Raw genomic sequence first — 144,179 nt, 5'->3', positions numbered from 1 at the left:
ATGGTGAGAGCGAATCAGGAAGGTAGTGGTTAAGATTACTTGGCGCGCACTACAAATCCTACGGCATCGCGAGAGTGTGACGACATACTTAATTGTATTGCTCAGAAGAAGTCATGTACAAAATGGGAGGCCGTCTAAGAGATAACTGTGGGATATCATTACACCATTAGAGTATGAACAGATAATCAAAAGATCTTCACGATGGATGCCTGTCCATCACTTATATGCATATACATTGTACAAACCATTTTTAAGGGCAAGTATTGCAACATGTAGATAAATAATCTAAATACATTGTATAAATAGTATATGAATATCAGGGCTAAATTTCTTCATGTTATCATATCATCGATATTATAGCCACCTTCTCTCTCCTTATCTATCTGTCTATCTATCTATCTATCTATCTATCTATCTATCTATCTATCTATCTACCTACCTATCTATCTATCTATCTCTCTATCTGTCTGTCTGTCTATCTATCTATCTATCTATCTATCTATCTACCTATCTATCTATCTTCCCATCCGGCGCTATCGCAATGGAATGATATTAATGTCATCCGTAAAGTTGATGTGGGGCCTAACCATGCTGTAAATTAACTTGTCGGCCTCTTCGACCGTCTCTCAAGACTACAGGTACTGTACGTCAGGGGCAGGATCGAGTCCTGGAATTCTGTGCCCCCCCTTTTTTTTTTTTTAGATGTGCTGTTTAATTCCGCCTTGCAAGAACTTTGTAGTGTGCCAAGTCAGCTTACCATAGGTAAGGTAGGGGTTTATTTAATGATATATTGTTTAAAAGGTATCCCAATAGCAATGCAAGTTCACACATGGGTGGTAACGCGCGTTTTGCTGCGCAGCGGTAATATCATAGATTGCACATACTGCAGATAACACGTTCTCTGTAGCGCCATTCCCTTTATCCTATTCTTAAAAACACAAACGTCTTATGATGGGAAATTAATACTAAATAGTGTAGAAAATGTCCAGCCATCCATCCAGTTTAACATGGTTTGTAAAGGACTGAGTCAAAAATAAGTGATAATATACCTGAAATTGAGATCGAGAAATCTTTTCTTTTGAGTCTGGGAGATGTCTCTAATAGGCCTTTGCCATGAAATACAATAATGTGACATTATAGGCCTATAGGCTTAAACGTACAATCGTGATGAAATGATAATTGTAACACACGACATCATATAGTACTATTGCATTCATGCTTTCTTTTAATTTTCAATTTCCAATAGAAGCATGAAGGGCCTATGGCCTATAAATGTCACATTTTATCGAAAATAAGTGCATAAATTACCAGTATATTGTATAATGAACGGAATTTATTAGTTCTCAAATCACTTTAAGAAAAAAACAATTATGAAAATGCTAAATATTTAGAATGGGGAGGAATGCTAACGCTGTATATAAATAAAAAAGAAACATGGAAGGAGCCTATGCATTTGCAAAATGGGGTCACTGTTTTCGTGTGATACAGGACGTACACCGAAGAGATTCTACACCACTATAAAACCACTTTGACGCAAACACAGCATTGAGTCAGGCAGGCCCTGTGGTGCAATCTCGGACTCTCCATCAAGCAACTCGCCCTCTCACTAACCACAGCCTGACAGAGGACCATGCACACTCGAAACTGAGATTCTGGCAATTCACGTCATGCAATGTTCAGACGCGCTTTCTTTCGAGCTCCTTTTCACCTGTCTGGCTGACAAGATAATATTTGTCCAGCTGAAGATAACTTGACGTCGTACAGACTCGATGAAATATCGAGGGAGGTGATGATTTTCCCCCGCTTTGTGGTGAATGTAAGAAGACTGTCGAGGTTATATAGACATCTTGACACTGATGGGTTAATGGGGGAGGGGCAGTGTTGATGGGAAGGGTGGTAGGACGTAGCGATAGAAGAGGATGTCACATGAAAGTATATATCGACTTGTGGATACATTAATCTTCGTGAAACCTTTTCTCACCTTAAGTTTAAACCTTGCTCCCAATTCCTTGTCACTCTTTCCTTCTTTTCTTCCTCTTCTCATTCCTTCAATCTCTCCCTCCCTCTCTAGCGCGCTCTCTCTTCCTCTCCATATCTTTATTCCCTCGTCTCTCTCTGTATGCACGACATACATTAATTTAGATAACAAAGTTAGCCATTTATGTCCAAGAGTGTACTAAACATTTCTAGAGCACTTATATGAAATGTAAATATTTATATATGGTACATGGAGATGTTGAAACATTCACTGCCAATACTATTAGAATGAACATAATGATGCGTGTAACCATCGTGAACATAAGATTATTATTTTCATACTTACATAATATCATCTATATGAATACATAGCCTTGTATGAAAATAACCCTTTTAATCGCCCACTTAATCGTCCACTTAATTCCCACCCACCCCCACCCCACCTCACCCCCGCCCCCTTTCTCGATCTTCCCGATTGCATCCCCGTCCATTTTGTCACCGCCCACTTGCTCACCAAGTTTGATAGGGACTGTCATCGCTCACTTTGGGTTGTGAGTCACTGGGGCGAGGATTTTCATATCTATGGCCTCTCTTTTAATCTAATAAATCTTACTGCCATCTTAACCCACTCGGGATTAGAATGTCACTTCTAATCTTTTCATTAATTCAGTAAAAAAAAAAAAAAAAAACTGTACCTGATTAAGAAAATCAGTAAACCAAGAGAGAACATGAGAGCGAAAAAAAAAAACACACACACACACACACTGTCTGTTTTATGTAAGGCAAATAGACATTTCTGACATGTAACAGAATCTGAGATAATATTTGAAACAAAGACATCGCTTCCAAGAAATCATATTAATTCATAGATGTATTCTTGTTACCAAGGGTTACCTCTTCATCGTAGGCAGACACTGTTCTCGCATGAAACGGCTTTTATTATTACCATTTTTCGAGAATTCCAGATACCTATATTCATACAAGTGCATTGACCAGAGAGCGCACAGATTGCAGGCGAACTACAGTTTACAATCGTTTATACCAAACCTTGTGTCTTTTCTTGATGGATTCGAAACTCTTATCCACTAAACTATACAACGCAGTATTTATCGCTTTCTCCATATAGTCAGATTTAGCCTTTTGCCACAAGATTATGTTGCCTGAAACCCTCTGCAGGTTCTGGATCCTACGCAAACAAAAACTAACAAAACTAACAAAGAGTGGCGACATTCTTAAGTGAGACAAATAAAAGTCAAGACTAGTTCAAAGTGAGAAAATACTTTGAATTCTTAAGTACGTCGTGGTCTATATTTTACTATCTAATAATAACAAAGGTAAGAACAATGTCATATTACCGGGAAGGTACACAAATATCACTTACAACCAAGCAGTGTGATAGGCTACATAAAAGAAGACGAAGAAAAAAAGAAGTCATTGGAGTTCATATCGCAGCTCTGTGTTGACGGCGAAGCCGTGTAAATGTCTTGGGATGCATCGTCTGCCCTTTTTGCACTTGACTTTCATCATGGCGGTAACATTCAATAGTACACGAGAGCAACGGACTTTTTTCTGTTATGCATTATGATCGATGTGGAAGTGGTTATGAAGAAGAGGTCATTTCACTTTGGTCATTTCACTTTGACTGCTGTACGTATTCACGGGAAGTGGGTCAAGGAGATGGTTCCATTGTCCAAAGTGTCGGCAGGCATTGTTTCCAGTTAAAGAGTCTGGCACGACGGAGATCACTTTTAGCGGTCATTTTTCATTATGATACATTATGCCATGCATATTTTGTGATGGTGTGTATACATTGTGTGCTATATGTACGTAGGGCCTACATACTTGCTTTTATTAACGTCAACGTACCGATTCATATTTTTTGGGGTGTTTTTTTTTTTTTTGGGGGGGGGAATAGGTCATTAACCTTGAGGTCTTTTTTTTAATTCTTTTTCATTTTTGTGTTAATACTTCGCACCACCTATAACTTCACCGTTTTGGTACTGACCAAGGTAAAGACCACGTGATCAATTCAGTGCGAGTGAATTTCTTCTGCTAACGCTCCTACACGTCAGGATCATAAAGTATTCACTGATTTACTTACAGTGCACCAGTATGTCTGCAATAAGCGCCTTGTTACCACCATAATAATTGTAGTTGTTTGGGCACTGGTAGTAGTCAGTGGGATGGTGCTGCCCATGTGACGTCACAATGCACATGCACAAAGACCAATTATACCACACCTTGTCATAGGCCCTCAGCACAGTCTCATCACACTCAGTGTCTTCTTCAATTGCATCTAGGAAAGTTCACCCTTGCCATGACCTTTTGGGACCGGTCCTTTGCAAAGGAGGGCTGCGATTTAGATGCAGCGCATCTTTATACAGCGTGACAGCCAATCAAATTGATACGTCACAGCTGCATTGCGGTTCGTTACGGTGGCGATTAGGACATCCAGGAGGCAATCGGTACATTGATTCCAAAATAATGAATGACTAAGGTCTCCCGACCCAGCGTCTGTACATTTGGCAACAACCGATATAGCTACAGGACGAAAATAATAGTACAGATGTAGAGAAAGTCCTATGTCACTGTTGATTTAAAGCAAAGCAGGGCTTAATATTAGAATAATGCGAAACATCAAGCGCTAAATTTTAGAACACATTTTCTCATACTAGAACTAGATGAAGTAATGCTGAACCAATCTCAACGAAAACAGATAATATGAAAAGAAATGATTTTACTGATTATATTTAGAGCCTTTTACTTAAAAACAAGTAATCAATATCATCTTCATGAGAAGATGTTGGCGACTGCCTGTCCTTTATACCAACAAGACTCTGATACGACAGCATGGTGAACGGCAGTCTCGCGCTCATAGCAATATGGAACGATCCATCATGGTCGTATTTAAACTCTAAGTGTATCGTGGACAGATGGAATGGACCATAAACACTCCTCACGCGCCTGGCGTTGAAGCCAACATCTTCAAATTTCCGGTGCGGAGAATCAGTCACTATAGAAAAACAAACAAAATAATAACAAAAACAATAGCAATCACCCGAGGGTTTCGGAATTTTCCATCGTATCCAATTTTTTCTTTATGTTGACAGCTAGAAGCTCACAATAAATTTTTATGAAGGGAGTGAACTACGCGAGATTTTGTTCTAACCGTAGGGCCCCATCTCCTCTGCGTAATCTTTCAGAGATGCCTTTATGTTTGCTTGGGACTGTTTAATCGCAGACGACTCCACGTCAGCATGATGGTATTTTTATAACCGATTTGCTGAACCAGATAGTGTTGCAGCCTCAACCTGGCCTGACAACACTCAGACACGATCTAAACAGACACGATGTCTCCGGAGAAGGTGTCCTCTGGTAGCTACGGTTCTAGCTGCCCTCCGATTCCTGGCATTCGCACAATTATTATCAAGAGTAGATATGAACTGTAAAGCCTCGTCTTAGGAACTGTAGTACCGTGATGACCAGATGCTGTCATTCAAATGACTCGAGTCCTTCATAGATTCTTCTCTTTCTATACCATCATCACTCCCTTTAAGGTAGCGGTTGGTGTGTCATGTAACCATAATATCAATGAAGGTAATTCCTGTACCCAAGGTACTCGAGTAACGTGGTGCTTCAATGCAATATTACAGTCAATGTTGCAAAAATCTCTTATCATTTGTTTTTGTGTGTTTAATTTTTTTTTCCATCGGAGAAGATGGCTGGATAGCCCATATTCAGCTGCCCTAACTGGTCTTTCACAGCATGGGGTCCAGTTGGATGTAAGGCGGGACCACTTCACCGGATTAAACACCCTGCTCTTTAATTGCGATGAATAAATGAAACGTGTCTTTTACGTGCATGAGTTGTGTGACTTGCACACGGGACCTCCATTTTATGTCTTATCCGAGGGACAGAGTTTTTGCCTCTTACTAAACAGGGCAGTATGATTACACATATCATTCCTTAGTTACTCTAGGGAATGCCTTCACTTCATGTTAGTTATGGCGAATAAAACTGATTCGCTTTCACCTGAACATCTGCCATCATCGGTGCTAAGTTACGCAGTAGGTCTGCCATAATGTCTGCGAAGTCTTATGTCGAGATAATCTAGCCTCTTCTCATCCATGGAATGAAGAAATAAGTTGCCACAACCTCTTCGTAAGGACGACAGGGGACTGAAACATACCTAAAAGAGTGCATCTATTATAGTATATCGGCATAGCTCTTGTAGACATGTTGGGGGGGGGGGGGGAAGGAATATTTCCGTGCCATAAAACAATGTGCCTCCCTCGTCCGAGAGTATTCCTTACAGGCTTCGTTGAGAGAGTCTGATACCATAGAAGATTTTTACTAAGTTTTCGCTTAGCCCCTATAAGTTAGTGTAATTCTGTTTCTTTGTTTTAAGTGCAGTGATACCGCTTGTCGCTCCATCCATCTTTCACGAAGAGGCGGACAACATTCCCCCTTACAGCGGCAGTCTTTTGAACGCACGCGGCATTGTCACTCATGATGTCTATACCACACCACGTGCCGACAAACAACGCATGTCGAAGGGCGTAATCAAAACCGATGACAGACTCGGAGATCGACGTCGTCGCTAATCACCTAATCACAGGCACGCACCAAAGTTAATGTCTACAAATGCGGTCGGTACGAGTCCTGTCGTGCGTGATAATTTCGCGCCATAAAATACACAGATGCCACCACTGGTATGCGATACCATGAAGTATGTTACTACGGGAGTTCGCCAGGGATTTGGGCTTCTTCCTTCATGGATTCACTGAGAGCAAGGTATGATAGGTAATAAAAGGGGTCTAACTACACCCGTGATCGACTAAAGGCAGGTGCATAGTTTTCCCATCTCTCTTAGAAAAATATCTTAAGCTCTCAAGCAAAAATTACTTACACTTGAACTAACGTGACATTACTTACTATCAACACGAGTACTTTGCCATCTATGAGTGGAATAAATCGGAGATCCAATGCAGAGTTCAGAAGAGTTCAGGTGTACTTCAAATCTTTCATATAAAAAAAAAAAAAATCCAAAGGCATATTTATGAATATAACACAGAAATGCCTTAGAACCTACGCCTAATTACATTTACAGGGGAAATTTTCAATTTGACAATGTCTTAGCCTGAAAGTGATGATACATTATGGTGTCATCCTTTCTGTGTGGCAGCTCATCACTGGCAACATTATAATATAGCTCTTTTCATCCGGAACCCTTGCGCAATCGGGAAGCAAGATTTCTCCATCTCCCTTAAAGACGACTGCGTTTAGCGCCATTGATTGTAAGTGAAACAAAATGAATTAATAAGGTAGAAAATTCTGCACTTGTGTTAAGCTCTGAATCATTCTTCAGAGCACTGAGAAAAAGCAATCGAGTACGCTGAAAGGAATCTCAGATTTTTCCAATTCATTGTTGAATGCGCAGCCTCTGGCACAGGACGTAAGAGCCGCCAGATCTTCTTGTGTGCAAGGTTCTGGTAGAAGTGGACAGACAACGAGATGTTGCGTCGTCTGCTCCTCTCCACACAGGCAGGTGTTGTCATCATTCTCAGTATACTCCCATTTTGCTAGGATGGATTTGCAGCCGCCGACAAGTACTTCTTAGGCGATTGAAATCGAGTACAATTAACAATTCCTTCCCTTTACCAGGAAAGTTGACAATGAATATAAACGTGCATGGTGAGGTACACTGACATTGAGATTAACTTGCAGTTAATGTTACTTGACAGTTGATGTACACTTGACAATAACTGCAATTAGGATGATACTTCAAATCATAAAGATAATATTTTTAAGTTCTTACTTATATCTCATAGTTAAACTCTTCAGACACTTCACCCCCCCCCCCCCATCTTCCCCTACCCCACCCCTCTCGCTGAGTTTGTCTCCTGGATAAGGAGAACCTACCTGCTGGGTCACATTTGCACCTCATATGAAATCATGGCAACAGCTGCTGTTTGACATACGCAAGAGCATGGATGTATCGCGCTTGTGATGTATCTCCATTCAAAATTGTACGTCTCGTCCATGTATCCAAGTCGTTCCCTCCTACTAAAGTGCATACATCTACAACTCTAGACTTCGTTTGTACAATCTCGATCTGTGTAGACTGATTAATTGATCAGCATAATAACAAACCTGCTTCTAGCGTGGAGAAGCACTGGAGTATTTTATTTCATTTTATTTATTCTCACTTAATAAAACATGCATATATAATACATAAAAATGTGACAATAGTATGACAAATATAACATGGCAATGTGACAAAACAAACAAGCAAGCAAACAAACAACCAAAGATATCAAGTGAAGGGGTTAATGAGAAGACAATGGACTTTCTTTAAAACTAATCCCGGGAAAGTAAATACAGCGATGTATTCAAGAGTATGTAAGAGATTGGTAGTCGCGATCGAAAGGGTTAATCTTAACTGAGTCGCAGACGAATAGTGCTTCCGATATTGAGCGAATGGAAGAAATCCGCAAGAAAACAACTTGCTGTCAGAAAGAAACGACCTGTTCACCGTATACAATACACGTAGGGGGTCCCGCGTTTACAGGTACACATTCATTTTTTGTACTGTACGTACGGGCACGATTTCTTCCAAACCAAACCCAAGCTCTGATGGCAATCACCAGTTTTAGTTTAAAGCCTTGCAGTCACTCTCAAAATATAGTACACGGTGGTCTCGGTAGTGGCTGATATCATCTTAATGCCAGTTGTCGATGTCGTTATCGTTGTTGTCATCATTCTGTGTCAAGTACAACTTTGTAGTTGTGGGGCTCTTCAGTGCGGATTAATATCCGACGGTAAGATAAGTATGCGGCTCAGCCAATCAGGCCTCCTCATTGACAAAGATCACAATACATGTCGCCATGGCAACTAAGAGGCAATGTTGTCTGCAGAATACTGAGATGAAAATGAGACGATAAATCATTCACGTTCTGTAAACACACCGGGCTGATAATTTGAGAGTTATTCAGACATGTCAGAAGATAAAACATTACCCTGCTGAGTAATATCCTGGTTGAGGTTGGGCCCTAGTTCTGCCACCGCCAAAATCTATAAAATTTTACACAGTCACGAAATGTTTTTCATCGTGGTTATGGTTCTTTGACTTGCAAAGTTTAACTCCCTTTACGCATTACAGCATATGGTCTGTATAACTGTACATGTATGCACAGTAATGTCTATATCATTTGTACAATGTACTACGTTTATGAAAGTACTCCTCTGTATGTGCGTTGCGTTTCCATGTCCGACTTTCCCGTTTTCTCGTTTTCCCATTTTTCTCTTTGCCATTGGATCTATACAAGCGTATTAGCTCGTCAGTATGTTCCTCCCACTAGAATCAGTAAGCTTTACCTAATCACATCTGGACTTTGTTTGTTTGTTTGTTTGTTTCTTTCTTTTTTTTTTTGTTCCCCCGCATTATAATTTCATATTGAATGTCATGTAACTAACGGTTGTGTACCACATGTAGTTATTGTAAAACTCGTATCCTCTGCTTGGAAATTCTCTTTAAATACCGATTTGCAACTGTATATTGTCATGTGTATTCATTAACAGGTTGTGGTTGTTGTCGTTGTTTTTGATCTTGTTATTGTTGTTGTATTCAATTTCCTACTCAGCATTAAATATACAAAATAAAAACAACTGCAAGTACAATGCAGACATAACAGAAGATCACCCATTCAACTGTTCTTCCCTGGGGTCCCATGTAAATATGTTTCAAACGTTAATATGTTCCAGTCAAGTGGCATAATCATTCATACACCAGGAAATAAGTGGAAATATATTTGAATTGAACTGAACCTAATATGCAGGCCTACTGTTGGTGTGCATGTGTGCTTCTACGATAACTAGGCCATCGAGGGAAATAAATCTTGGTCGGATTGGAGATGACGTTTAATCAAATTTAAAATCTTATTTTCTGATTTTGTTTTTCTTCAATACGTGTTTTGAAAAAGAGAGAAAAAGCAAATGATACAGATTTACTTTTTTGATGTGAGCTACTCCTCTCATCCCGTTGACAGGATGTCCTGTTCTGGTTTGCCCAAACATGAAAGTAGCTTGAAATGATCCCATGCAGTATCAGACTGTAGTCTGCACAAACTTAGCGGCACCTCACGAGACACCACTCCCAGCGGAAGCGGGACGTTGTACCGTTGAACAGCACGATTCGTCATGGGCGATGACATGCACAGTGGGGAGAAGAAGGAATCTACGCGAAAGGCCGCTGAACCTGATACCATGGCGAGGGTTGCAGGGTAGGGGTGGGGGGTGGGGTAAAAAGGGGTATTAAGGAGGGGCTAGACATCTTGGACTGCTTGAAAATGTATGTACACATTCAGTCAGGCCGTGACACACACACACACACACACACACACACACAGACACACGTGTCCACGATGCTAACAAAATTGTATAAGCACGCTTTGACAACACACACACACACACACACACACACACACACACACACACACACACACACCAGTAAATATATTGATGGTATCAATACCAAATCACGAGTGAATGTTATTTGGTTATCAATTTAATGATAATCCGGAATCAGTTTCACGAGTGAATGATACTGGTTGTAAAAATTAATGATAATCCGGAACCAATCTCACGTCATTGGTGTAAGGTCATAGTCATCGTGTTACACTACAAACGTCACAGCCAAACTAAAATAAAAGAAAAAAAATATTTCCAATAAGTGACTTAAATTAAAACGACTTTTACTTGTCATCTTCAGTCAAGCAGAAAGCTTAGGATCAAGTTTGAATGTCATATACATGTATTCCTATTCAGAAACAGGACGATATAACATCACTGTGCCTTCTTCTGCTTTAAAAAGTTTTGTATTCTTAGAGGAAGAGAGGAAAAAATGTTCTGAACATGCGTAAATTGTGAGCTTTTGAACGATTTAGAAAGAGAGAGACTTATACATTGAATTAGAAGAGCAAGGGAGTCACAGTTACAAGCGCGGCTTTTTTTTTTCACTCTTAAATGACATTTTCTCATCGGCAGTAATCATCTTGTTGCCATGACGACATAAATGAAAACTAAATGAACTTACAGTGTTAAGACTTTCGCCCACTGTTTCTAGGGCAACCTCGATACGCCTTAAAGGACAAGTCCACCTTCATATACATGTGGATTGAGTGAATGCAGCAATATTTTGTAGAGCACATCAGTGAAAGTTGGGGGAAAATCAGACAATCCGTTCAAAATTCATTATTTTTTTTTTTTAGATATCTGCACAGTCACTGCTGGAATAGAAGACTACTAAAGTGTATGATGTCACATGCGTACAACAATATAAGGAAAATATAAAGAGAATTTTTTTTCCACTCTCAAATGACATTTTCTCATCGGCAGTAATCATCTTGTTGCCATGGCGACATAAATGAAAACTAAATGAACTTACAGTGTTAAGACTTTCGCCCACTGTTTCTAGGGCAACCCCGAAAACGGGATACGCCTTAAAGGACAAGTCCACGTTCATATACATGTGGATTGAGTGAATGCAGCAATATTTGTAGAGCACATCAGTGAAAGTTGGGGGAAAATCAGACAATCCGTTCAAAATTTATGATTTTTTTTAAATATCTGCACAGTCACTGCTGGATGAGAAGACTACTAGAGTGTATGATGTCACATGCGTACAACAATATAAGGAAAATATAAAGAGAATTTCACAAAATTGTACTCTTTGAAAAAGGTGCACATTTCCTCGACTTGTCACCGACGTATGTTAAGGATGATATTATTCCCCCTGCCTTCTGAAAGAGGGAAGTCAAGCGTTCTTTTATTATGCGAGAAAAGTGAAAATATCTTGAATTTTCCTTATACTTTCTTTATATCGTTGTACACATGTGACATCACAAGGTGTAGAAGTCTTCTCATTCAGCAGTGACTAAGCAGAAACTTCAAAAATTCATAACTTTTGAATGGATGGTCCGATTTTCCTCAAACTATTGCTGATGTGTTCTATTAATATTGCTGCATTCACTCAGTCCACATGTCTCTGAAGGTGAACTTATCCTTTAAAGAGTCAAATAACTCGCCCACTCGTTGTCTCTAGAGGTTTATTTTCCTTACTTCACAAGCGGGGCGGATAAGGAAGTTTGCGTCGGAAATTGTTTTAAGAATGTCGTGCTCTGGATCTAATCTCGGTTGCCCAGAGTTAAAGACGCTACACCAGTGAATAGAATGGGTCAGCCCGAGTCCCATCACTTTAAAGAGATAATAAAACTAAGAATCCAAGTCATAAAAATAGGCGATATAAGTTTGATAAGCACGAATGAAGAGTGGCTAATGTAGGCAGAATTTTCTACATGATACATTTCATCTTCAGCTGTAGCCCACCACGCTTTCGTCCGAATTCAGAGAAACATTTATTCTTTTCGGCGTAGATTTAGAAAACATGTACAATTTTGATCAGGGAAATCATAGTCGGCACTTTAGGAAAGGCATTCTGAGTGGTGTTTGAGCAGAACCTCAATCCCCCCCCCCCCCCTTCCGAAATGTCTAGGACTGTAGTGAAACAAGTTGGGTAAGTTAGATAAAAGGAAGACATAGAATCGTTCGAGTATATACATTTTTGTATGTATTATCTAACACGTGTATACGATGAAATGATTACAGGAGTAAGATTTCAAAAACAATCTTTGTTTTTTCCTGTTATAGGGGTGTATTCTACAGAACTCACATACATCAGTTTCACGACATAGACACTTTCCAATTTATTCAGGATGTTATTAACGTCATTATCGATAACAATTCCAGTTCCGTGAAAAAGGATTTGGAATTCCCTTGATAACTCAGGTTTGGGAGTCTGTTTGCTTTTTTTTTTTCATAACTATTTTGCAGTCCTACATCTCTGTTCCTGCTTGTGAAATGTAAGTGCGTGTGTGTGGTTCTGTCCGTGCTTTTTATTTGTGATGCATGTGTGGGTACGTGTGTTCACACTTGAGGCCCTACGTAGGACAGAATGATTCACCAAGATATTAAATTTGAAACTGAATTTGAATTGGTTGATCATGTGAGTGTATCGCACTCTAAGATACCAGCCATACTTTCAGCAAAACACACATAACGTGAATTTGATCACCCTACCAGGTAATCCCTTCACCGCAGATGTAATAGTGGGTCGTAACTTCAGCGGATATAGTGCCAGCAAATTTAATGATTTAACATTCTTGTGTGGTGTATATGAGGGCACGTACGCAGCGATGAAGAACGATTTGAATTAAGCGACTGGGCTTCCTGCTTCTTTCCTTGTCCTCTGGTAGGATAATTGAGGATATTGACCTTCAAAAATTTCAAGAACGTGGTGAAACCGCCTTCACTCTGCCCTAGCAATATACTTCATGATCACAAGTTAGAGTGCTTGTTCAATAAATAGGAAAAATAGGTTATATCATAAATTCAAAATGAAAAAAACTGAGAAGTCAAAAAATAAATACACTTCGTATAAAAATATTTTAACGAAGATCATACGGTTGGAAAAGAGAAAATATATGATTCAGTTAGAAAAATATAAACGTGATATAAAAAATACATGGAAGGTGTTGAAGCAGGCTATGAATATATCAAAAAAGAAATCAGATATTACAAAAATAAGACATGATAATAAAGTTTTTGAAGATCCCAATGATATAGCCGATATTTTTAACTTTTATTTTTCAATGATTGGAGAGAATTTGGCAGAAAAAAAATACCGCAATCAAATATACATTTTTCTAAATTCTTAGGTCAATCTAATTCGATAATAGATATTGTTACTGCAATGAATAACAAACGAAGTGCCGGTTATGACGATATCAGTAATTCTATTTTAAAGGGAATTATATCTTCAATTGCTGACCCACTTTCATATATTTTCAATAAATCCATATCAAGTGGTGTTTTTCCTGATTTTATGAAAATAGCTAAGGTTTTCCCTTTATTCAAAAAAGGAGATGATTCTGATATAAGTAATTATAGACCTATTTCTTTGCTTTCATCTTTATCTAAAATATTGGAAAAATTGATATTTACATGAACAATTAATTTTCTGAATTTCATAATGCTTTTACAAATTCTCAATTTGGGTTTCGTCAGAAACATAGAACCATTCATGCCCTTTTAAAGTTTATTGACCACGCTGCGTATACTATTGATAATCATTCTCATCTTATTGGTATCTTCCTGGACTTCTCCAAGGCCTTCGATACAATCAATCATGAAATATTACTCATTAATATATCTCATTGTGGAATACGGGGGATGGCCTTGGAGTGGTTCAGGAGTTACCTACAAAACCGAAAACAATACGTATCTCTGAATGAGAACAGCTCGAGTTTAGAATTCATTAAATGTGGTGTCCCCCGGGGTAGTTTATTAGGACCTTTACTTTTTATCAGCTATATTAATGACTTTTGCAGATCATCTGACATACTCTCATTTATACTTTTTGCTGACGATTCAAATATTTTCTTTTCTCAACAAAATCCTGATACTTTTGTACGCATCGTTAATTCCGAATTGAAAAAAGTAACTCAATGGATAAGAGCTAATAAATTATCACTTAATCTCCAGAAAACTAAGTATATGCTTTTTAGTAATTCTATAGAAGATTTAGGCACAGGTATTATTTTTTATGACACTTTGTTAGAACGAGTATCTCATATAAAATTCCTTGGTATCACAGTGGACGATAAACTTTCGCGGAGGCCGCATATTACAAACATTTGTACAATTAATTCCACGCAATATTGGTATTATTAATAGACTCAAGTTTCATATTCCATTGTCCTCTTTGTTGACGTTGTATTTTTCTCTAATTTTACCTTATCTTAGTTACGGACTCCTAGTGTGGGGTAGTGCCCATCAAAATTTACTAGATAAACTATTGTTATTACTATAAAAAAAAAAAAGCTATTCGTATTATTTGTGGCGTCCCGCCAAGTTCCCATACGGAGCCATTATTTACTATCGCATGTCAACCCCTTTGGAACAATCCTAGAATACAAGTTAATAATAATGTAATTTATTTTAAGTCATGGTGTGCGAAGGGGGTACGTTTTGTTAACGATGTTCTGGAAACAGATGGAAAATTTCTTTCATATTTTGATTTTCAACGTAAATACAATGTACAAGTAAACTTTCTTCATATTATTATGGTTTGTGTAATGCTATTCGATTTGGTTATAATAAAAATGTCATACCTAAGATCATGGAACCTATACATGTATTATCCCTGAAACATTGTTTTTAATACTGAAAGTGAAAAAAAAAAGGTTGTCCACATATCTACCAGGCTTTTTTGAAACATAAGATAAAGGAATGTAAAAGTCTTATAAAATGGAAACAGGAGTTTGATTTTGACAATATCATTTGGAGTTTTTATTACCAAATTCCCTTTTATTCAACTGTTGATATAAACATGATATGGTTTCAGTTCAAGATGCTAAATAGAATTCTTTATATGACAGACGCTTTATTGAGATTTAAATTAGTAACAGATAACCTATTTACTTTTTGTAATAACAGCGAAGAAACAATTATGCATATATTATGTTCTCTTCAAACGAAATATGGTCAAAACTTGAGCTTTGGCTGTCCCGTAATGCTATTCATATTAAGCTTACAAATCAAAATAAATTATTTGGTTTTTATGGACGTAATAACAGTGCCCTCAATTGTATTATGATTATAGTAAGGAAAGAAATTTTTACTGCCAAATGCAAAAATTGTTTGAGAGTTTTTGAACAAATCATGTCAGCGATAAAAAGTTATTATGATATGGAAAGTATATATGTAAAACAAATCTGAAAGAAAAGAAATTTATGAAAAAGTGGTTACATTTTACTAAATTTTTCTGATTGTGTTTTCTTATGAAATGATTTGTCAGGTAATTTTCTGACACGTTGAAAAGAATTTGCAATTTATAATTGATTTTTGTAACTGTTTGCTGTTCTTATTGTATTTAGAATGGCCAAGAATATCATGTGTTAAATCTGCATGTACATACATATCTCTTTTTGTATATATTTGTGTGTATGATATTATTTAATAAAGGAACCCTGTGGAAGGGGGAAAATTATTTACTAAATATAAGATTTTGAAAATCAAAGATTTGTATTTTTTTCAACTTGGTCAGTTTATGTTTAATTACAATGTAAATGCACTTGCCAGTATTTTCAATTCAATGTTCACACGGAACAAGTCTTTTCATAATTATCCCACTAGACAATCAATGAGTTTCATTTACCCCTCCTGAGAACTTTATTGGCTCAGAATACATTTATTTACACCGGTCCTAGATTTTGGAACTCACTAAGCTGTGAAATAAAAAATTCCCCATCTTTGTATCTTTTAAGCGCAAGTTGATTTTTTTTTTCTTTTAAATCCTCTCTGATATGCTTTTTTTTTTCATTAGCGATATTTTTCGTCAACCTTGGGGTTCATCATCCATCCACCAATCATTCAGTCACTGAATTCATTATTACGTAATGAAGTAGCCATCACAATCCTTGCACAGCTGCATGCAGCGCCAACTCTATAAAGCACATTCTCTACCATCCCCTGTTCCATTTCCCTTGTTCAGCGTGTAGGCATTCTCTCATTCTCTCTTTTTCCTTTCTTTTCTTCCATACTTTTCATCTATTCTGGCAAGTTGTGTCATGTTGTTGTGTTTCTTCTGTTTTGTCCCGTCCTGTCGTATATCATATTTGTGACAAGTGTCTGTAAATAAGTAATTCATAAGTTTTATGAGTGGTTCACAATATACAAGCTTTGCTTTTTAGTGGACCTCTCTATTCTTTTTTTTTTTCAACTGAAGCATGACTTTGTATTATTATTTTTTTTTTTTGCCAGTATGCGCTCTATGTTTATCGATATCATTTATATATTGCAAAGGCAAATGTTTTTGTTTATGATGTAATACCTGATTTATCTTGTGTTATGTTTTGTTGGAAAAAGAAGAATGAAAATAAATGAATTGAATTGAATTGAATTGAATAGGTTAGGCAATGACCGAAAGGCCATTCCATGTGCAAATTCATAAGTCAGTGTTTGTCAACACAGTATAGTGGGAGTGGCATTCGATTCAATTAAATTCAAACTTCATTTTTATTCTTCCACAATACGTAATATACATTCCACTCTTGTCTGTTGCAAAAGAAAATAATGCAGACGATACAAAGTGGTAAAATGCTCCGATAGTATACTCCTTCCAGAAGTAGGTTGGAAGCTACGCGTAAATATTTGTGTTGTCCTGATATTTCCTTCATTTTTAATATTATATTTCCTTCATAACCCTGCATATGCATGATTATTTGTCCTTCATAGTTTTTCATGTTTTCTATTCGTCAATTATCTTTCACAAAGTTATGTTTGAAGTATGTCCACTAAAGTAATGCTCATTTCAATATTCTATTTATTCCTATGCTTATCTTATCATTTTTTGTTCCATACTTATTTTCCCATACACATCCATTATGCTTATTTCTTTGTTAGTCCACCTGTGTGTACAGGCAAAAGTGAAGAAGACATTACGCCGAAAGCTTATCAAAAAGGCTGGTCTCTTGCCTGATAATCTGTCATCACCTTTTACACCTATTTAGGGCCTACATATAGTAGTTTAACAGTTTCTTTCATTCAAGATGAGCTTTTCGGGAATAAAGGATATATTTTGACTTTATAGCAAACACGGGTATAAGATGTACCCCAACTGATGTTCATTTTGCACTACGTCACTGAAGGGAAAAAAATATAAAGATACAATGATTATTACAAATAGATTTAACACAAACCACAGCACTAAGCCAAGGACAGGCGTGTTGGAACGTAATGTCTTCCATACCGTCTGATTGTAAACATTTATGTGTCTATACTTTATAATAACGTGTATGGAGGGATAACTGTATGGAGGAAAACAAGCGTGGCTGTGGCGCCGGATGTTATGTGACAAAATGTATAATGTAGCATGAAGTAATAAGGGGCAGGTGTTGCGAAGATAATGAATTGCGGGTGTTGATGAGTCACTCTAATCGCACGCACAGTTCCTATGAAAGAAAATTGCAATATATGTATTATCAATGCAACAAAATTCAATGTGCTATTTATATATGACTGTATGTCTATGTATGTCTATGTATGTATTGTTGTAAATGCGCACGCGTGTATAAAGAGAGAGAGACAGACAGACAGACAGAGAGACAAACTGACAGATGGATAGATATAAATAGACAGCTATGAATAATAGATAATGTAGGTAGACATGTAGATCAGGGTAGATAGATGCCCTAAAGCGAAGTTAAACATGTTAAGTATGATGATTTTTTTTTTCAAACATAATGTCAAAGTATAATGTTAATTGAGCATGTCTTAGATGTTTTCGCCACTATGGAATTTTTTTTTTCGAACTCATCTGACTCGACGATCTGACGATCAGGGAACTGTATTTTACCGAACTACCACCTCAAACAGTTATGTTCGTCTACAACGCACGCTATCGCGTTTGATGGGCGTCTTGTCATCTTGGACTTGTTAAGTTCAGTTCTTTTTTATTGACCACTGTTTGTATGCATACACATTACATTGTACATAGAATGAATACATACCTAGAAATAGACATATAGATACATGTATATGGACATGGTAGACACACTATAGAAATATACAACACAACATCAACATCAAAATCAGAAGACACAAATATACAGCCTTAGAGGAAATGTAATCTATACATATATAAATCAACCTCTCACTGAGTGTAATATACAAACATACAAACAAGCAATTTTATCAAAATAATAACTGCAAAAAAACAATCTCCAAATAATAAATTAAACATACCTATCACACATGCGCTGAGCACTCACCTTCCCTAAACCAAAACTCATTTAAATTAACAAATAAATCATAAAAAAACCCCAGATAATTTAAGAGGGCAGATTGATTTTTAAAAAATAAAATTATGGTCACCACGGCAACGCCCTTTCTGGAAAAAAACACAAAAATCAGGTCTCCACATTTATACCTCAATACCATAATATCCACCAAATTTGATTTCAACTGCTTCACAATAATAATTGTGGAAGTGGTTCTCTCCATTACACAAGATTGGCAAGCCATGTCAAGTCTTGTCCCTGGCCACCCCTCCCCCCCCCCCCCCACACACACACACCAGCACAAAGGATTCAAATATCTCATCAACTGTACACAAGATACCATCAACGTTGATGAGATTATGATTTTTTTTTTCTCCCATCTATTCACAGAGAGATCCAATGGAATAAATTCATGACTTATAATAATTATGCACACATTCTGCGCGCAGTCGATACCAACGAAATACGGGCAAGTCTTATAAGTGTACCTATCGCTCACCTGTTATGACGTCACACATTAACCACATGACTACTACGTATCCAACACATTGAATTCATCATTCTCTCGGTCTTTTTACCACCATATATCTCGGATAGATCTGACTAAATATTGCAAATGAGATCGTTCAATTTGATTGCACGAGTACCCCCATATTGAATAATTTCACATCACCCCGGGAGTTTTAATCACTCTAATGAGTGTAAATCTGATACCTGTTTCCCCACTTTAAAGTGTCACTTGTATTGGTCAACAGCGAACCTTGTCATCAGTTTGATGCTAGGTTGATTATTGGTCATGGTTTCATAAGAAAGACTGCAAGCGAGACTACGGTGGTATACGTCATGAATATGACTCCGCCTTGATTGAATCTCGCCTTTCTAATAGCAATTTATAACGAGTTCCATTCAGACTATCTTTTGTGAATGGCTTCCAAAACGTGCTGCAGTCAGGAATTGATCATGTCTGAACATAAAAAGCACGACGACACTGTCATCGATCAAAATTGTCTGATACATTGAAGTGATCGAGTGCTAATGATTTACTCAGTACCTGTCCAGTAACAGTTCTACACCTACACGAATTTCCTCCGTCATGGCGTGTTGTAACTGCATCGCAATTTGGGATTGTATTGTATGTGTTGGGGGGGAAAAAGAAAACATTTTATATCTTTATCAGAAAAATATATATATATCTGTAACGTCGAAAAAAAGAGATGAGGTCCATTATTTCCGATACAGAAAATGAACAAAGGAGGAAGAAAAGGAGAAAGAGGGAGTGGAGAGAGAGTGAGAGAGAGGGGGGGGGGGGGGAGAGAAACAGACAGGTGGAAGCGGATGCGCCTTTTTCCCAGGTCTCGATGTTGAGTTGCTCGCTGCCTCAGCTTCTCCCGTCACACAGCGACCGACCGTCCATTACCATGACAACGACATGGCTTTGCGAAAGGAAATAATGGTTATTATAGCAGCAGAAGACAAAGCGCTGTATAGAAGTGAAAAGCTTAGTGATGCCTGTGTGCATCGATTCGCCACTAAATATTTACTATCTCCGCATTCGCATGCACTGGTGCATTTTCCTGGTTACTATGGCAACGTCGGGTGACAATGAAATCGACGCCTCTTGCCGATATCAAAGCGCAATGTGTTCTGTTAACGTAACAACACTGTGTCTACAGTATGTGGCTATAATCTCCATCCAACCCATCCCAAAATTCAAAGATTTGAAAGATGGGTAATATGATTGATAAAACCATTCATTGCTAGCTCATGACTAGATGCAGCAAGGCAGTTTAGGTGGGAGTTTACAACAGAGGGTGGTCTGAGTGACTTGCACATACGGCGTTCAACACGATAGATTAATACAAGTGCAGAACCAGCAAGTCAGAAGATAATAATAGTCAAAGGCAAAGGGAGTACGCGCGGTTATCATTTTTTTTTTTAAATGTAACTTACATCTTACTTGACTCTCAGCATATTGTCAATGTGGCTATTAAGGATAAATTGTTAATCAGACAGCATATACCATGGACTGAGTTTTTGTATGAATAGTCTGCAATCTGGAATTCAGTGTCGGGAGAACAGAAACTATCATAAACATGAGCAAAGCGACATTATACGAGAAGGACTTGTGTTTGTTCATGATATGCGACACACATAGAGAGGTTTACACATTGTTATAGGGAACGAGGTGACAATGTTATGAAGAGCATGTGCCCTCTGGGAGAGACCGAGTTAATGAAAAACAAATAGAGAGACTCGCCCTAACAAACCTGGAACAAACAGCTGCATACTGGTCTCTTATATGTTTTCTTTTTGCATCGTTGAACCGTGGAGCTACAACTGAATGAGTCCGCTTGGTGATATTATGCCTGATCACACTGTTCTTTTTTCAACTTTTGTTTTGTTTTGTTTTGTTTGAGTTGTGTGGGTTATTTATAATGAGAGATAGGCACGATCATCTGGTTATGCAAATATCTAAAATCTCGGTCATCGACTGTCCCTTCAGCTGAGTAAACTGAAGTGAAAACCCTCATTAAATAAATTATGTTAATGTGTAGAAATCTCTCAATGATAAGAGTCATTTTGACCTGTCACAGGTGTGTGTGTGTGTGTGTGTGTGTGTGTGTGCGTGTGCGGGTGTGTGTGTGTGTGTGTGTGTGTGTAGAATTTTATCGCATTGCCCTCGCGAGCACGTGGCAACATTAATTTAGAGTTGTCAATACATCCAAATACCATATCATCAAATGCAAACGTCTGAACGAAAAAAAAAAGAAGTCCTCGTTAAGTCCCAATCATCCAGACATAATGGAGGTAAATGTGACCACGTCGGTTTCCGTCGAGGCTTTTAATTACGCCCTCACCGTCACCCAAGGTCTTCCCAATTACACTCTCATTACCGGGGACGAATGATTACCGAACCAATATTGACGTTCATGCTATCATTCTATAAGCATTGTATATTTCGCGTCGCATTCCAGCGTTCTCCCACGGTCTGCAGCTAGGCGCAAATAGGCGAGAGTTCACCTGACCATCGCTTTCGGTGTTCGGTTTATCAGATAAAAACATATTATGTTTGTTTGTTTTTTAATACATATATTCCTACTTTGGGATACATGGTCTGTACTCTGCATTTATTGCGCCACGTTGATATCATGAGTCATCACTTTCAAACAGTAGAATGTAACGGATCATTATCATCCCATTACAAATATAAAAAACCAGGAGTATACGTCTGGTTGATGATGACATATCCATAATGGCTATGGCGCAATATATTTCTCGTCGATATACACTCAGCAAAAAAAAAAAAGAAAGTAAACAATTTTTCAAGTCTATATTTCTCATAGAATATTTAGCTAAAAGTTAATGTATTATATACCACATTGAAGGTAATTTAATTGGCTACCAGACTAGTAGGTCAATAAAAAGGGAAACTGTACGCATGAGTGAAGACCTTTGTTTTTCTCTTCCAAGGCACAAAATCAAAAATTGCAAAAATGAACAAGTTGCCATTCATGTGCAAGTGCTCCTCCATGTAACAATAAGAACAAAATACAAGTTTAACAAAATTAGATACCTTACTTAAGTTGCCAAAATAAACAAAATAAACCCAAAATATCAATGAAGGCCAAAAATAAGGGAGAAAAGTGAAGAATCTTTGGTCAAACCCAAATTCAAATAAAATAAGCGAAGAAGCAGTATTGATAAAAATGGTAGAAATTTCAATTTGTTTTCAAATTAGGAAACTTGTAGATATTTTTTGGTTCTTATGTCATGAATCCTTAAATTACTAAATAGAAAGAATAAAATAAAGAAATTCTGTTAATTTAATCATCTCTATGTCATTACTCCCTATGTCGTTTGAAGTCTAAGCTGACAGAAAATTTTTATTTTCCCCCTTTAGTTTCCCATTTTGTTTTTGTTTGATCTTACAAAGAGATTTACAAAGAGATTGCAATTTTTACTTTTGTGCCTTGGCGGGGAAAAATGAATGTGTTCACTCATGCGTAAAGTTTCCTTTTGAATTAACCTACTAACTTGATAGTCAATTAAATTACCTTTAATATGGTATATAATCCATTGATTTTCATCAAAATCTTCTATGAAAAATATGAACTCGAAAAAGTGTTTACTTTCTTTTTTTGCTGAGTGTATATACCAATGAAGCGTTTGGCGCCATGGTGGGAGATAGCAACATCGGTGGACTTCATAATCAGCTTTGAAAATTTGAAAAATGAATTTGACTCCACTTTTGTAAATCGTGTTGTGTATACATAGTATATAGATGTCGAAACTTTCGAGAGTTCACAACTTGACTCACAAACATGCTTACGCCTCCACGTGTGAATTTGTTACGCCGTTAAAGTTCATGGAGTTTGTTTGCTCGCCCGCTGTATGTTTATGGGCCTTATTGTTGCATTTCCTTTTTCGGGAACCACACTCTACAAGCAATGTTTTTCAAAGGGTAACCTTTCTCCCCCCCCCCCCCAGGGATTTTATTTGCCTATTTGACTAACCCTAGCATCAATGAAAATTCAATACAAATTTCGTTTTGCATTTTGCTGCCAAAATAAAGTTGGGTCAACCGCCAACGTTGAATATTCATTGTAGTTTGATGCTGGGATAAAATGCTCAAATGAAGTTAGGCTGACTTGAAATAGAGCGTGCTGAAAATCTACATTTTGAGAGTGTTAGTGACATGCCTGCTTATTGCTTTTGGCAGCAAAAGGACATGGAACTACCCGTAATAATGTCAAACTAAAAGTGGACAAAAAGAAAAGAAATATCTCTATCTACGTCAAATCTTATAACTCTTATAACTTGTCGTGAATGGGTCTTCCCCATGAATGCTGAAGGGACGTAGAAAAATAGGGATGGGGTGGGAAGGAGACTGAATGATCCATTTGCCCTTAATGAATGCATCTTTCCTTCAATATGTAAACGGTATAGTTACGTTCTGACGAAAATGACAATTTCGTGAAGAAATTGTTTTTTCCTTGACGAAATTTATTGCTATTTCTCTTGACAACATTGTCATTTCGTGATGAAATTGCTATTTCGTCCACGAAATTGTATTTTTTTTTTGACAAAGTTGTAATTTCTTTGACAAAATTGTCATTTCGTGACAAATATATATTCGTCGATGAAATTGTCTTTCTCACTTGTCAACGAAAAAAAAAAAATATAATTTCGTGACGAAAGAGACCGTGTGACACTTGGCGTCCCATACTTAAGTACGAGATTATCCTCAAAGTTTAAGGATATGAACGTAACTGACGTCATCTCTAGTTTTCGGAGGAATAGCTGAAGTTCTTATGCATTCTATCAAGGAATGTACGGCATTCAATCCTCACTTCAATCCATTCATCTACACAGGAGAAGTCATTCTTCTCCGTGAGTGAAGTGCAATCATCTTCTTGTGCCCCATGATGCGATTATCTATGCCACTGTACCCTGTACGCCAGAAGCGTAAGCGGCTTATCTCGCTTATGGTAATGGAATATAATCTTTCCTAGTCGCGTGTGAATGCTTTTCATTATTGATATTTTGTTGACATCTTGTTTATTTTCTTCCTTCAGGAATGGCAGAATTTCTTCTTTTTATGATTTAGTTTATGCATTGCACCGATTACTTTTACTTCTATCATTTCTTTCTCTCTTTTTTTTTTTACCTTCCAGAGTCAAAATATACGACCCCTAGTGAAGACATGCATTTGCAAGCAGCTTCTTGTCTGCTGGGCTACACAGTGTTGAGACAGAGCTAAGCGCCAACGATGTTACCATGGTTACAGTTTGATCAACCTCCTTGAAAATGAGACTCCTCCTTGTATCGACAATAAAACGTTGATGGATCCACAAGGCGCGCGAACTGAAAGACAGACATTCCGTTGTCCTCGGTGTGTTTGTGAATTTGTATGTGTGTGTGTGTGTGTGTGTGTGTGTGTGTGTGTGTGTGTGTGTGTGTGTGTGTGTGTGTGTTCTGTTTGTGCGTATTTCGGAGAGAGTGTCTAGACACGCGAATAATTATCATACCTACATTGAGCATCCTCGAGGGACTAAATACTAGTATCTCCTGCCATTTTTTCTTTGCTATTAATTACCACATACCTCCACACGCGGTGAATCTCTTATCGGGAGTAATGCACCCGATAGTAACAAACAGCCGTGGCCTGAAATGCATCCATAAATCTCTCACAGCTCATTTGAATTTAATAGCTCAAAAAGTTTCGGTCGTTTTGTTGTGCTTTTTCCAGCTCCTCTCGAATGCCCTTAGGAGTGTAGCTAATCCTCACTTTAATCTGATGAAGTATTACCAAACGGTTGAGCAAAATATATCGACAGAAAGACACACACAAAAAAAAAAAAAGAAGAAGAAGACAGAACTCTCGTGAAAGGAACCAGTCACGATGAATATGAGATACCGTTCGTCAGGATTGCTCCAATAAACTATATGTCAGTTTGCATAAAAGCGGCGCGTTTTCAATTTTCGAATCTTCTTAAAGACTCTTCGATTCAGTGGCCCGTATTCCGACAGTCCTAGCTTTTAGCGGACCAATCCGATCTTTCAGTGGCAGAAAGCGTAAAATAGGAAATCGTGCTTTACGGCCACACTGATAATTATTCAACTCGATGTTGTTGTTGCTGAAGTAGCTACTATATCTTTTGAGCGTGAAGAGTAGAACATTTTCTGGCCAGATGATGACCACTCACTGCATTAAATTGTCCATCGTCAAATCAAACGAGATCGCTAACAAATATAATGAAAATTATGATATTCCCTTTCTTCCCATTCCAATGATTTTAATAAACCTTTGTTGGTGAGCTTTGATGTAGTGATGATGCGTTCATATTGCTGCCAGAGGAATATCATGTATTTATTCTAAAGTAAATCATCTTCATCACATCAAAATAGTTACACAAGTTTCACAGATACAATAATTTGTGTGGACAACAAAATGCAGGAACAAGAATGAATAATATTCACTCTTCACAACAGTAGACTATTTTGATATCCATGCTCTGAATAAAAAATGATAGCCATTATGCAAAGTTAACAAGAGAGAAAGATTGCATTAAAAAAAAAATAAGAAGGATGAGAGATAATGGAAGGAAGGTGATATTAGATGAGTACAGATGATTTTCAAGTCGGAATGATGGGCGGGTGATTTTGTTGTAGATAATGACGATTTAGCTGTAGGTTGTGGGTTTGTTTGTTTGTTTGTTTGTTTGTTTGTTTGTTTGTTTGTTTTTCTTTCTTTCTTTCTTTTGGGGGAAACAAACCTTGATAGGTAGGTATGAGACGGAGACTGATGAAGCGATGGCAAAAGGCTTGCACAGTTTTGCTCTACAGACACACATATGCACACGCACAATATGTCTTTTACACTCGCTCAATCTCAATCTCTCAGTGTATCTAGACGTGCACGCTCCTTGTTTCGTTGTTTTGCTTTGCCCCCTCGATGAGTGCCTGTGTCTGTTCTTACACATCTTGTCCCCATTACGGCAGACTTAATTACGTCTCGTCTAGCAAGACACAGGTTGGGCTCCAAGGTCAACACACTCTCGCGTTAACACAGCTCACAAGACTGTTTGACATTTCTTCCATGTTACGTGCTCAATGTAATTCCGCTCCACATGCCATGAAATCAATACGTCAAACATTCTACTAATCTGTGCGTCACGCCTTTGTGAATAGAAGGGAAATCCTCATTTCAGTATACGATGGACGGCGGAGAGGTTTGATAAAATTTTATAGTCGTTTTTAGTGTGACTTACTTTCTCCAATATGCGTTTATATTGCTGGTACAGAGCATAATCTTATTATACAGTAAACAAGGTAAACAGAGATAATGACGTAACGCTACGAACTGAGGAACCTAACACGTACAAATACATACACACACACACACACACACACACACATATACACACACACGCAGTGAAGAGCTTAATGTAAATTAATCACTTGCGACAACAACAAAAAAAATACGAGAATAATTTTATGATTAGTATATAGCGCGTGTTTAGGAGTTGACAATACCAAAATCAAAATACTCAACACCAATAAAGTCATCGGACTCGTGCATTAGGTTTCCTCATGCAGTATGGGGTATAGTATGGGAACAGGCCGAGCTGATAAATTAATGCGTGAGATATATATCCATGTCATCGTCAAGTAATGAGCATGATTCATCTGGTATACACAATTAATGAGTACAAACAACCTTGTGATGTACCACGGTCGTGGCATATTTCACTACCCGTCATACCAACGCGTATCATAGAAATATGCGTTGCATTTATGAATAATTATGTAGAACGCACTTTCCCATTTTTCACTATGTGTATTAGGACCTATTATGAATATGATTACTTATACACACACACACACACACACACATAGTGACAGTTGATATAATATTCATAAAATATGCTGTTGTTGTTGTCTTTTGTGTAGGTCATACTTATCTCTGTAAAGGTTTAGTTGTCTTTTTTCTTCTATTATTCTTTCTTTCTTCGAGGTCATTGTATGCCGTACATTGCGGTAAAATGTTCCTGCGTTGACAAAAAATCCGCAATTATGTCATTGACTAGATCACAGTCAATAAACAGGAAGAAAAGAAGAGCTGCTGAGACAGACAGTAAAGGAATAATGATAATGAGCAGTAGCAGCAGCATTGCAATTACGAGATTGTTGTTGTTGTAAGTAATATATTTATGATTTACTCATTATAACTATTGTCATTACTATAATAGTTATGATGAAAATTATTACCACTGCTATTTTCTTAATTATTATTGTTGTTATTATCATTTCTATAATTTTACTGCCCTTTCCTTTTTTGTTTTCGTTATCATTACCATTATCAGTATAATATATAATAGCAGTAGTAGTTTACTGTATATTAGTATATCATGTACATGTATGTATGTATGTATGTATGTATGTATGTATAAAATATGTTTAGTGTAATAGCAGTATAAGTAAAAGTAGTAGTAGTAGTAGTAATAGGGCCTAGTAGTATAGTATAGTAATATAGTACAGAAGTGGTGGTGGTGGTGGTGGTGGTGGTGGTAGTACTAGTAGTAGTAGTAGTAGTAGTAGTAGTAGTAGTAGTAGTAGTAGTAGTAGTAGTAGTAGTAGTAATAGGGCCTAGTAGTAGTATAGCAATATAGTACAGAAGTGGTGGTGGTGGTGGTGGTGGTAGTAGTAGTAGTAGTAGTAGTAGTAGTAGTATAGTAAGTCGTATTATTACACAGCGGAGCCTCTTCAGTGTTAACGCTTCTCTTCCAGAGGGCACTGCCATTATTATCACATCAGCATTATCAAGATGTATTGTATAATTGATGAAAATGATGATAATTGTTGAAAGTATACTACTGTCACTCTGTTAATGAAATTGCAGAAAGTTGATGTATTTGAAAAAATGGCAATCAGAGAATAAATCAAATCAAATCAAATCAAATCAAATCAAATCAAATCAAATCAAATCAAATCAAGTGACCATTCTCACACCTGAGTCGAGTTAATAGACAGTATACTATGATTAAAAACATCTTGTCCAAAGACCTACTGTCCAGTCCCGAAGTCAGGAGTCTTATTTACAATACTACAGTACCCCTACAACCCTAGAAACATTCAGAACGCTTTTTTCTGTGTAAATGTTTTAGATATGGTTACAAAGTGTGTTGGTGTGTTATAGTTAATGCCATACAACAGGAAAAACCTGTCGATTGTAATTGATAAGGCTGTACGTTTTGCTATATACGGGGCTAATTATCACACCTCGTTATGGCACAATGCAATGCAGTTACTGATCGTGGTACTGCCTGCTATTAAAACGTTGCCTTCTACACTGTATACTATTATAGAGCCATTGTACAGTCTACTGTATGATAGTGCATCGGGGAGAGCTATCAATATAAAACATAAAATCGCAAGGTCATTTTATGACCTTGCGATTTAATAGGTAGATTGCTGACTATTAGTGCCACTTTTCGCAAAATATACCTTGATTGGAAGACTGCGTGGAAAAAAAAGGCAAATCACAAGTTTCAGCATTCTCCAATCCAATAGGAATATCAAGTTTGTTTGTTTTGTTTTTTGTTGTTTTCTGTATTTTTTTTCTTGGTAAGAATGCCCTGCATGTTGCAAACAGTGGTTGTCTATAGACTGTTTTATTCAGCTCTGATATGTCCTTTTATATAACCCCTGAAGAGATCCTTGCCATTTGATTGGTTGTTTGACATTGATCATTCGGCCCATTTCACTATGACGTCATCATCCGTGCGATTGTGGCTCCATTTACCGTGCAATTTTACCAATTTTGGGTCCATACGATTTGATCCATTGCAAGCTCGCTGCATTGAGAGCCGCGTGTAAAACGCTTGCGTTTGCTGTGTGACATGAATGCGACAGCGCGCTAGCGTAAAGCGCTCAGTGAGCACTCTCGCGATCTCAGATTTTCTCTTGTTTCTAAATTAATAAAACATCCAATGACATGGATCTATTTTAGGCGTTATATAAAACAAATAAGAAATATTTTTCATTCGTGCAATGGACCGAATATTTCATTCGGTGAAAGATGAAATGTTTGATCCATTCAACTCGGCTGCGCCTCGTTGAATGGATCATTTCATCTTTCACCATGAAATATTCTGTCCACTGCACTCATAAACATCCACTATTCGTATACTATACGGTTGAGATTCAGAAGCTTTTGGACTTTATAGCGATAAAAGAAATGTACCATTTTTTTTTCAACATTGTCATCCCATAGAAAAAGTGATTCCAGGAAACATAAATAAACTACTCGGTAAAACAAAGGCTACGTAGAAGGTCCGTTCTGTCGAAATACATCAAAAAACAGAAACAAGAAACAAGGACTGAGAACAGAGAACTGTTCTGTTGTGCGGTAATATTTTTATGCTGTTTTACGTTTCCTGTTTCCTGTTTCTCGATCATGTTAAGTGAAAAGAGTTTTTAGGTTGAGATGATATAATCTCTTTAATGGAGATATTTCTGTTTTCAGTTCTATACAATTGTGAACTTTGAGGAGAAAATATAGTTACATCAACATGGCGCATATTACGATTTGAAACTCTGGTTATAAGGCGACCACAGACCAATACGCTTTCCCTTTCTTCATCCCCCACCCCCACAAAAAAAGGCAACAAGAACAACACATTCTCCTCCTTGTTTTTTTCACTCACCTATTGTTGAAATGACCGTTGCGGAGAAGAACAAGGCGCCGTAGAAATTCCACTTGGGCTTGCCGTTGATGGCGATCCGTCTTTGGCATATCACTTCCTCCAGCACCTCCTCGTAGTTCTTCAGGAGTTTGCTCATGTTTTCTTTCATTTCGAGGACTTCGGAAAACATCATGTCTGCCGGGAATAAAGGGAAAAAAACTCGTCATCATCCTCACTGAGCAATTGCTGAGGGACGAGAAAAACTTTTAAAGGAGTTGTTACAGTCTACTTTCTGCTCTACATCCAAAGTAGCCTCTTCGGTGTTGCCACTGCTCTAACAGAGGGCCCCGCTATAGATTATCATCATCACCATAGCGATTCAGGTACCTATTCATACATCTCAAAGGTCGAGAGAAACATGGTGGGTGAAAACGCCTTGTAAAAGAACGCATTTAGGCACTTGACGGGATTCGAACTCGGGACGTCCAATTGAAAATCAAGAGTCTTATCCACTATGCCACAGTGTCTCAACAGAATGTATGTAATGATTGACGTAAAGCAGCGTGATAGAAAACATATTACTTATCTATGAGAGTCATGCAAATCTTTAATGGCTATTTGAAGATCTAAATTTGATTTTGTTGTATATCGCACCTCATATAATTATGACCATAACTCATGATTTCCAGTCGTGTCCAGTTTACGTCTGAATAAGAATGACTAATAGATAACCTTTCTATTACGAAGGACTATGCCAGAAATCTTGTCCATAATCACATTTTCAACACGTTTTTGGACTTGTAAAAAACCCTTGTTTTTACCGCTGTGACGTAAAGCATATGAAACTACCGAAGGTGGTATTGGTCTGGGCTTGAGCTACAGGCCCTAGTGTGTATAATAGCATTCACTGAATAAGATATACTAGTAGGTATTTTATACAATATTTCCAAACGATCTCAGCGGTTTGTATCTGCTAAAACGAGAGGAAAAAATGAACAGTCAATCAGTGCAGTGCCAGTAAGAGAAGTCGGTTCTTATCATAGTACATAATACGTGATGTGCAATCACCTATGATGAAAGTTTCACTCAAATTTTAAACTTTTAGAAAATCAAATAAAAATCTGCAATAATTGCCTGGACCAGAGTGCCACGCATACTAGAGTATATAGCTTGCTATCTCACGTTTGAGAAGGAATGTAGGACCTATTGTGTGTCGGCTTGGCTAAATAAGAGTCAGCCACTAGCACTATACAGACCACTGAAATTCACTATGTCCACAAGATCAGGTGTAAAACGAAATTTTCGCGCAACGCGCTAAACATCGGAAACACGTTTTGGTTGTCAGCAAGTTAGTCGGTGAAATGAAAAGGTAATGGTATCTTTCCGTCTTGTATCGTTTATCTATGCAGCCCATTTTTCAACGAAAAAGTCCTTAAAATGTCCTTAATAATACTTGTAATGAATACTTTTAAATGGTTTTGTAGGGTTTTAGTTTTATCATTAATGTTCAATGTTTAGTTGTCACTGTATACATACGTTTCTCTGCCCCTACGTGCTTACATTTTCTGTACCTTATCATGGCTTTGAGGAGATTACATATTACAAGCTCTAGCTTTCCCTCCATTTTCAACATTTCCAACATTATTAGTAAATATCATGCATATAGCCTTCTCAACTTGTTGTGTTTGGATTTCGATACAATTTATTCAGAATATGTATATTGTTCTTTTATATGTTTATACACTAATGTTCTTTGCTGAAAGTGAAAATAAATGAAATGGAGTGAGTTACTTGGCACACACACAGTGTAGTCAGTGATATTAGGTGTAGTTAGAAAGTGTTGTCCTTGACCTCCAATCTGAACCTGTCAGCTATTTTGGTCATGCAAAGGGTTCTCTTATAATTTCTGATTAATTGATTATGAGCATTTCCAAGATGTCCAGATCACAAAATATTTTCTTAAAACGCCCTCTACAGAGATGAGTCGTGTCGTTGCCTTTTGAGTCGTGGTGAATAGAGCGAAGTAGAGTACAATGATACACAACACTGTGCCGGTGTGTGAGAACACTTATGTGTATATGTGTCTGTGTGTGTGTGCTAGTATGCACCGATATCTCAACGAGTCTCTCTGTCTGTAATTATTTCTTTCTTATCGAGGGGGGGGGGGGCATTTCATCGAGTGTTTGTGAGTGATTTTCACTGAAAAATTTGCTCTCAACTAATCAGATGCAAGGATTTCAGTGGCTAATAGTGTTTTAGTTTCTGTAGTTTACAGCCGTCAGTGACTGACGAGCTGCATGAAACACTGTGAAACTACTGCCCTGAAGAACATGCACGATGTAAACTAACATCTTTTAGAAGGTTTCGAAAAAAAAGAAAGAATTCATGGATGTTGTTGATTGTTGTTTTTCGAACAGCAGAGGAACTGTCAATCTGTTTTTCTTAGCCATGTTAGCCCGCTTATTTTGCTTCGAAGATATTTCCACTAGTTCACTGTCATATTACGTTTGTTTTATGACAGGTATACCTTCCACTACCATAACCATTATTCCTTTTTTGAAACTACTTTTTCTTTAAACTGTGTAGCTCATTACCTGCATGTTATGCTCGCATCTTGCAGGTATACTTGGTTTTGCGTAATGTTTCACGTGAATTATGGAAATATATAGTATGGCACGACAAGGAAATAAGTATATCATGCACCGTTAGTTGTTATATATACCTTCTCATGGCAATGAAATAGATGCTAATAATTACAAGTGACCTTTATATGAATGCCAATGATTACACACTCTCGAATCAACGCATCTGACCTTCTCTACACTGTAATGCAGGGCTTAATGATTAAAAGAGCCTCTTTGTATAGGCTACCTGATTTACATCATGGTGATATTTTATTTAAATCTATCAGATGTTCTTGAATAAAGGAGGCTGCGTTGCAGTCTTGTCCTAGTTACGAATGATGCACCTCAATAAAATTGGTCGAGAGCAATCTAATTTGCAAATGCTCACATGCCCTGATCACCTACAAATTTGTATCAAGGTGCTACAACACACAGCCCAGTCATTAAGTATTGCTAATCAAAGCGATCGATCGCGATCCCTTGGTTCTCGCCTCTGATTGGCCAATGAGGATTAGCGATTGATTCGTGGCTTTTAGAGGCCAGGTGATTGCTAGATTCTTCGTTCCAGGCCCTGATTTGATTAAACAATCAGTCTAATAGGAAAAGTGCTGAGACAACACTAAATGTGATTAATGACAGTATGCATTTGGGTGTTCTTATGGCAGTTTCTATCATGATCAGATATTCTTCGGGATATGCTTTGCGTATAATACATAATATGATTATAATATATAAAATTATTATATATATATATATATATATATATATATATATATATATATGTATATATATTTAGTCCAAACATTGCGAATTCACGTATTGGCTCCAGTATAACGAAGAATCAAGAAATAAACTAGTAATGCATTATTTCGCCAATAAGAATGAGTTTATTCAATAAACTCATTCTTATTGGCGAAATAATGCATTACTATAGTTTATTTCTTGATTCTTCGTTATATACATATATGTATATATATATATATATATATACATACATATGATGTAAAAATATGAAAGGGTCCTTACAAATGTATCTGAAGGTCTTTATTTTGAATAAGTATTAGTGTTATGACTGTGTGTGAGTGTGCCGTACAGTGTTCAGGAACTCGTCCAGCCTATTGAAATCAGGGAGGGGGAAGCTCTTCCACCTCCCTGCTGAAACGTTAATATCAGTAAGTATCTCAACAGGACACAAATTGTTTTGGCTCTCACAACTTTCACTGCTACCATATATCGTCGGTTGACAAAAAAAAAAAAGAATAAATGAATAAGTGCTGTTTGAACAACGGTAAGAGTACTTCCTATAAGGTATTTCGTCTATTAAGGGCAATGGGAACATAGAGTGACATTTTTCTTAACAGAGTTTTAGATCAAAAGGCATACTCTCACCTTGTGACTCGTCTATGTACCCTAATGTGAGGTTCGTGAGGTTAGTCAGAAAATTCTCACGCTGCTGCTGGTAGATGTCCATATTGGCCTTCTCGTTACCGCTCTCCAGGGCGACGAACGCGGCGGCACCGATGAACGAGTAGCCGAGGAGACTGGCGCCGAGCGACAACAGGATCAGCGCTCTCTGCAGCTTCCGGAGCCACGGGTGCTGGTCGAACACACTCTCCCCTCGCTTCAGTTTCTTCGGGTCGGGCCGCGAAATATTTCTCGATTGGCGCCTTCTGCAACAGATGGAGTTACCCATGGCGAATACGAGTTTTTCAGCAGTGAGACAAGAAGAAAAGAAGTACAGCCAAAATGCAGAAAGGACGCGCGATGAGGTTCTTAACTGTCAGTCTATCTGTGTTTAACAATTGAGTCCTAAAATTATCAGTGATTCTTCCCGCAAACTATTGATTCATAGTGCTGGCTACGCGTTGAAATTATCCATGTTGACGATCTTTTATTGGGAAATCCGTCGCTGCAAACGCATAACTGCAATTGATGGCACAAAATGACACATAATATTTATTCCCCATAAAACATGTCAGGTAAAACGAAGCACAGTGACTCAGACTGCAATATGATAAATCCATAAAATCCTTAGAATCTCGAGGTAAAGTAAGAGCACTCAGTAAGTGCACACGAGAGTGCTCAAAATCCCCGCGAAGCCAAAGCATCAACGGCGGTTTGAAGAGAAGGGGCGTTAATTGCTATCGGCAGTGTGTTTGACCCAATCCGAGTTCGCTGCCGTCTTGCCTGCGCCGTGCGCGCGCGTCCACTTCAATCCACTTTCCACGTTAACACCTCAACGATCTGAATGACAGAAGAAGTCACATACGCCACGCAAACCCATTTGCACAATACACCGTGTTACAGCTACAAATTTATGTACATGTATCCTCGGTCATCAGCGTGCTGCTGGTGGTATGTACTTGAACGACACTTCGGCGAATATGCGCGTGCGTACTCGATTTTCCTTCAAGCAAGGACTAGTGTTGAGAGGGCGTGCGTGTGGTGTAATTTCGTCGCACTGTGATGCCGAACTCTATGACTATCACACCCTGTCATGAGGCGACGTATTTCCTCTTACTCACCATTTTATTCTGGTGGCTCGAGAAGACTACTGAGTATAGTACATGAATATCTCGAATAGGCATGTTCGGTTTGGGTGGCTGTTTTTGAATTATTATTTTGATATCTATTTGCGTCATGACCGGGGCGACCGCGAGGGGGGCTTCAGCATGCTTATAACAATCTGACAATAACAGTTGATTTATGCACAGACATAGCAATGTACCTGACTCATTGCATAACTCTTTGAATCAACTAACTGTCCACACTCTTGAAAAAGCACAGGTCTACGCCTGGGTCGTATTGTGGTAACGCATAATGGGGACACGGGGAGAGTCCAAAATCTACCAAGTGGTGGGGTCCAAAATGTAAAAATAATAATAATAATAATAATAATAATAATAATAATAATAATAATAATAATAATAATAATAAGGTCTTATTTACCCAGGGAAGCCTCTTCAGTGTTGCCACTGCTCTACCAGAGGGCCCTGCCATTATTATTACCCTAGCGTTGCCAGGTACCCATTATACACCTGGGTCGAGAGGGACATGGTGGGTAAAACATCTTGTCCAAGGACGTAAGCGCTGGGCGGGACTCGAACTCGGGTCCTCCGATTGGGAGTCGAGAGTCTTATCCACTATGCCACAGCGCCCCTGTGGAAATGAATGTGATATTTAAATTGGCATTTGGAACGAATTTGAACCTATGTCCAACTAGCGCGAAATTGAGTTACAGCTTCGCGTAGTTAGATCAAATTAATTTTCTTTCTAAATTGAATGAAATGGAATCTAAAAGGAGTGATATGGAAAGAAATAGCTTGAATGCTCAAAGAATGGAAATGAACCATAAGAGCAGAGTTTTGAAAATTCGAATGCAATTTTGGTGATATAAAATTGGAAGGAGGGAAAACCTGTACAGTTCGACCTCGATTATCCGGCCATGTCGGGACCGGCGCTCACCCGGATAAGCGAATTAGCCGGATGTGGGAGACACAATGTGAATGTATACAGCTGCCGTCCAAGCTGCCGTCCCAGTGCACTGGCAGCTAGGCAGGTAGCGTACCCCGCAACGGTGGTGTAATCTATGCTAGCCTGCGCAAAATTGTAGTCCCTTCTTCACAAAAATAAAGTAGGCCCTATATCTTTATGTGAAAATCATACATGTTTTACCTCATTAGATATTGAGAAACCTATCTTGCACATCTTATGAGATTAGTGAAATAGATCCATGAGAAGATTATTTGCATGGATGTCACTGTTGTTTCTCAATTTTTTCTCAATTTCATGGATGTCACTGGGTTTTTTTTTTTTCAATTTTTTTGATGAAAAAAAAAAAGTCCTTCACTGCGTGAACGCGTCCGGATAATAGAGATTTTTTCTGGATAAAAGGAGGCCGGATAATCGAGGTCCAACTGTATTACAAATCAATTACTTCATCATTTCATTCATCAATCATTCAATAAAGCAAACAAGCAACCAATCAATAAAAGAGTACACAACACACGAAAAATTCGCATGTGGGGCGCAGAACGAAAGGGAGATTGTCAATGATAAGCAGCACCCGCCTCTCCTTTCAATGGCACGCGGCCTGTATCCAACCAATCAATATTCGATGGCGCTATTTCTACAAACCACTGTTGCCATGGTAGGGCATCAGGCATGTCGACAGCAGCTTTTGCACTGTATGGATATGAATTATTATGCTTGCAATGCACAGTTTGGATAAGATAAGATCTGATATGGGCGGGTGTACCAGTCGGTGTAGTGTTCTTGGCATTGTGTTTTTACTTTTGCATATTGTTGATAATTATGATTGAATTAAACTGAAAGCGTGCTTTTATCATTGGGGAGGGGGAGCATAATGATATAGGCCTACAAAATGTGTGCGTGTGTGTGTGCGTGCGTGTGTGTGTGTGTGCGCTCGCGCGTGTGTGTATGTTTTAACACTGTTCAAAAGTTGGTGGCTCCATTTCGGGAATTGTCGAACTTTTCTTTCTGAGCTGTTATCATGATATATCGAAATGCTGTAATGATATCGAAATGCATAAAAACATTCAAGCATACAGGAGTTTTCAAAACTATGCTTTCTCTATAAGAGCTCTATATAATGAACACGTATCGCTATGCTGATAGACTATTACCTGAACTCGATATTGAAACAACAATCTCTATATGGAAAACATTCACTCCGGTCACCCATAAATCTTTTAGATTATTATTATTATTATTATTATTTAGATTATTTCCACTCTCTTGAAACATTGATAGCGTTTATTTTCAACCCCATGGTTTTCATAGGTTCATATTCACATCATACTATAGACTATGGTAGTGAGTAGGGCTCCTGCATCTCATGTTTTTGACTGGATTTTTTTTTTCAACTAATCGTGCCTTACAGCGTACCTGACCCCGATGGCCCCTGTGAAAAAGGGATTAGATTCAGTGCTTCAGCTAAGCACTAACTGCAAATTTGTATAATGTGATATTTTGTTAAGACAGAATGCAGTGAGGAAGAAAAGTAGCTAAAAAGGGACAAAGACAGCAACGGAGAGAGAACGTCATTTCATCGCTATAAGAGATCAGGAGATTCAATTCAACATGTCGAATTTTATGTTGGATGAATCGAATGGCACGAATTACATTTTAATCAAGGGCATTGCAGATGACTCATAATACATTTCCTGACATCGACGTAGGGCCGACATACAAAATGGAAAGGAAGGTTCTTCGTTACTTTCTCGTGTTCTGTTCATTGTTTATGTGCAATTCATTGGTTTGGCTTCCCGAAGGAGGATTAAAACCACTCGTCGAGCAGATTCTAATCAGATTACTGCGTTGCTATAACAACAGAAATCAAAGCGTCCTCGAGCCCAATATGTAACGTTCGCTCTCGGATCAATAAACAAGCATAACATAATTGCAACAAATGAAAAATGGTTACTGTTATGACCTATCATAGGCCGTGCACGCGGTGGAAAAAAGAAAAGAGAGAGGGACTACCATCTGGAACAGCCAGAAGAAATATCAAGTGAGAACATAGTTCTCATGTGTCTGTCGAGTTTTGCTCTAAAATGTACACATACGCATTAGAAATGTGTGAAATAACGACATGGTAAACACTATTTTAGGTTGGAAATCATTAGCAAAAAAAAAAAAAAGAAAGAAAGAAAGAAAAAGTTTGCCGAAAGTCTCAGAGCTTACCCGATCGTGGTTGCTACGTAATTTTTGTGTAATCGATAACTGATAATCGAAAAATCGGGCCACAGCAGTATCCGCCGATCTTCCGCGCTTGAGTGAATAGCATTGAGCGTGTTGGAAAATACGATTAACAGGGCACGATCGATCTTCACGTAATGTTTTTACCTGCCTGCAATGCTGAACGGGGAGGGCTCTTCTGGAATAAAAGTCTTATGCATACGATCAGAATTATTTCACAACTTTGATCTCAAAATACTCCAAAACAACTCATCATCTTGGCAAATGGCTTCAGCTAAAGGAGTTTCTTGATAAACCCTTTCGATATATTGCAAGCAAATTCCAAACGGTTGCCAACCGTTTTTCATTCCGAGAGCTACGTTAAGGCTTTAAATGATGCAACCAATCACTATCTCCCCTCAGGAGCCGAATTTACAGCTTATCACTTTTAAACTTGTCCCTGAACTAATGACAGTGACCTGGAAATGAATTTTGATTCATTCCGAGAGCTATGTTAAGGCTTTAAATGATGCAACCAATCACTATCTCCCCTCAGGAGCCGAATTTACAGCTTATCACTTTTAAACTTGTCCCTGAACTAATGACAGTGACCTGGAACATAAACGGATATTGCTTCTCCATGTCGGCAGATTTCACCAAGAAAAAAGAAGGTGAATGCAGAGGAATTCGGACCAACATGTTCCCGAAGTGTAACAAGTAGATATTTCAAATTTCTTGCATAAGCTGTATATTGCGACAAAATACGAGTTGACTTTCAAAAGTACAAAAAACGCTTTAAAGTACAACATAAAATACATAATATTCAACCCATCTCATTATTCATTATTTGCCAAATCAATGACAAATGACAACCTTGATTAAATTGGTAGTGTATGTTTGTACCTTACGTTCTTCCTCCGTAAAAAACAACAACAACAATAAACAAAAAAACGTAACGTATATACCGACGTAGTTATGCTGATTGAAGTTCATTCATTGTAATGTAACCATGACTACGGTTAATCAAGGTTGGATCCTCCACAGACAGACAGAGAAAACATCCGGCTGTGCCGATACGGATATCGGGAGCATTGTGGTGGGACATGGCAACGCAGGTGGTAGAGAGATTACCAAATTAAATGTACGGCTGCAATTTGACCTACGTCCTATGCATCAGACAGATGTATCCAAAGTTGAATATGCCGAGCCATGACATATTCTCAATACGTCGAAATATCATATAAATACCATGAATTATAAAGGAAGAAATAAATAAACGTATACAAGTTATTTACTGCGTAATGTTACGTCATGATCTCATTTGAAATCCATCTACAACCAATGACTGATTGGCCAAAATTTACGTCACAAAGGTGCTTCATCCAAAATAACCTGTTATGATTGCTTTCCAGTCTAGAAACGAAGAGCAAGACTCGCCGTTTCTGGATTGCGTTGTGGAACAGATCTGGGGGCATTTCATGAAGGAACTTGTCGGATAAAATATCTTACAAGTCAATTATATCCGACAAGTTTTGAGAAATTCTTTAGTCTGATTGGCTGATTTCTCTGAACTTGTCGGATATAATTGACTTGTCGGACATTTTATCCGACAAGTTCCTTCATGAAATGCCCCCCTGTTCTTACAGCTGCCACAAGATGGCGCTGCGACTCAAATCGACCCCGACTTTCTTCCAAGATCCGTCAAGCTCTCTCAAGAAGTACAGATGACTTTTAGAATGCGATACAGCAAAGTCGCGACGCTGATGAAGTCTCTAAAAGATATCTCCAGTATCAAGAGGGTAAAATGTCACAAAGGTGAAATGGAATAATGTGAAGTGAAGGAAATTGTACTGACATGAAATGAAGTAAATGAAATTGAATAGAATAAAAGCTTTTCAGCAGTTGAGGCTGATGATGCCTTTCGCCGTATAGTAGAGAGACCTGTTTGTTTGTTTGTTTGTTTGGGGGCTTTGTTGTTGTTGTTGTTGTTGTTGTTGTTGTTGTTGTTGTTGTTGTTGTTGTTGTTGTTGTTGTTGTTAACGACCTCATGCGCCTGAGTGAAAAACGTAGTTAAACGAGTTGGTTTGATAAAAACATAAAGATACAAACCTCTCATGCATTCTACATAATTGTCTTCATGGAATGACATTCACAAGTATTTTATATTTTCATATGAAGGATGTCTTTCAATCTCATTTCTCATACATTTTAAGAGAATACTATAATCTATATTATAATCCACTCCGATAAAAGTCTGTTTACGACAATCACTGCGACTTCTCTTTTCGCTGACACGTCGGTCCACTCACGATTCAACTGCTCACAGTGTCTGCTCGAAAGCTCCTTGTGATCAACGCATTGTCCTCGATGTGTCTCTATCATAATGTGTAACAACCTGGCTACAAGGAAACTGAATAGTTCAACGTATCGGTACAACCTACGGTGATGCACCATGCCAGGGGTGAGAATGAATTAACAGCAGCGAATATAGTCGAACAGGTGTTCTTTTGTAAGCACAACCGGTGTCTTTATTGATTGTCATACTAGCGAGGACTGATTCAGAAATTACTTCCTTTGTAGATCATTTAGCTCAATGTTGAGAGAAAAAAAAACGGAAAGAGATAAAAACGTCTCGGCAATATAAAAACTGCCAACACCAGTTTGAATTAGATCAGACACAACTTTCCTATTCAACCAGGTCTCGTTTATTTTGCTTTATGTGACGGAAATTGAAAAAAAAAAGGAAATAAATGTGTGTGTGTGTGTGTGTGTGTGTGTGTGTGTGTGTGTGTGTGTGTGTGTGTGTGTGTGTGTGTGTGTTTTCGATGTACATGTATATTCACTTGACTACACATGATCGTTGTGAACGTTTGAATGGAATCAATCTGGCACTTCGGGCGGTTACTTCTAATGGCTACTTTAGCGTGAGTTTGTAAAGAAGCAATGGATCCTGTTGCTCTGTTGCATACAGAATATCGTGTGATCAATCAGAACAGAATAGAATTCTGTGATATTAAAAAATGGGATATTCCTGCTCACTTCCATGGTTATCACAATCGTTATCATGACGTCACCTTGTGTATTATGTCGATGTCGATATAGTTTTAGCTGTCCCCTCATGTTGTTTATCAGAATGTCAGTAGAATTGTGCTTTATTTTTAAATAAGAATGTGATTTTTTTCTATGACTTCTTTAACCCTAAGGAAGATAATGATTAACTTTAGTGCTGTTATAAACCTCTGACTTCTACAACTCGCCTGCAAAACACATAGAGAAATTAACTAATATATATTATGCACTATTGATAATGGTTATCGTTATCATCATTATCAACAAAAAGATTGGTTTAAGTACCTCTTTAATCCTAATTACCCGTCATTTCCAGGACTCGACAGCGTACAGTCCAGCGCCATCTTGGGACGTATCCCGTCCAATCAAAATGACACAGAAACTCGGGCTCGGCAGCTACCAAAACCCCACTTGAAACCCGCAGCTGAATGGATATATCTACACATGACTCCTGAAGAGCCTGACTGGGTAGCTCATCGTAACTGTCAGTCACTGACGTAAGTATGCAAGCTCAATTAAGATTATTTCAAATGTTCTTCCTCTTCAATTTACGTCTCCTTTTTATCCACCTCCTGCTCCTTCTTCACCTATTGGAACCATCTTTATTCGTGCAATTACCGTCATTCTTCTTTTTTAATGTAGTGGTATTTTCGAGTTTTCATGGTCTTTTCTATGATTTATTTCACTTTCTTTACCTGCATGACTATTGTATTTTATTATTTCTATCCAACCGTAGCTTTTTTTTTCTTCTTCTTTATTTCTTCAACTGATCACGGAAATTGAGAATTCTGTATGTTTTAAGAACACTTCCAAAGTGTGTGCGCGTGCATATCATTGTGGACATATGCATTTTTGTTTGTATGTGTATGTAGACATGATAGATACATGTACATGTATGTAGACGTGTGACAGCCTGAGCAATACATGATTTTTATTGCTATTAGCCTTTGAGAGTGCTCGCATGAGTGTGCATTTTGGTGTTCACAGTCCCATTTTATCAATTATGAATGTGCAAAGATTTTGCAGAGATTTACTGTCAGTATTATTTCGTTATACTTTGCTTTGATTAATAGCATTAACATTGAGATTGGCCATTTCTGTCGTCAACATCAATTCTGTTAACATAATCGTCATCTTCTTCAGCATGAATTCATACCATACAACTGGTGTAGGGGCATTTTGAGTTTGGAAATGGAATAGTTGCAAATGGAATGGTTAGAAATCCTGCTCTGACCATCCTCGATGTGATTAAAAAAAAAGCCAACCACCGGTAAATGCAAGAATCAGGAAGAATTTAACCTTACCTAGTCAGTGATCATCATGGTAGAAAGTTTGCCACTTGGGTATTGGTGAAAATTACGACAATGATACATCAGTTATTTTGCCTGACAAACCAAAGTGAATGCAAAGCAGCTTGTAAGCTTTGTCATTCATTGCACACGTTTCAATCGCAGTCTATTCCTATTATTACATCGTGTTTATACACACCCACCGACACAGTCTACTTTCTATTTTAGTAGTAACCCAAGACTACAAAACCACGTGCCCACGTTCTATTGTTGCCTGCACTCTGTTTAGGCGGAAGTCCACTTGCACTACATATCCCCGATGTTACCCTGTTCTAGTATTTTGATGGGGAAACCACAGAAATAGACACCAAAGAGGTGATACCTGCTTGGTAACACTTTCACTTTGACAGAAATAAAGCGGCGAGGCAGAAGCCGAACCTGGTTAGGGATCACGATGATATGAATTGGCCCATTACGCCCATAATAATGAAAATGGGCGTAGTGGACCAAGTCACTTTGCCCCTGAAATAAGCAAAAGGGATCGTGGGTTCGACTCCTGGCCCGGCTCCTGCCCCCCCCCCCCCCCTCCTTGCAGACATAGAAGTCATGAACACCGTGCCCTAACCCATGATGCACTATAGCACACCGCTCGATCCAGGTGTACACATGAATGCCTAGTGATGCTCTCATGACACGATGATATATTATATACAACAACAAAAGCAACCCGCCTATTACAATGGATTTTTGATTAAATATTATAATGAAACATTATAATGAAACGTTTTTGAGCAAAATATTTTGGCAGGGGTATAATTTATGCTTATTGACTAACTTCTGTGCGAAAATGAAATTGATGTGTTTAGCCATGCATGAGTGAGCTCACATTAACGATAAAAAGTCACTTTTCACAAGTCACATTGGTCACTTTGGGGAGTCTGAAAAACATTATGTTTCTGGTGTAGGGCCTATGTTTAGGTGTTGTTGTTGTTTTACCATTCATCCTTTGACCCCCTTACACCTATTATGACACTGTTCCTCTTTGTTTATGGTTAGATGAGTAGGACCTACAACTCTAGGGGGAATGGCTTTGTCCAACTCACCCATTACTGCAAAAGCCAGTCAGTTCATAGAGAGAACTGACATCAGATATTATTACCAACAAGAAATAGCACATGTAGTGTCAACTAAAGAGGGAGTTGTTGTGTTGTAATCGAGTAAGCACACTGTAAAGATGGAGCAAGAAACGCTAAAATGTATACTGAGTTGATATTGCAAAAGGGGGTTACCACAATGGATCATGAAAGAACAAGAGCATTTGGACACACAGACCAGAAACAGAATGTTTCACAGAGCCCCTAAAATGACTTTTGTGACTTTTGATGAGTGACCTTTATGTCGTTATGTGTGTTAACTCGTGCATGCCTCAAGAAATCGCTTACATTTCAGAAGCTAGGCATTAAGGGTAGAAATAATCCTGCCAAATCATTTTGCTCAGAGCCTTGTCGCTCAAAAGTTGCGTCATTTTGATTATAGGGGGAAGTTATTATTATTGTTGTATGTGTGTGTGTGTGTGTATGTGTGTAGGTGCGTAGGCGTATGTAATAGAGAGAAAAAAGAGGGAGAGTTCCGTCGTCACAGGTGAGAAGCTTGAAACCTTCTTCAGCTCCAAAATTTATATACCCGGGAGCCATTGCTTCACTGACGAGAAATCCCAGTCTAAAATACAATCCAAGATTGCCTCGACTACAGTTCTCACGAAACTCAAGACCATGGAATGACAAATACATTATAGCTGTTTTTAGCCCAAAGATAAGAGAGAGAGATGCACTCCTCAAGTGCCGTACGGTCAATTTCGTCAACAAAATGACTGATTTCGTAACGAAATCGACCCTGCGACACTTGGCGCCCCATAGAGCTCATCCTTGAAGTTAGCTTATCCTCGAAATTAAGGATCACCGTCTGAACGTAACTGTAGTGATTCATGTATGATAACAACAGAGAGAGAAAACAAAATGATTAGAGGAAAAGCTTAAAGGGGAATTCCAGTTCTGTTACAAGTTAGTGTGAGAAAAAAAAAAAAACAACGTAAAGTATTACATGCACAATAATGACATTTGATCAAGATTGGATTAAAAGACAGGAAGTTATGTAAGTTAGAATAAGTTGAAGTAAGGTATGATATTCTAAAGATTCGTTAATTTTTGCATAACAGTCCTCAAACAGTTAATACAAATATGCAAATGAATGTGCTAATGATTTCATCACCTCACAATTTTCCATTCATTGTGTTAAAAAAAAAGATGACGAAAATTAATCGCTTTTTCGCCTTTAAGAGCGTATTATACCGGTATATGTATATATGCATATATATATATATATATATATATATATATATATATATATATATATATATATATACATATATATTTATCTATTTATTCATACATATATATACATATTATGTTATGTTATTCCTGCCTGAATAACTTCAAAATGATAATCAGCTAGATGTATTAGGATTTGAGACTGTGGCCTAATCGCATTAGAACCAAAACAACTGAAAAATTTAAGATTCATGTACAACTATATGGTACGTTTTTAGGTGATGGTATTATCAACTCATCATTTGGTTATTCATATTGACTGTTCAAGAACTGGTTTGGTGAAAAAAAAAAACGGCGAAGCTTCACAATTTCATAACTTTCCTAATTTTTATCCCATTTTGAACATATTTTAAATATTGTGCTTGTAAATGTTTATTGTTTCTCTTCAGACTATATAATTTTGACTGATCTGAAATTTTCCTTTAAGGAAACCCCTCAGCATCTCGTTAAAAAAAAAGAAATCACCAACAAGGAGAAGAACATTAGAATTCGGCAGGCCATCTTATGTATGAAATCCTCCTAAAACATTACAAACAAATAGTTTGCAAGCGTCACGTCATCTTCAGGGCTCGATATGACAGCCTTGCACGGTATACGTGTAAGGAGGGATACGCATAGGCAGCCAGAGAAAAAAGGGGCTATACAGGATAACACTTGGGAGTGGACAGGCTTTGATGTTATATAAGCGAAACCAAGTGAGGAATTCAGAAAAGAGTGGGAATGGAGAAAGCTGGATGAGACAACCGTATTCTTTGGTGCCCCAATGATCTATAATACCTCTCAAATTTCACTTTGTTTTCATTCCCATTCTATTCTCATCAGTGGTCAAGGCATGTATCTGGGGGTTTTTTGCGATTGAAATTCTATTGGTGATTTTTTTTCTTTCCTTTTTATTACATGGCACCTCTATCATAAAATTATGCTCCAGAACACAATGTACAGGAATATCAATTGCCACTAAATTTGTAACCAGCCCTTATTCCTTACATTTTGCAAGAAAAAAAAAACCACTTAAGACCAAACTGGAGTACTACAGTGATAACGTTTTTCTGTCTAATAGTTAGTACGTTTGCCTAGTGGGCGAGTTTCAAAATTGTTTTTTATAGATATCAGTTAAGGGATGTTGGATTCACTTTTGTCTGCTTCTTAAGGAAATAGGAAGAGCTAACTATCAAAAGTGCTCAGGTGGGTTATCCCTGCTTCCGTCTACGAGATGTATCTTCTGTCTTGCCTGGTTTCTTCTCTTTCTTTTCTTTTTTTTTTCATTAAAAATTGTTGCAGCTCAATTATTCCGGTGTCTTTCTTACAGGTGTCACGGTCTTTTAACGAGTGTGATTTTGCATGAGCAAAGATGAATATCGTTTTGATCCTGTCTAGAAAATGAAACGCAAATATCACGTGACCAAATGAGAACGTCATTATTGTGATCACCCGGCAGGGCAGCAGCTGTCTGTCCTCTTGGGTGTCGCAGGCTATCAGCCGTCTGGTTTTCCTCTTGACAAGCTTGGGGGCGCCCTTCAGGGCATTCGTTTGTTTATCCTTATGTCACGTTTGAGGATATTGTAGCGGGGGTTGAATGATTTGAATTTCATAATGACCAACTAATCGCTGTCCCGAGGTGATGGAATGAGATTTTAGTGCGTTGTGCCATTTCGATTTGTCATCTATCAAGTTGCCATTATTCGAGTTCAGACGGAAGTGTTGCAAGAATGTCCTGTGTAATAAGCGTTAAGTAATCAGTCCAAATGAGTGTCACAGAGCTTTTTTTTTTCGGTATAATAACTGTATTCCGGTCCCTGCTGTTTGAAAAATAGAACATTGAAATTGAATTATTTTTCTCTGGGCAAAATTTAGGAAGAGACAGCACTTTACTGCATACCAAAGATGAGTGCTTCAAAAGAACGAATGGGTTTATGGGACGACGAAAAATAGACATCTATCTAGGCACCATTTACGAATGACTTCGATGATAACGTAGCATTGTGTGAGAACATGTCTTTGATATTTAATGAAAAAAAGTCAAGATGAGCATGTGTATCTTTTTTAATAAGATCGTTATCATCACCGGATAATTTTGTCGTGCTTTTTAATATGTCATATTCGATGACCTATCCTTTTTAGTAGTTACATCTTGATTATTTACTTGTATCTGATAAGATCAAAAGCATAATAAATCGGGTTTTCATAAAAATGATTGATAATATCAGTATGTATGGTTAACTTTTGTATCAATTATGCATTATTCAGATTTGTTAAGCATGACTAATTTACGTTGGGATTCCGATTAATTATGATTTCGTTTATTGCAACACGTACAGCGGCGATCAAGGTCAATAAGGCTCGAAGCTTGGCAAAATAAAGTGCGTGAAAGCAATATTATATATATATGTATATATATATATATATATATATATATATATATATATATATATATATATATATATATATATATATATATATATATACATGTTTATAAATATAGAGAGGTAAGACACAGTAACCAAAAAACAAAAAACAAAAAACCAGGTCATCATTTTCCCTTGTCTTATCTTCGTTGTGAAATCATTCGCGCGACACGATCCGTTTGGCGGGGTCACTATACCGTCCGGACACAATGACCTGTCATCTCAAATGCCGAACTAGGTCAGATGTGCCGGTTTCACGAGGTTTTGTGATTTTCGTGGTCACCCATGACTTTGTTCCTATACAATCAAATCGTTAATCCCAACGGATAATTCTTTTTATACAGAGCTTTTACAGTGTTCAAATAAATTTAACTTATTCAACTAATTAATAGGCCTATACGATAGAAGCGTTTCTACTTTTTGCACATGTCGAAGAATTAATCACATTTATTTTGTGCTAGAAGGAATCAAAGAGAATCAGTTTTAATCTCACAGACCATGGCTAGATATTGATACTTTCAGCATTATTTGAGAATGACATTATTGGTGGTAGTGATAGTTGTAGTATGCGAGGCTTTGTACAGCTAATAGTAAGTTCCATAAGATTGTGTCGTTCTCCTAAGAACTGTAGCATTGTTCTCACACAGGATCCGTGCCATTGCCCGAGTTTACTGACTTGGAGCAAGAGCAAGATCGTGGCTGAAATGTTTACAGTTCGTTATTGGGAAGGTTCATTATTCCGAAAATGAAATAAGGTTCGTGATTCCGCAGGTAAGCTCTCCTCTTCTCTCTCTCTCTCTCTCTCTCTCTTTCTTTCTCTCTCTCTCTCCCTCTCTTTCTCTCTTTCTCTCTACCGGATTAACAAACTTTCGGAATTACGAACCTTTTTTTCATTTTTGGAATAACGAACCTTCGCAATAACGAATCTCATTTCATTTTTCAGAGCTACGAACCTTCGGAATAACGCCACAAATATTCGGATCAACGAACATCTAGGTACAGGCGTTCTTTGTCAAAGATAAACTCCTTCGTGATGGCATTGAAATAGAGAAACCCTTATTGTTACGTCATCATCGCCAGGTATACTCATTCTAACATAGGGAAGGGCCAAAGTAGCTAACAGATGTCCATGGATCTGGATGCCAAGCAGGACTCGATCTCCATAGCTTGATTCTAATCCATCTAAGCACCTTGGGCCATTTGTACTATACCACAGAGCAACCAATGAAAGAGAGAAAAATATACATTGGTCTCACAAGATTTTTTTTTTTTCATTTGTCATTTTGAGGAGTGGCTTTGACATTGTAATAGGAAACGCACCGGTTCTAGTTCGCTCGCCCGTGAGCGTGGGAAGCGACCCGTTTCGCCGGGGCGCCGGTACAGCAACAAATCGACGGAAGAAAAACAAATTAAGCCCGAGTGCAAGACTCACATTTTGAGAGGAACGTGCCATTTTTTGACAGTTCTCTTCAGTAGCATAACAAGTGTCTCCTTCCAACTCAGTTCATGCATGGGGGCTTTTCTGGATCCTCTGTATAATTATGGTTACTTCTGGCCGTTATCTAAAACTAAGAAGCAATAGGTCGTATGGAGACTGAATGCCCTATACTTGTGATGACACCACGTCAACTTATTCTGTTCCTAGTTTTGTGTTTCAACCTGTGCTTATGATAATACTACAAATTTAACAGGAGATTACGCAAATCTCCGACAAATTCTCCGTTTCGTTGCTACAGTAGAAGGACATTAACATCCGGCAAGTTGCGTCACCCTTCGGGTGAGATAGCAAAGGTACAAAATGTGAACCTAGACTATGTAAATGCTATACGAGTATACACAATAATGATGCTTGGTTTTTGGTTGTATTATGTTTTGTGTATTTTTTTGAGGAAAATGGGTCACTGGGGTGGGGGAGGAGAGGCAGACCCAAGGGGTCAAAAGGTCGGCTCAAAAGGTGTTATCTACACCTGAATAAGTTGATGCCTGGGGAACGGAGTTAAGACTGATTGTTTGTGGAGAATATCGTCGAGAAATGTGCAATGGTGATGGAATCCAAGAGAACCACATTCAAGTTGTTTTTCGTTGAGGAGAATTAGTCTACAACGACTGAAAATGTAAGTGAAAGAGAGAGCTGCATGTGGTAGGTGAGTATGTGTAGGTGAGTATGATGTAAAAGATGCACGTCACGGGTTCGACACCCACGGACCATACAGCCCACGAGTAATGCAGCCCGTGAGTTCCACACTAAGCAAACAAGGCCCACGAGACCTACACATTAAACCTCGTGATGCAACTAGTCGGACTCATGGGCTGTTTTTACTTAATGTCGAACTCATGGTTCTCATGTGCGTAGTGTCGTACTCATGGGCTGTATGGCTTGTGGGTTATATGACTCATGGACTTTTTTTGCAATGTCGAACTCGTGGGCTATATGACTTGTGGGTGTCGGTCTCATGGGATGGCCCCGATGTGAAAGCCTGTAAATTTACAACATTTAGAACCAGTGGTCATGATTATTTTACTTTGCCTATCCGCGTCAATGTTGCAATAAATCAAATCAAATCAAATACTTTCCACCATGACCACAGTGTTACGTCATGTTTTCATCAAATGGTTTACACTACTCATAATTACTGACAGTTATGTGACAGCGGAGGGGATTGGTCCCTTATACAGCGTATCCAGGAAAGGAAGTTTTCTAATAAATATATACATAAATAAATAAATAAATATATATATATATATATATATATATATATATATATATATATATACATATATATTTTTTTTTTTCCAGCACATATTTTTCATAAAAGATTTTGATCAAAATCATTGTGTCATATACCATATTAAAGATGCCATCAAACTGGTAGGTTAATACAAAGGGAAATTTTATGCATGAATGAACACATTGATTTTTGCCTTCAAGACACAAAGTAAAAATTGCAAAAACTGACATTTTGTCGTTCATTTGCAAACACCCTTCAAGATAGCAATGAGAACAAAAGACCAATTCACACAATGAGAGACATGAATGAAATAGCAAAAATAAGTTTTCGCCCTCTTGTATCTCTTTATATCCTCAAACACTAGCAAAGTGGAAAACCAAAGGGGAAAAAATAAATAAAAGTTTTCTGTCGAATCTAACTTCAAATGACACAGGGTATTGCAGGGAGTAAGCCGCAAAGGTGATAAAAGGGACAAACTTTCTTTCTTTATTTTTTTTTATATTTAGGAATTTAAGAAGTTGATTCATGAGACAAATTCAAGAACCAAATATCATTTTCGAAGTTCTTAATTTGAAATAACATTTGAAATTTCTACCATATTTATTAATATTGTCTCTTTCATGCCATTTGAATTTGGATTTGACAGAAGATTCTTAATCTTCTCTAATTATTTTTTCGCCTTTCTTTATCTTTGCGGGCTACTAAGCACTTATAGAGATCATAGGATGATTTTTTAACTTATTTGCATTTTTTATTGTTTTGAATTGTCTTTTGTTGTCATTCTTACATGGAAGAGCACATACGCATGAATGACAACTTGTCCCTTTTTGCACTTTTTATATACTTTTGTGCTTTGGAAGAGAAAAAGGTGTTCACTCTTGCGTTAAGTTTGCCTTTTTATTGACCTACCACGTTGAAAGCTGATTAAATTACTTAGTACCTTTAACATGGTATATAAGACATTAATATCTATCCAAATTTTCTATAAAAAAATATGAACTTGAAAAGTGTTTACCTTTTTTTTTGCTGAGTGTATATATATATATATATATATATATATATATATATATTTATATCATTAAAGATAAATAGAAAGACACATATATATAAAATAGAGAGAGAGAGATAAAAGATAATCCGTGAAAAACTGAGGATTTTTTTTTATGTTGGTCATTAGGTTGCTTTTATCTGATTGGATTATTATACAGCATTACTTGGATTATTTTCTAATACCACAGTCGTATGTCAATGTAAGGAAAATAAAATGGAAATTAAAAAAAGTAATACTTGTTTAGGCTATCGAATGAGTATGAACTAGTTTATTCATGATGCTACAGAGAAAATTGAGTGTGTGGCTGTATATTCTCAACATCAGGTCATGGGAATGTGTATTTTTCATGAAATAAAAGAAAGAGATTTATAGAATCACTTTTATATTCCTTTACTATCATGTTATTTTTTTTTTCACATCTCATAGAGAGAGGGCCTCACACTGAATTTACCGAAAGAGTCTAATAAAAAAGATGAATAACATGTGAACGTAGAATTGTCCGATTGTCATCAAACTTTCACAAAGTGCTTCACAAATCTTTTGTACATGCTGAAACCACGATCCATAAAAATGTGAGAAAACGTACTTCATAAAAATTAATAGGACTTGATTATCACCCTCGTGTGAGTCAAGAATGTCTGCACGATAGAACAACAAAAAAAAATGCATTTCAAAGACATCTGGAAATTTCAAGCCTATGGCCTAAAGCTATGTATAGATGAGTCACATCCGGCAAACACTTCAGTGAGTCTCTGGAACCGATATTACATTGTACTAAAAAAATATGAATTGGGTCGATGGCAATCACATGATATCCTCGAATGGAATCATATCGGAAACATAAGTTGTTTTCCTTCAAAGCCCTTTACAAAAGCAGTCATTATCTTATTATTGGTTTCTTCCAACCTTCCGTTCTTTCGGTAGAAAGTCGCGTTTCAAAGTCACAGAAAGATTGTTGACTCAAGTAATGTGTGTTGTAATGACAATGTGCGAAACAACATATTGAACACCTATTCTTCATGTGACCTTGAATTTAGATTTGAACCGCTTTTCCTATTGTAGCTTCGCCCCGAGATGAAGAAAGAATGAACACGAAGAAAGAATAAACAAACTATACCTCGATCGAAGAAAAGTCACCTAGGGGTATGAGGGTTTCGACCAAGTGCAATGTGATTATAATAACGTTATTACAGGACAGTACACAAAGACATAAAAGAGTGCGTTCTTGAGCGAAACTTGACTTGAAGTGTGCATACTTTTATTTGACATCAAAAACCTGTGCATTTTAGTTTCATCGCGACACAGAATGAACGACATAATCAGCGGTTAGTCGCCGAAAAACTTTATAAGTTTTGTGTTTCGGGGGATTGTTTCTACAATTACCTGTCACCTTTTTAAGTGCTCAAGAGCGTCATTTCAAGATAAGCCACACTGTTTGAAATCATGTATTTATCTATTTACTTATTTGTTTATTTATTTATTTATCTATCTATCTATCTATCTATCTATCTATCTATCTATCTGCCTATCTATCTATTTGCTTTTAATTTTGGCTTGTGTTTAATTCTTGTTTCAGTATGAAAAAGAAATATGTTGATGTATCATGCACAGTTACACGTTTCTATACGCTCAGACACAATATTTAGCTCTGTCTGTCACAAACATGCTTTTTAAGGAATATCAATAAGGACGATGACCACCATCATGGACCATCTCAGAAGACTTTATTGAATGCCATGGTCAACAATAGAAATAGTTTTGGTACTGTAACAGTTCATAATTACGGCAAAGTCAGGACAGTAAAGTAAAGTATAAAAAAAGAAAAAGAAAAAGAACTCAGCCAAAACTTTTATCATATACATCCCCCATTCCTTTTTTTTTTTTTGTTCTGATTCATCAATTTTCGTTTCGCTCTGTGGCGAAATCATCTTGTTGTGATACTGCAACTCTGTTTTTGAAAGTTCCTCTTCCATTTTTATATCTTGAACACTGTATTTTTTTTTCAGTTCTAGATGTAGGCATACACATCACGTGGGATACCTTCAAAGCGAGCTTTGAAGGAAAGTCTTCAAGATAAGATCTCAATGGAGGTTATTCCAGCGCCCCTCCCACGAGTCCCCTCCCGCCATCTCCCTCACCGTCTCCCTCCCTCCCCCCCCCCCCCCCAAGAGTGGATGTGCTTGAACAAACGATTAATATACATTCTGGTGTGATGGATGTTATTGTTGTTGCTGTAGCAGTCTTCTGGGAAGCCTGACTTATACCAGGTCACTGTTAAAAAAAAAAAACTACAACAACAACGAAGGCTGCCTTTCGAGTTCCATCATATATTGATACAGTCATCACAATTTGCCCCGCATTTTCCCGTTGGCTGTCGTTTAAGACGGTTATATGATTGTTCCCTCCAACGCCTTTGATATGCTTTCCAATCATGTAACATTCGGTAGTAGTAGTTGTGTGCATGAGCGATGGCAGGATTCCGTGGAGTAAATGTCTGCACCATGTATCTTTTTCGAGATATTATTTATGACTTTGATCCGCTAACCTCTCGTTTCAAACAGAAGTGATCTTGCACCGTGCTTCCCTCTGTGTTCGTGTTCGGTTTTCATCTCGGTTTAAGCCCACAAACAATTAGTCTTAGCTGTGTGGAGGAGCTTTGCGGAATCGGCATCCCATTCAGGTAAGATCATAACACTAGATTTTGTTCGTAGCAGTGCTACCAATTTACGTTATCCTGCATTCTAATCAATTTAATACACTTATTCAGTGCTCTAGGAGTCACTGACACAGTTATCCTTGGCTCAGTTTGTAAATGCTCCACCCCCATAGCTCAATGATTGTAAACTTGCGAAAGTAAACGAATTCGTAGTTTGTTTGTTAGTGTTCTTTGTGCAGAGTGTAACTAATCGGGTAGACATATCGCAACTGGTCGGGACAATTAGTTTGCGTTGGGTATATCAGCGTGAGGAAACTCTGACTGTTGTTGTTATATTTTTATGTTCAAGAAATATCGAAGGCGCGATCTGCTAGAACACCATCCAAATCAAAGGACACCAAGCCATCACTAAATGAGCAGAGTGATTATCAATCACTTAACGCAGAATAGTTTTATTTCTTCTGTTGTTTTTTTTTTTTTAATTTGAACCATTCAGTCCTTGAAAATCAGGACTAATAGCCTTGGATGGACTTCACATGGTCATTTTCTTGGGAGAATTCAGGAAGGAATGCAGATGATAATTTTGATTCAGATGAAATAGTGTTGTGTGAATCCTTAGGAGCGTTGTCTTACGCATAAAGTTCTTCACGCTTTCGTCATGCTCTTCTTCGTTTGCAAGAGAGATAACCCCAGGCAGAAACTGACCATTTTGGTTCAAATCAGACAGTTATTTTCAAATCACACAATTATTTTTCTCAATCTCGAGTCATTTGTAGAAACGCAGTCTCATTGCATCAAGGTGGCACGTTGAAAGAGCTCTATTATTTCTTGGCAGTTACCCCACTGGCGTCAAAATTTCCCAACTGTTTCGAAACGGCGATGTAATTCATTTCTCCTTCCATGGAAGATGCATTTCCGTTATGAATATGCCCGAGAAATATCAGATGCACTGGCTCTCTCAGACATCATCCGATTAAGAGGACATCAAAATATCAAAATCATGGCAAAAATTCAAGAAAATTTATGTTTCTAGTGTTGTCTTTAATACAAAACCAAGGAAAGGCCCCATCATATTTCTGATATTTACTTGTGACATCCTCAGATGATATGACCATACATTTAGTTAAGTATGTTTTTGTGGTCTTTTTTTCTTCTTTCTTCTTCGATCAAAAGACATGGTTGTATATATTTTGTATTCTTGTTTTACTGTCAATCATTTTGAAATCTCATCATTGAGAAAGTGGAACTGTGAAAATAAATTTGAACTTGAACTTGAACTTGAATTTGAAAGGTGGTCCGTAATATTGTTCGTAGGTTGTGTGGACAAGGCATCTATTTGACTTGATCAACAACTCTTTAGCTATCATAACAAGCTTATACATGAACAATAGTGCTAGCACAGTTTTGGTCGAAATATTTAGCTAATGCTTCAGCGACCCCCCCCCCCCCATCCCCCCCCCCCACCCCACTGTATTAAAAATACAAATCTTTGAAAGGAACAGCAGCCCCATTGGACTGTACTTAAAAAAGTTACATCCGGAAGAGGGGTCATGTGGGTTGCCTAAACAAAATCCTGTTCTCTTGTGTCAATTTTTGTTTTGTTTTTGGTTCGTCTTTTTGTTTCAAGTTTGTTATGATTTTTGGTTTCTAAACAAATCAAGAGAGCTAGCAGAAATGTCCTTTTCCCTACACTCTTTGTTAAGAGATGCACGTGGAGATGAATCGCTCTCGATTTGCGCTATAAGATAGGGTTAAAGACATAATTTACCATTTGCAGATGAAACAAAAACCCAGCATTAGTGCTTCAAAATAGGGTTCTAAAACGTGAGTTAGAGATAGAAACAACCAATGTAAAAATTTGAACCAGTATAATCGATGTTAAGTATTGTTAAATATACAAAATGTGAGCAACAGCAATAGTTATGATAAAAATGTTTCCAGACTAAACCATCTACAGTTATGGTTTAGTGAGAAAAATAGTGATATCTCCTTATGTTTTAATTGCAAAAACTCTATATGGTAGGATGTTTTGTGATACAACTGACCTACACATATGCATCAAAAGTGATATCTTGAAATTGTTTTAAAATCACTGCTCCCAAAGCTAAACAGGACCTTTAAGTTGGCTTTGTGTGCCAAGTGTGTTGATCAATTGACTGATGCACTTTTACAACACCGTAGAGTTATGGAAGCTGCTCGGTCGTGGCTCGCGCTATTACATGGATACACGTTGGTAGACGGGGCGGGACTGTCTTTAGGAGAACTCAATGTCACATTCAGAGTCGGGAAAAAACACCACATTATCAAAATATTTGGTTCATAGTTCGGAGGTGATATTTTTCAACGGCAATGTAGCCAATCATCACAAGGAAATAGGGGGGGGGGGCAACTTCCTCCCCGTGTTGTATAGAAGGTGTAGGAGGATGCTCCTAACATTCACCAAAGAGCCAAAGGTGAGATCTCTGCTTTAGAATTTCATGCGCGCTTGCATTCTCAGATGTCATGCGGAAATTCAGGAAATCACGCATTCATTGACAGTTGTTTTAAAGGTCCTGTTGACATTTGGGAGCACTGATCAAAAGAAAAATGTTCAAGATATCACATTTGATGCATATGTGTAGGTCAGTTGTATCACAAAACATCCTTTACACCATATAAACATTTTGCAATATAGCCTAACATACAGGGAGATATCATTGTTTTTCTCAGTAAACCATAACTGTAGACGGTTTAGTCTGGAAACATTTTTATTATAACTATTGTTCATATTTTGTATATAACAATACTTAACATCGATTATACAGATTCAAATTCATACATTGGTTGCTTCTATCCCTAACTCATATTTTAGAACTACTTTGAAGCACTTATGCTGGGTTTTTGTTTCATCTGCAAATGGTAAATTATGCCTTTAAACTCATTCGAGCAAAAAACATGGAAACCATAACTCGGTGCATGTGACTGATTAATATTTTGCAGTCATTATATTTCATATGCCGTGCAAATACTACGTCAGATCCCTTAGTACAGACATTCGAAGTAAAGGAAAACAAATGTTGTATTTCTATGGAATGTAGTCATAAGAAAGTGAATGAAACGATAAACAAAAAGAAAATTTGTGTGAATCCGGAGATTTTTTTTTTTTTCGTTTCATCAATTTTAAAACATGATTTTGTTGTTGGAAAAGATGTAGGTTTGTTTTGTCTTTGTTTTTGTTTTTGTTTTTTGTAAACACAAGCTAATTTTCAATGAATATTACCGAAGCACTCAATCGTGTAGATTGATATATTAAAAGTTGTTTCATTATGACTTTATTAACTGAGCTTTTGTCGTTGTGTGTACATCGCGGTTGTGTTTAAGGTGCGTGTTTTGTTGTGTGTGGTTAACTAATTATGCCATGTTCCCATTCAATAAGCCAGCAAATTGAGGACAATTAACTTCAAGCCACATCTAATACTAGAGGAACAGGCAACATTAAAGAGAAGTGTCTCCCCAAAGGGCATTCTGCCGGTATTCAGCAGCTGTCAGAGAACTTGAACCGGGAAACGCCAGATTTAGAGTCTTTTTTAGCATAACCCACTGACCCGCCATGGCTCTTTCTATGTCTATGTTCATTTTAATGTTAATCCCGCGTGACATCCGCACAAAAATTAGTCCATCTGGAAATAGAGAAGTGAATAGCATAAAACGATGACAAGGATCGAGGTATACCCTCTTCGACCACCTCAGGGGGTTGCATGACGGGCATTGGGGAAAAAGATTATACACCGGTTAGAATACGTGGGAACTTGGCAGCTATCATGGCGCTCTGCTAACACCGTAGTCATTCATTGAGATATAGGGGATAACTGGTAAGACGCTCGAGGCTGACTGATTTCTTAATCTCCGGAAATTGGTGAAATCTATTCTTTGTGCAGGATGGGTGGGTGTCATTACGTGTCGAACAGCTGAACAGTTTAAACAGGAAAAAAAAAGAAAGAAAGAAAGAAGAAGAAAAAGAAGAAGGATCGGAAATAGGAGATACTGCTATTAATATAAGATTGAAAAGTGCGTGAACCTGACCTGCAGGAGCACATTGGTTCGACGAGATTATTCCATTCATGACTAGCCAAAGGCGGCGAACACGGTAACACGATGACATCTTCAGATGCCAGGTAGACATAGGCAAACATTATGCGTCTGCCGATCAAAAAAAATCAAAGATATGGGCGATATACATTGCGTACGTCTTGTACGTTGCCTGTAAAGTGATTGTACTTCTAATGTGATGCTTATGGAGCATTGATGTGTCATTGAACATGCGCATTTGGGCTATCAAACTGTAGGGAACCCTTGTTCTACATATTGTTGTTCTTCTCAGAATGTGCCGTTAAACAGACAAGGTAACTTTTTATCATTGAAAACCACGCAACTCTTGAGTTAAGACCTATAGTTAACTGCCTTTAACCATTAACTGATTTTGAATAACAATCAGTTTATGTTATCACAAGATTCTATCAGGGCCTACGTCGTTGGATGGTTTATCTATCAAACATCTTCAGATTTTTTCTATAGATGAGAATCAAGGAGACAAAACACCGTAACCGTCGTAAATGATCACGTTCCATATACAATTTGTATGATTGTCGATACCTAATCGCATGGAATGATTATCATCCAACTCAGATAAGAACAGGATGGCAGTTAACTGGGCGGGGATCGCTGGTATCGCCGTCTTCTATATCGTGATCCTACTGGTGGGACTGTGGGCAGCAAGAAAGACGAGGGGTGTATCGGATCCCGATAGTGTGCTCGTTGCTAGCAGGGATTTAAATCTATTTGTCGGAGTATTTACTACCGCCGGTACGTATAGTTTCCGATGTTTTCCGTGCCTGTTTGATTTCTTAATTTCGATTGTCAAAAGCATGAACATATAGGAAATAGTCATCATGAGCAATTAAACTTTGACCAGAATATATAGTTGCCTCGGAAAAAAAAAAATGATAAAGGCAATTCAGCATCAATCCTGAGAACAGTTCAACGTGCAGTCCCATATGCACGGAAGCGTACGTTAACGTTGGACAACACAATGGATTAACTTCCAAAGAAGCCTTTTTAGGGAATAGAGGGCTAGAATATGAGGAGCTTTGTTTGGAACTTTGAAAAAGTACAATCCTCTTTCTGTAAAAAAGCGAGACTCCTCTGACGAGTATTGACAAGCTTTGCTCACATTTGTTAGCAGGAAATGCTATCAAATGTTGTTGTTGCCAGTATCAATGTCTTTCCCTGAGAGATTATGTCATTTTGTAAAACATTTATAATATCTGTAAATATGCTTTTAAAAAAGACTCCCAAAACAAAAGCAAAACAATACAAAATACGTGATAACTAATGGTAAATCATTATGAACAAACTACTATCAATGTATTTCTGTACTGCAAATGCTAAATGAAACTCCCTTCGTTTAGTCTGTATACCAAAAGAAGGTTCGCAAAATGTTGCTGAATTCCCTTATGCACTAAGAAGAAAGTAACTATTCATGAAGCGTTCTTAACGTATTTATTTTCTTTTTTAACGTAAATTACATAAAAACAACAACAAAGGATGAACTATATAATTCGCTGTGTTTAACTTCTCCCCCTCTTATCACTACAACATGACATTTTTGTTTGCTTGTTTGTTTGCTTGTTTGTTTTCAGTGTTTAACACTCACTGACCTCTACTCGAGGCATCTAACACTGAATTTCTTAATTATTGACACACAGCCACCGTGGTGGGAGGAGCATATATCAACGGAGCAGCAGAGTCCGTGTATGCCTATGGTCTGGTTTGGACACAGGCGCCATGGGCCTATGCCGTGTGTATATCCCTAGGTGAGGACCAGGTCTTTGCCATATCACACTCTCTCTTTTTCAGATGAACCGCAAGAGGAACTGAGTTCAGCAAAATGCTTCAGTTTTCTTGGATCAATGGAATCAAATGTCAGTTAATCATGGGACTAGAATTGATTTGTTATTGTGTCGAATTTCAAGTTCGTATAACTGTGCTCTCTCTCTCTCTCTCTCTCTTTCTCTCTCTCTCTCTCTATATATATATGTATATATATATACATATATATATATATATATATATATATATATATATATATATACATAAAAATATATGTTTATATACATATCTATACTGGTGCTGTACATGGTCGGGACCCCTTCTCGCACTCTAAACACACACACACACACACACACACACACACATATATATATACATATATATATATATATATATATATATATATATATATGTATATATATATATATATATATATATATATATATATATATATATATACATGTATATATATATATATATATATATATATATATATATATATACAAGGTGTTTCAAAAAAACATTTCCCACTTTTGATTCTTAATCATTCAAAAACTGTACATCAGATAACACTGTCATTGATATGAGTGATAGGTGAATAGTGTACAATTTTGTTGGAGGTGATTTAAATATGAACGCATAAATCAGTTTCATGAAATCCATGATTAATTTCACAGTTAGGTTCCAGATTTGCTCTATTTTCAATCCTCTGTACAAAACTTTCACTTTGCACAGGGGTCAACGGGTGTGTATGGGAGTGTGTGGTTAACACCCTGACAATGGTCCTGAACAATGGCCAGGGTTTTAATGCTTCATTATTTATTCATGAGAACAACTAATCTTTATTCAGCCTCTGGCAGTATCTGTGTAAAGTCAAACGCCTGCCGATACAGTCGTTGAGTCGCGACAGTGCTCTCCCTACTTCTGAAAAATGAAATTACAATGAATACCTTTTGTTCTGTCGCAAACATGGTGACAGGAAGCAAAGAAAATCAAATAGAGTATACAATTGTGTATATGGAGCCTTAAATAAATCTGTGAAACAAATCGCCCCAATGAAAAATGCTGCTGAACTCTTTGCCAAAAATGATCTCTTTTTATCGAAAAAGCGACAAATTTTATCAGACTAGTAGACAGTTTATTAAAATGAAGAACTTGTGATCATTTATGCTTATTTATATCCCAAATTTAGTGATATGTGAAGCAAAATATGAAAATGATTGCCAGCTGGAATGAAATGTGGTGTTTGCAAGCACAAGGAAAAATGTTTTTTGAAACACCTAGTATATCTACAGGAGAAATACAAATCTTCATACTAACTTTAACATTTTTCGAATGTCCATCTAATTGAATAGTTAAATGACGAATTTTTGTGCGGGTACCTGGTATATCGGTACTAAATATACACAATTATGCCTGTATGTGTTTGTGTATACGTGATATACAGATCAAAAAGAACGCTGGGCCGTCCCTAGGCTTTGGTCTCCCATCTTTCCTAAAAGGAACCTTATGAAATACTTCGGCTGCAAATATATCCAATGTCTGTAAATCACCCAATCCATCGTCCAAAATTTGGTTGTTATATAATTTTGACGGACCCACGCATGACCCGATCGCGTTTGTATTTTAGTGAGTCCTTCCACTTTCCCCAGAACATGCATGTCAATGACGTTACAACGTTGTGAAGAAGTGTTAGAAAACTACTGGATAATCCTCATTTGATACTTATCATGAAATACATGTATGTGCAATAATCTTTGTTTTTCAGTAATATAACATGTTCTATACTGGATAATAAGTTTGAATTGAACAGGAAAGAGTCGCATTAATCTAACTAAATTGAATTGACTTAAAAAAGACTAATCTGTGAACATTTGCTTACCTCACGAACCGCTAACCTCCATCATTGTTCTCCCAATTATTCTTCGCCACTGTTACGCAAGGTGGTATCCTCTTTGCAAAAAAAATGAGGGCAAAAGGTTACGTTACCATGCTGGATCCCTTCCAAGTCACCTACGGGAACAGGATGGGAGGCCTACTCTTCATACCCTCTCTGTTCGGGGAAATACTCTGGACTGCGGCCATCTTGGCGGCTCTTGGTAGGTGGTTACCATGGCGACATATTAGGGATTCATTTTCATTCACGTAATGTTATTTTCAGAAATGTATAATTCTTGCAGCACTCAAAGACACAAGAGTTCAGTGTTTTCCTTGTCGTCTATTCCATCCTGTCTATCTGCTTCTTATATCTCTCTAGATCGTCTGTTCTCCCTCGAAATGCCCATTCTCCTATACCCATCTCTGCGTTGCTTTTACATTTGCCTCTAGATCTCGTCCATTTTACTTCATTTGACTTTGTTTCTATCTCATCTCTCTCTCTCTTTCTCTCTCACTGTCAGATGATGCCCTCTTTCATATCTGATTGGTAATTTTGAACATTAAATGACCTTTAGATATTGTTACAACTCGTCTCCTCAGTGACCGTTACTGCCTCAAGAAATTCTTGTCATGTTAATGTTTATATATATATATCTATCTATATATATATATATATATATATATATATATATATATATATATATATATGTGTGTGTGTGTGTGTGTATGTGTGTATATATTACACTTATTTATCAATTTATTTATTAATCTTTTTATTGATGTCTTAGGCACGACCATGAGCGTGATCCTGGAGCTGGATGTTACCTTGTCAGTTATCATCTCGGCATGCATCGTCGCTTTCTACACATTCTTTGGCGGGCTTTATTCCGTGGCCTACACCGACGTCGTTCAGCTCTTCTGTATCTTTCTCGGACTCGTAAGTCACTCCTACTGTCATCGTAAGTCACTCGTATAATGTCATCGTAAGTCAAGACCTTCTCTCATCAATAGTCAATCGCACAGCAGGACAGTTATAAGGGAAATATAAAGAGAATTCCATAAAATTTCATTTAAAAAAAAGTACCTACTCCTTCGAATTGTATACTGACACGAATTCGAAGAGTAGTGACGATTATTCCACATGCTTTCTGAAAGAGGTAAGTAATGTGCTCATTCATTATGCTAGAAAATGAAAATATGTTGAATTCTCTCTATTTTTTTTCCTATGATCATTGTTCTGCAGTGACGTCACAAACTGTTGTAGTCTTCTCATCCAGCGATATGATGACACAGAAACTTTGAAAATTCATAACTTCTGAAAGAGTTGTTTGATTTTCCTAAAATTTAACTGATGTTGCTGCACTCACTCAATCCACATATAATTTCCCTGTCTAACAACGTGTCATTGATGATAGCATGCCTATACCTCCCAAACTATTTAAGTTCGGTACACTATCGTTCAGGAAAAGGAAATTGCCAAAAGTGTGACTCTAAAGCAAACACGACTTGTTCGAACGTGTATTCAAGGAACTAGACATTTCCTTTGGTAAGTATAGTTAACACCATGATGAAACGATCTGCTCGAATCATTTTAGAGGTCGAAGCATTTACTGATGATTGAACGAGTATTTTTTTTTTTAATTTGTATTCTTACATCGATGTTATGTGTGCTATTGGCAGCTCGAGATTTATGCAAATAAGTTTGCCTTTGCCAGCTGTTTGCGGGAGGGAGGTGCCGGAGGGGTTCGATATTCGGGTTGTCGGTTGATTTGTCCATTCGGTCGCGTAATCAGTTCTTAGTGTCTCATTAACAAAAGTAAAGAAGAACCTTTGGTGATTCTTTTTGGAAACATCACTTAATTAAGCCAGTTAAGTGTAGCTTTAAGTAGGCAAACTTCCACAAGGTCGCCAGTCACATGCTTAGAGGCCGTTTTCCAAATCAAGCGATTTGCTTATTGACAACGGTCTCCTCCACCTGTATACTTAAGGATTTTTCATGAAATAGTATGTATTATTCACATGATTATGATTATATTTGTAACGAGAACTCCTGTTTATATTTTCATGACTTGTATATATGTTTGAAATTGTCACACTTATTTCTGTTTTATACTAAAGTGGAGAAATAAAACTTACTGAAATTGAAACTGGAACAGTCGAAGGTCGTTCAACTTTGGCCAAAAGTGTGATATTCCAGCCATAATTTATGCTTAGAAAGTCCCATTTGAATACAATCTAAATCTACCAAAGCAGTCAAGATTCATTATCAAGATCAATAGTCAGGTCACTAACTTACAACCATAGAAAAATGAAAGTCTATTATTAGGTGATCGGAATGGAATGCAGAGGTATCCCATAACCCGACTATGACCATCAGTTGCTTTCTTACATCTTTCAATAACAGATCATGTTCTTACAATTCCGTCGATTTCGTGTCTGATTCTTTGCAGTGGTTCTGTATTCCCTTCGTGATGACCAGCGAGCATGCGAAACCGATCACAAACACGTCCTCAGAATGGATCGGATCTATCGACACTCGTGATATCGGAATCTGGATCGATTATACCCTTCTTCTAGTAAGTATTTCTGTTGCTTCAATTAGAAAGGTCAAAGCAAATTATACAAAACGTTTTCTTTAGCTGTCATTACAGTTATTTGAAACCTAAAGCTCGTTTCGTATGAATGAATGCATATTACAAACTTAGTGGCCCGAAAACAGAGGTTTGACAAACTGGAAGATCTGACCTCATGCGCCAAGTTGAACCTGCACCCTCTTTTCCCTTCCGTGGATAAACACTTCCGTGTAAATATCTTTATTCTCTGGTGGCATCTTGCGTGCTTCCGTTCTTTTAGTTAGCTGACAGTACAAATCCACAATAGTAATGTAGAACTCATCATTTCTAGCATTTGATCTTTTTCTGACAGTTTTTCTCGGTATAGAGTTATATTTGACTGTTTGTAGGCCCTATTGGGTGATTTGCTGTGTGGGTGTGTCTTGCGTATGTCTGTGGGTTGTGGCAAGTATCTCCTTGCGTGGTTATGCAAAGGTACTATGATAGATAGCTCTTGAAATTCTTACAATATCAATGACATAATTCTCTGGGAATTCTCTGGGTACATACTGACGAAAGGGATCGTAGTAGTCTCGATGGTGGTACACCATCATTACCGCGATAGAGAGAGAGCGCGCGCGCAGAGCACTCAGTGGAAATTTATGTCTTCACTTCATGATGATTATGATGATGATGATGATGATGATGATGATGATGATGATAATGATAATCAAGATAGATAATGATTATGATAATAAGTCATGGGCAGATACAGATGTGCATAATGAATAAAATCGTAGTAGCAGTGGTGATGGTGTTGGTGATTGCCGTGATTATTATGGTGGCGACGACAACGATAGTACGGTGATGAAGATAATGATGATGATTATGATTATTTCATTCTGACTCTATAGTTACTTGGAGGCATCACGTGGCAGGCATACTTCCAGCGCGTTCTTTCAGCCAAGTCCCCGGATGCAGCTCAGAAGATGTCGTACATAGCAGGCGTGCTGGTCCTTATAATGGCCATACCCAGCGTCCTGATCGGAGCTGTGGGCTTCGGCACGGGTAAGTTCACTGTAGCAGTATGTATCTGATCAAACGGCTTGGTATATGGCAATCCATACAAAAACCTATGGGTTCTGGTTCAACTGTTTATAATACAACATGGACGCAATTTAGTAAACAAGATCAGACAAGGGAATATACATGTATGTATTTCGAGTTGTGGTAATGTAAACTTAAATATTTAATATTTTCTTGTATCTCATGTACGTATTTTAACCTGCCATTCGTTTTGAAATGAAACGGTGGACTCGTTTTTTTTTTTTTGTATATGTCATCCTCACGCTGCCTTGAAGTTGAATAAAGTCATTATTAAACAACATTAATTTATGAGCAATATCATCAGAATCACAGGTGTCATTGTGTATAGTCGGAAATAAACTATAAAGAAAACTACGGAATTTATAGATTGGTTTCCACCAATAAAATAGTAGCATTAACAATATCACTCCATATCAACAACGCACGCAAACTGGAACAGGAAATATCGTGGCAAAATTAACAGTGTTTGTGAGCGGTGATTAAGCAACTGCAACCACTTTCCACCAAATGTCATCGTTGATATGTTCCAAGATAACAGTAATTCAATTTGAAGGATATGGTGGTCTTAATTGATTCCATGTAAAAAAAAAAAACAACAACAACAAACAAAACACACACGAATAAATAGATAATGGAAATTCAATAAAACCTGCGTCAAGTCCTATGGGAGATATGAAGATTCATATATACATTTCTTCATTATTGTATGTCATTGTGATATGTATACATGCTTATATCATACCCATTTATTTATTTTCTATTTATTTACATGCGTAGACATATTTTATGTTTTATATGAATAGGTTATACTATAAAGGTAACCAACTCGATAGTAACGCAATCTCTCATTTATCAGGCCTCAAAGCTTTTCATTTCTGTAAGCTTTCCAATAATAAATTCGATTTTTTTTTTTCGATCACGTCTTCAATCATTCATGACATAGCCTACCAGTGTCCTTGTTTGTTATTTGTGAAATCATCTTTTCACAAACCTGATCTACAAATTTATGGCTAGGAACTCTTTGCAAAACACAAGTAATAATTATAGTGGTGGCAATTCATGGGTTTACATAGCTTTAGTGTTGTTGTTCTTTTTTTTTTCTCCCCTGTATCGATGTAGACTGGAGTGAAACTAGTCTTAATCTTAACAAGACCGTTCCTTCAGAGAACCCATCGTTGATTCTTCCGTTGGTTATCCAGTACCTGACACCAACCTACGTGGCTTTTATCGGGCTGGGGGCCCTATCGGCCGCAGTCATGTCTTCGGCGGACTCCTCGGTGCTAGCGGCGAGCTCCATGTTTGCACACAACATTTACAAAGGCCTCTTCCGAAACGCGGTACAGATCCAAGAGAAATATCACTGTGATGTTAATCCTAGTCTTCTATTCATGACGTCATGATTAATGGTGTGATTGCTTAGGTAGAGGCTGATAACAAAAACCGGCAGTTTGACAGTTTGACACTGCCAATAAGGGCATTAATGACACCAATAAGAACAATTTATATACATGTAAATAAATGCATAATAGATAACTGTACATTTCATATTGACAGATTAGATAGATAGATAGATAGATAGATAGATAGATAGATAGATAGACAGACAGACATGAATAAATGGATAGATAGACATAAATTTAGATTGATATCAGTGGCGGATCCAGAGGGGGGCGCAACCGGTGCACGCCCCCCCCCCCTTTATTTTTCGTTAAAAATAAAAGAAATAAAAAGAAAAAAAATCAAATGAAACCCGGAAGTGGCACCAGAAATACTAGTTGCGCCCCTTCTTTACAGAATTCCTGGATCCGCCCCTAGATATAGAAATGTACAATGTTACAATGTCACAATTTGTTTATCAGGAAGATAAGTTGATAATGAAGCTATGCAATAATTAGGACTACAGGAGTGCATAAATTATACACTGCACTGAGCATGGTGTGAAAATTGAGTGTTGAGATGAACACTAACGAGAACCGAGAGGAAAAGAGCTACATCACAACGTCATAAATTTGTATAATGTCATCGTCAGAAGAGGGAGCTGTAGTTCACACGATTCGCTTATCAGCGGTCCCTTGCCTTTCAAACTCATGTCAAATTCTCTCTCTCTCTCAAAAAAAGTGATGGGTAGATGGGGGTTATATTTTGTAACGCCCATTGACATTTAATATGATGAAAAAGGGCACTAATTTCATGGATATGGAAAAAAAAAATCTGCAAATCTTGAATTTATCGGGGAGCACAAACCTCAGCCAAGGCAGTTTTTCTATCCCTAGCTTTCTAATTGCCGCATACCAAATCACTGTTTGTTTGGGTTTTTATGACCAGGCATCCTAGCGATTATTTGAAATTATCTTTACCTCGAACAGTACATTGTATAAACGATTTCATGAAAAATTCTGGCTGCACCAAATAATCTGGCTCACCACATATGAAACATTTAACTTTCCCTGAAATTTTCATACAACGTCGTTCGCAGCAATGTGCATTTAGCTGCCAGCAAACAGACGAACAGAAAGACATACAAACAAACAAACCAATGCCTGTAAAGACATTACCCCCCCCCCCCACCCACCCAGCCGAAGTGATGACGTTCATGAGTAATACGACATCAGACAATGATTATCTTCTGTGTGAAATCTGTAAATTGCCATATTCTTGCCGAGGAGATGTTGTTGATTCACGAATGAAAAAAATAATAAATATGATTGAATAGATAATTGCATCCACTAATTTTCTTACCGGACCAATGTTTCTATCGTTCCAGGTCTCAAAACGAGAGATTGTGTGGGTCATCCGAGTGTCCATCGTTGTGACCACTGCATTGGCCACGATCCTGGCGCTGACCGTGAACTCGGTCTACTACCTCTATGTGCTCTGTTCCGACCTCGTCTACGTTGTCATCTTCCCCCAGCTGGTGTGCGTTCTGTATGTCAAGGTAGGCTTTGGGCACTTTTCAGTTTCAGTTTGTTTTATTTGTCCACCTGTACAAGAAAAAAACAACAACAACGTAGTAGATCAACGACAATTCAGTCATGATAATGACGTAATCAGTGATAGTTCTTATTTGTACACCTGCACATGAAAACACAACACGATAATAGATTAAAGATAATCATGATGATGTCAAAATCAGTGTTAACTAATCTCACTCATTAAGTAGGCCTATATCATAATATTGACGTACGTATCATGAAAGAAAAGCTTATTATACGTGTAAATATTCATATATTTCAAGGTGTAAGTGGAGGAGAATGTCAATAATAAGCGGTGTGCTTGACTGAGATGACGGCCTCCGAGTAAATGCAAATGCAAATGCAAATGAAGTGAATGTAATCTATTGGATTACCGAGGAAAGCTTTTGAGAATAAGCCTGACAATTAGGATGTGAATCTGGAGTAAAATTACGATCCACAACTTAACGGTTTTCATCTGCAGGAAACGATATCTAGTACAAGAACAATGTTAAAGAAACGATTGCAGAGGTTTTTCTTAAAATCTTTAATAAAATTATCTTCATCTACATTAATTCTGATATCATCAAGTTTTCCCTGTATAACTTCTTTTTTTTCTCACTTCACTCCCCTCCAACTTTTCCTTCCCTTTCTTGAAGTTTTCCATCGTCACGGATCTTTTCAGCTCTTCTCCTTTTTACTCGGGGGTTGGGCGGGACGGTTAAGTTTTAGATATGAAATTCATCTTCAATTATATTGCATACACGTTCTACGTGAGTTGTATTTCGTTTCATAATGTGCTTTCTCGTTCATACTCTCTCTTATTCCTCCGGGGTCATAATTCCCTGTATCCTGACCTGTACACTCAACACCCGATACCCTGGCCACTATTGGTCACCCTCAAGGTCTGCAACACGTATGGCTCCTTTGTGGGTTTCATCATCGCCATGCTTCTCCGGATCGGAGGGGGTGAGAAGACTCTCTTGATTCCACCTTTCATCAAGTTCCCCTTCTTCAGCGACACCAAGGGCCAGCTGTTCCCCTTCCGCACCTTCACCGTCCTCATCTCCTTCCCCGTCATCATCGGCGTGTCTTACCTGACACACCTCGTGTTCACCAGGAACATCCTCGGCCCCAAGTGGGACGTCTTCAGGTGCGTGGTGAACGTCGAGCGCGTGAGAGAGGTCGACGACGAGGCCGTGGGTGACGGCGACGTTGGGAGCAAAGAACATGAAGCACTGAACATCGATGAGCAGAGCAAGAAAAAGAAGGAGGCAGAATCCCTCCTCTCAGCCGGTGACGGACTAAAGGAGGATACAAGGTTATAGACCTGAGAACATTTCTTGAATCATGCTGCTGCCATCTTGCACTTTATAGGCTCTCGCTTCTGTTGACTTGATAAAGCCATTAACTCAATATGAGAGCCCTATAGTGGATAGGATCTGCAAACAGATCCTGGGTTCCAATCCTGGATGGTTCGTACTTTGTCGCACAAGATGCTCAACAAAATGTTTCCCTCCAAACCCAGCTGTGTATAAAATGAGTACCCATGCCAAATGTTGTGACAATGACATGTATACCTAATAGTTTGTGCCTTAGGCTACGGTCACAACTCAGAGCGGTGACCGACCGATTTGTAGCCTGCTCGGTCGCTGCTGAAATTTTGGCACCGCCCAGCAGTTTCTGGAGATGCTGAGCAGGCTGTAATACCCTAGCGATGGCCGAGCAGTGCCCTGTCGATTTCCCGTCGGTCACCGATCGATTTTCAGAAAAATTTTGGCGAAATATGGGGATCTGCAACGCGCAGAGTCAGAGCAGTCACCGAGCGATGCCCCATCGGCAACTGGACGATCTCCCACCGGTCACCGGCCGATTTTTACGAAATCGCTCAGCGACCGACGGGTGATCGATAGGTCATCTACCGGTGACCCGTAGGCGTACCGACGGCCACCCGCCGGTCTCTGCCGGAAATTTCTCACGAGCTACCTGCGTTTATTAATGTAACTATGTGATTTGTGATGTGTTAATTAATTAATCAATTAACCCGTTGAGGACGAGTCCCGAGTATACTCGGGCAGGTGTCTATGGGAAATGCGTGTTGTAGCAAAATCAGTCCGTCCTCAACGGGGATAAAACTCGAGGCAAAAGATCTAAGAGTTAAATTATCAACTAACAAACCTCAGCTATGTGATACCAAAGATAACTAGAAATTAGGAAATAAAACAAAAGGGAGGAACACCCAAGATGGAACAAAGATTAGAATAGATTAGATTTTTCCAGAATATCTTCAAAAAATCTCCAAAATATCTTTTATATTTTACAGTATTTTTCTATTCCTATTTAATTTTATATTTTGATTTTCCCCATCTCTTGTCATTCATTTCTTCTTCAATCAATAGGCCTTAAATGAATGATAAGGTACCCAAACCATATTTTACTACGTCAACATATCAACACTAACTTTTAGCTTTCATCTCTTTTGCCCCAAAGTGGTTGCCTGTGACTTCCATGTCCCTCATGTTGGTTGCCAAGATGTTGAGATGCTGAGATGTTGGTGGGGTACCTTTGCCTTTTATTCCTCCCCCTGCTTCTTCCACATAGCGTTAGATTATCTTCTTCATCTAGTCCCTGGTTTCCTTCAGTGCTTCCGTCATTTTTATCTTAACATTTTTAGGCCTTAAGTCGCTCGACGGCGACCGCTCGATCTATTCTCTTGGTTTTCTTCTGTGCTGTTGTCATTTTTGTCTCTATTATTTTTGTTCCCTAAATCGCTCGGCAGCGACCGCTCGATTAGGTCAGTCCCTGGGCGGTTCCCGCTCGGACACCGAGCGTATTTTGGGCAGCGAGTGAAAACTGGTCGGTCGCCGCTGAAATTTTAACTCCGCGCTAAAACTTCAGCGGCAACCGACCGATGCCCCAAAAATCAGTGGCGCCTGGTCGGTCATCGGTCGGTCACCGGTCGTTGTCCGACCGGTTTTGGCTAAAAACTCACCGACCGGTCGCCGAGCAGGCTGATTTTGGGGGTTGTGACCGTAGCCTTCTATAGGTAGAACAGTGCCTTCACTGACGTGGTTACACTGTTAGACAAGACTGGAAGATAGTGATAATGATATTGTTGTTGTTGATGATGATGATGATAAATGAATAAATGATGATGATGATGATGATGATGATGACGATGATGATGATGATGATTATAAATTAATTAATGATCATGATGATAGATAAATGACGATGATTATGGTCATCATAGTCATTATTGTTGTTTCGAGGTGACCTATAGCTCGTAGAATTAAAAAGAAAATGGATGTCGAACTACCCTTGCTCATATTATATAACTATACCAAGTAATAAATTTTTCAATCATTTTTGCAAATGGCGCAATTAAATATACGTTAGGCAAAAAACAAAGCCCACTCATTTTTTTCATACTGAATGTCTACTATACCACATGCATTTGCATGGTGGACGTTTCACTATATTTATACGTATTATATTTCATTAGTGTAATGTAATGTGTTATTTACACGAGGAATAACAACCCTTTTAGACCACATTAAATAATTTGCGGGCAAGAGTATTTATGGTGGCTTTTATCGGGTTGAGGAAATATGTCTACCATTCTAATACAAAAGAAACCCTCTTTTGATACATGTCAAAAACCGTAGGAAAATTTCAGACTGATGTTGACATATTATGGTGTACTAGTTTTCTACAGTAATGTTTTGTTTTACAAAATCCCATTTGCAGAAAATATCGCTCGTATGATGCGGTTGAAACTTTGAAGCAAGGACTCCTACCTCGTATCGATTTCCGGCCGAGAAATGTGATGTACAATTTTTATCCCTCCATCATAAAAACTTGCTCAGGATCAAATCTTTTTAACCAAATAATTATTATCCATTCTCTGGTACAGAGTGTATTGTTTTTCCTAAAATTTAACAACGTATCTTTCCTGTGACTATGATGCGACTGCAAATCTCTGTAATTATTATATAACATGTATGTGACCATTTAAGAGAATGTCAGCTTTTCCATGACGTAACCGTTTGAACTTATTGAACTTACCATTAACAATATCTCGTAATTTTTTTAGCCAATGTAACGAAAACAGATCACCTTCCTATCATGCCTTTACGATATGGGCTATCCAGCCATCTTCTCGGATTGAAAATGAACAAACAAGCAAACAAACAAACAAACAACTGAATGCCGTTGCCATTTTTGTTATCGTTGAGACCGCTAAATGTTTTGAGCCCGATTATAATTAAATTCGTGACAATTTTGCGATGCTTCCGTATAGAAAATAACATACTTTTGAAAAGGAAAAATTAGGTTAACAAACAACAACAAAAGGTGGTTAAGGTATCGGGCAGAGAGAGAGAGAGAGAGATAGAGATGAAGAATTAAGAGATGGAGTGGAGATAGAGGGAGAGAGAGAGATGGGAGGATTGATCTGTAAATACAAGATGCTCCTTTCACGATCCCCTAGCCCTGTATAGAGAAAGAAAACAGAAGTTCTGAAATCCATGGATAATAAAAGATACATTTTTGATATCTTTGATACTACCTGCAACTATGGAAATACGACTCATCTACTACTACTGTAATCTTATATCAAATAGCAGCAGATGCCACGAAGACAGTGTTGCCAAACATAATTGCGTCGTAACGAAGACTAATTCTCAAAATTATCTCCTTTTTCATTGTTTGTCGTTGTTGTTTGTTGCATTATTTTTGTATTTCATATCAAACAGATGATTAGCAATGCAAGCAATTAAAAAAGATGTTGCCACGGTGATTATAATTGGATGAAGTTTTGTTTGATGTTGCTATCTTTTGTTATTGCTTCTATAAAAGTTAAATATTTATATCCCTATTATACCATCTTTTCTCTCCCCTCCCTCCCCCCCCCCTCTCTCTCTCTCTTAGCATTTGGTTCTACCTTATTCGACTGAAACAGATTTCAAAAATACAATGGACTTCAACTCACATTCAAACATACATAGATACAGAAAGTAGAACGCCATGCAATGTTCTGTTCGATCTTAAGAAGTCTGATCTATAAGGATAATACTGTAACCTAACCGTACTATCAGTGAGATATCAAAAGAATAAGACAGTGTTGAGCCTATAAATATAGCATGACCTTGTGATTGTCTGTCTTTTGCTGTGGCATCACTTGGACGAGGCTCCTTATGCCTGAACTAAATATATCAATATCACTAATTTCTGAAAGAGTTCTAGTGATACACACATCTTGCAACAGGAGATTGATGTTTTGCGCATGCGTAACAGACTATCAGCAAACTACAATGTTTTATTGCACATCCAGTCTATCTATCCAGTATAGCCTGTGATAATGGGCAATTTGGTATGGCATTGAATATGCTCTTAAATCGAAGATGCAAATCAGGCGGACATTTTTTTTTTCTTTCTAAGCATTCCATCCGATCTGATCTAGCTTTACAGGTGCATCATGATAATCTCTATAATCTTTCCAAATGTCGTTCACATTCATTAACTAAAACTACATTTTTTTTTGATACCACAACTCAAAGAGAAATAGTAAATGATAATTATTGTTAAATCATTTCAACCCGAGACCCGACTGGGTATGATTGGCTGAGAATAAATCTAGTTATACTCAAACAGATAATTTGTTTAAGTTGCATCTCCCTAAATTTTACATTTAATATGTCTTTATTTCATTTGCATGGAATGCCCGAAAGATTTACAACTTAATAGCGGTATACCAAACAGGATAAAACCCAGGTAACATCTCCCTATCTTATAACTGCCCTCTATTTCAAAAATTTTAGGAAGGACTGTATTATAAGATTATTTCTGACAGTTAACAGCACTCTATTAATCGCAGTTTGGCTTTGAAATTGTTCAATGTACTGAGTTTGCCATTGTACACAGTTAAGAAATAAAGCTTCAAAACGTTAACTAAAAGCCTTTACTCTCATTAATTATAGAGCTGAGTTGAATCGAACTGAAAGTTACAAAGCAACAGCCTCTATATACTCTCACAAAAAGAGTATCCTATGTTATTGCCATGATAAGATTCAAGCAAGGCCATTGATTTTATTTATGCGGAAACATGGGGAAGGGCTGTCATTTCAAATGAAGCACTTTAAGTATACGTGCTTACTGTTTAATGCAAGTTGTCAGCTCTGTTATGAAAGAGAAAATGTATGAATTTCCCGTAAATTCTTATATTATTATTGTTGTATTTTCGTTAATGCATTGCATTGACAGGGTTGCTGAAATAAATCGAAATTGCAACTGAAATGATATACACGTAGCAATAAAAAAGAAGAAAGAGAATACTTTTTCAAATCAATATTTCTCATACACTATTTGGCTAAAAGTTAATGTGTCATATACCACATTAAAGGTATTCCATTTGCTATCAACCTGATAGGTCAACACAAAGGGAAACTTATGCATGAGTGAACACTTTCGTTTTTCTCTTCCAAGGCCCAAAGTAAAAATTGCAAATATGAACAAGTAATTGTGAATCATAAGTGCTCTTCCATGTAACAATGAGAACAAAAGACAAATTTAACACAATAAGAAACAACATGGATTAAGTTGAAGTTGAGAAGTAAACCTTTAATCTCCATGTCTTTGTCCATGTCTAGCCCTAAAGATAAAGAAAGGCTAAAAATGATGGAGGAAAATGAAGAATCTTCTGTCAAATCAAAATTCAAATGACATTTAAAGAAAAGGAGCAATATTAACAAACATGGTAGAAATTTGAATTGTTATTTCAAATATAAAGGAAAATTGAAAATAATATTCGGTTCTTAGATTTGTCTCATGAATTCTTAAATTCCTAAATCAAAAGACTGAAATAAAGAAATTATGTCCATGTTATCACTTTTGTGGCTTTACTCCCTATGCTGCCCTACTTTGATAAAAGGAAGCAAGTGACATATACCATCCGAATTTGAGTTACTGATGTTTTCATAATTCACATAATGAGCTCTTCTTCCAGGCCAAATTTCATGCAGAAACACTCATCCTACTAAGTGATATGTTAGATAAGACATCATGATAGTCCATTGACGCCAGTGTAAATGACAGACACATTTTGCTCCTTTACGAGAAATGTCACTTTTGTCACTTGCTTCCTTTTGCCAAAGTAGGACAGTATGTCATCTGAAGTATGAGTCGACAGAAAATTCTTGTTTTTCCCCTTTTAGTTTCCCACTTTGTTTTTATGTGAGGCTATAAAGAGAACGAAAACTTCATATGATATTTAATTCATATCTCTCATCGTGTAGTGGTCTTCAGTGTTATCATTGTTATCTTGGAGAGCAATGAAAGACAACATGTTAATTTTCTTTTCAACTTACTTTTGTGCCTTCGAGGACAAAAACGGATGTGTTCACTCATGTGCAAAGTTTCTCTTTTTATTGACCTACAATGTACTAGGTTGACAGCCAGTTAAAGTGCCTTTATGGTATATAACAGGCCTACAAACAATGATTTTTACCAAAATCTTTTATGAAATTATAATTATGAATGGAAAAAAGTGTTAACTTTTTCTTTTCTTTCTTTCTTTCTTTGTTGTTGTTGTTGTTGAGTGTATATCATTGTTTAGGACAACTTTGAAACTTCTAAGTCCCACCCTCTCCTGTTTTTTTTAAGGGGGGACATTGTAAGTACAGAAAACAAACAAACAAACAAACAAACAAGCAAGCAAACAAATAAACAAACAAACAAGCAAGCATAACAAATTCACAGCAACCCAGTGGGTAAATGCACAAGACGAACCCTGCATGGAACTCCCGACCATATATCCCATATTTATGTTGTTAATCATAATTATAGTACTTTATTAGCAATGCTTGGCATGATGTCACTGGCAAATCCTAGGTTTAGAAGATTTATCGTAGGCGTTACCAAGTATATAGGAATTTAACTTGAAAGATAGAAAACAATATTACTGCATAAGTAATATCATGAAAATATGGCATGTAGATCGGGATCGCCTACCTGGTATTTATAGGCCTATATAGATAGGCATATTCATTTGACATTTTGGAAATGATATAGTCTTGGTGGAGATGAAGATTGGGCTTTTATTTTTTTTTTTTTTTTTTTTTTTTTTTTGTTGTTGTTGCGAGATTGACCTACCAAGAAACCACTTATTTTAATAAATGATGCAGAGCATACCATTAAATAGGAATTCAAAGTTTGTTAGATGAAAATCGGTTTTGGAATGGCTGAGACATCCAAAAACAAAGTAAAACAAAGCAATCCTGATAAAAGGTTGGTCCCAGCTTTTATTAGGATTGCTCTTTTTGGATATCTCAGCCATTCCAAAACCAATTTTTATCAAACTTTGAATCCCTCTTGGAATTACATTCTCTTTCCGATTTCATAAGAGGTTTCTCATTACTGGTCAGAAAGCTGCAGTTGGGTCTCAACCAAAACTATATGTAACGTACACAAGTCAACATTGTGTTGCATACAGAAGCTGGGCAGTTCATTTCGCTATTCAAACTCCCTCCCAAGGCAAGTTGAATGTGAACTTTTTTTTTTTTTTTTTAACAGTAGCAGGAAAAAAACAACAACAAAAACCACCGTCTGGAAACTACTCAGTAGATCTATATCTATTAGCGTGTATCCGGAAGTTGTTAGGTACAATTTCGTGTTGTACGTGCACAACCATACCCGGAGCTTGATCTACGTACCGACCGTACTTGTTTATATGTCCATGTTTACGCACATTCAAGTGCATGCAGAGCTATCTTGCGGGGAAGGATCACGCCACGAAAAGAAGATGGAAAACCAAGGTCAACAAGTCGTACCGCGTAAGTTGCAGCACACGATATTGTACACGATATTGTACACGTTTAACTGACGTGTTTTCAATCTATGCTATGGCGGCACTTGATTAGATTCTAGGTTGATGATGATAAGCAAGTGATTTCGTGTGAACCCACGGCGTCGTCAATCTTCGCCTCGCCATAGGCTTGGCGTTTATCCCTACAGAGTGTGTTGCCCGTGTTGCGTATTCCATCCAGTGCAGGGAGTGGGATGGGTCGAGTACGCCTGCCTCGCTCGATCGGCCCTGCACTTCTCTGTCTTGTGTTGTGTTTGTGGTATACTATTATGGTGGTGTGACTGTTGCGATTGCAGTGGCCCACGTTCATGTTATAGTTTAATAGGCCTTTTAGTAACGTAGGCATGCCGTAACGTACATTATGTACATTGGATTCTTAACATCATGCTTAACCATCCCACAGTCAGTCAAAATTGTGAGGCTATCCTGGGACTGCATGGGTTTTAGGGGGCAAAATTATTTTGTGCTTCTAACTTCAGCACAGCCCCTATTCCATATTCTGCCCTAAACTAACCTAAATAAACTGCAACCATCCCGAACGCGAAGCTCCCACCCACTCACAGTGTAACTGTGTTGTTGTTGTTGTTGTTGGTGGTGGTGGTGGTGTTTATTGGCGCTTTTCAGTCAGTCTGATTTATCTGCGCCACGTCTTCTCCAATATTGGGAGTCCCTGTGTGAAGGGCGCCCCGGGGCTGGGCTGAGATGAGGTTAACTCACCCTCAACTCTAACGCAACCTTTACAAAGCCACCTAATTTTAATCATATTACTTAATTGTAATATTTCAATATTTCAGTTTTAGTGGGGATGAATTTGCCATGGCTGTGCTGCAGTTAGAAGCCTTGTGTACCGGTAACTATACACGGCCCAGTCGCCGCTGTACATACGTAACGTATTCACGTAGCGTATTAACAGCGTTTGGTCGGGCTAGTGTACCGGTAACTACAGTTTAGCCCCCTAAACTTTTGCATGCAATTTTATTTCAAGAATCTTGCATCTGGGCTCTCACAAAATATGCAACATTAAAATGCATGCGGACATTTCTTGTTTTGCAGTAATGTTATATGAAAAGGAGTTTGGGGTTTACCATTCAGCTCTCTTGTAAATAGTGAAGCCAAGGAGCATGTGCCAAACAGGATCTGCTGTGCAGATACGAAGACAATTGACTCGTGTCTCATTGCATAATCACCAGCCACTTTCAAAGAAAGATATGTCTTTTTGATGGTAATTACTTTTCGCTATCCCTTCTTATAATTAAGGTAGGTGGTACAGACACGAGGATGCGCGAATAGAAATTGAGCAAAAAATGTTGAAATAAAGATGAAAATTACTCAACTAGGCATACCCAGGCACTAATCTGATATCATATACATTACTGTACAAGCTGAAATTTTCGCGTACAGATATTTTCGCGAATTGCTACTTGCAGGACATTTTCGCGTGTTGTTAATTTCGCGGTTTGCGAGGGTCTAACAGAACTTAGCTATTAGCGCGTTGTTATTTTCGCGGTTCAAAGGCGATTCGCGAAATTCGCGAAAAAACCACCGCGAAAATTTCAGCTCGTACAGTATCTAACAATGAAGAATTATACTTGAAGATTAGTCCACATTAGTTTCATTTGTGGAAATTGGCAGAAAAGGGATAAAACCATCTTGCCAGGATGGTACAGTTTTAAACATTTTCACATGATACAGCTCTGATTTACACTTTTGCACAAATTTCTGGATGGGATTGACTTTTGTTTTACATGCTTTATCATTGAGTGAAATTTCATTTCATTTAATAAATTTTAAATAAGCAAAATATGGCCAACATTATGATATAACGTTCAAAATGAATCTTCAGATTGCTCAGCAAGACAGCGTCGTCGAACGATGATCATCGAAGGCACGTTAGTGCACCTGTGGAATTCTTTTGTACATCAATAGAAATCTGACAACTGTTTGAATAATTACAGCCAGTTGGAACTCCATGTATAAAACCTCCTTGGTGAAACTGACTAACAGAGTAAACAACCCTGTATGCGGTAGGGTAGGCCTACCACTGTCTGGCAGAGGCACTTTTATTCATCAATAGAACAGCTATTGAACATCATACGTGTGCTTAGTCCCACTTTAGAACACAAGCAAGAGTTACTCGTAAATGTTATGGGAAGTGACACTTGATTGGGCCTTTTCATTGATGAATAAAATGGCCTGCTGGCCGCAAATAGGCACCCTGTATGTACAATGCCTGCCGCAAACAGGGTTGTTGTATTACTCTACATGGTATAATATCTATTGTTAATATGCAGTATACATTGTAGTTGAGTGCTCCACACGTCACTGTAGTTAAGGTTGTTTTTATTTTTTTATTTTTTGCATATTTTGTACAGACTACATCCCTGAAAGTATTGTACCTTGAGTAGATGTGCACTTGAAAAAAAACTGCCCGCACGTCATCACCCCATGCCCCCATAGCCGAAGCATGTACCGTTGAAAGATATGTGCAGGGGACTGTGATCACAATTTACCTGTAAAGGTTGTGCTTGTAAATTCTTGAAATTGTTCTCGAAATATTTGGCATATACAGCATTGTCCAAAGATATGTATGCTGCATTCATATTCTTTGTTAAAATTCATTAAGACAATGCTGGACTACCCATGCATGTATTCTCACATGCTCAAGTTGTTTGAACCAGAGAAAATTATTTTTCAAGGATATTGAACTACTTTGTATGGCATTGCAGAACTGTCTAGATGAAGTTTTAGCCAGAAATAGGAAAAATTGCATTTTCAATAATTTTACTCAGTTTGTGTATACATACTGTACGTACATGGGACACTGGAGAGTAGATGTGAAGCTACATATATTTCTGGGTTTTCCTTGGACTGACAACTCTTTGTTTATTTCTGTTGTCCTGATTTGATTGACAGAAGTGGAGAATGACAGGGAGCCAACACTGGAAGAACTTGGTCTCCACTCGCACTGCATAAATTGTGTTTTGAAACGATGCCATGTCTCCATCCAGCCTGGAGTATCCTGTTCCCACATGGAATGCCCATTCAGGTACAAGATTTGTTTGTCTATAAACTTGTTTCTAGTGTACTTATCTTCTATGAACATGGGCCTTACTTGTCATGCATTACTCTTTCTGCAACATTAGTGTAATACAAGCTGTATCAAGGACCCCGTTTACAGTGCGGGGCTGGGCCGAGCCGCGGCCGAGCCGAGCCCCGCAATTTTGTCCGTTTACACTGCTGGGCTCGGCCGCGCTTTTAATTCAAACCTTTCAATATTTTGTCGTAGTGGCGCTCTGCTTGTAAACAAATGCAATTTGGTATAGCCTAGTTTTCAGACCCTTTGCCAACTGGATTCCGTGGCGACGAAGTCGCCGTTCGGGCAAAGGCCTTTGCCGAAGGAAAAATCATTTGCAGGACAAAACCACCTTAAACTATACTAGTTTTCGACGTTGAGGGGGTTAATATCGTGAAAAGCAAAATAGTACAGGCAGAGGGTCTGGAAGCCAGACTAAAATTGGCTGCGCATTTGGCCCAGTTTGTGTTTACACCAAGAAGAGGCCGGGCTCGGCCGCGGTTCGGCCGCGGCCAAGACCACCTCCAGAGCGTGGCCAAATGCGAGGCCAATTTTGGCCTCGCATTTGGCCTTTTGCACGTTTACACTGAAATGAAGGAGGGCTCGTCCACGACCGAGCCTCGCACTGTAAGCGGGGTCAAGCTGTATCATGATCTTAAAATCAATTTGGGTCAATCATACTGTATAACATCACAGAGCTGGTACTGGGGAATGTGCACTATTGACTATGAATGTTATTGTACATGTTCAATGTGACTTTTAAAAAAGGATAAAGTGTAAAAAATGCATTAAGAAACTTGACGAAGTATTATTCTAAAGGATACACCCTGTTCTATGTGCAGCTGGCTTTGTGTGCATTTAGCGTCTTTCATACCATGTAAAGGTGGTGCACTATCACTGTCTTTTCATTAAAGGTAGGGAATACCTTTTACAGACCTCCCAAAATGCAGCAAAACAGTAAATATGAACCTAGGGACTTGTTTAGGCCACTGCTGAGAAATTTGGAAGTCAACAGTTATCTACAATTTGAATAATGCACAAAACTCAACTACTCAGTAGTTCTGTGTGTCAGCCACACTTAAGCCTTTTTGTTGCTGTCTTCTGTATTTTTTTTATCAATAAACACAAATCTAAAAGTATAAGAGCTGATGTAATAACATATAGAGTGTGTGGCAAGAATGTATATAGAAATTATTGTAAGTTTTGATGAACTTTCTTCACAAAATATACATGATGGATACACATGCAGTGCATGGGTCTGCAAAGGTAGCCTAGTAATGTACTGGAATTTACGGTGAGCCCGAAAAAGATTCAATTCAAAATCTAACGGTCAATAAAAATGTACTAAATGTTACCTTCCACTTTCAATACTTAATGGGAGTTTCTAAAATGATACTCTCTTCAACATACCACTGTATTTATACAACTCTTCATTTAAGGCATGCAAATGGGATTCCCTACCTTTAATGTTGATGTTCTTGTCTTTACTGTCATGAAAAAGTTGGTGTCATATTTGTTGTGTTCACATCTAGCTGTGGAGCGTACTTCCACGAATGCAAGGCAGATGATCACAGCCTCCTGTGCCCCAATGTGAAGATCGCTTGTGTGAACTCCTCCCTGGGTTGCCAGACGAAGGTGACAAGGGAGCTATTCAAGGTCCATCTCAGACATTGCCCCGCCCACGTCATCATGTGTGGTCATGTGAGTGAACATGTCATTGAACGTCAGTACTAGTAAAGACATTGATAGTTGGTATGGTGGAGAGTGCTCTGGATTTTTCAACAAGTGATCATTTGTTTACTGCCTGATTTGTTCATCCATGGCAAGATGTAAAAAAAAAAAATGTATAGATGTATGTGGTCTGTTGGGTTAGATATAGCAAAACAATCCTGCAGCTTGAAGGCTGATATAGTTGCTTTGCATTATTTGAATTCACAGAATTCACAACCAAATTTACAATAATATTGAATATATGCATGATAAGATATAGTACTAAGTCATGATAAATAACCCTAACCCTAACACATCAGACCTAAGCTTCAATAATGGGATAGGTAGATTACAAAACAGGAATGAGATTTATTTTTGTCCGAGGCAAAGTGGAGAAAGATAGACATTGCAGTAAAGAAGCAAGAGTGGGCAAATAGGTCCAATGCACAAGGGCATGAATACTAAAAGCAAGGAACATGGTGTGGATAAACAGCGTATTGATGACCGTATACAAAAATTTTGTTCCTACAATATAAACTTTTTACCCAAATTATGAGCAAAAGTGTCTTGTCTCTCATTCAGAAGGCACTTTGAAAGTGTTGGTCAGTCAGATGAGCCTGAGGATGATAATGATGATGGTAATGATTTTGAGAATATGATATGATGATGATAATGATAATGTTAACAACGGGTACAGTTATAATCATCGTCATCACAATGACGAGTTAATGATATTGAAAGTGCCCACCATGCCCCTTCTTGCCGACAGTCTGTAGCAGCAGACGAGATGGACAGTCATTACCATGGCGACCATGAGAAGCATTGCGAACCGGTGCTGGCGGAACGGCGGAAGGAGTGGCTGGAGAGGATGGAGGGCAAGGTTCCGGACATTGACAAGTTGACGATCCAGGACAACACTGACCAATCAGTGGACAGTACGGACCAGGGTTCAAGTAAGACTGAAGGTAGCAATAAGCCAGTTCACAGTTAGCACTAGTCTGCAATGACCTCTCCAACCACAGACTTTGCAATACATGGAATAGTCTTCAAGAAGAGCAGTTGAAAAGAGCAATGCAGGCAGTGTGAATTTACATGTCAGTGCTGCATGAATGGCTTTTGTTAATGTTGCTGAAAAGAATGCACATTCACCTGTAAATACCAATCTGCACCTGGTTCATTTACAACACAGTTGTCAAGAAGCCCTATCTAGGTTCTGATTTCCTCAGTTGCAAATCCATTTCAAGAGAAGGTCTGCAATGACCTTTATCTGCACATGCTCAGATCGTAACTGTGAACTGGCCTACACATTGTATTTGCACTAGTTTTAGATGCTGTCAGAAATTGCTCTTCTCTCTTGGACACCATGTACATGTATTTGTCAAGCCACTTGTTGCATTTCTTCTTTTAAATTTCTTTGGCTGAACTCTATATCTCATACAGTTGTTATGCTGTGTCTGTGTCTTTGTATGATTACTGTATACGCCAATATTTTCGCGTACAGATATTTTCGCGAATCACGGTATCAGTGGCATTTTCGCGTGTTGTTAAATTCGCGATTAATGCTAGTAGTAGTAGGGTCACTGCCAAGCCAGAGTAAACACGTTCAAAGACTTGCCAACGTACTCGTAACGTTTTTCCATTTGCATTGTGACTTCCCAAACATTACAATAGAAAAGACACAGCTAATTGTTAGTAGAAGATTTATAAAATGAAACAATAATTAAGGGAATTTGCAGTGAGACACTCACACACGGCATTCACAAGTACCTACCAAATGTTGCAATAAATAGATGTAGATGACAAAGTTTCAGAGCTGCGCTAGACCATGTATAGCGCTAGCGAAAGTTTTACATGCATCCCTAGGCCTCACCCAACAACCACGTCGAGCCGGTGTTCGTTTGCATAGGGTAACGTAGCACGGAGATTGCACATTTTGATGCATTTTTATCATCGTACTGCACTTCCAGAATCGGTGGCACCGTACGCACTCGATTTTGTCATCAATTTGTACATAAGGTATGACGGGGTAATATTTTCGCGTGTCTTTAATTTCGCAATCAGCCCAAAGCTCGCGAAATTCGCGAAAATAACAGCGTATACAGTATGTGAACTGATAAGGAAAATGTAAAATTGGTTAATAGATAATATCAATGGCACATCGAATGTTTGCTTTATACCATTAAAGCAAAAGTCTCTTCACTTGTATGTATCATAGACAATTTCTCTCTATCACTATACATTTGTTTTTACCTCTGCCTTGTTTCAAATTTTAAATGCAAATAATAGCAGTGCTCAAATGATCACATCGTAAGCAGGCACTGTTTGCAAACCATTCCTTGGTCACTTTATTTCTTCATAGTGTCCCCGCCAGGTAGAGCATGTTGTAAACAATTCGTAGGGATTTTTGTTAAGTTGTTGAATAGATGTAAACAAGGTGATTTTTTTTTTTTTTTTTGGTCAACGATTATACAGCTAAAATTGATATTCTGTGCTTACTGACTATTCTCTCTGTTCAGGCTCAGCGGCCAATAAGAAAGAGGCACATGCCAAGTGGGATCCCTTGCACACTGTGCCATGGCAACTGAGAAGGGATGATGAGGAAGCGGAAACAGAAAACGAGGGCGAGACACCGCTCTCCCCCACCTCTCCCGCTCCCCTCTCGCCCGCCCCCTTCTCGCCCCTGCCGGAGGAGTCACTGAATCTCTGCCAGCTTCCGTACGGCATCCTGCAGCAGATTTCGCTGTACCTCAACCGGGAGACGCTCCATGAGCTGGCGCTCGTGTCGCATTTCATGCGTCAGGTCGCCGCCTCGCTGCTGAAGAAGAAGGGCCTGGTGGAAACAAAGTGGAAGAAGGTGGACGGCAAGTGGGCAGAAGACGGAAAGGTGAGCTGGAACCTGTCTTTTCAAAATGCCCTCTCAGTTAATGCACCAATGTGTCTGGAATGGAATCTTGAATGACGCTTTCATTGTACTGTATCATTTGGTGAGTTATGGATCGATTTGGGCGGGTTTGTTCATTTGAGCAAAATATACAAACTTGGCACCTCTTCGACTGAGTCAGGTGGAACATGGCACATGAAGAGTTAATTACCTCTGCCAAGAAGGTTATGAGATGTTGCCAGCTTTGGACACTTTTCTGTTTGTTTTCAGAATAACTCAAAAAGTTATTGACATATTTTGATGAAAATTTGAGATGAGGAAAAGTTGATAATGACACTAGGAACAAATGAATAAATCTTGGTCATGATTTGGATCACTGTCTGGATAGAGGAATTAAAATTTTTTTTTGAAGGATTCTTTATTGTTGGGAAATAAGGCCTTTTTCAGCAAATGTGGATATAGCTCCAGAATATCAAAATGGCCAGATTTAACCAACAAAGATATTTGTGTGATTCCAAATACTAAGGATATGTTTTGATGGTCAAGGAATCTAATAATGCAGATGATATAGATGTAGGACTAAGATGTAGGGTGGAAATTACATGGTGGGTGGAAATTTGCTGCTTAAATATTGGAGGTCTGTGCTTTCAAAGTTCTTTAATTTCCTATTTTTTTCTGAAGTTGATGTATTCATTGTGTATGTGGGGTAATAATGATGACAGTAATAATGATTATTTGAATGATAGGGAAAATCAGGAAATGGTGAGGAGATGAAAAAGAAAATAGAAAGAACAGTTAAATAGCAGTGGGTACGTACATTGATTAGTCTAGCATTACTTTATATTTGGTTTAAGAAATTCAAATTTTCCGTCAGTAATGAGCAACAGGATAAGTACTGTACACGCAGAATATTTCGCGAGGTTTTTATCTTCACGAATTTTGCGAGTCAGGTGCTATTCGCAAAATTAAAGACACGTGAAAATAATGACTCTGATCCTGATATGAATGTGACACACACATATACACTTGTTGTACATTTCTCCGTTTAGTACAGTACTCCACGATCGTGAACTTAACCACTCGTGAAATTGTTGGGAAGTCCCGATTTGTGAAAATTTAGACTCGCTAAATATATGGCGTATACAGGACAGTTATGAAATGTGGCACATTATACAGCAGTCTGAATATGAGGATTTTCTGTTCTGCAGCAGTCTTTATATAGGATCGATCTTTGATGACGTAAGTGTCATACAAATCTTACGATTCAGCTTTTTCAAGGTGAATGTACAGTTTGCTTTCATGAAAATGCATTGGCAGAGCCCAAAGGAGTAAGGAGTCTTCAGGAGGTGTATTCAAATTTGACAATAAGCTAATGAATTCAATCCAGTATGGTGTTCTGTTACATTCCAGTATTTGTTCCATCCCAAGTGATTTTTTCAGTCCCAAGTGATTATGTTTCATGTACTTATCACCCATCTACATACATTGTACCTCAAGAAATGTACAGTATGGCTTGTGTTCCTTTTCTTCACACAGATCTGGAGGTATGTCCCAGCACATCTCAAACCAGGGACATAAAGTTTCCTCTGGTATGGGAGAATGATGTACAGATATCACAGATGATACTCAACAGTGAGCAACTCCTCCTTTATCCTCTTAAAAATGGCATGAATTTCTTTTTCTTTCTTTCTTTTTGTCTTGCCTTGACATAACCAGTAGAGTAGACCTGTGAATACTGCCTACATACTGAAGAGAGCAGTACCATTACTGGAAAGCCAATATGTGTCCACACAGCTTGAACCCAACAAAAAGTTGGCCGAAAGTAATTTCTACTTTTCTGCATTATTTAAATCATTCAAAGTCATCTTAGCCCATTCAAAAAGTGATTGCAGTAAGAGAGAGTTAGTATGCACAGTTTCATTGGAAAGGGAGAAAAAATTATTCAAAGATTAGAGTCACTCGGGCATATTGTTCATAAGTATCAATGAAAACATGTTCTATTTCACAAAGAAAGTAGTGCCTGTCCTAGAAAAATGTGGTCCTGAAAAACTTTCTACATCTCAATTTTGGTTTTGTTTTAAATTGCCAAATTTTGACAGTAGGCGAAAAAAGAAAAAAAAGAAAAGAAAGATAACTCTTCCAGGTAGGACAAACTGTACAAATTTGAGTCAGTCAACCAAAATCGAACCCTAATATGCGTCTTTTCATGGGTTTTGAGCTAGGCAGATACATATTTGAATTGTAGTGCAATTTTTAGCTCTTACCAAATGTCAGGAAACTCAAAGCACACCTGTTGTGCTTTTAGTGAAGTGGTATCAAGCCATTTACTCATTTATCCAGTGCGTTCTATTGTGTGCTGGCGAAACACTTTAAGTCTTCCACTATGTAACACTGATGAGTTTGTGCAATTGCAAAGGTGAAATGAGATTTGAGAGCTTTATGTTTTCAGGGTCGACAGATTCGTGTCTCAGTGCACCACTAGCTGTGAAACATAAGACAGGCCCAGTGGGTCCGTTTCTTGTTGTCAAGTACCAAACTAATGACTGAACAGCTCCCTGCTGTTTCCCTCTAGTGAATGTGCAAAGGAGCCATTGACAATGATTCTGAGAACGGAATATTTCAAGATGTCTAAAGTTTGCCTCATTTCAGGCACATGAAAGTAATAAGGTGTGGATACTTTGCCTACCTTATCTTTTGTGCTTGAATTGATAATAAATTACAGTATACTACACTAAGAAATACATTTGTATTTCATGGTAATGCAACTTTAGACCCTAACACACAGACATTTATGTACAGAAGGTATATTTAGATTATCCTTTAATATGCCCTAAAAGTAAATCAAGTCATACATTTGCATTTCATGGTAATGCAACTTCAGACCCAAATGCACAGACATTTATGTACAGAAGATGTGCTTTGAATATCCTTTTACATGCCCCAACAGTAAATCAAGCAGGCATCAAACTCACCTTTACATGTACATGAAAGATAAGATATCATGAAGGATACTAGTTTATGAGCAACCTTAACTTGGTTTGTGTAGAGCAGAGACTTTCCGTGAAATTTGCAGGGTTGATGACACATTAAAATGTTTCTTGCTTTTGTTTTGACTATACTGTAGTAGACCTTGTGTGCTCAGGTAGCATTCTGAAAAATGAGGTATGTACTGTAGACCTTGTCTAAAAGTGTATGCCATTTTCTCTGAAGCAGTTTTTACACCATGTGAAATATGCTGTATTGTCTTATCAATTAGATAATGTGCAAGTAGTTAAGTATGTTATAGTATTTTGATTGTGTCGTAGGCAGAGAAGTTTATTCTTAAATCTGGAGATTATGCAATTTATGCTACAGTACAATGCAATTGACATATGTAAGTGCCTAGAAAGTTGTGGGAATGAATATACTTGTTATAAACAGTTTGAGAGTACTTATTCAATGCCTTGCATACAGCCTTGTTGATAGTGAAATTACTGTAGATAGGTGTAATTACAAATATGCAAATTTTATTATTTATTACTTGTATTGTGAATTACATAACTTTTTTTTTAAATGCAATTCTGCAAATATCTTTGTTAAAGTCAATCTTATCCATACTTATTTAATGTTCATCTAGCATTTTAATTTACAGATTTGCATTTTGATATAGATCTAAAAAGTAAAAGCCCTGATTAGCAGGCAGTATTTATGTATTTATTTTGTAAACCATTGTTTGTGAATAACAGTCTCCTTCTGTTAAAGAGGAGTTTCATTTGGTACAGATATTCTTTGTTGTTTGTTTGTCATATATGCTGAGGGTTTATATGACATGTCTATTCTAAACAATGCAAAGTGTCAGGAGTAAAGTGTAAAAATGAGATAATGATGTATTCATATGTGATGCATGCATGGAAACTGTTTAAATTATAGTGCATTAAGTGCTGACAATGGATTGTGTCATAATTCTGCATATGGCTCATACCTTTACATTTTTGTCCCCAAGAAGATACATCATAGTTATCATGTCCTGTAGACTTTCATTTCAAGGGGAAATCAGAGAATATTGCACTACATGTTTATGAAGACACAATGCAGTTTGTCTGTGACCAGTGCAATATGTTTCTTTCTGAGGCAATATAGTTTGATATTCCCCTCATTGCCATGCAATATATTATAAATTGCTGTCTTCCTAGTACACTGTAGGTGTACATAGTAACAGTGCATAATTTGAATTGCACCATGCTTTATGAAAACAAACACACCAATCACTGCTTAATTTGCCTTAAAGATCACTGCTGAAAAGTAATGTAAAAGTTTACAAATTTAGAGATGTAAGCACTTCAGTCCATCATACAATGTATACATTTCATCACTGTTGACAGAGACATAATGATGATTATTCGTAACCAAGCTTGAAATGCCAAATATAAATCCAAATATTTAGGGTTGTTGTTGTTGTTGCTGTTGTTGTTGTATTTGCCATTACATTATTTTGTTGATCAAGGTCACGCCAAAATTTGTAGTTTTGTATATCTACTTGTCCCTTATATGCCTCTTTCTAGCTGAAGGGTTGGCTGACTCCTGTGCATCATCTGCAATGTCCTGTAGCCCCTGGTAGTGGTAGACATTATAGCCTTTTGCAAAGGCAGCTCGCAATGGACTCGCATACAACGGGCGGTGGACTCACGCGCACACAGAGATCGGATGGGAGCACTCTCGCAGCTCACCAGTTGCGCGCTGTGTGTGCGAGTCCATTGCTCTTTGTGTGCATGTGCTGAAATTATAGCGAGCTGCCTTTGCAAAAGGCTATAGACATTATTGAGCTCAGACTGATGTCATATCAAGATGTCAAGATGTTGTGATTATGTGATGTAAAATGCCGAGATTTTGCATAGAGGGTGACATTCTTTGTGTACAGGTACAAGTGTATGTTGAGCTTTCTTGACTTGTTCAAAAAAGTTAAAAAAAATTTCAGGACATTCACAATTTGCAGTTTTGCAGGTTGTGGAACAACAGTATCAAAGTATGGAAATTTTTAGAATGAAGACAAGCTTATGTTTTCAGCAACTTGTTAGGCTTGTGTAAAATGATGCCTACAAGTTTCATTTCATTTTACATTATTTCGTTTAAATTACAAATATAAAAGGGGATCATATTAAATGAGTGTTGTATTCAAAGGTTATGTATGCTTCTTTCACAAAGCTTGTGTACAGTAACCCAAAGGATAGTTTAGGTTTTCAAGTAAAATGTGTGGGTGTGCCTGAGTTTTCAACAGGGAATTCATGCAGACACAAGTTTAAAAAGCAGATGAAATTGGCATATAGAAGAATAGTTTATCAGAGAGAGCATTTTGGAAAATGTAGCATGGATGTATGTACCTTCAATGAAATCAGTGTTCCTTGAAATGTTCAAATATCAAAATTTTCTTGTGGAGTCAAGTTTCATCCTTCAGACACTTGTCAGCATCACAGCTAATATGTTTCTCACCTATTGTTGGTGACTAAATACTTCAGCTAATAAAAACTTTCACTCGTTGAAACTCTAAAGCTTTAAGAATTCTGTTATGAAGTCATCATGGCTACCCACAGATATAGCACTATAGTATGCTCGGCAATTTGGTATTTATATATTTTTGAGTGACCTGTCAGCCACAATTTAAGATTCATTATGATTCTTATCACCACAAAACCCCAACAAAATTTCAGAGGTGGAAACCAGCACCATAACTGAATGGTCTACAGTGTAAATGTGCATAAGACATGAAACTACTTTTCTATCATTACTCAAGTCCAGCACAATAATCTAAGAGGAGGGATTTAATGTTCTGTTTTTGTTTTCAGAGGGGCATTGTAATGTATGATTATGCTTACACTTTTTTATCTTGAGTCTACAATCATATTTTTGTCTTTTTTTAACTGCAGCAAACACAAAGAGGCATTTTTCTAAAGTCACATATATTTTCATTTTGTAGGAAGATAGTACAAGCATGAAGGAAACTACACAATAATTTGGGCCATTGGAGTGCTGCCTGTTACACTAAAACAATCATTGCTCTAGTTATGTGACAAAAATGTATGTATGCATGGAAATGTGTGTACTTATATAGTTTGGTGGTAAGATTGGTATGTGTATGTAGATTTTTTTTAATGCAAATGAGTATATCAGTGTATGAATATGAATTTGTATGTTTATTTTATATAAAAGAATAAATATAGCATCAATTCTAACAATGTCTTTTGACAGTGTCTGTGTGTTGGATTCATTCATAGATAATGGGTATATTGTCATAGCTATCAGTGAGTGTATGCTATTCATAAACACTTTATATGCTATCCACCACACTATTTCAAGCATTCGATCACTCATAGATAGCTCAAATAAGACTAGAACAAGACTTTTGTCGTATTTTGTAAAATGATTCATTTTTAATCAAGTATAGACTTCATATTATTTCTGATTGCAAAGAACAAACAAGAAAATATACATGTAGATATATTTCATAATACAATGTGCATGCAATGCAGTATACAATGCACCAGGGAGGCAGGAGAGAGTCTCATTCCCAACTCCCCGAGTATACCACAGAGTAAACCACTACCACATGAGTTTAACAGTTTCATTCACTTCAGTACCAAAAGGTAGCACACAGCCAGAGGTATATGACTTCAGTACACTAGTTAATATCAGATGGGCGCTGTGCACAAAATATACCCTCATCAAATATTACATGTTAAAAACTTGACTGGCATCGTAAGAGATACACAAAATACCCATCCAAGGGAACTGAAAAGCTTTTGAGGGAGGTTATAATTTCCCCGATGACGACCCCAAAACCTAAAATTAGCAATTCGAACCCTGACATTAGAATGGTCTGTATATTTCTCACAACTGAAGTCATTATCTATGATGTGGGCTATTCACATCACTTAAAAGAGTAATGCTTTACTGGGTACATGTACCTTCAATCTACCTAGGATTACCAGCATCTAGTAAGCCATGCACAGTTTTACACAGCTGCAGTGTTTAATTATCACCTCATGCACACAGTGTGTTCCCAAATTGTGTTACACGCTGCTTCCCTCATTTGTCATTTGTTCACACAGAAGCATTCTGTCATGGAAGAACATTCTGTCATGGAAGAACATTCCCCAAAAATGCTTCATCTGTGGGAAAACATAACAAATGGTTGGCTGTCGTGTGATCATGTCTATATGATTACCGACTGGTATTTGACAAACCCATACAACATGATACAGTACCAGTGCACTCCCGTCATAACGAAGTCCTGGCACTTTTCTTTCATTATATCAAAATTTTGTTACAGCTGAACAGTAAAGAATGAAGATATATAGATGGTAATATCAGGACCAGAATTTTGATTTCATTGTAACAAGAATTTTGATTTAACAGTGTTCATTATACAGTAAAAGGAGTTCACTGGTATATCAATGCATATAAGTTCACAATGAACACCCTCATAAGGCCTCACACACAATGTGCTTCAGATGAAAGAAGGGGTGCTTACCAAGGTGAAACTGAAACTCTTGAGCTTTTGGCACAGGTCTCTAGAGAGGAGTTGAAAGATTGCACTTTTAATTCATTCACCATTTTCAGCAACAATAAATTTCTTAACATATATTCATAACAAATAACCTTTTTCTTGTCCATGTAATCATTAAGCCACATCCTCGCTTCATGAAATGACATTTAAAACATGTGAAAACTAGAAGCACACAGAGAGCACAAACCTCTGCCGAGGCGACGGCAGGGTCACTGACTGTTTCCATGGACCTGTGCATGCTTCATTCACAGTACAGTGTGTCTCCTGAATCCAGCTCATGGTACATGTATACACTGCAGAAAACTACCTAAAACTATAAAAGCACCTATTCCTCCTCCTACAAAGGTCCTAACCTGAAATCAAAATTTGTTCGTAACTTTTCAAGACATACTAATATGCAAATAAGCCATACAGTTGAATAAAAATACTAGTACACGTAGCTATAAAGTAAAAAGCCACTAATTTAATCCCTCAAAATTTCAACCACACTTTATCCTATTAATATGGCACTGGGCATATCAGAATTTTATGACCTCTTTCAGCTTGAGCCAGTAGACATCAATATACTAGTAATGGTATTAAAATACAGGAGGATGTCAACTTGAATTGCTTTTCAACGTCTTTGAACAATTCCAGCTGCCTTGAGGTGTGACGAGATATGGCATAGTACTGGTAACTATATGCTACATTCCTATGAGGAATCAACATTGTGATAACATTTGGCATTTGTCACGCTTGGATACAACAGGCCAAGTGCTGTTTGAGGTCCCCTTCATTGCTTTTTTTCCCATTTTGTCCACTGCTGTAACCACTACAGAAGATGGGAACTTGAGAATAATAGTATTGGTAGGTTCAGGGATGTTCAGAAGCTCATGTCACATAGTTGGGCAAAAGCCTACTCAAGACTTGAATATACAGCTCTAGGTAGGACAGCATCTCGTGTGACCATTAGGGGGTCAGCTCGCCCTGGCTGTCGACTTCTGAGATTAGCTTTACAGTCTGAGATTTCATAGACGTCCAGATTCTAATGTTAACCTTTATTTATGTTAACCTTGCTGGTCTGATTCATGTGTCTGGCCTGGCAGCTACTGGCATATTCATGCCATGTAAGCAGAGAGCAGACATGCTGAACTGGAGAAAATAAAGTCAGGAACTGTTCCATAATGCTGTTTGTAAAGTTATGCATGACATTAAAATGACTGGAATATTAAGTGCCAATATGTGCCCATTTTTTTTTCTTACATTTGAACAAAGTATGATTGTATGTCAACATTCCGTCTACATTGGAGCAAAAATACACTTTCAACTAAAAATGTGTGTTAACATGTCAAAATAATCACTATCATCAGTAAATTAATGGACAGAAAGATTAGGAAACCTACTTGGCTCGTCATATTTGAGTCATTTGTAAAGTCATGCGTAACTTTATGAACAGCTTTATGAAACAGGGCCCTGGTCTTTTCAATTGTATGCATTGTGTTCACATCGCATGATTATGATCTCCATGTCACGTTTTCCAAACCCTGCACCAATAAACTTGACCTGTTCTAGAACCCAACAGTATTATGTACCCTGTGGTATGCAACACCAATGGGCCATGTTTAACTTTCATTAAAAAAAAGAGTAAAGATAAACAAAAAGGATGGCAGCAATGGTATTGAAATAACAAAGTTACAGAATTTAAATGTTCTCCAGTAAGTTCACAATTCAGTGTTATTGGTTCATTAGAAAAGTTAGATGAGAGGTGATGACATCTCCTACTGACAATTATGCAAAATTTCATCACATTTCCTTTCACAAAATACACTATTAAAAGAAACCAATGCAGATATTGCATCATTTGCAGCAAATAATTGATTTTTTTGCAATATCCTTAGTGTCTTATCGGTCTTTTACTATTTTTTAAATCTTTATTCATTTATTTATATAATATTTTTCATGGTTTTTCATGCCCTTCGAGCACTCAGACTGAGTGGTAAAGGGCATTACAAATATTATAATCATGATTATGATTATGATTATGATTATGATTGTTATTATTTTATTAATATTGATATTATTACTATTATTATTATTATTATCATCATCATCATCATCATCATCATCATCATCATCATCATCATCATTATTATCATCATCACCATCATCGTTATTACCATTATTATACAGGAGAGATAGAGACATGTAACTTCCAAGAATGAGTATGTATCTTCAGGTAAGCAACCTTCAGAAAGTTCCAAAAACTTCAGTAGAAATTAACCCGAAATTGAAAATCCATAGACTGTTCCCTTTGCATAATCCATACCTGAAATATTCTAGTTACGGTTATCTCATGAAGAGTAGACAAACCTCATGGATACCAAGTTTCATTTGGTTAACATGAAATGTGCGCTTGTATTCACCTACAATCGTGCAAAGATTCCTGGAAGTAGAAAAGCGCACTGCCACTATTTACGAATTCAAGCAAGATGCAAGATAGAAGGATGCTTAAAATGTGTAGACCTTCATAGTTGCAGAGGAACTCAAGAGGGACCCAAGTCAGGGTCTAGGTTGTCCATCAAGGAGAGATTTGACACAAATAGAGATTAAAAAAATAGTGACAACTGATCCATGAAGGGAGAGATAAGAAAAGGGAAAGCGAAAACTTTGCAGACATCTGGCGCCAGCACTTTGTGCTATTTTGAATAATAGTAAGATAAGTGAGGATGAAATTGATGCTGACACGTTTGTTGCATGTTTTTTATGCATTTAATACATTACTACACTGCATGTCCTGCAACTGTGTGGTATCACTCGTTGCCTGCTTACATGTGCATTGTGATTGAAATTATTTGGGCATGCTGAAAGCTACAAGCAAAACCAACAAAGGAGATGTCAAAGACGATGAAAAAGGTCACCAGTGGATTGATGAGGAAACAAGTAATTTACTGGACATACTTGGTCCACTACATCGATCAGCTACATGCTCAATGGTCTGAGGAAGGTGGCTGCACACATACTTATCACTGAAAAAAATGGGCGAAATGGGCATGCCCCGAACTATTTCCTCCATTCAAAAGTGACTGAAATACTTGACGAGGGCCAACAAGGATGTGAAGGACCACAATAACCGCAGTGGAGGAGCGAGAAAAACGCACAAGTGGTATGACGAACTGCGCTCAATTTTAGTTCCAAACTAGCTCCAACTCATTAAGCTGGGACAATAATCTTGTTGAACATAGGCCTACGCATCAAGAGTTTGGTTACATGCCCTTTCTCCCGCCATGCAGCAAAGCAGAGGGGGGTCAGACTTCAGCATCTGTTAGACATGGAGAGCAAGCTGGCAAGACACTCCATGAACCATCCAACTCGCTATCACGTCTTATGTCCCCCCAAGTGCAAACCTCCTAAGGAGGGAGTGGGTGTCATTGAATCGGATTCGAACAGGAGTAGGTCATTTCAATGCTGCCAGGCATCGGTGGGGGCTAAGCTCATCAGCAGCCTGCCAGTGTGGTGCGCCAGAACAGACTGCTCAACACATCTTGAGTGAGTATCCTGATCTCCTACCACCTGACAACATGGACCTAACACACCCTACCCCTGAGACTGTAACTTCATGCATTGCTGCTCACATGTTCTGAGCTTGGCCATTGGCAAAGCATGCAAAGTAGAAGTACTACGCAGAATCATTGATGTGATTAATGAGATCAATTTCTTCTTCCATCTGTCTCCTAAACGACAACGCTTCCTGGAAACGATACTCAGCACCTATGCACCATAAAGCAGCATTCAAAACTCAAAGGGCTCTGCAAAACGAGATGGACAGAGAGGTACGACTGTCTAGAAATATTCCATTCTCTTTATGAGTACGTATTCACATGTGTGCACGCCATGGTGCAACCAGGGGAATATGCAGAGATCCAGTCATCATGGGACTGGGATGCTAAAACCTGTACCATGGCTCAGGGATTCATGACCTCTCTCAGGAATGGCCGTAACATAATAGCCCTGGTCATCCTGGTCAATAGTCTGGATACAGTGAAAGGCCTGAGCACCAAACTCCAGAAGAGAGATGTTGATGTGGTTGCCACCTACAACCTCATCGACACAGCTATTGATGAGGTAAGAAGAATGAGAGCGGACTTCGACTTGGTCTGGAGGAACTGGTGTACAGAGGCCGAGAGGATTGCTGCTGATGTTGGGGGAGAGATCGCGGGTCCCTAGAAGAGCCAAGCACCAGACACAGTGCAAATACTCCAGCTGACACAGCCAGGTTTGTATTGCTTTATTATTATTATTTTTAAAAAAAAAAGACATTTAATTAACACATTACTGCTCGTTTAAGAATTGTACCATGGCATGAATGGGACAGGGCTATTTATGTAGCCTACAGTTTCCATACAGCTACCATCATACCTTTCTTGTGATGCGCCTTTAAACAGAGACAATATTCTGATGGTGTCACCACTGTCTCAAGCTTTTGCAACATTCGTATTTTGCAGTGAGTACTATAAGAGAACTGCTGGGATTCCATTCATGGATAGCTTTCTACAGGAGCTCAAAGGAAGACGACTCCGTGGTTTGATGGCCTGGACGCCATTCTGGGATGCAGGCCAGCGACTGAGCCTTCTGCTGTTGCCTAGGCAGGTGTGCGTAAACGATGGCGTGATGGACGAGTCATCGGATACCGACTCCGACAGTGATCATAACACCGCAACAACGTCAGCATCCAGAAGAAATTCGGTGCTGAGCGTGAGCATAGCTTCCAGCACAAAGTCAGAGGCAGCCGAAGGCACCGTCACTGTGCCCAGCTCAGGAGCAGGTAAACATACGGTTAGACTGCAAAATCCTTTTACCCATCATAACTACATCACATGTACTTGTGACTAAAAAAAAGCATGCGTTCTAATGACATGTTTTATATATATATATATAAAGAAACTAAGAAATGTCGGCGCTGCGTATGGCGTCGAAATTTAGAAACACATATAAATACACTAAAATTAGCTGTCATGATTTGATTAACATTTATAGAGCAGTCACACCCAGCCCATTCGCACTACGTTCTGTGGAATGTTGCCAAAACAGGCTCGAACTGGGTGCAAAGGGATTGAACGTAGTAGCAACTGTTTATGATCTGTTTAAGAACGTCATGGACGGGCTTGGACTTGCTTGGACGGGAAGTTTGAAATTCTTGAGTAGCCCGTCCTAGCCCGACCACAGTCAGTTCGAACGGCTTCAAGACGGAGTAAGGACTTTTAGAGAACGTAGTGCGAACGGGCTTGGTGTGACTGCTCTGTTATCTGTATTGGCCAATGGTTTGTACTGTAGTTTTGTTGTTTTTTTTTTGTCTCGTAAACTAGATGACCAAGTCCAAGAGGGCATCAATGCTGAAGCACCAGTAGCCGGATGCAGGAAGCGGGAGAGAAAGCGCACCCACCCATCAGGCACAAGTATGTGTAATATCTCTTCGGTAAAAGTGAATTAAATGTTGATAAATAAAAGTCAATGAGATGGTGATAGAAGCAAGCATGTTTGTGAATATTGTACAAAATAATGGTATGTTGAACAAATGAATTAGAACCAAATTCAAAAGGTTACCCAAACTGATGAAACAGTATGAATCAATAACTGAGTTTAATCTTAAATTCATTATGAATTATAATATAATATTGATAAAATCTTTAAAACATGATGAAAATTTGGGCAGCTCAATAGCTGACCGAATTTGGCGCAAATAAATTTGGAACCGCGCACCTGAAACCACCAGCCCTGATTTGTCCCCCATTCAGCGGGGGATTTCAAGACACGTGTGGATGGTCAATCATAAAAAAGATAAGATCTCTCCCTCTCTCCCCGCAAAAGCGGGGGATCGTCTTAACGCCGGGTATATAATTCTTTTTTTTTTTTTTTTTTTGGTACAATCAATAAAAGAGTTGTGAGGTACACTTTAGTTAGTATTAAACATAATCACTCCTGCTCATATGAATGAATAACCAGAGCACATTATATGTTTTTTCAATGCCTGTCACACTTTTAAAAATTCCGTAACTTTTTTACTTCAAGTCAAATTTAAATGAAGCTTCAAATACTCTCTTCCTCTGATTTTCCCCCATTAAAGCTAACAACATCGAGTGACATTTCCCTTTAAATGGCTCAAACATTCATGACTTAAGACCAAGGACTTCCGTTTTTGCCTTTTCAATTTAGATGGAGGCAAAATTTTAATTCAAAAGATTAAAGGGACTGTACAGTACTGGTTGAGGTGGGGATTCATGTTTTGAACATTCCTAAGTGAGGTAATGAGAAACCTCATATGAAATATGAAAGAGCAACCATGTAATTTTAAGAAGGATTCAACGTTTATTTGATGAAAATTGGTTTTCAAATGGCTGAGATATACAAAAAAAGTGATAATAACAAAAGGCAACAGGCCACGCCTTTTATTAGGATCTCTGTTTCACCTTGTTTTTGGATATTTCAGCCATTTCCAAACTAATTTTCATCAAATAAACTTTTGATACCCCTTAGAATTGCATGCTCTTTGACATCTCATAGAGTGGTTTCTGAATATCTCACAAAACGGTAAAAGCTAAATCATCACCTCAACCACAACTGTACACACCCTTTAATGCTCACCTTGGTGCTCTGGCTATACACATCTATATTACTTTGCCATAATGACATATCCTTATAAAAAAAAAACAAAAAAACCAAAAAAAAAACCCCAAAAAACTAACAACAACGAAACAGACAAAAACAAAACAAAACTACAAAGTGTACAACCAAATGGGAATGTATTGCATTTGTGCTCAGCTTACATCAGCCCTGACCCTGTATACTACTGTACACATACACTGTGTTAGCAGTTGGCAAGAGATAGTCCAACACAAACAATATTGTCTGGGGGAGTTTTCAAGGTCAAACTCCTGTCGTAGAATGTTTGGAGAGCTCACATATCACCGTTGCCTGGGCAATGGACACATGACTTGCAGTATTCTGTCAATACTGGAGTGAAGTACTGCAGTATTGATAACACTTAATAACATTCATCTTTGAACAATGGTTCTCTAATGCTTGCAATATCAATAGGCTATAGATGAAGTAAAGATATGACTTTTAACAAAAATTTAAGATTAATTGAATTTGGTTATCTGATAGGGATTCAATCAAAAATAATAATACAAAGGCAGCTACACAGGTACTTTAATTTTGATTTCAGCAAGGGATTGTTTCAAAAATTGAAACAAATGAAATACAAAAAAAAAGGAACACAGACTTCTGGATTTCTGGTCTTCTGTTTTCATTTGCAATTGACAAAAATAAAATTTTTGCCTTGACTGTTGACTTTGGCAAAGGTGTATAACTGACAATATTTGAGTGTGTACTGGTAAACACAGATCATCCATCAAAACTTCCCTCCGTTTCTAACATGTGTGCCACTCCTCGACATGAACAAGGATTTTTGTCGATTACTGTTGACTTTTACAAGAAGATGCCACGAGTTGTCATGAAATATAAATTTTGATACAATTTTAAGCTTCTTTCCCCAAGTTTTTTGGGGAGGTGTACAGATTTGTTTTTTTTTTTTTTCAAAATCTGTTCCACGCTAATTAATTCAGGTTATATCACATAGATCATGTAACTACCCAAATTTGTTTCCAAAGGTGATTATCCTTCACAGCAGTTACAAAAAAAAACAAAATCCACACACAACAGAACAAAACAATGCAAAAATAGAAAGAAATGGAATAAAAATAATATGAAAGTTTGATGACCTGCATCCTAAATGTACTTAATTGCATTTTGAAAAAAACCCCAAAAACATTCTGTAATGAAAACTTAATGGAAAGTTCCTACTGTAAATCACAATGTGTTGAGCAAAAAGTTACATTTGAAATCAGCCATACCCTCACTCTCAGCCAATCATAATCCTGCCTTTGAAACATAATTTGCTGGAATGTTCAATTTCGTTAATACTATGGCTTTTAAATACACCTGTGTTCCCATCTTTCTTTTCTTCTTTTTTTTTTTTTATCAGAGCAAAATGCAAGAGTTGTTTTTCAAGCTATGGACAGCACAGTGTATTCACTGTCAATGTCTCATCATTGGAGGAAAACACATCTAGACATCTAATGTATTCTATCATTAGATGACACTGAATGAAATATTGCAACAGATTCAGTTTGAAATCAATCTTCATATGAATCACAAGAGCCACTTCATGTCCATTAATTCTCTGACAATATAACCAGTATGCATGTGCCAGAACCAACCTCAAAACTGATAAATCTTTCACCAAAACTTTTTGATGCCTTCTTGCCCCCCCCCCCCCACCCGTCTGGGTTACACCAGTTTGATGTTCCCACTTTGTGCCTGCACACTTATCTCCTCAAGAGTGGTGCCTGATGGGGCACGGAGAGCTGCGTACGACTTGTCGCAGTGGGGAAACGTCAGTGGCGGGTAGTACTGTCGATAGATGCCGTACGCCACGACCAGGCCAAGCAAGGAACCGACTGCTACGTCTGCACCGAGTTAAGAGAGCAGGAAATCACATCATGCAAAAAAACCAATCAATATGTGCAGGGTCACAGTGGAGGTTGAACCCTTGAGTCTGGCTGTGACATAGATTACCTTAAGTATAAGCTGTTATTTTTACGTACAGATTTTTTTTTTTTTTTTTTATTCATTTTTTTTTTTTAACGTACAGATTTTTGCAAGATGTTGTTTTGCAACTTGAGACTGAGGGTACCTTCATGGCACTAATGCCTGTCTGTTCTCTCTGCCACTTTATGCAACCAAGATCAGGTGGTGATAATTTTGTGTGTCCTTAACCAGTGATTGGCGACATTCACAAAAATCAGACCCTTGCAAAAATAATAGCTTTTCCATTACTCAAATAACCGTTCCTCACCCTTTAAGACACAAACATATTGTTGCCCTAGAAGAGTAATACACTGTATGTTACGTCGACATAATGAATTAAGTTTTAATTTCACATCATGCAGTACATGCTTACTAACCAATGTAGATCAGTATCAGTTTCACCATACTAAATACTAATGACATAATCTATTCATTTCTGTAACTCTGCAAACCAACATGGTTACACTGCCAACTTGGACAAACTTCTTCATTGGACAAACTACTTTTGCAAAAATACCATCACCTGGAAATTTTGGTCAATTAATTTCGACAGCCTAGGAACAAAACTGAACATACAAGTAGTACTCTTTTACACTTTCCTATCATATCTACACACATATCATACACTACCTTGATAATGATGGCGGTAGTCAGCCGTTCTGGAGAGCGCCACCATGAGGGCTATGTACAAAGGCAGCAAGGTCACAACGATCTTCCAACCAACACCTCGACCTTGGCGCTCGACGGTGTGCAGCTTCCCGGCAAGATAGAAGGCTACGAACCCAAAGGTACAGAATGCCACTGTTGACAGAATAAACACAATCATTATTATGCACTGCTATGTCGTCGTTAAACATCCATCAAATAAATGACTGAGATGGCATTTTATCACTCATCTGAAACACACAGTTGACTTTTTGATATAATGGATATGATATAAACAGCATTTGATAACTTTGCACAATAAAATTTGACAAGTACCCACAGGTGTGTCAATAAAAATGCATTACACCCAATGAGAATACAAACTTTGCAACAGCGCCTTGGTGAGATAAAGTTCATGTCATAAATCAGTAAAATGTAATCTAATGTACAAATAAAAACAATAATGAGCAATTTGAGTTTTGAGTGCAGTTGACTGGCAAGCTTTGATGGTCCCACATATTTTTTTTTTCTAGCTAACAAACATGGTATTTTGTTTACACTGAGATAAAGTTCCCATGTCTTGATTAATACCCTTTTAGCACAAAAAAAAAACCAAACAAACAACTTTTTTCCTGCTCATTTGATCATCATCGTTCTTATACTACACTGCTGTTACACATCCCTAGCTGAAGTCAAAGATGGAAAATTATATCCAAGGCCAAAATTCTGTGACATTTGGTAGTGATCCTTATACTGCTCCATCAAACTACCCAATAATAGTGAATGCAATTCTTTCCTTCCTTTCCAACTCATATCGACAACAGTAAATGGTTGCTAATGTTACCGCTTGATCATGATGGTTTTAGCCAATTTCAAGTTATCTTTGACCTTGACCACTGACCTTTCATACCTACCAGTCACTTGGAATTACTGTTCATTCTTTTATATGTAAATTTAACCCGTTCCTTCCGGGAGCTTGCCAGGTTCCTGTGGGAGCAACTGATATACGGGAACCTGGTATACCAGGTTCCCAAGATGAAGACAAGAGTGCCTACTTTCGTGGCCTAGATTAATGTTTCTTTGTGTTGTAATACCCAGAAAAATGGGTTTGATAAAAAGATAAGAGTTTATCCTACGTGTATCACCATATGTTCTCTTTCTGTTGGAAAAATGTGTATATCACAGTATTATACCTTTTACTGGTTTAGTTTGCACTTGTTCTGCTATAAAATTCATATTTGTGCAGAACAAAAGAGTCTGTGAGCCTATCAGTGCACGCTCTATTCATACCTAGCACTAGATCGATATTTTCATTGTTCGATGGCACATGTACGAATGTAGTTGACCATGGGAAGGGGGTACATGTACCGCTTGACTACTTTCGCACAGGTGGATTACCAACCTGTCCATTCTCTGATCGACGTGCAAAAAGAATCTCATTTGGGGGCATTCAGGGCACTCAGAGAATTGCGGAAGGAACAGGTTAATTTTCCCCCATAGTACGTACACTTGCTGATACAATAATAAAAGGTAGGCTGAAACAAAAGTCTCAGTTAGAATTCAGAATAAAAGGATTCCTACAGCATGCAAAAGCACAGTTTTTAACTTACAAGAGGAATGTCCACTGGGGAAACTTTTCCTGCCTTCTTTGACAGTGGCTGGGTCTCCAGTACACACAAGATTTGCTGTCATCACTCCATCAGGAAAACAGCGCGTGAAGAAATCTGGACGTGGCCTTCATGTTTATGTTTTTTTTAAGGTAAAAAGATGAATGAAATGCAATGGTGATATCTCTAGCACACGAGTGTAAATTGCTGTGCCTAGTAACCTGATTTCACACACTTCTGACTTTTGAGACAGATGAAAAATACACCCTTAACCCAGTGGTATTGTGCAATAATTTCCTTGACAGTATAAATTGAATTCCTCTTAAAATGGTATGCTCTGTGTCTATTTCATAAGTGATTTCTTGGTATCTCGCAAAAAGTTAAAAGCCAAATTCTCATCTCCACCAATACTGCACTATCCCTTTAATCTATGCATATGAGGTAGCACTTGGTATTGCTGTTCTCAAGAAAGTACTTATCTTTCAAATCACACAACATTCTCATCAAGCGATGTTTGTAAGTTGGCATGGTGATGTAAATGAGGAAGAGAGGTTTGCAGTTACATCATTGGGATGGTGATGGAAAGACTGCTTTTAGTTTCCATAGTGAAAGTGGATGTCGGTGTTGTTTGTTGAGCTGTGTGAAGAAGCCGTTGAGCTGTTTTACTTTGATGAAGATATCATGGACATACTGGAGCTAGAGTGAAGGTTTGTGTTGTGCTGAGTCTGGTGTGTGGGGGGTTTCTAAGCATTTTATGTGCATATTAGCAATGATATGTGAGAGGAGAGTCCAGGACTGCCCCTTGTTGTTTGGTGTCACTTCAAACATCTCTTCCTCAACATTCTTATTTCTGCCAAATTTTACTTTCATCTCAAGGGTGCTTCAAAACTTTTTTTTTTAACACTTGCCCAGTGGGCAAGTAGATTTTCAAACTGTTGCAGCACACTTGGCTGAACATGAATTTTACTTTCTCGAAAAGAAAATTACAAAAAATAAGAAAGTGATATAGAGAATCACTTATTCAGGATTGAAAAAGCACAATTATTTGGAAAAACAGCACACATTGAGTCCCATGCTTACATCTCTACCACATGTGTTTGCTCAGTTCTGCATTCTTTCTTATAGACCTGTTCAATTTAAAAACACTGTATCTTACCTTGGGGTCTTCCAAGTAAGAAGAAAAGGTAATTCAGTGGGTTTTGCAATGAGTCAGGTGCATTGATATATAAGACAATGCAAAAATCAACTATTGTTATGCACGTTGAAGCCCCCAGTTATGGGGCTGAAATTTTTATGGCTGAAATAGACAAAATACAAAACAGCTCCAAAATTGAACAGGTCTATAGTCTTGTGATGATCTGTGTTCTCAAAACTTAAAGATGGTGTGCATTGCATTTCAAACCTTGGACTGATAAAGCAAGTCTTGGCAGCCATCTTACCTTCCTATTACAAGTTTGATGCTGTTTGTCAGAATGGAATTTAGGAGCTCTGCTAACGAACACGCTGTAATGTAAAAGAAATTGAAAAAGGTTGTACATATCAACTATTTGCATTTGATGTAGGACTTAACAATCCTACAATGCATTGCATTATTTCCACACAAGTCCTCCCTGCAGACAAACACAACTTCTTGCGCATAAAGCTGACATAATTTGCTTGGCTCATACATGATTTTAATACTTGACCACCTACAGGTACTCCCATGATTCTTTCTCTTTGAGGACTATGCACCATTAAAGGACTCCCTATTAAACTTGCATTTTTTTATTTTATTCGTACACCCTGTAAAGTCTACTTTCTCTCAGATTATAAACAAAAACAGACTATTCAGTGTCAGTACAATAAGACCTTTCCCCCCATAAACAGTCTGCAAATGCATCATACCCTTACAGTAAATTTTGCAAGTCTGTAAGCATCTTGACCAAAGAACTTTTTGTTGGCAAATACCAGGAAAATGAGATAGTAAATGTAGACAAAGAAAAACATCCCCAGACTAATATTTGAAGTACATGGGATCCATCAAAATGACTAATGTCACAATCACTCGGCACAGTATCACTGACTTTATGTCCAAACTCAATTTTTGTCTTTAAAATTTTACCAGATACAGTATCATCAATAATGCTTTCTAGGAGTCAATGAAAGAAGGATACCATATAAGAGATATCTGACTTGTAATATGAAGTGAACTCTAATCTGCTCAATCAGTTCAGTTATGCCTAATAGGCTGTAATGATTCTAAGTCAGAATTGCATTCAGCATAGTTTTATATTCATGACAAAGAAGAAGCAAGAGAGGAATAATTCTGTACAATTTCATATGAGGAATTACAATATAATTCTGGACCTAAAAGCTTTCAAATACCATGAATATATACAAATTCTTTCTTCTCTTCTACTTTTCCCCATTTTCTCAAACTTGCTGCCATGATACAATAATTCCGACATAACTTGCATCTTGCAAACTAGGTCTGTCATGAAATATCTTCTATGTTTCTCCTTTAAAAAAAGGGGGGGGGGGAGTGAAATTTCATTACTACATTTACTCTTGATATATATATACATAACTGGCAACACTGCATACTCTCACTCATACAAGTAACCAGACAGAATGACATACTGTACCTAGCACAGCTTGAACGAAGTCTATATGATCTTTCCGAAAGATGCAGAAAACTAGTATCGTACACAGCGGCACCAGAATAGCCGAAATCTGATGAAGAGAAACAGACATGGAAGAAGTCCTAATAGTTCAATGAACAGAAATACAGCAGATGAGGTAACATTAACATAAAATGTCACAGGCTATGTGATATACAGGATATAGAGGGAATTCATCCAAAATCAATTCAATCAAAGTCACTGAGGTAGAGTGCTGTGTTTCTTCATATTAAAAAAAAGAAATGCATACATACATGTATGACAATGAGGCATTTAAATGTCTCTGATCCATATCTTTGACAAAAAAAAAAAATATATATATATATATATATATAGTTGAAATCCTCATCTTTGAGGAAATTTTTTGATTTTCCAATCCAGTACTCCTATGAGGTAATTACTGAAAGAACTACCACAGGCTGCAGTAATGTATAATGTAATGTATACTGGTAATGTGAAGATATTTTCATAATCCAGGCTTTGGCTCTGACAGCATTTGGAAGGTCGCCTCTCATTTTGAAATTAATCCATGGATACACAGCCTTGGTAATTCTGCATATTATAAGAAGATGCAACTAATTTAATGTAGGATCAAACTGCTTTCCTCCCATAGCCCCATGATATGGCACTTTTATATAATTGATAAAATATCCAGTGCCAACACCCAAAGAGTTAAATCATGAATGAAATTTCAAATATACACAAGAATGAATGCATTGTCATCCATATCTTTTGCTCAATCTCACAATGGTGAGGAGTAATAATACTTGTAGTTAACATTCCCCATCAAAAACGTCAGTACTTATCCCATGATGTCAACTTACAAAGAGCATCCTGGTTGACACTGTGCTATGCTCCACATGTGGATTCTTGTACAGCCACATTTCTTCAGGCTGAATGACTCGCTGAAAGGGGTCCAAGTCTTCTGATATCCTATCAATCATGAACAGAAAATATAAATCTTTTAGGATATATATGCTTTTGAAATATCTTCACCAGAACTATCCACACAACAGATTTGCAATGGCCACTTTCGCTATCTATGTTTTTAAATATCATTTCATATTGGGTTGCTCTTTTGTTGTTTGTCTTTTCACTAAGTGAATGCTTTTTGAGTTTTCAATATCATGCACAGCATGCATATTTTGGGCAGTTTGGTGTATTTTTGTATCAATTGCATGCTAACAAAACAAGCACTCCAATAAACATATCCACGGTAAGTTTCTGGGCACAAGTGAAAGGTAGATGGCTATTGTTGTCTCACTGTACAACTGAAGAAAGAGAAAAGACGGAAAAACGCTGAAAAAAAAAATGCAGATCAACCTGGGACAAGCTTAAAGATTACTGTGGAAATCCGTTATGATGACAAATTACATCAAATTTGAATACACTGAGAACAGAACCTGATCAATATGATCTTTCACTTTGCCAATGCCTTATCACTAGAGATGCAGTTCAATCTTATCAACTCAAGGCTATACACAGGCTATACATACATACATAAATCATAGAAATAACTCCCAGGCCCTTGGGTTTACATTTTATGCCGTGAGGTCTGGGACAAACAGATAGACAGGCAGATAGATAACTTGAAAAGAGTAACAGCACAGACCCTGATTTCTCCCATACCAGCACACAGTATACTGCACGCACACGCGCACACACACACTTAAAACTCTCTCCCTCTCACTCACACTCAAACACACACACACACACACACACACACTGAGAAATACCCACTTCATTTCAAGGCAAGTACAAGTCAAGAGTACAAAATGGCAAGGTTGCTACTAACAAGAAGGCAGCAAACAGGGAGAGCCTCAAGAACACCTCGGCAAACATGTTGACGGCTTGTGTGTTGACCGTACACCTGCAAGACAGCATGGTCATGAGATGGGTGTGGTGACATCAATGTGGGCTGGATGAGTCTGGTGTGAAGACAGGAAGAAAGTAGGAAAGAGTAAGGACAGACAAGATAGGTATATGATGGGAGGATATGAAATCAGTGACAAATGAAATGCATAGTATTACAATTTCCAACAACAATCTTCAAAGTACCATATGTACTAACTCTATTCACACTGACATATTATACAGGACATCAAATCTCCCTTTCCCATCTTCTATTCCATATTTATCAAGACATTATGATATTGAATAACACTGAAAGGAATAAAAAAAGGACTTATGTCATAATTTTCTTATTCTTTATTTCAAAAAATATGAAGCCAGTTTTTTGAATTGAGAAACTCTAGAAGGGTACTTGGTAGAGATTTAATACTTCTGATGGCAAGAGGTTATATACTATTTAGTACACATATTCTTTTTCTATTTTTGAGCACCTTTGATGTATTTAGCAACTTTTATCAAAGTGATCATTGCAATCTATCTTAAAGGCAAGAGAGGTCTCTTGTTGATGGACACAACAGCTAGAGTGGGACTAGCTTTTTGTAGACAATTGGCAAAATTGGTTGTGTAGTATAGAATCCATCCAGACACCAGATGGTGTACTCAGTACCATCCTCCTAGCTGCCCTTGGCACACACTAACTAACACTATCCCACCATCCATGGAGCTCTGGGGCCATCATAGCCTTTCTACCAATCACCAGGCACCATCTCTGCTCCGATTCAAACTGCATCCCGTATATTCTTGCCATGTGTGTGCTACCGTTCCTAAATCTCCTGATCTACTCCACCGATCCACAGCACTCACCACTGCACAGTTTACGTGGGCGATCTATCTATCTACATGTATCTATCTATCTATTTTCTACATGAAAAAGTGCCACCACTGACTTCTCTGATAAAATCAACCTGTCATGATTGATTATGGCCCAAGGCTAATCACCCTACCTAAACTACTATTCGTTACTGTTACATATATACGTGTAGGCCTACAGGTAATCATTACCCGACAGCATGGTAATTCCGGACACGCACATTTTTGCGTACTAACGACATTCAGTACGTGCGAGTCTTCGTAGATTAGTCTCACAGAACGTTGTGTGACCGAAATCGCAAAAAAGCGACATAAAAATGTAAAAAGGCGAAGAAATTCACATTTTACCTCAGATTTTTAGTTGAGTGACCCGCACCTTGTCGTGGTTAATATTTATGCATGTTTGAATCACATTTCGTCACTGAAATTCTATGAAATCCCCACTCGCATACAGGAAAAATGCTGAAGATTCCAATAGAACCACAAGTTCACTGATCGATACCGGAAATTTGCAGCTATCGTCCTCAAACGCGAACGATGCATTAGTTGGGCGCTGAGGAAGGGGGGCGCTAAGGAAGGGGCCTGCAACTCGTCACCCGCGCTAGCTCCCAAAGACAAAGCATGTAAAATAGTATCCATATAAGTTGTCGATTTTTTATCGAGTGAATAACGTTCAAAATGTTCAAGATAAACATTTTACCGTAAAATACGAAGTTTGGGCCTCATTAGCCGATTTTTCCTTTGTCGTCCGCTCGGTAAGAATGCATACGGTGGTTCCTGGGATGAATTGTGATCCAGGTGCAAGGACAAGGTGCGAAAGACATCGATTATTTCATTACAAAAATCGTGTCCGGAATTATAATGCGATTTTACACCGCACAAAAAGACAACTTTTTGGGGAGGGGTATATTTGAAGTCTATTTTCAAAAAAATGAAGTGAAAAATTTTCGTAATTTTCAGGACTTTGTCAATAACTCGTGCTATTTTTGGCCAAAATTTCGTGTTTTGAGTACGGAATTCAGAGCAACGAAAAAAAAAAAAAAAAGCATCCGGTGATACGATCAACTCTCCTAACGTTACATCCACACAAAAATTCAAAATGCAAGAGAATGTCCAAATAGAATGGCACATAGAGGTCTAATGTAGTACTAGTATCCTTTTATCAAATCTGACACGAATGTGTTTGCAAAGGCCAGTGGAACCCGTCAGGTTTTATAGTAGGCCTATGCAAGCTGTGGGCTGTGTCGAGTTGGTTACGCACAATTTTGTGACAAGGTCTGTGCAAGGAGCTCCTTGGTCTGTAGTAGCTCCTTGGTCTGTGGCCGTCGTCGTCCGTGGGCGTGGGTCATTCATAAGAATTGGCCAATTCAGTACAAATAATTTAGATCTCGCCTCGTATCTGATTAGACTAGATCTATATATTAACGTTAGAACTATAGACTATGTGATTTATGTAATTATGATTTTGAGTTTAAAGAGCTCTATCTATAACATCATACAATATTCAATAGGCTCATCGCTTAGCCTTCACTCTCAAATAATAACACACAACTCCAAGATCTATGAGCAGATTGCAGACAAAACGTCCATTATAACAAGACTGCTGATATTTGATAAAATTCGCCACATTTATCGCGTCCCGAGTAAAGCACTTGATCCGATGCCTTTACAGTCCCAGATATTACGTTTCACGTAACATCTGCAAGTATTATCCCATAGCTCGTCACGTTACTTAAACTTTTCATCGGTCAAATCCCTCAATATTCTGGTAATGTGTGAAATGCCATCTTAATTGACGATCTAAGCACTTACTTCCGTCGAGCATTAGACGTGTATCTATGATTTCGGTACTCCCAGACAGCGCTTGACGAATAGGTCATGAGGTCTCAGAAAAGCGAAATTAGGGTAATCTCCACACGTCGTGTCCGACGATTGTATGCGACCCTCGCGCCACGCATCCAAGCCAGCTAGCGAGCCGCCGTTCGTCCAGCCACGTTTCCACTCGGCTCGCACCAGGGCATAATGGACTGCTTGGTGGAGGGGAAAAGAAGGAAAAAGGATTCCTTGTTACTTATTAGGCCTACACTTGTTATGTAGTGTTGTAAACCGGGTTAATGATGACACTGTACGGCGCCGTCTCCAGTTGAAATCAGGATCGTTTTATTAGGGAAACAAAACAGCCCCTATAAAGGGTAAACAAGCATAAATAATTGTCAAACTTTAGTTACAATTATTTATAACAATGACTATTTAACACAAATGAAATGATTTCAAACAGTCTCTCACTTTGCAATAAATATAAATTTCATATAGGGCCTATCATTAGCTCAATATTTTGATTTCATACAATAATTCACGTTTAACAGCAATTCCAGTTTGACTTAGTATTAAAGAAGTAGAAGAAGAAAAAGGAGAAGGAGAAGAAGAAGAAGAATCATAATAATAATTATATCGAAAGGGTTTTACTCACTGGTCAGTCTGTCGATATAATGATTACGTTAAACTCCGGGTTCCCGCAGCTATCGTGTACGTAGTGCTTGTAACGAATATACAAAATATGTACCGAGACGCTCACAAAAAGTACATCCAAATGTCTCTGAAGTACAATGTAGATATGCGTCTCTGTGTCTTTGTGTATAGTATTCTCATAAAAATAAAAGTTGCGTTGTGCATGCCCATGCCAACGATCTACGATGCCAACCGCACACAAGCTGCGTCATTGGCATGGTCACAACGCGCCCTAACGCACTGACGCAACAATAGCGCATTGTCCCGTTTACCACAAACTTGTCACAACGCGCCCTAACGCACTGACGCAACAATAGCGCATTGTCCCGTTTACCACAGTAGCACGTTTCTATATAAACGGGCGAAATGATGTCTTTTATCTATTTCCACTATTTTCCCGTTATAGATTCTCTTTTATGTTGTTTTAAAAAAAAATCATTTCGATTCCATCATTCATACTCGATTACAAATTGAGTATGTCGTTATTGTTTGCTATAGCTGCGTGATATTTCAAACATCTTACAAAATACACCTAGTATACAAAACAAATTATTGGGACTATGTTGTGTCTAATTCCCATACATTAATAAGATACATTTCAAAAATGTCATACACGATAATTGCATGCATATACTCGTCCGTTTTCATGAAAATACATAGAAACCAACAGAAGACAAGTTCCAGCGTTTACTGGTACATGTATCAGATTTCCAGTTAGGTTAATGAGTTTAATGTGTACATAAACTATTTGTCGTCGACTGACACTCAAGGAAGAGAGATGCATGATTTCTTGTTTCCAAGTCGTGCGGTATCGTACTTAAACACACACGAAAGAATAGTGTATACACATAGAAAGTGATGATATAATGGGGCTATGATAGCACTTCACCCGTATGAACTTTATTATATCAGCAGAACTATAATATTATGTCTACAGTGTGAGAGAAAAAAAAATGCAACCCACAGCTACGATTCTCTTGAAAATATACACATTTTGTTGAAGCGATGTTAAAAACATCGTTTTATTATGTGTTGTCATTTGGAAAAAGATAATTTCATTTTAGTAAATAACAAAAATAGTATTAAAGAAAGCTACTTTACCCGATATTAGACAAATTCAAGACTTTTCATTAAGTTGGAGCATAGAGTATCACATCAGATTCACAAACGCTCCTGACGAGTTTTATAATATGCATTCATAGGAAACTGACATATCACTACACGTTTGAATGATGATATTTTAGTCAGTGTTCTAGCTTCATTCAAAGCCAAATACAAAAGTACGGAATCTACACTGTAACATGAGCAATGTTACAGCCTTTTTTTTTTTTCGTTTTTTTTTTTTTTGTGTATTTTCTTTGTACCGAAAACTCGACGGGCGCCTGACAGCGCAATGATTGCACCATCCATGCACTTGGTGTGTATGTGTATGTGTGTGTATGTGTGTATGTGTGTGTGTTCGTGTGGGTGCTGTGTGTTTGTGTGTTTATGTGCTTGTGTGTTTTGGGTGTGGTAGGTGTGCAGTATATCGTTACTTCCAAAAGTATTGCGCAACACCCAACATATTCAAGATTCATTCTGAAAAAATGAAAGCTAGGTCAAAGCTGGTCATTGTTCATGTCTGAAAAAGTAAACATTCTGGTCATAATCATAAACTTGTCAGGTCAAACATTGTACACTCTATTAATTGTTATTGTGTTACATTAGTCAAACTTTAAACTTGTGTTATGAACACACATATGTTATTTATTTTTATATTTCCATTGAGCCTATTTGTGACTTATAGTTTGGTAACTATATCATAAAGCATTACAACTTTTTGTCCGTATACAAAAAACTTGATACAACAGTGTTGCAACTATATAGGAATAGGTGGTAGACGTAGGTGAAGGATTGGTAATAGAACATTAGGAGTAGGGTAGGTTAGATTCGTATCATGCAAGTTGTACCTTTGCGTTACTCACCATTAAATTATTTTTTATTAGATCTTGTAATGAAATACTACTTAGCCTAGCGGTCACAACTTAAATGACATCAAAATAACGTCCATTTTCTTTAAAAGGCGTCTTTAATACATCTATCTTGTTTTCTTTACCAATATACGTTGAAAAGGCATGAATTGACGTGTAAACGACGTGTTTATGACACTATTCCGACGTGACATTTTGTATTGAAAAAGGTAATTTACAAGGTATTAAGAAGTCTTTATATGACCACCAAATATGACGTCGTTTGGACAACTTCCATTTGAGCAAAAATACGATATTTTGACGGCAGTTTGAGACATATAGACGTCCACTTTGTTTAATTTCGTCAAGAAGGTGTTTATTGACGTCAGATCTTGCCTTTGAATAATTAATCTACACGTCTTTATGACGTCTTTGTATGACCACTAAGACGTCAGAAAGACGTCACAACATGACGTCTTTTAGATGTCCATTTGAGCAGAAATATAATTTTTGACGTCAGATTGAGACGTCTAAATGACGTCTATCTTCCTTGATTCTTTCTTGTGTCAAAAAGACGGCATATAATGACGTATATTGATGTCATTCTGACGTGTCTCTACTATCGGGGAATACGTCGCTAAGTATATATATGACGTGATAAACATTACAAAAAGCAATGTAAGTTTGACGTTAATTACACGTTGTTAATATGACGTCAGAAATATGTCCCAAACTGACTTAAATATTACGTTTGTAATACGTTAAAAAATATGACGTCATAAGTACGTCGCAAAACTGACGTGAACTTTACATTAGTCGCTAATATATAGTCATACGTTGCAAAGCAACGTAAATTTTACGTCAGTTATACGTCGGTTATATGACGTCATAAAATACCGTACGTCACAAAACTAACGTAAATTTCACTTAATTAATACGTCGCTCACTGACGTCAGGAATTCGTCGCAAAACAAAGTAAATTTGACGTAATTATTACGTCGTTTTCATGACGTGCTAAATACGTCGCAAAATTGACGTAAATCTAACGTCATTAATACGTCACTAACAATTGGTAAAACATATATTATGACGGAGAACTGACGTAAACTTTACGTCATTAGGAGGTCCCTAACATGACGTGATAGACGTTGCAAAAGACGTTGAAATCACGTCATTTTCTGGTCATTCTATGACGTGCGACCAGTTTGACCAGTTGCGACCAAATTAAGACGTCTTTTCGACGTCAGTCTGCTATGTGGGTACTTACAAATGCTGACTAGACTTGCACCCTATAGCGAGAAGAAATGGCAACATCAGGATCCTACTTCAGAGCTTTTAAATCTTAACTAATTACTGCATCTTCCACGCAAAAGACAAGTTTTTTTGTAGATTAGATATGCACATCCACTACACACACGTAACTCATGACAATTCAGACAAACACCAAGCGATGTCTCGTTCTCGTCTCGCCCACAATATTGCACTCTGTCATTAAAATGTTTTTAATGTATTAGTTCTACAGTTTTACTTAACTGACCTTTTACATTGTTCAATATGTAACCAAGTAGATGTTTCTACTTGGCATGAGTAAGGCAGGCATCTATCTTTAGCAGATGTACCGCGGTACCCATGTTTGAACCAAAGATAGTAGAGATAACAAGATACGAAGGCGCGCGATAAAAATGGACACAAAACGGCTACCCTACATGACGATACAAAAGAGAGCTAAGTACAAACCATAGAGCTGTATTTACGTATCACTCAGTACACCTAGAAACATCATTCATTTTCAAAGGTCGTGGTATTTTTATTATCTTTTTTTCGATTAAGGGAATTATTTTGAAGAACGAGATTTGAAAGTAATAAGGATTATTTCGTGGAGGTAAAAATTTGGCAACAACATGATCTCACAATCAAAGACGCTTGATAAACAACAACATCTTCAAAGACAGCGCGTCTCGTACAGCTCAGACAAAGACTCATATCAACTACAGAGGTATTACATTATTGAGCTGTGTTGGGAAGCTATTCACGGCAGTATCAAATGATAGAGTAACTTTGTTTGTAGAATCACAATGCCTGTTAGGAGAGGAACAAGCTGGTTTTAGATGCGGATATTCAACTATGGTCCATGTATTTTCATTACATGCTATTCTTGATTTTTATTTACAGAGAAGGAAAAGGGTGTATATACAGCTTTTGTTGATTACAAAAAAGCATTCGATTTGGTTGATAGATCTTCACTGACTTCACTGTGGTTGAAATTGTTTGACCATGGAATTAATGGTAAATTACTCCGGGTCGTTAAGGATATCTATAGAAAGTCAAAATCCTGCGTTTTTTCTAAACAATTCTAAATCAGATTTTTTTTTTTTTTTTAAGAGCAACATAGGTGTAAAACAAGGCGAGAATTTATCACCAATATTATTTTCGTTGTATTTAAACGATTTTTCATCATTTCTGTCTCAGAGATACCCTGGCCTGGATTCTCTTTCGTCAGGTATGAATAAAACGTGTTCTACCGAAGAAGTGAATTATGTTTGTTGATTTATTCACATTACTATATGCAGATGATACGATTGTGTTGGCTGAAAATGCTGAGGAACTCCAGTTAGCTCTTGATGCTTTATTTGATTATTGCCAATTGTGGCATCTGACCGTATACTGCTAAGACTAAGATAGTTATTTTTTCCCGTGGAAAAGTTAGAACAGCTCCTACCTTTCTTTTCGGAGATGACAAAATTTGTGTCTGCGATGATTATGTTTACTTAGGAACGACGTTCAATTATGATAATGATTTTAAGAAAGCTATAAACAAACAAGTAACCCAAGCCAAAAGAGCGTTGTATTCCATGAAAAGTAAAATTTTACCTCTCCTCCTTCCAATCGACGTAAAACTAGAGCTATTTGAACATTTGATCATGCCTATTTTGCTTTACGGCAGTGAAATTTGGGGTTTTGAAGACCTTGCCCAAATTGAAACTTTCTTTTGTAGATATTGTAAGGAACTTCTTGGATTACATAAGCGAACTCCGAATTATATGGTTTACGGAGAAATAGGTAAAGATAGATTACAAAAAACAGTGACCCTTCGGATGTTAATGTTTTGGTTTAAACTGGTTTTGTAATCATATAATGACACAATCATGTTTAGATTATTAGTATTTTTTATCCTTTTTGCAAATACTACATGCCTTTTTTAACAGGCTGTGCCTTCTTTACAATAAGGCTATTGATATATAACTTATTTGTCTTTTCACTCTCTCCTCCTTTTTTTCTTCCATCTCTCTACTTCTTCTTCTTCTCGTTCCCGTCTCCATATTTCCTTTATTCTTGTTCACTTAGCGTATGAATTCATTTCCGTATGTCTTTGCGTTTTTCTTTTTTCTGTTTCTATTTTTTTTCCTGAACCAAAAGTCACTCGTATATCTATTGTTAATTCACCAGTCTTGTGTCCTTCTCACTCTCCCTCTTTACCTCCATATCCCTTCTCTCTCTCTCTCTCTCCTCTCTCTCTCTCTTTCGTCATATTTCCCTTTCTTTGTTTTGTTTTGGTTGTTTTTTTTCACCATATATCGTGTATATATAATTGTATATTTCTGTACATGTTTTTTTCTTTTCATCAATCGCATTTCATTCTTATTTTTTTTTTTGTTATAGTTGTTTTGTACACTTTTCAGAGTTATTTGCAATTATTATTTATTGATATTAGAATGTGCTATATGTTTTTCATTGGACTCCGATACCCAGAGTTTGGGTTGTGAGTAAATAAACTTTCAACTTTCAACTTTCATCTCAGGTGATGTGCGTAATACGCATGAGGACCGCGCGCTGTCCATTTGTTTTGTACAGGATTAGCGCGCACTTTCCTGTTCCTTATCAGTAAGGCTAAACATACTGCCTGAGAATGAATTTGTATATTTTGAACTTAATTCAGAAGTCTTTTTAAAACAATAATGTTGGTCTATTTAGAGAAGGTAAGTTAAAAATTATACATTACTACATTTGATCAAGGTCATGGGTCACAAAATAAAGAAAAACAAAAGGAATTTCCTTTTCTGTGATAACATGCTGTTGGATAGTTCAATTTGTCTCATATTATGGTTGTATGATAAATATGAGACGCTCGACACAATGAATCAGCCATTTGTTGATACCTTCATGAGAAGTATTTTTAATTAATATTTAATAATTAATTGATATTGCTTGGCTATTCCCTTTGTTTCAAAATGTATGTGACTTTAAAGATACTCAATGTTCTTTTAAGTACTTAGTTCCAATGATTGCCTATCATATCAGCTACTTACTGTCCAAATTTGAAGCAATTTGGACATAAGATAAGACATTAATTAGCGTAATTATAATGCATTATCTTTGGTTTGAACCATCGTGTGAGGTTTTATCTCTTTGTGTATGGCAGAGAGCGCAGAGAGCGTATAAGTGCGCCAAGATGGTCTACTCTCACGATTTTACACGTAAACAGGTGTAGTACGCCATGGAGCCGAACGGCGGCCATTAGAGGAAGCAAACCGTGGGTTACCGCGAGCGTATAACGTGACCTGTTAGGGGTGAATTCTGCTTCCCTTTAATTTTCTCCTTTTTTAAGTAGGAAAACAGCGGTATAGCATTGTTTAAGACCTCAAAATTCAATTTAGAATCATCATTTATGCCTAAAAATTAAAAAAATAAGAAATGGCCATTATTTTCGAATCTGTAGTCCCTGAAAGTTCGAGATATAGAAGGGGCCGAGTCTCTCTCCATCTCTCCCTCAGTCTCTTTATCTCTTTTGCTCCTGATCTTTTGGCCTTATATTACACTTCTTCTTTTTTTTTTTTTTTTTTGGGGGGGGGGGGAGGGGACGTGTTCCCCTGGAATTTTTCCTGGGATCATCCCCTTGGTTTTCAAATGAAGCATTCCTATTTTTTTTTTTCACTATATTGACAGCGCTTGTATCTGCAATGCGAACATGTTCAAAAGTATATAATCTTTTATTGAAAATTCTCAAATATTGCACCAAAGGTGTGCATCACATTGTTGAATTTTAGTTCTGAAAAATCATAGGCTCCCTCCCCGGCCTCTTCGGTCCACCTCTCATTAACTTACACATTGAAGACGCGCATATTATTCAGCCATTTTTCCTACTATTCATCTTTTTTTTAATTAAAAAATGCAAATATTCCACCAAAGTGTGCACCAAATCGTCAAGTCTGAGAAAACAAAAACTCCCTCGTGTGGGAGGAGACATCCTACATCCTCTAATGAGTCCCCCCCCCCCCCCCCCCAACCACTAGTTTGCAGGCACAAACCCTTGTTGGTCGTAAAGGAGTCTGCGCCAAGACTACTACATGCACCACTTTGGCACTGTCCCATAGGCCCTGTGTTGAAGCTTCTCGACCACGATTCAGCCAATCACGCATTATCCCAGAATATTTTCTCTTTGATTATTATACATTTTAGATATCATTCCACCTACAAAGTGGGCGCTGAGATTGTTGAATTTCTACATGAAAAATCCAAGAGATCCGACGGGATGGAGAGGGCAGTGCATGGGGTAGACAAGTCCTCAGATCAGACCTGCATGGAGGTATTAAAATTTGCGACCAAAAGAGACGATCTGACATGTGTATTGCGGCCAAGAAAGGAGATTAATGTATGTTCACCCCCTACACACACACACACACACACACACACACACACACACACACACACACACACACACACACACACACACACACACACACACACACACACACACACACACACACACACACACACACGTGGTCACAATACTCAGGAATATAGGGCAAGAACAAGAGACGTTGTTTTCATAGGTGGGGATCAGTAATGTGAAAATATAAGCTGACGGCGACAAAATCACTATTAAATAAGATAAGAAGAAGAATGTTGATAATTATACACTTTCATTTCATTATTTTCATTTCGTTTCATTTACTTCAGGATGGCATTATGATTCAACCAAAAGGGCTGTTCTGTCCAAATTCGCGCATCATATTAAACAATACATATATACGAAACATAATACCCTTCATCCGTTTGGTCCATGCATGTTAATTCTAGTTCAAATTCAAATTCAAACTTTACTTTCATTTTTTTTTTCAACAAAATGTACAAAAATATGTGAAATTTTACATGCGTGTCGTTGAAAATATCCTAGGGCCTATACAGCGACCCAAGAATAACATTTTCATGTTTATGATATATGATCAGGACAAAAACAGAGACATACAATTCATAAATGTTAAAAGTGCCAACACAGTGAAAAGCTCACCGTATCTAGAGGTCTACTTTACCCGATCCACGGTACCCCCACCAAAAAATAAATAAATAGAAAATACAGATAACCCTATATAAGAAGAAATAAGTGTTCTGCAGCTTTTCTGTGACCGTGAAATGATAATTTTGTTGACCACCTGCAATGATTTCTATTGGTTGTTATAGGGCGTTGAGAGAGTGAGAGAGAGAGAGAGAGAGAGAGAGGGGGGGGGGGTCTGAAGCTGTGAACAATCTCATTGACATGCATAATCAAACACCATGTTTATAAATACGTCATTAGTTGGCTCGAATTTTGAGGGACTATACAGATTGGATAATAAAGGGAATTTCTTCATTTATGTTTCGTTTTTGAAGGGAATGATACTTCTAAATGTCGAAATGAGGTCAAGTGTTACTTCTTTTGCCATGTATGTCTCCATAAAAAGGAGAATATGAAAGGAAGACAGCTACCTCTCCAGATAGTCACGTAACTATACGCCCGCCATCGCTCTCTTTGCTTCCTAAAATGGCGGCGGAACCTGCCCATGAGCGTACTACGCAAAAATCGCGAGAGTAGACCACCCTCTTGGCGCACTACGTGCGCCTCTGGGTGCGTTGTGCGTACCTGTAAACGGGCACAACGTCGACGTTGATTGTGTATGGTGTGTATCGTACGTACTGTAGTGCGCTTCGCGCTGGTGGCGTGGTGGTCGTGCTGTGTGTACAGGGAGGTGTGACACACGTCATATGCAAGCGCTGGGGCAGTGTGGATTTTGCAGAAAAACAGGCAATTTCTGAGCTGTAAGTCTTTGATTTTTTTTTTTTAATGTATTCGAGCTGTTGTGTCATTTCTAGCAGAGTAGGTGGCATTCGTATCGAGAGTCTGACTCCAGCGAGGGAAAGTATTGCAACTCATCATATCGCTGGTCATTCTGTGAGCGGTGCTTTGATCTCGCCAAGCCCCTATCGGGCCGGCTGGTGAGTCGATGGGTTTGCGCTGTCCGTCTCGCAGTCTCGGACTTGTTCACTCTGTCTGTCAACCTACCTCAACACTTAGTTCTTATCTTAGTGATTGTCGAGATTTTAGTGTAGTTCAGCCAAGTGCAACACAAGCAGGAATGCGTGATTTTGTTGTTGTTTGATAAGAACCTGACCTTTACTTTATGTCAAATTGTAACGCCACGGCTTCATTTGTTTGGTTGTAACCGCACCAGCGATTTACTGGTTACAGCGCGCGCTGGGGCCTGGTCACTGCACTGCAAGCTTCATGAAAATTTATCTCATAATCTGGCCTAACTATACACAGCCCAGTCGCTGTATAAAATAGCACAGCGTCTGGTCGGGCTAAATCTGGCCATAATCTTCCTGTGTAGGCAGTAGATTCTGGAGTAAGATATTCTGTGGTGGGAAAATATGTGACTTATGACGGTTATTCCTGTCGGGATCCTCGATCAAATAAATCACCTACACACAACAACCCTCATCTAACAGTCTATTAGGAACTAGTATCTAATTCTTCTTTCTCAACTACTCCAATTTTTACATTTTTAAAATACTACAGACTCTAGATCTAATAACTAGTCAGGATCACACCGCCATGGAATCGACGGTTGTAGATACCACAAAGCCTCGTCTGGATCTCAGCCTGCCACGATGGGACCAGAGCACCTTCATGGGACGTTTGAAGCATTTCTTCAGTATCACTGACTGTCGCCTAGCCCTGTGCACCAACAAGCAGCTTGACGATGCCAAGGACTTACTCCACCTATACAAGTCAGTAGTTTCACATAATTTTCAGAGTAATGCAATTAAACTACCGGTACAGAAAATGACTAAACCTTATAATATGATGATGACAACAACATCTACATTGTATATCAACAGCATCAAGTCAGCAATGACAACAAATGCTCTTTTGTTTTGATTTGTGTCGGCTGAAATTTTCCTCATGAAATGTTTGAGTTGTCTATACACAGCTTGATTTGCTTGCTACCAAGTTATGAAATTTCTTTGCATGATGCCAAAACTAAGTCCACCAATGGAATTACTGCAGATAAGTGATTTTATTTTTGTTTTTTTATGTCATCTGCACATGAGCTCTTCAGCAAATAGCAACAACAAACGTCATGATCAAAATGATTAAGAGTAGCATCAGTTGACATGGTATTTTTCGTGGTGCTCTCGATCTGATTGTAATAGAATTTATTCCCTTATTTTCACAACAGTTTCCCATTCAGGACACAGGTTTTTTGTCAAGCCTGGAGAAGATGGCTCAGCTCCACAAAGCTTACTGAACTTACCCTCGATAACTGTTAGACTTGTAGTTGTTTGTTCATTTGTGTCATTTCCATCTGAGGAGATGGCTGGATAGTCCATATTCAGTTACAATGACAGTGCACTCCTGTTGTAACGAACACGGTTATAACAAAATTCCGCTTGCAGCAAAATAAAATTCCAGGTCGCAAAAGTATCAGCTCTACAATGTATGTTTTCTATTGTTTATTTGTTCGGTTATAACAAAATTTCCTTATAACGAAAGAAAACTGTGGGTCCCGAGGACTACGTTATAATGGGAGTCCACTGTAGCTGGTCTTTCAGTGGGTCCAGTTGGATGTAAGGCAGGCTACTTCATTGGGTTAAACACCCTGTTCTTTGTGATGATTAAAAAGTGGGATCTTTTATCTTTTATGCGCATCACTTGCAACTTTCTCACACAGGGGACTTTCATTTTATGTCCTATCTGAGGAACAGAGTATTTTACGTCTTACTAGTACCAAGAGGGGATGGTACGATTACAGACAACAGTGTTCAGTGTGACCTGGGAATCGAACCAGGGTCCTTCAGATTTTGAGGCAGATGCACTACCTACTGAGCTAACTCACCGCTCTTACATATTTTTTTTTTATGCCTCCGCCACGAAGTGGTGCCGGAGGCATTATGTTTTCGGGTTGTCCGTACGTCCGTATGTCCGTCCGTCCGCTTTCGTTTACGCGATAACTTGAGTAATATTTACTGGAATTTTACCAAACTTGGTCCAAGTATGAAGTATGATGGGGCAATTATTTGATTAGATTTTGGGTGAAATTGGCTAAAGGTCAAAGGTCAAAGGTCAAGGTCAAATCATGAAATTGTATCTGTTTACGCAATAACTCAAGACTGGATGGAGCAAATTTCACCAAACTTTGTTGGAGGATGATGTATGATGGGACAATTACTTGATTAGTTTTTCAGTGAAATCGGACAGAGGTCAAAGGTCAAAGATCAAGGTCAAATCCTAAAATTTATCCGTTTACGTGATAACTCAAAACTGGATGAAGCAGCTTTCACCAAACTTGGTCCAAGGATGATGTATGATGGGACAATTAGTTGAGTAGATTTTAGTGACATTGGCAAGAGGTCAAAGGTCAAAAGGTCAAGGTCAAATGCTACAAATGTCGCAATTTCCCCCATATCTATGCAATGCCCGAAGGTATTTTCTTGAAACTTGGTGTGGACATGTACTACTGCGTAAAGATTCTCCAGAGAGAGTTTCATGTCATAAGGTCAAAGGTCAAAAGGTCAAAGGTTAGGTGAAAATGTTGCAATATTACTTTTCTCGCAAATGGTTCAATGTATCTTTGTGGAACTTGGTACATATGCATGTACTGTCTGGCAGGGATTATCTAGGGAATTTAGGGGTCATGGGTCAATAGTCAAGGGTCAAAGGTCAAGGTCAACCCCTTTAAATTTTACTATTTCCCTCATATACTAGTATATGCAATGCTTGCATTATTAGTTTCAAAACTTAATACATGTATTACCTAATGGAGATTCTGCGGGAAATTTCCAGCCAGAAGGTCAAAGGTCAAAGGTTAAGGGTCAAAGGCCAGGTTTCAATGCCCCCCCCAAAAAAAAAAAAAAAAAAAAAAAAAAAAATCTATTTTGTACCGTCATCACACTCTTTCTTCGTACCTTGGAAATTACTCAATGCATAAACTTCCCCAAAATTCCCCAAATATGTGTACCTGCACTCTTAGAAAATTATAGCAAACCCAGTTTAAAACATTTCTGACAAACCTGTCATTTCGATATTTTGCCAGTTATGTGAAACTGTCATGGATCACACATTGTGAAGACATTGTACTATACGCCTATTGGGAGAATCATGCATTATGGCGGAGGCATCAGTCGCCATAGCGACATTTCTAGTTTTTTTATCAGAATTGTGGAAACTAAAAGATCTATTATTGCATATACATTTACTGTATCAGCACACAACGTATAAGTTGTCAGACATGAAATTTGGGAGAAAAAAAAAACATTATGTTCAATTAAGTAGAAAGCAAAACAATATGTTCAAAAGTAAACAAAACAGTCACTTGTGATAATGTATCACACCCTGATTTTGTATTCTCGTTTTTCCTCGGTAGATATGGAGAATGTGCGTTTAACTGTAATTCGTCCATGTTCGCTCCCTTGTTGTAATCACACCCAGGCTAGGTATGGAACCCCCTGGAACCACCGAGGAGCAACTGTGGTATGCCCAGCGCCTCTACATGTCCGCCTTCCACCCCGATTCCGGGGAGAGACAGAACATCATTGGCAGGATGTCCTTCCAGGTACCGGGTGGTATGCTCATCACAGGAGCCATGCTGCAGTTCTACAGGTACTGTAATGTCACAGACATCTGGTGCTCTCAGATGTGCATAGTACTCAAGAAATCATGTGACATGGATATAATGATAAAAATCAATTTGGAAGTATGCAGATTCAAAACTGTAGGGCCTATATTACTGCATCACTGCAATTGCATAACAGCATTCAAACTGTACACTTTGTTATTAAATGACTGGATACATGTAGCAGAAGAAGGTTAGAGATAAGTACAGTCCCACTCTTGAGCAGTGTGTTGATACTTTGGGACATTTATTGAGACTGACTGCATCCAGTATCTTGTGCAAGGGAATGTGCCAATACATAGTATTTATTGTTTAACAGTTGGAGTGGCAAGGGTAGAGCAGAAGTAATTGTCTTACAAATATACAAAGTACAAAATGACAGCAAAGGGTGGTTGCTGAAATGATTGTCCCACTGGCAGGGGGTGGGGGCTAGTCAAATGATTAAAACAATTACTACCCCTGCCTGCTGTAACAGCAGCAAACTCTAGTGATGCAAGATTTGCATCTGAGTATTTACATAAGTGTGGCATGTATCTTCTTGAGTCAGCTGGTTTTAAAGGGTGTGTACAGTTCTGGTCGAGGTGAGGATTTAGCTTTTAACGTTTTGCAAGATATTCAGAAACCACTCTATGAGATGTCAAAGAGTGTGCAATTCAAAGGGGTATCAAAAGTTTATTTGGTGAAAATCGGTTTTGAAATGGCTGAGATATCCCAAAACAAGGTGAAACAAAGAGATCCTAATAAAAGCGTGGCCTGTAGTCTTTTATTATTATCACTTTTTGAATATCTCAGCCATTTGAAAACCAATTTTTCATCAAATAAAGGTTGAATCCTTCTTAAAATTACATGCTCTTTCATATTTCATAAGAGGTTTCTCATTATCTCACTTAGGAATGTAAAAAACATGAATCCCCACCTTAACCAGTACTGTACAGCCCCTTTAATAGAAAGGTCTGAAGAAAAGTCAAAATGAAGACTACAGGGCATGTGTTCTCATGTATAATATGCAAACCACTCAAGGTGTATTATGAACATTAATTATGAGATCGCTTCATCTTACAGTATTGTAACAATTAATTCTAATTGGTTTCATTCTCTTTCAGGACCGTTCCGGCCGTTGTGTTTTGGCAGTGGATCAACCAGTCTTTCAACGCTCTTGTCAATTACACAAACAGGAATGCAGCTTCATCAATCACAACGAGGTACAGCAATTGTTTAAATCCTTTCCGAAGTTTTGCCATAATTATTCTATTCAAAGTTTTGGAAAAGGCTGAGGAGGGGATGTGGAGCTAAAAGGTCATAAGATGATTTTTGCAGTGCTCAAAAAATTTGATTGCCTGAGTCATAGTGATACAAAGCTGGGTTTTGAGCAGATCCACAGCAGCCACCCTTCAAGTCTGGCCATTCATGTGATTTCATTGCAGTACTACAGAGACCAATGACAATGTACCTATGACCAAATCATTCACTGTTGTTAGGGAGCTGAATGTGAAAATGATGTCTAAAACAGCCTCAGAAGCTCACTGCTTCTCCAGCCACTCTGCATGCATTCATAGCTCATCTAGTTTTCGTGTGCACAGCATTTCAATCTGATGACAGTAAAGTGAGTGGGTAATTTGCATTAAAGGGAACGCAAACCCAAAGAACAATGTGGATTGAGTGAAAGCAGCAACATTAGTAGAACATACAGTGAAAGTTTGAGGAAAATCGGACAGTCGATGCAAAAGTTATGATTTTTTAAAGTTTTGGTGTTGGAACCCGAGATGAGGAGACTACTAGAGGTTATGAAGTATGAGTGGACAACAATATAAAGAAAATATAAAGAAAATTCCACAAAAATTCATTTTTCATGAAAATTACAAATGTCATCAACTTGATATTGACATAATTATGTTAAGGGTAGCAATTATTCCCCCTGCTTTCTGAAAGTGGTTAGTCAAGTGCTCTTTCATAATGCTAGAAAAGTGGATTTTTGTTGTCCACTCATACGTCATAACCTCTAGTAGTCTTTTCATCCAGCGGTTCCAACACCAAAATTTTAAAAACTCTTAACTTTTGCATCGATTGTCCGATTTTCCTCAAACTTTCACTGATGTGTTCTACTAATGTTGCTGCTTTCACTCAATCCACATTGCTCTTTGGGTTTACCTTCCCTTTAACATCATTACGTGCTTGATCTGTATGAATTACTGGTTCTACTACTTGCATCACTGCAAAGTGTTCTTGCATACCAACTTCCAAACAGTAGTTTGCACAATTGATTCTTTGTGTTCATCTGCTGCTGTGGGAATGTTCTTCGTACAACTAATAACCTTGAGTACTCTCATTATGATGCTAAGTCTTTAAAAAAAAAGGAAAGAAAATAGGGAAAGACAAGATTTATTTCAAACTGATTAGTGGAAATCTTCAGAGCCGCTTCACTGATATATTGTACATCTGTGTGCAAATGTTCATTTATATTTCTATTCTCAGAGGAGTAATTTTCCCTTTAAATTCAGAATACAAAGAGCTCCAGGAACATTGATGAGGCAAGAATACTATTCCTCATTATTGGCTCTTCATACTCCTGTTATCTCATTCAGATTCTAGACAAAATTGCCAGACAATCTGTGGAATAATTGTTACGACCAAAATCACTCTGAGAATGATCGCACAAAAGAAACAATCAACTAATGTTCAGGCGGTTTATTAACAGTGATATTGTGGGTACAGACTCGTAATCGGTTTTCACATCAGTACAATAATGATCAATAGAAACAATTACAAATCGGTCATGGATCACTTACATGCATCCAAATCTTAAAGAACAACGTCCCTACAGTTCCCTGGTAGTGCCCAGATACGATGTTCGATGCACAAATGAATGATCCGCGACGCACCGATGAATGATTCCTCCGACGTAAATCCAGAGACGCTGGTTGCAATAATCCACGTTATAAATCCGGGGTAAAGTCCACGATATATGTCCACAGCGAAACGTGCAAAATCCAAACGTTATGACGACCACGTCCAGTTGATGCGTTGAATGCTGATTCACTTTATAATGTCCAGCAAGGAATCCAGCCCGTCACAGCTTTGCCGTAACAATGTCCGTTGACACTAAAACATGGAGTCTATCTCCAATGTAGGCAAATTAATTCTCTGCAGGCAAAATGTCTCCAAGGCCTTATCTCCACAAACACAGTTTGTATAGCAGGTCAGCAGGTAACACAGGACTGACTATAACAAGTCGCTTCAGAGCCAGAAGTGACGTAACTCTCAGAGCAGAGGTGTTGGGTACTCTGCCTACCTCAGAATTTCTCCGGCTTATATGCTATCCATTCACCCCTTTCTAGTACATTCTGTAATTTTCTCCAACCTGGGGCCACATACCTGAACATACTAGCAAGTCCAAATTCCAGGAATCCTGGATGACTCACTGCCTAACTATGTGCATAACATCATTGCCCAAAATTAACTACCAATCACATTGGGTTACAGGGGCAGTGCCTCACTCAGCCAAATATGTAAGCACTTCCCAGAATATTCTGGAATGGGTTAAATCATTCTAGATTGAGTGAGCTATAATGTATTTCCTGTCACATGCATACATGTCCTGTAGCTACATTTTATACCACGTAGAAAACTCTCCACTGATCTGGTCAGCCTGTATGTACTATATCTATATCATATAGAATGTTCTCCATTAATCTGGTCACCCTGTGTACATACACATTAAAACAACCATGCATACAGCCTTGATACATGTACATAACTACTAGTGTGTACATTTCTTGCGACATAATGAAAAATTGATAGTCAAAGAATAGTGCAGTTTATAAACCAACAGCTGGAACCTCAACTTGATAACATTTTTGTAAAATATGAAGATGGCCTGTTTGCATTCCAAGTATTATTCCAAAGTAGTCTTTAGTATTACATGTATGTTTAGAAATGCTGTTCTTACTCTGTGCTTCCTTCATACCAGACAAATAGGAACCGCATATATTACAGCCACAACCAGCGCATTGATAACTGCACTGGGACTGAATGCACTAACAAAAGTAAGTTGTGTGTTGTAATCTGTAAGTTCCTGTCCATTCAGAGTTGATTAATGATATTGCTGATATCAGCATATTCACGTTCTTGCTTTTTTTTTTTTTTTTTTTGGGGGGGGGGGACATCTTTGTCAGAGGGTGTAAGAGTGGTCAATATGACCCCTCTAATGTTAACCTTTGTATTCATAGATTTATCAATTTTTTTTTTTTTTCAGTGATGCGGTTAAGACTGAGTTGAAATTGATTTTCATGTTTGCTGCATCTATGTTGTCAAAATCAGTTGAGGGATGTTGTATCAAGTGTGACTGTCAACAAAATGCATGTTGTTGAAATTTTAGCAAAACATAGACCAAATTTGAATGGGTGAAATATGCAGAAAACTTACTATCCTTACCAGATACAGAAAATTTTGCAGGAAATGTTTTATGATGTTGGAAGAATGGGATTCATATATGCAAAAAAATGAACTGCTAGCAAAAGACTGTGATATTAGCATTCAAAATGGTGTGAGAATACAGGGGAAGGGCATTGACTAACAGCTTGATAGACAAGTATATAAATGAATGTAACAGTTGCATTTAACACATTTGTTACCTAGTTGGAAACCCACTTGATGAGGGGAATTTTATTGTTTGAAAAAATATCCATATAAAGTCTTTGACCGTGTACTGTGTATGCTGTTATTTTCGCGTATTGATATTTTCGCGAATGAGGAGGTCACAGACATTTTCGGGAGATGTTTTTTTTGCGAATTGAAACAGGGGCCTTCATAGGCGAAATATTACCTGAGCTCATGGTGACATTTTTGCGTGTTATTAAATTTGCAGTCCAACTGTGATTCTTGTATATGCAGCAAAAATTAAACCCTCGCAAAAATAGCAGCTTATACAGTATTTGAAGACAACAGTGTCTGAAAAAGAATTTGCTGAATGTATTATGTTGAACAACGAGTATGATGGCTTTTGAAATGTGTGACTCTGTCCTTCCAGACAGCTCCACCATTGATAGCCAGGTATGTCCCATTTGCGGCAGTGGCGGCAGCAAACTGTGTCAACATTCCCATGATGAGACAACAGGAGCTGATGAATGGCATCGTCATCTATGATGACAATGGCAATGAGGTCGGAAGGTCAAAGGTCAGCCCAATTAGTCTTAAAGCAAGGATTTTAATGTGTAACCATCTGTGCTCCCTACTTTGTTTGTACTTCCAAGCCATGCTTTTCATACTTCCTGTGTCAGTTTCAGTGAAACTCTTGTGATATTGTGCTTCGCAGCATAACATGATTTAATTTTTTTTTTTTTTTTTTTTTTTTTTAACCAGCATCGTCCTTTATCAGTTTCGTCTTTTGATTGTACTAGATTGAGTTTTCACAATGACTGTTTGCATTTCATCTTCCATTACTCCTCTCTACTCTTTTTTACCCAAACATTGTTGGGGAAAAGCAAACCATGATAATATTTTGTTATATTCCCAAAGACAGTGCCATTAAATCAAAATGAAAAAGATGGCTTGGCTGATGCCACATTGCTCATGGTAGTATTGGTATTGAGTGATGAATTACCATGGTTACAAACATTTTTTCAAGTACACAATGTGTGAGGCCATTTGTGTAGTGATTGTTTAATGTTATGTTAATCATGCAAGTTTCAAGTCTTTTTTGGATAGAAAGCCCTGATATGCAAAGGGAATAGCTGTAATCATACATTTGAAGTTTACACTGTCCTCTATTTACTGACTTCCTGATTATGAAATGATATTTATTTATACACATCTACTATTGGTTTTGAGGTTGAAATATTCTATTATACCTTCTATTTGTCTTTTGTTCTCATTCTTTCATTGAGCAGAAAGCTGCAGTGAATGGAATCTCAAAAGTAGTCTTCTCAAGAATATTCATGGCAGCCCCTGGGATGTGTAAGTTTCATATGTTTATTTTGGTTTATGTATCAACATTTTCTGTTCAATTTCCATTCACATCAAAATCCTTAACCAAATACAGGATGTTTTGTTTGTTTGTTTGTTTTTTAACTTATTGCAGCATGTTGTTCTGTTAGTGTTTCGATTTTCAGAAGCAGTGCTAAGGAAATTTGGATCTTTGTGGCTGGAATTCTCAAAATTAGTTGACATCTAGTCGTAAGTCCATAGTTTATCAAATGTTTTTCATTTTTTCATAATTTTTTTCATTGTGTATGCCAGCAGACATCCAATACTAAATGCACACTGGCACAAGTGTGTGCAAGATATGCCAATTTATGCTCATTTTAGTCTATGGAGTGGATTTGAATTAGCTTTATGAATTTGGTCCTGTGAGCATACAGTGTAAAATGCAGAGGTACACATATCTGCACACATTGTTACAGGTTGTGACAGTGTGAATTTGAAGTGTGTTTTCTGTGATAGTATTTGTTCTATCCACTGGAGGTACTTGTTAAAGTAGGTGTTCACTGGGAAGTCCTGGTAGGGCCATTTCTGGGTAATTTCCTGTCACTATAGATTGTCACAGTATTCGGATCACTTAATTTGAATTCAGCTTCATTGTCTGTTAAAAAAGGAAGGAATTGTTTGTTTCTTTGTTTTTTGCAGGTTGACACATGAGCTTCAATAAACACTCACACTGTAGCATACATGATGAATAGTAAAAAAAATGTGCAGCATAGAATTGTGCGGAGGGTATCAAAACATTTAGTGTCATATGATACAGTGGAAATGTAAGGTAATCAGGTTGGCTTTATGGTTTTCACAAACAATTAAACACGCACGGCTCTACATGAAATTGTATAAACTTTTAGCCGTGCACAACTTGAAGTTTAGCAAATGCATTCAAACAATAGCTTGAATCATAACATAAACACAGCCATCAGAAAAGCCCATGTTTGCATTATCAAATAACAAACAAAACACATTTTTTTTTCTTTTTTATTTGGTCTTTTGGGCCTGATGTTGCTATCGTAATATGATGAGAGATGGTCCTAGATTACTAAAATTTAAACCATAATTAATATAGCTTATAAACTGTATGCATGTACAAAATAACAGAAATAATTTCTTACAACAAACTAATTAAATATTAAATTGTAAAGTGGGCATTTAGATACAACTGTAGGAAAAAAACAAACAAAAAACAACCTGGCATTAAATAAGTGTGTGTTCAACATGAAGCTACACATTCATCTTATCGCATGAAGGGGGTTTAAAAAATTTGAGAAGAAAAAATAATTTGCCAGCATCTGTAGTAACAATTCAAGCATAGATTGTACTGTGCAGTTTGCCCTCTACAGAGTGTAGCATGAAATGGGGCATTTCCTTCATGTGTAGTGTATTTGGGTATCTATGAGTCCCTCTGCCATGCAGAAAATAACACTAGGTCAGGAGTGAGATAAAGGCACTGCCTCATCCTTGCATAAAGTTGCTGTTTAGTCTGGAAGCTAATGTTTGTCAATTCTAATCAGAAACTGGGTGCTGTACTCCTTGTCCAAATTGACTTTGATGAGAATGATGAAGTAAATCAAAGAGAACAGAGAAAATTTTAGAAATTATGCAAATATAATAAAGTAATGGCATTTGTATAGTATAGGCTTTTGCAAAACTGATAGTGTATTCACACAAAATTTCCAATTCTGGAAGTATGAAATCAATGATAAAGAGAGTATGTAATGTAAGTATGTGTCAAATTAATGTGGTGTTGTACTATTCTTGAGACAATGACCTTAAGGGGAAAGAGGTCGCAATTAATTTTGATGTAATATTTGTGTACCAACGAAGGAGACAGCTGTCTTATAGCAACATGATGATGTCATCACCTCTCTGGAATTGCTTGTATGGGTATTTGATAAAAATGTGTGAAATTTGACAGATTTCCTTAACTTTCTTATCTGAAATCCTAGTTTGATGAAACTTCTATGCTTCTGTATGTCAGATTTTAGTCTAGGTAATGAAGTCAACTTAAATGTGATGTGGAATTGCTATTTTAAGTTCACTTGGATATTTGACCGTGTATCACAAAACCAACAGAAAAAAAAAATCGCATGCCGTGATTTTATATGAGGACTCAAAATAACTGAAATGGGTCAACCCAGTCAATCCTCAGTTTGTAATATGTTTTCTGAAAAAGTAATTCTTCTACGTAATTCTTAGATTTTGATCCATGAAACAAAAGGGAAATTGTGTTTTTCTAGAACACTTTTTTTTTCTTGTAGAATAGTATGATTAATATGTATTTCTCAGAGTCCCTTTTTCATTTCTTGAAAAAAAAAAAATTACACACTCTTCACTTTCAACTCTGATAACTTTTAATAAGTTTGTGCTACTGCATTGAAAGTTGGTATCAGTCATGAATAGAATGTACTTTAATGGGTATGAAAAGTGTCATTTTAATTTGATAACCACTTCATTGTGATTGCTACAGAATTTTACACGCTGTTTTTGTCCCATTCATTGCACAGAGCATAGCATGGTCAGATAAAGCACTTGAATAGAACCTAACCTTGAAAGCCTCTTTTCTCAGTACACACTTTTCCAGAATCTGTACTCTCTTTCTATTATATAGATTGGTTAGGAAAGTCCATTTATATTGAGTTATACACCATTTTAAAGCATAGAGTCTGATCTGTCAGAATCTGTTCTTAGCTTTAAAAAAAATCTATATCTGGCGACTTTTTGATGGTTTTGTGATGCATGGTAGCACATGAGTAGCACAAGTGTTTTGCTGTTTGTGATTCCACACCAAAATTGTGGAATCAGTTACCTCTTCAGTTAAGGGAACTGTCATCTACAGAGTCATTCAAATCCAAACTTAAAACTTATCTGTTCCTTTCATACTGAGGATTGTAATTGCTGTATGTCATTAATATTGGATTAATATTGTATTTTTAATTGATATATGTTGTATTCTTTATTTGGTATATATTTGCTTTTGTTTACCATTTTTTTCTTTGTTGAAATGTTTGAATATGTATATGCATGTAAATATATGATATTTTTTCATTTTTGAAGCGCCATGAGCACTGAAAAGTGGACCTGTGCGCTATACAAGTAGCCACTATTATTATTATTATTATTATTATTATTATTATTATTATTATTATTATTATTATTATAGTGAAATAATAATTGCATTGTTTTGCTAGTGTAATGAAACTGGATTTCTCCAGTTACTGTGTGGGATCTTTTATGGGTATGTTCGCGGACACCTCACTCAGACTCACAATGATCACATCACATCGCATCATCACGCCGAGACAGCATCAATAATTCACCAAGATGACAATTGAAGTGCATGCAAAGGAGAAACTTTATTACCATACTTGGCCATCCGGCGACCCATCAGGGCCCGACGCCTGACATGATGCACAACAGTTACAGCACTTGCCGCACCAATGGCCAATTCATACAGTGTATATACAAGACTTTAGCGTGCAATACACTACAAAACCACAGTGAGAGGGAGAATATAACCACCCGTGACCCCCCACCGAAACTCTTAGGGCCGCGGGGTCACCACACACCCCCCTACGTCCTAACCAGACGTACCAGAGACACCAACTCCAGTGCTCTAAACTCATTTCATTACGCTAGTTTGGAAACAGAACACCCTTTTCACTACAACATCCTCCGCTAAGAAGGAGTCAGTTTTTAAGTCTCTGGCATCATTCATGTTCTTCAGAATTCATATCACATTATGCATTGCAAGCTGCATCTCCTGAGAAGTTTGTCACTTTTTCTCATAGGTTTACTTCCAGTTGTCATGGAGCGTCTTATCAAGTACCCGTGGTTCAACAGGGTACCGGCCCTCCATGCTCCCTTCCAAGTCCTCGCGGTTGGATGCTTGTAAGTGCAAAGGGAGGGGGAGGGGGGAATGTACCACAATATGTCCAATCAGTTGCTACACTGTGCAATTCACATTCTAATGCTTTACATCAGCTTATTCTTCAGTTGTCTATGGTTATTTCAATGTTTGTCTCTACCAATGACTTTGAGCAAGTGGAGATTAATTGATTGTTTAATATTCATTCAATACAAAGTACTTGAAATGAATTTCATACTCTACAGCAGTGTTTCATATACAGGGTAAAATGAAAAAAAAAAAGAAGAAGAAGAGAATACCACATGTTTTCATGATTATCATTGAATGGACAATACTTAAATCTTTTATACACAGAGAGATACATTTCTTTGTGTTATATTTTCACAATTAATTGATGGCACTTAAGCTTTTAAGTAATTCAGATGTTTCCAAAATATGATGAAGACATCAGATAATCATATTTCCACCCATGCAGCTGCTTTGAATAACTGTAACAGTATGCCTGCCCCAAAATATACTTGTTACTTGTTTTTCACATTTAATATTTCAAAAGATATACCTACCATCAGACATTACCATTCCTTACTCTTGATTGTAGAAATGTTGCAAAGAACGTAGAGATCTTGAATTGGTGTCCTCAAAATGTGACTTGTTTATTTCTTGTCTCCACAGCCTTGTCTTCATGACGCCATGTGCCTGTGCACTATTCCCTCAGAAGAGGTAAGAAATATCTTGTTTGATGAATGATTCCATGACATTTGCTTGTGTGACAATTGCTCCTGTGAAAGCCAAACCTAAAACCCTATCACAGCCCTAACCCTAATGTAACCCCAATTCCCTGGAGGAAATGAGACCAGAGCGATTGTCGCAGGAGCAAATGTCTTGTCACCCTGATGAACGCTAGAAATTTACCCCAAACATACATATATCTGTGAAGTTAGTGAATACAGAATATGTGGTAGCAGAACATGCCAGTATACTTAAATTTGAGGAAAATCAGACAATCTAGACAGAAGTTATGAATTTTAAAAGTTGTGATTAAATTCATGTACCATCATTGCTGGATAAGAAGGCTGGGAAAGTTTGTGATGTCACAAGAGTGGAACAATATAAAAAGAAGATTATAGAGAATTCCATAAATGTGATTTTTAATGATAAGTACACATTCCATCAACTCATCAATGACATGTTTGAAGGACAATATTACTCCGTGCTTTTTGAAGGAGGTCTATAATCAGTGCTATTTTGTTATGCTAGGAAAATGGAAGTGTGTGGAATTCTCTTTACATTTTCTTCATATCATTCCGGTACTAAGACATCACAAATTTTCATAGCCTTTGTGACCCCTTATGACTTTGCCAAAACTTTGGAAATTCACATTTAAACAGATTGTCAGATTTCCCTCAAACTACTTACATGTATGTGTTCTACTCATATTTCTGCATTCATTGAATCCACATGTGTATTTGGGATAAATTCCCCTTTTCGTAAGAGCACGAACTGCACCCTATGAACGATGCCTATAGTGGAGGTATTTCACAGCAGCAAGGGTAATAAGACTCTACTGAAGTGCTCAGGAAAATAAACTTTGTCACATGCTTTCACTGCAGTGACTTTTCTTTTAATACAGATGAATTAGTGCTCTTATAGGAAGGAGAGATCATGTATGGTGTTCATCCAATCATTGACCAGTAATCAACGTTTATATGATACTTGATATCTATTTTGATCTGCTGTCTCTGTCTTAGAAAGCTGTTCAAATAAGTTTGTCCTACACTGAATTATATTTTCCTTCTTTCTTTTCCTCTCTCTCCCTTCCATCAGCTCTCTCGCAGTTTCAAAACTGGAGCCAGATCTGCAGAAGGTGATACGAGAGAAGTATGGGGAATCATTGCAGTACATTTACTACAACAAGGGCTTGTGATGACAGCTAAGTCTCATATTTGGGTGTACCTAATCAATGCATTTTAAGAGATAATTATGATGAATACTCTATTTTTCTATCAAACTATATCCAGTTGAGGGGATAAGTGTGACTATGGTGTATTGATCGATATGAAGTTACACCTACCATTGCAGCTCAGGGTTATCTGTCACATCTAAATGGTGAGATACGACCTTTTTGCAATACAGTGTACTGAAGAATAAGTATTAATAGGCAGAGCTGCCAACTAGTATGATGTACCATATTCAGTATTTTTTTTTTCTTGTTGTTCTTCCAGAGTAACAAAATATGATTTTTTTTTTTTTTTTTCAGACAGGCTCAGAAAATATTTCCCCCTCCCCCATATCAGAATATGGTTTCCTTTTTCTTTTTTTGTTTGTTGGTGTGGTTTTTGGTCTTGCTATGCTTTGGTTGGTTGGTTGGTTGGTTGATATAGGCATACATGACCCATCATCATAACACCTTGGGAAAGTTGCCAACATTAAAATTGACATAAAATAGTTTCCTGTCTGAATTTTAAGTCTTGGAATGTTTTGAATTACAAAACTTTTTTGTTTTTGTTTTCCGAAGCATGTTGCGTTGAGGTTTTGAACAAAACCATGATTGTGTTTGAATGCCTAATATTACCTGCATACCTGACTGCATTCAAACTTTAAAGCTCATGATTTTGATTTGTTTTTAATTATAAATTTGATCATCTAATGGCTGACTTTTATATCATTTCCAAGGTGGATTTGTGGCAGTGAAATAGGCCAGGTTTCACAACATGAGGGAAAAGAAACCTTCCAAATTCAGGAAATCAAAGTTCTACCAATTTATTAGGCTGTTGTGATGACGGGTCATATGCACATACAAATACATTTATTTTAGTGTTCCTCCATTTATGGTGAAACAAGAATATATATATAGTATGTCCTGTCTTCTTTGAATGATTGAACTATGTGAAGTCAAAGCACAAAGTGAGTAATTTGTAATAATCATTATGCCTCTGCCCTTCAGGTAGCATTAGTACGTGTTTGAGGTATTCAGGCTGTCAGAAATGTTGGCCTCCTGTTTCATAAAACTTGTTATCAATTACAGCTGCCACATGTCTATGACAAATTTGCTCTCAGCCAATCTGATGCAAGGATTTAAGTAGCCTATAACAACTGTCGTAACTTGTTATTAATAACAAGTTTCATGAAACGGGCCCCCGAACTTTTTCTCCATTGCTTGTGAAAGAACTCAAATATGTCAGTGTAAATTCACTTAACCATCTTAAGTACTGTAGGGCAAGTACATTGTAAATAACTGAATTCAGATCGAAGTAAAGTGAGTAAATGAATGAATTTAGATCAAAATCTGGTACGTGTATACTGTAGCTCAGGGTTTAGAGACAAATTCATGTTCTGATATATTGCTGGTCATGCTGTCATTCTGGAATTATCTGACATCTTATACAAGATGATACTTGTAGGTAAACCTGTGTGTAGCTGTCACCCAGGGGAGATGAAAAAGGTGGCTCTATTGACAGGTAGCCACTATAGACAGAGTCTTTAACATGGCTTTTCTCTCAGAGGGAATTCTTGTGGTGGCAGTATACGGCAGGTGACCTTTATAGACAGGTGGCCACAAAGGCAGGTTTGACTGTATGTGCATATGGCATGATATGATAGGATGACTGGAGTGGAAGTGCAGGTTTAAAGAATGCAGTGGTGTAGTGAATTGAGCACTGTGTTTTCAATTTGAAGGTCTACGGTTTGAGTTCTGGGGATTGGGTTCTGGGGTTTGAGTCCCGGGGATTGAGTTTTGCAATGGCTCACATGTATTATGTGACTGTGACTGATGTGAGTTGTACCCCAAGTATTTCTTCCTGTTGTTCAAAAAAAGAATCTCAGGTGTATGTGACTTGTATGAACAATATAGACCATTTTCCTTGCAGAATACAGTGTGATGTTCTGAATCATCTGGGGTGGATCCAGGAATTCTATGGGGGGGGGGGGGGCACAAAAAAAATTGTGGTACCTTTTCTGGGTTTGGTCAGCTGACAAGCAAAAAAAAAAAAAAAAAAAAAGGCTTCAGTGCAATTTTCTGGTGCCACTACAATCAAAATTAAGGGGGGTGCAAGCACCCCCTGCATTTTCTTTTCTTTTCATTACTTTTGTTTAAAAGATTAAAGGGGCACCCTCTTAGATCCGCTACTGGTAACGCTTCATGATATAAAGGTAAATCACTGTTTCTTCCATAAATCTGCAGCTATTCCAAGTGTGCTCTTATGTGTGCTATTCCCTGTATCTCTACTTGCACATCGTTTTGACAAATCTTTTTGGAGATTCATGTATGTACCAAATGACATAAACCGTTTCTTAAAACTTTCCTTTTTGGAGGGCAAGATGAGGAAGACTTGATGCAATTAAAGATTCTTAAGACTGAGACTTACGGGTCACTATCATGCGGGAAAAAAATTATATGTATTAGTTTCAGGAGATGGTATAAAGTCAAAAGGCCACAGATTACAAATTCAGCTGTATGATTCTCATGCATTTACTTTGTATTAGCAGTTGAGCTGATTTTGCAATACATATTTTAGCTGGTGCATTTCATGGCATATAACTCTCATGTTTTCATCATTTAAATACTTAGTACTTTAATGGTTGGTGAACATGTACAATGTAGTTGTCAGCTGACAGTTTTGTTTCCAAGGGCATGAGAGTAAGATTGTAAGGCGCAGTACTGCACCTATTATATAACATTGTACCTGTTCTCTTGTTCCATCACATTAGCCACGGGTGAACTTTGTATGTTAATCCAACCATGAAGACAAGATCAATCTTGGCATATTCTCATCTTGCATTAAAGGGATTGTATAGTTTTGGTTGAGACCTAATTTCAGGTTTATAACATTTTTTTGGTGATATAATGAGAAACCTCTTATGAAATATGAAAGAGCATGTAATTCTACGAGGAATTCAATGTTTATTTGATGAAAATTGGTTTTGAAATGGCTGAGATATCCAAAAAAGAGCGATTCTCATAAAGTGTGGGACCCACACTTTATTACGATCGCTTTGTTTTACTTTGTTTTTGGATGTTTCAGTCATTCCAAACCCGATTTTCATCAAATAAACTTTGAATTCCTCTTAAAATTGTATGCTCTGTACTATATCATAAGTGTATTCTTGGTATCTCACAAAAAGTTAAAAGCCCAATTCTCATCTCCACCAATACTGTACCCTTCCTTTAATCTGTCATGAATCCACACACAGAAAACGAAAAAGAAAACGAAAAAGAGAACATGCTGATCAGAAATCAAGGGCTGTCACTAGTGACGTCTACATGATTTTGGTCCAAAATTTATTCACAACATAGCAGTAAAAGCTTGACTGGCATTTCTGACCTATCTGGATCTTTGAAAACTAACACATAAGTTGACTACATTGTAGTTGAGAGGCTGATATTTTTGCTTTCTTGACAGTTTGGAAAATATATGTACGTGTATTGTGACATGAAACGTAGAATTACTCTTTGCCAGTACAGTGAGTAGCAACATACTTGTGCATAGTTAAGATTCCTGTAGTGATAAGGCAGCATACAGTAAACTGAAAAGTTTCTGATGCCAGGAAACCAATGAAGTCAGAGGTCGAGAAAGCAAAACGCGTATCAAAGAATTACCAACCATTTGTGGTATATGCTGTGTGATCTTAATTCAGTTTTACTTAGTTTAATGCTTCTCAATTCAGTAGGAAAGACTATGCATTGTTGTGAAAGACTAGTCTTCAAGAAATCTACAGAACTTGCTATATGAGCATTCATGTCTCAAATGCCCTAAAGAATTACAAACAGGAAAACAAAGAGAAAATTACTTCTTAAAACAGAAGTGTCAACATTGCTGATGGCAGAAGATTTTACAGGAAGAAATAGAATTTTGATGAGTGTGATTTGTATCGACCTTGAACAAAAGCGGTTGAAAAACTTGATTTGAATATTCTGTGATATTCTGTTTGTAGGGGAATGCTGAATGCTTCAGCCACATGTTTGTAAAATGTCATTAATACATGTAATATGTCATAATTATGACCAAAAAAGGAAATTCATGTTTAGTTGACTGCCATCCACGTATGAATGAATGTGAGATGTTTACAAATGTAAAAACGTAATGATAATTGTCAATTAAAATGATCTTGCCTATTTTACCACATGTGATCTTGTTGTCTTGTTGCATCATTGATGAATCTTAACGTACTTGGATTGGCAGTGCAGTCATCACCACTATAGGAAGTAGGATTTAATTACATCATTTATTACGACCATAGTATGAACATGCACATGCACAGTTCATTTTGCTTTCAGGTAAAGTTTGTAGTTCTCAATCCACTAAAGAGCAATTATTTCAACATTTAAATTGCACAAATTGGCTCATGCAGTTAAAGGAGAATTAAACCCAAAGATACGTATGGATTGAGTGAATGTAGCACTATTGGTAGAACACATCAGTGAAAATTGGGCAATTCAATGAAAAGCTATTAGTTTTTAAAGTTTTGCTGCTGCCATCACTGGATGAGAAGACTACACATTTTGTTAAGTCACATTATATGGAAAACAAGGTTTTCACAAATTTTCATTCCCTCGACTTCAGTTCTAACATGTACTGACATTAAGGAAAATATCATTCCCCCTGCTTTCTGAAAGATGTACAGGTTGTAAGTCAAGTGCTTGTTAGATATTTAAAATGAAATATGTTGAATTTTTCTTTATATATTCTTCATTTCATTTTCCATATGTGGCATCACAAAATGTTTGTAGTCTTCTCATCCAGCGATGGTGGCAACAAAACTGATAATTTCATAACTTTTCAGCAGATTGTCTAATTTTCCCCAAACTTTCACTAAAGGGTTCTAGCATTGTTGCTGTTTTCACTTAATCCACATGTAGGCTTCATTTTACCATGCTTTGAGAAGGTACAATGTTCAGTGATTGGTCACAAACTGTAATTGATGATGTTGATACAATTACTGATAGAAAAAAGAAATGTGCTATACCATGTATGCCGTCATGGTACTAGGTGCCACTGGCACTAAAAATGTACCTCAAATGTCATAGCTGCAAAAGTGGAAATTTTCATGCAGTTCGCAAAATGGAAACGAAAGCAAAAATAAAAGTTCTCAAATATTTTAACTTGTCTTGTTTGATGCTGTATTATACCGTGATCCTGGGGAATTGAAAACGCATTCAATATTTCTTACCCAGTACAGTGCGAAAAATTACTTCTAGAAATGTCCACTTTCAAAGTATGCGATCTACAGAAATGTACACATCATACTCTGAGCTTCGAACAGGCTACAACCATACCATCACACGACGCAGAACACAAAGAAAAAAAGGCTCAGTTCTCCGTTTCTCATTTCAACTAGTAAGCTGCATGGCGATTTGTCATTTAATGTCAAAAATTGTCTGAAGCAAATGACATAATGTTAATGAGAAGTATACATGATGGAGTAAAAGGTTTACACACAATTGGATTGCAGAGATTAGCAAGAAAACAGATGAAGCAGTCTTTTTTTAATATAAATTTGCTTAAGTCTCACAAACTAAGAAAAAAAAAAGAGTAAAGCATGAATATCTGAGCAGTTGAAGATATAAATCCATCTCGAACTACATGCAAACAGAGTCAGCAAATGTGAAGAGGGAGCAGGTAGGAAATGGGGATATGAAGAATTTTAATGTGAAACAGGGATTTCAGGTTAAATATTTGAGCTAAATTTCTGGAATTGTAGGAGATACAAACCACCATCTTTCAAACATGGAACAGTTGCAATTGAGACAAATGATGAGAGAATTATCAATGTATGATTAGCACACAAAGCAATCGACAAAGGATTTTCCTGCAAAATTGATACGGATTACAGAGCTTATAGTTATTTCAGTCTGAGACAAATACCAAAGAAACCAGTACATACTTCGTAAATCATTAGAGGAAAAAGAAAATGCGATAGAAATGCACAGTATGGGCACAGGATCGGTGCCTCCTTTGAACTGGGGAGAAAACCAGTCAAAGCATTCACATTTTGCTTCTCTTTTTCTAAAAAAAATAAAAATAAAAAAAAATCTTGCATCTCTGTCAAGTCATATTCATACCATTCTATCTAGCTGACCTAGCTAAGCTGTTTGGAACCTCGGATTGGCCCATGCACCCCTTCCTCTTTAGTGCCTCATAGATGTAACGAGAATTTTCAATCTTTCACTATCCATGCGCCATACCTATTATGTAGTCCACTTCGCACAGCCTTACAGATTTTGTCATTTAGATTTTACCATTGTGATGACACGATGGAAATCAGATGTCATAAAACAGGTTTCATACATGAGCATAAGGATAAAACACCATTAGATGTACATGTATATCAAATCGTGACAAGATGACCTCTCAAAGTCATAACCCATTCGTGACCACGATGGTGTTAAGGCCTAAGCAGTGCAGAATAAACAGCAAAGTTATGGGTTAATATGAATAGTTGCTGTTATATCTTTGAAAGCACATCACTAAATTTTAAATGTCCATCATTTGTGCAAGTGTGGGAATTTATTATGCATCTGGGTGGGGGGGGGGGGGGGTTGGAGGTTTGGAGCAGTTATGTCCTGGGTTATACAGCTTTTCATCTCACTGCTTGTAGCAAAAACAGGGCAAATGCAGGACATATACACCTATTGAATAACTATACATTTATATACATGATGTAGATGCATATATATTTCTATAGGCAAAGAAACCCTTTTACTATGTTATGACATACTTGTACATCTACAACATGTCAAAGACAAACACGCACATTACTTCTTCTCTCTGACATTGAAGACCAAAACTCTTATTGTATATTGGGAACAACCAAAAGGCTCGGCAAAGGCCTAAAAAATAGAATTTCACATTATCTTCCGACAATCGTTGCCGACATTACGGAATTGCAGCACTTCTGGAAAATTCTTCAGGCACATTTTGTGACAAGCCGCAGAAACGAGGGGAAAATTGACAAAGGAAAGAAGGGACTCCAGTAGTTACACTGGTCGGTTCAAAGTTTGCTGGACATTGCAGATTTCTACGCACACCGAGCATTCCTATTTCTGTGTTCGAGTCCCTGATATCCGAGGAGTTTGTCCTCATCAGAATTCTTGGTTTTGTTTCCAACACCAAACTGATAAACCCTCTTTGAACACATATTTGGCAGTGTCATTCGCTAGGAGCGGACGGGTTACCAAAACCACCAACAAAGTCTTCATCAAACTGACAAACATATAGCTACATATATCAATAAATGGTTTGTATTCACTTGAGATTAAACGTGTGTGCTTGAAACAATCTTGACAGTGACGGGATGTACATGTATTTCTTGTTTGTTTTTCAATCTCATAAGTGATTAGAGTTTCATTTTTAATTGTAATTCATTTAATACGTGGATCCATAATCTATTTCCAAGACACTGATCGACTTCTATTGTAATGAACAGTAACATCCAGAAAATCTTCCATCATTTAAATTGACAATCTGTGCGTGTCTGCACACTTCTTCACGGAAAGACACAAACTGTATTTCTAAGCCATCTTACGACTTTCAACACATAACAAACGGTTGTACAATCCCAATGAAGTATCAAACAATCCACTTGAACAAATTTGCTAGATTTGAGGTTATGACAAAAATAATTTTGATCTTAATACTGATATGAAATGTATCCTACAACAGGAGGCCAAAAAACTGACATAACAATGACAATGAAGTATACTCTATGTACATGCTCAGTAAGCTCAACACATTTAGATTATTGATTCTACAACATAAAGACTACATACATTTTTCGTAATAATGTACATTGTACAACGATAGTGTACTAGAGCCTCAAGTAACCACTGATATACTCTTGAGAAAAGACTGAAGTTTTCAACCATGATTCCCACACATAATTACACCCAGACAGATGTACTGGACATAGCAGTTTGACCCACAGACATCCAAGGAACGGAGAAATAAAGACATTTGCTGACAGAAAAATGTATCACATCAAAATGAAATCTACCTTTCACCCACTCAGACAAAAAATATCTTGCCAAGAATTTTTGAAATCAAACCACGGTCATCCAACTGGATCCGTATTTAAGTTTAAGATGCAAAGTATATCTAAAAACATTCTAGGAATTTTCACAGCAAAATTTCCCAGTCTGATTTTTTTTTTTTTTTTTAATCTGATGTCACCGGATGCCAGATCAGATGTGAAAATATTAATTAGCTTTTTTTTTTTTTTTTTTTTTTTTTTGCTCTTGTGTGTACTTTCTATGGCAGACCATGTCAGAGTTTTCAAATTCTTTGATAATTTGCCATTTA

The 144,179-nt window shown here is 37.7% G+C and overlaps 4 protein-coding genes across 4 annotated transcripts; 3 read left to right on the top strand and 1 right to left on the bottom strand.

Moving 5' to 3' along the window:
* The first annotated feature begins 58,650 nt into the window (after positions 1-58,650).
* Positions 58,651-69,706, top strand: LOC140241829 (high-affinity choline transporter 1-like). The gene is made up of 9 exons (XM_072321583.1): positions 58,651-58,816; positions 59,719-59,826; positions 61,786-61,941; positions 62,509-62,657; positions 64,171-64,296; positions 65,187-65,340; positions 66,499-66,716; positions 68,144-68,314; positions 69,236-69,706. The coding sequence occupies exons 1-9, from the start codon at positions 58,651-58,653 to the stop codon at positions 69,656-69,658; spliced, it is 1,671 nt and encodes a 556-aa protein (XP_072177684.1). The 3' UTR covers positions 69,659-69,706.
* A 7,399-nt stretch (positions 69,707-77,105) lies between these two features.
* LOC140241684 (uncharacterized) lies at positions 77,106-86,526 on the top strand. Its single transcript, XM_072321427.1, has 6 exons — positions 77,106-77,161; positions 80,107-80,239; positions 81,799-81,967; positions 82,746-82,929; positions 84,493-84,860; positions 86,394-86,526. The coding sequence occupies exons 1-6, from the start codon at positions 77,131-77,133 to the stop codon at positions 86,433-86,435; spliced, it is 927 nt and encodes a 308-aa protein (XP_072177528.1). The 5' UTR covers positions 77,106-77,130; the 3' UTR covers positions 86,436-86,526.
* A 14,196-nt stretch (positions 86,527-100,722) lies between these two features.
* Positions 100,723-107,862, bottom strand: LOC140241950 (phospholipid phosphatase 5-like). The gene is made up of 7 exons (XM_072321696.1): positions 107,730-107,862; positions 106,759-106,867; positions 105,899-105,986; positions 104,714-104,777; positions 103,278-103,402; positions 101,653-101,823; positions 100,723-100,901 (listed from the first exon to the last, which is right to left on the bottom strand). Exons 1-7 carry the CDS (start codon positions 107,822-107,824, stop codon positions 100,723-100,725), a joined length of 831 nt encoding a protein of 276 aa, XP_072177797.1. The 5' UTR covers positions 107,825-107,862.
* A 13,086-nt stretch (positions 107,863-120,948) lies between these two features.
* Positions 120,949-136,204, top strand: LOC140241612 (sideroflexin-2-like). The gene is made up of 9 exons (XM_072321348.1): positions 120,949-121,158; positions 123,860-124,030; positions 125,147-125,245; positions 128,011-128,086; positions 129,070-129,216; positions 129,929-129,995; positions 133,808-133,907; positions 134,557-134,604; positions 135,709-136,204. The coding sequence occupies exons 1-9, from the start codon at positions 120,983-120,985 to the stop codon at positions 135,806-135,808; spliced, it is 984 nt and encodes a 327-aa protein (XP_072177449.1). The 5' UTR covers positions 120,949-120,982; the 3' UTR covers positions 135,809-136,204.
* The last annotated feature ends 7,975 nt before the right edge of the window (positions 136,205-144,179 follow it).

The sequence above is a fragment of the Diadema setosum genome, chromosome 18 (assembly GCF_964275005.1).
Source record: "Diadema setosum chromosome 18, eeDiaSeto1, whole genome shotgun sequence".
Classification (NCBI taxonomy): Eukaryota; Metazoa; Echinodermata; class Echinoidea; order Diadematoida; family Diadematidae; genus Diadema; species Diadema setosum.
Note: the sequence above shows the minus strand (reverse complement) of the source record. Positions and strands in the feature narration are given on the sequence as shown.

Excerpts from the sequence above, each read along its gene's own strand:
- LOC140241829 (XM_072321583.1), top strand. The coding sequence starts at position 58,651 with ATGGCAGTTAACTGGGCGGGGATCGCTGGTATCGCCGTCTTCTATATC. Across the intron at positions 61,942-62,508 it reads GGCCATCTTGGCGGCTCTTG|GCACGACCATGAGCGTGATC; the intron begins GTAGGTGGTTAC and ends TTGATGTCTTAG. Across the intron at positions 66,717-68,143 it reads AAGGCCTCTTCCGAAACGCG|GTCTCAAAACGAGAGATTGT; the intron begins GTACAGATCCAA and ends CTATCGTTCCAG.
- LOC140241684 (XM_072321427.1), top strand. The coding sequence starts at position 77,131 with ATGGAAAACCAAGGTCAACAAGTCGTACCGC. Across the intron at positions 80,240-81,798 it reads CACATGGAATGCCCATTCAG|CTGTGGAGCGTACTTCCACG; the intron begins GTACAAGATTTG and ends GTTCACATCTAG. Across the intron at positions 82,930-84,492 it reads CAGTACGGACCAGGGTTCAA|GCTCAGCGGCCAATAAGAAA; the intron begins GTAAGACTGAAG and ends CTCTCTGTTCAG.
- LOC140241950 (XM_072321696.1), bottom strand. The coding sequence starts at position 107,824 with ATGACCATGCTGTCTTGCAGGTGTACGGTCAACACACAAGCCGTCAAC. Across the intron at positions 105,987-106,758 it reads TGTCAACCAGGATGCTCTTT|ATTTCGGCTATTCTGGTGCC; the intron begins GTAAGTTGACAT and ends TCTCTTCATCAG. Across the intron at positions 104,778-105,898 it reads CTTCGTTCAAGCTGTGCTAG|CGTGTTCGTTAGCAGAGCTC; the intron begins GTACAGTATGTC and ends TTTACATTACAG.
- LOC140241612 (XM_072321348.1), top strand. The coding sequence starts at position 120,983 with ATGGAATCGACGGTTGTAGATACCACAAAGCCTCGTCTGGATCTCAGC. Across the intron at positions 125,246-128,010 it reads GCTTCATCAATCACAACGAG|ACAAATAGGAACCGCATATA; the intron begins GTACAGCAATTG and ends CCTTCATACCAG. Across the intron at positions 129,996-133,807 it reads CATGGCAGCCCCTGGGATGT|GTTTACTTCCAGTTGTCATG; the intron begins GTAAGTTTCATA and ends TTTTTCTCATAG.